The sequence below is a fragment of the Scomber scombrus genome, chromosome 19 (genome assembly GCF_963691925.1).
Source record: "Scomber scombrus chromosome 19, fScoSco1.1, whole genome shotgun sequence".
NCBI lineage: Eukaryota > Metazoa > Chordata > Actinopteri > Scombriformes > Scombridae > Scomber > Scomber scombrus.
In genome coordinates this window covers 6,517,841-6,639,736 of record NC_084988.1, presented here as the reverse complement: position 1 = coordinate 6,639,736, position 121,896 = coordinate 6,517,841, and the positions used below count along the sequence as shown (strand labels likewise).

The following is a 121,896-nucleotide window of genomic DNA, read 5'->3' as shown; positions in this document are numbered from 1 at the left end:
AATACCTGGCATTATATAACCAGGGTCCAAAATCTTGTGGAAGACCTTCCTAGAGGAGTGGAGGCTGTGATAGCAGCATATTAAAGGCTGTGGTTTTGGAATATGTTAAAAAATGATGTATTGGTGTAATGTTTGGACGCCCACATACTTTTGGCCTTGTAGTTTTTAGAAGTTTTTGCTCAGAAGTAGACTACATGTTGTTTGAGAATTATTCATTATAGACATATATGTTGTATAATCATTGATATAATACTGATACACTATGTATAATTAGAAACTTTAACTTTTCAACCAAATCCATCCACCTGTTAATCCTCATTTGGACAATAAACTTCTTTTTTATCTTTAATTCAAAACAAAAGGAGGTTGTTTAGTTTGCTGTGTAATTTTGGGACTCAGTATAATCATCATTTATCACCCAAATTACAGTAACTTTATCCTTTTCAAGAGTGATAACACCACAACATTTCTTAAGCTTGAGCTCAGAAACAAAAACACCAGCCGCTTCTATTCATATCTTGACAGTATCACCACTGTGTCCCATAGAGATTCCTATCTATCCCGAGCTGTGTACCGTAAAGCTCCTGCAGTCTGTGTCCTTCTTTACACAGATGGCTTAATGCCTCTGGGGCTGCAGAGGGAGTTTGTGGTAAGAGGAGTTAATAGACTCAGTCCAACACACAAAGGAGACGCTATCCCTTATCGATGGAGGGGCAGACACCAATAAATTATGTGAGCCCTGAGCAGGACGATTCAACTGTGAGCTGAATATTGCTTTAACTAATAACGGGAGCTTTTCCTCTAGTATGTAAGATATTTAGGTGCTGAAGATGTTGTATTAATGGACTTCTTAAGAGCAAACAAATTTAAAGCTACAATAAAATAGCTTTTTTGAAAGCGTTTGGTTTCTGTTGAGTGGTGTATTTTCTCTTGAAATGTGATAGTAAGGACACAACGTAGGTTAGGGTCACTAAAAACAATACAAAATACTGTTTTAGTTATTGGTGTACAACGATCATAAAAGATGTTTTTAAAAAGCAGCTTGCATGTAATGATGTTTTTATGTAACAACACAAATGCTTTAGTGGTTTTCCTGGTGAAAACGCCGTTTTTCATAGTATAAAGTACAGATTATTCCCTCTGATTAAATGAGAAGATTGATATGAATGTCATGTTTGACTACAGTCAGCAGCCTGGCTGTGTCCAAAGGTTAAAAAAATCTGCCAAACAGCATCTCTAAACTTCATCAATTAGCACTTTCCATCTCAATTCTTTAATCCAAAAACTAAAGTGTAAAAAAGACACTGAGTTGGAGTCTCTTTTTAGTTGCCAAGCAACCTCAAAGTGACAACAAGAGTGCAGGAAGTCACTATGCTAGCCAGCATGTAACCTTTAATAAAAAAAACACTACTTAGTAACTCTTTAGTTTTTATAAAGATTAAACAAACAAGTCTGAAAAAGGCCTCCACCTACTCTGATGGTTACTGTCTGTCAAAACTTTCCATTGTTCCAAAGCAGTTTATGATGATAATGATGGCAGATTTTCCACTTTAATAATTCATATTTTAAACAATGGCTCCTTGATTTCAGACAGAAATAGACAAAAGCTTCTCCCACCAGTTACTGATCCATGAAGGAGACATGGAAATAAGAAGGGCTGAATATGAATACGATATTGATCCTTGCACCTAATTCTTGGTAAAAGGAAAGGCCTATTTCTCAAGATGTCACTCTATTCCTTTTATTTGACTTTATTTGCAATTAATGTGATATTGCTACATCCTCACCAGCCAAGTAATCTATTTACATTTGTCCTCATGACGCCTCCTGTTTCCTTCTGTGTTGGTCTCCAGGTCGCCAAAAACGCAATTTAATGACGGATTTAGGCACATTCTGGATGAGATCACTTAAAAGTAAAAGGAAATCTGTGAAGATTTCTCTCTCAGAGCCGGATGGTGTGTCTATCCTGGCAGCAGGAGAGAGCTGGCACTGCTACAAGAGAAAGAAAAAAAAAAAGATGAAATAGAGATTTAAGAGGATTGGCCACTTGTCCGCTCGAAGGCAGCAAACAGGAAGATGCTGTGTGGCCTCAAACTGAGCAGATTACACAGAGAACAATGTCATCATGCTGGAGGCGTCAGCAAGCACCGGTCCAAAAATAGCTGATGGACTTGTTACAAACATTTGGTTTGAATCAACAATGTATTAGCTTAAATCCAGGGAGATATTTACATGGATAAAATTGCCATTTGTTGTATGTTTTCTCAAATCTTAGAGAATTATGAGCGAGAGCAATTTTAACACAAGCTTTGGAAGAAAATTAAATATCAAATGTGTTGATCAGATGCACAATTTTAGGCTTTCAGGTGAATATTTCATGTTATGACAATATGAATTTGTCTGTGTGTTTGCAGGAGGATCATTGTAGAGTTTGATTTGCTTATAAGTATTTCATTTGAATCAACATTATAACTGATCTCACTGAGATGTCAAAAACGTCCACTTGATATGTTTATCAGCAAGCATACGTCCTGATTCATTGGACACATTACTGAACGCCTGACTGGCTATCTTTATTCCACAAAGGCATCCATATTAATGCTCTTCCCATTCTCAAACTGCTTTACAAAATATGCAAATGCAATCCAACTGAGTGGCCTCACGTTGCCCTCTGAGGGTCTGAGAAACAGGCATTCCGTAAAATGGGATTATTTCATTTAATTTCCCCATCAACAGCCTTACTCTAAGACTAAAATGGGAGCTCATGTTGCCATGGACGTCTTAGTGATGACTGAGGTATTTGGCTGTAGAAATGGAGAGGCTCTGAGTACTGAAAGAAAACCTCTTTTGAGTGCAGTGAAGAGCTGTTGCTTCTTTATCTTATCTCACAAGGTGTCAGTTTCCATGTTTTCAGTCTCCCCCTCAGGAGCGATCTTTGCTCTGTTGGCAGCTGAGAGAAGAAGATTTTCAACTAACAAACAACCAAAATCCTGTGAGGTTACTCTGAGAAGCAGCTATGAGGGCTGTTTGGGGGCTCATGCAGATCCTGGATTAAGCTGTTTAAAATAATATTTCCTGTTCTTGTCAGTGAGATAAAACCTACGATGGAGAATAGAGCTGCATCTTATATTCATTATTGATTAATCTGCCTTTTATTTACTCAAATAGTTGATTAATTATTTGGTCATGTCAGAAAATAGTGAAAAATGGTTGTTATGATTCTACAGACTTAGAAGTTGAAGTCTTTAGAAGTCGTGTTTTGTCTCATCAACACTCCAAAACTCAAAGATTGGTAGTTTACTGTCATTTTAAACAAAGAAAAGCATGAAATCTGCACATTTGAGAAGTGGAAACCAGACTTTTTGCATAAAAATGTACAAAACCAATTAAAAAAAATAATAGCTCAATTAATTAACTAATCATTTCAGCTCTTGAGGAAAGTAACTAAGCACATTAATGAATTGTAATGAACAGTTTTCAGATCCTTGTACTTCATTTGAATATTTCCACTTTTCTCTACTGAATTATTCTATTCCACCACATTTGCATACAACTGGATATCGTGTTTATTTCGTTTGTGTGTGACAGTTGTTTTATACTGTTTATGTTGTTTGTATTTATTGATCTAACACTGTTATTGCTGCTCTCTTGACCAGGTCTCTCTGGATAGATAATGAACTAACACTAACCCTTAAATCAATGGAAAATATTGCACTTTTTGCTTTAGACGCTTTATTTGTTTTCACTGCTTTATAATTACAATTAATAAATTCGATCATTTTCCAGCTTTTCAGATATGAGGATTTCTGCTTTCCCCTGCTGTATATTGTGAATTGATCATAATTGGATGGAAGATGGATGGAAGATTGTCACCTCATTGGAGCTTGTGATGGACATTTTTCATTATTTGTTGACATTCTATTGACAAAAGTGTTAATTGATTAATCAAAGAAGAAAATCAATATATTCAGTAGTAATGACAGAAGCTAATTTGCTCTTTAAGATTTGCCTTTGAGGGCATGTGATAAGCCTATAAAACATCACAATTTAACCCCCCAGGAGTAGTTTATAAGTGCAGCTACAACAACCTACACATGAATGCATCACTAACAACAATCCAATAATATCATATACAATAATGTTATACTCTGAAAGGGGGCATTCAGTGTCATGGATGCTTTTGATAGGCTAATTAAATGCATGTTTTCTCCCGTATCCGTTTAAATGCAGGATTTGTAACTGAATATGTTTACTTTGTGGTTGCTACTCACCTCCCACCTCTAGACTAATCGGATTAAGAGAGTATCCTCCAACGAAACACAATATTTTCTTTGGTTTTGTTGTTCTCAAAGCACCATAGGAACGAAGAATGTGCAGTTAATCTAATATTCCTGCGTGTCTGCATTGGCACCATAATTTATTCTCTATTCAATGTAAGACTAAAGTCTCGCATTGTTTTCTTTATAATCCCCTGAACAATTAAGTTGGTGTTGCACGTTAAGTTAAATGTCTACAGACACAGTATCTGTTGTTGTATCTCGCTGTAAAGCTCATTAGCAGACCCACTCCACACTGACAGACGAGTCATCCAATGGTTGTTTGGGGTCCACTGGTTAGCCAATGATAACCCGGGCTGAGGTGATGCTGTGTGTCTATTGGTGAAGAGTGTGTCGTATCTGTGAGTCTGCCTCCTCGATGCTGATGCCTTTGCTTTGGTCAAGGTTGCACTTGCAGTCATCGCAGTAGGACCCGACTGGAGCAGCGTTTACGCACAAACAGCGCACACTAATCAACCGAGGCTCTGCTGCAACTTCTCCTGTTTGTGTTTTACGCGCCACAGAGGAATCTCTCACCGCACTATAGCAGCCATGGATGAAATGGAGGAAGAGTTAAAATGCCCTGTTTGCGGCTCTTTCTACCGGGAGCCCATCATACTGCCGTGCTCCCACAACATTTGCCTGGCTTGTGCTCGGAATATTCTTGTGCAAACCCCCGACGCAGAATCTCCACAGAGCAGCCGTGCCTCCGGATCCGGCGTATCCGATTATGATTATCTGGATTTGGATAAAATGAGTTTGTACAGCGAGGCGGACAGTGGTTATGGCTCTTATGGGGGCTTCGTCAGCACTCCGACCACCCCTTGCCAAAAATCGCCAAACGGGGTGCGTGTTTTCCCCCCGACTGTCCCCCAGCCTCCCCCGCAACAGCATCTCCTCCCACAGCCCGGCTCCTTACCTCCGATCCCCCGCAACTCCTGCATCACTTGCCCGCAGTGTCACCGCAGTCTCATCTTGGACGACCGGGGGCTTCGCGGATTCCCCAAGAACCGGGTGTTGGAGGGTGTTGTGGACAGGTACCAACAGAGCAAAGCGGCAGCTCTCAAATGTCAGCTCTGCGAGAAGAGTCCGAAAGAGGCCACCGTGATGTGCGAGCAGTGCGACGTCTTCTACTGCGACCCGTGCCGTCTACGGTGCCATCCTCCCCGCGGTCCCCTCGCCAAGCATCGCCTGGTACCCCCTGCGCAGGGGCGGATAAGTCGCCGAACGAGTCCACGTAAAATCTCCACATGCACAGAGCACGAACTGGAGAATCTAAGCATGTACTGTGTGCAGTGTAAGATGCCCGTGTGTTATCAGTGTTTGGAAGAGGGCAAACACGGCACACATGAAGTCAAAGCTCTGGGCGCAATGTGGAAACTGCACAAGGTACGTGCGTAAAAAATATTAAGCTGCAAAATCTTTGTGCGCTGTTTGAATTCGTATTATGTGTGTGTTGCCTGTTTGATTCACCATGATTCATCATCCTCTGAGCTGAGCAACAAGTACGCCTTGAAAATCATTTGCGCTGCGTTGTCAGCTCCGCTTAACATCCTGTAGATAAAGGCTGCTTTGGGAATGTTTATACTGTCACACTGGATTTAAATTAATGCTGTGCAACGCACCACATATATGAATGAATTTCCTCTCCAGCGCACATTTCATTCACTTAATTCACGGGGCAAAGAAAAGAAATGCGCACGTCTCCAAAACAGGGAACTCTGGTGTCTTTTGGTGCGCAAAAGCTGTCAGGAGGCAGCTCTGTTTTAAATTCTGCTCACGAGTGGACAACCAGAAGCAGCAGGCCTCCTTTATCAACAAGAAACAGCCCCTATCACAATCTGCTCTCCTGTGTGTTTGTCTTTAAATGACGAACTTGCTCTTGTAAGTTGCTCAGAGATTTTGGCAGGGATTTCAGCTCTTGACCATTTGTCTCCTGAGCCTCCACACAGAGGATTCCTTTCCCCCTATATATATGTTCCACTTCATCTGTGTTGCATTGAGAGCTCACAGGCGACCCAAGATCATTAGGCACGGCTAATATTGGAGCTATGCTTTAGTAAGACCCACCAGTGATGCACAGATGCGGGCCTTTGGTGTGGATTGAGATGCTATTTTGGACACCGAGTTGTTGTGGGCAGGGAGGCTCTGTGCTTCAGAAGGCACAGCTGAGTTTATCTATACGCCTCCGCACCAGTAACCCTCACCTCCACACTCCAGCTCCCAGTGCAGAAGGAGGATGTAGAGCTGGATATAGAAGCTCTCTCATACTCACACACCCACACACATGCACACAGGAAGAGTGATGTGTAGTAATGGTGTCTCCTGGTTTCTATGCAAAAAAAGCAAAAATGGTGAATGTGTTGAGCTTTTGTGCACAAAACACACACAAAAAAACACACAGCTTTGTTTCCCTACAGCTAAAGATACATTCCCTGTCATTTAAAGTCAGAATTGAATCCAAAACAGCCATTAAACACACCTCCAGTCCCATCATCTTCTGTAGATGGTGGCGTGATAGTGTGTCACCTCAGATGCATGAGGCAATTGTAAAATTGATGGAAAAATCAGTGGGGGTCGAGCATTTCACTCACATCAAATTGCCATCACTTGAAAAGTTGGCGACCCTTTCCTGCTTCATCTTCATCTTGGATCTAGAATGGGGGAAAAAGGGCAGAAGGAGTATATTTTTAGAAACCAATCAGTGGTACCAGGAATATTTATGCCAATAACCAGCCTGTGGCCCCTGTGTTTGGCTTGCATCGTGGCACCTGCTTATTTCTGACCTGTCATCTGAAGCTGTTGCCTATAGAGCAATGACAGATGGCTCAGAGCTCGGAGCTGGCAGAGTTGGGAATGGGCATGTTTTTGGAGCTTCGGGGTGTTCCTCATACTGCTCATCAGGGAAAAAAATGAGAAGCTATTCCATGTCCTGCAGATACAGTTCCTCACGTGTCACTTTCACTTCAGCGTACTCACACTGTACTGTGAGGAAGCTCAGATAATGAAATGATTGATGAAATCTGATCATTCAGTCACGCCAAATGTTCTTGTACCATCACAGTTGAACCCAAGATGTCATTTTCAAATTGATTTATGTGACAAAAAGGGCTGAGCAATGTGGACAAAATCAAGTATCATGATATATTTGACCTCGATATCTATATTCCTACAATATTGTAGGGTTGACTGTTGATGTTTACACAAAATATTTACACACTGAGATGCATCTGATTGATTTCTGATAAATAATCATCAGTAATGTGGATATAATGACTAAGTGGGTAAATGCAAATGATAGAACAGGTAAATTACATCACTTTACTGTAATGCAGCCTTTAAAACCAGGACAAGGAAACACACATATACCACATCACGATATCGATATATTAGACAGCCCTAGTGACAAATGGTTTAGAAGCCAAACATGTTCAAGTTGTAAAGATATTAAATAGAGAAAAGAGTTCTTCATTTTGCAGTAATATTTACATTATAGGAGTAAAATGTGTTTGTTTTTTAAGATATTATGCTTTTTTACCCTGCTCATTCCTACAATCACCATTGTTCATAGATGACTGTACATTCAGTATTTTCGATGGATTTTTACCAATCCACCTATCTCTGTTTTGATGTTGATTTTCTTGACCTTTGCATCTTTAAATCTTTAAATGCTTCACTACGTTCTCCAGCTAGTTGCAAACTTTGTCTGTCTGCCATTTGTTGCTGTGCAAGTAGCGTACAATGGGAGATTTTTGGCTTAAACAAGGTTGAGAGTGAACAAAAACAGTAGAGTTGTGGTTGTGACACCAAAACAATGAGCTGAATGGTGCTAAAATACTCAGATGAGCTGAGCGTCTGTCACTTTTCATATACTAGTAGCAACATGTCCTTTGTTAATGTAAAACCATCACAAGCATAAACATCTTTCTCTTCCTTCATATCCAAACTGATCAAAGTTATTTGGCTTCTGCCTAATGCCGATACATTAAGTATTACACTCAGAAACTTGAACCATGCTCATATCTTAACTCAACACCTGCAGCATTTACATTTTAGAGCTAAACATTTTGTGCTGCACCATCTTTTATCATTTAATAAAATCTCTTCTTCTGGGATTTTGTTCAAGGTCTTTAATCTGTATCATCATCGCCGTCTTGGTACGTTGGGACAAACTGTGCTCTCTCTATCTCTGTGAAACATTTCTCTCTTTGTGGAGAAAGAGTTGAACCTCCTGCCGCCATGGCAACCAAATCCCCCTTGATGTTGCGCAGAGCAGCAGAGGTCTCTAAGATACCGGACCCCACGAGGAATCCATCCCAGATGCTTTTCAGCATTCCCCTCCTCTTCTACATGTGTGCGTGTCTCAGCATGTCAGTGACTTTAATGTGTGCCCATGTGTAATAAAACGAACGCCGCTTCAGATCATTACTCCTACTCTTCATGCTCCTACTCTGCCATTTGCTCGCACAACTTATCTGCTGGTCTACTAAGCAATAAAAACCAGCATGCGTTATCTCCGACAACTCCCGCCCACAACCCCCCTCCCTGATTTTGACTGCGTGACCATGTCTAAACCACAATGGCAATCAATTTCATGTCTCCAAAGTCAATTTCAGTCACAAAAGACGAGCAGAAATTTAGGAGCTGTACAGTGTGGTTAGTCCAGCACTCGTCTGCCTCTTCAGATTTGTGTCAGAAGGTTTTATGCAGTGACAGAATTTCTGCGTTAATCTCCGTAAATCACATTAAAAAGAGTAAAGGGGCAACGTCAGTGTTAATTCTCTTCGTCTCTTCATGGATGTCATAAGAGGTCGCGCAGGACCCCGAACGCTATCTAGGTCACGCTCTGTCGCCTCAGTGTGTGTAGTGGCAATTAAAGGTGATTAATCAGATACAGTGGAAGCTTATGTACAAGAAGATGCGTGGGTGTGCAGAAAATAAGTAGCAGATTGTAGCAGAAAATTAGTCATTTGCCCTCTTGCCACAAGAGGAGAGATAAATCAGAGATGGCAGAGGAGATTTTAACCTGGACGACCCTGCAAATCTCCCTTTGAGCTCTGCACGCAAGCAGAAGGAGGCTGTAGAAGTGAGTAATTTGAGGAATTCACAAGTGATTTAAGGAATTTTTCTTTCCTAGTGTGCACATGTGCTGCTCTTTAATGTCACCATGTGTTTGATCTTGAGCCCCCCTGACATAAACAGACAGCCTGCACACCCTGACACGAAGTTAGCACAGATGGATGCTCTGCAAGCTCTCATTCAAGATGCCCCAAAAACCAAGTTTAATGAGGACAGACAGAGCAGGTACTAGGACGAATTTTAAAAGTCTCATCTCAATCCTGAGGCCGATGTTGTCAGCAGCAGTTGATTCATGTCTGGGTGGGCTACCCGCAACTCTGCCTGAGCTCAGCGGGATCGAAGGAAAAGTCTTAACTCGGCGGGATCCCTGTGCTTCTCTCCTGCTTAACTCCTGTCTGATAATAATGAGGCGGACTGTCAGTCTGGACCTATTGTGTCCTCAGCCGATCTGCTTTGTGGCTGCACAACATTTATGACATCCAGATAACAACCAGCAGGAAACTGTCCTATACTGAAAATTTATGAACTTCATTACTAAAGAGAAGAAATGTGCTGTGCCACTAAGGTCGTAGACAAACACCCCCACCCAACATCGGTTCTGTCTTTCAACTTTACTGTTTTGCTTCACTCTCATCTCATTTCCTGCTGTGGTAGGCAGCTGTTTTCTGCACAGAAAACCCTCTAGAAACTGGCAATAAACTACCTGTCGAACAACAAACAGCTGACACACAGAGTTAGGAGCTAGCTGGTGAATATAGTAGAGCATAAAGAGCCAGATATTTCCCTCAAGAGTTAATGGAGACCAAAACAAAGCTGAAAGGATAGTGAATATCAGACTTAGGTTCATCAGGTGGCAGAAACAAGGCTTTAAATGAATGCTAATGTTGCTCCATGTCTGCTGGATGTACCAAAACGCTGCAGTTATGTTAAAGTAATGTTTACAGTAGAGCCCAACCGATATATTAGTCAACCGATATTATTGGCGGATATTGGCCTATTACAGTTATATCGGTATCTGTGTTTATATCATCCCACATATGCTGATTTTTTTTTTTTATATATAGGCCATTTTATGTTTATTTTAATCATTTTTCCTCATTCAAGTTTAATATACAGTATACCTATTTAATTCCCTGTGAAGTTAACTGTTTTAGAGCAATGATGTCATTTTTATAGAAATTAAGTTTATTTTTAAACTGTAAAATACCACAGCCTCCATTACATATTGTGTTTGGTAACCACATTTGGGAAAAATCCAGTATCAGTCAGGCCCTACTTTACTGTCACAGAAAACAATGTTATTTTATGGTCTTGCAACATATTCTTTAACGTAGGCTTGTGATGGACAGATAGTCCTAATTGACAGGCTGAAAGTATATTTTAGAATTTCTCTTTATTTATGAAGCGGATATGATAGCAGAGAGCCGCTGAGCCTTTTGTGTTCATTCGCCCCAAGCAGCCAATGTACCAACTGTACATTAGCAGCCTGCTAACAACGGGCCTCACCTGTGGGAGTGTTCCTGTGTGTTTGTGTTCATTTCAGCCTCTGACTGGACTCACAACTCACCAGGAACTTGATGTTAATGCTGTTATTTCCCCCAAATCTTGACTCTTTTCCCACCAGATCCATAAAGCCCCACGTCAATTTGCATCTACTTGCGTCTTTCCACTGACTATGTATAGAGTCACCCATCACGTACTGTGTGCTGATTGGTTTTTATAGCGTCTGTTGGTAAAAATATCATATAATAATCTGGTGACATCATCCTGCTGTTCTCCAAGACATAAAGTCATGAGTCATGTGTTGAGTGCTTTTTCTTCTCTTCCTTCTGTCCTCGTCTTCTCTCTCCTGAGTCTTACATTGTTTATGACAAGCCAATAAAGCGGCCCGTGGCGATTCTGTGGACTAAATCTTTAAGTACAATACGTCTGCTTCTTTTTTTAAGACAGTGAGAGTGCGTGCAGATAGATGACATGGCTGTTCAATTGTTCAGGAGAGCAGATTGTGATTCACTGATATGGGGATGAGGAGGAGGACAAAAGGCAGGACTGAAGTCTACAGAGAATGAAATTTCACAGCGGGGTGACTTGGATGTCTCGAAGCCGTTTAGGTTGATGCTCTATTACGGGCTGGATGATATTTACCCTTCGAGCTGCCATGTAAAGAGATTAGCTGTGTAAATGTTAATGAAAGAGGGAGATAACGAATGGGAAAACGAGAGAGCGACAGAATGACCCAGAATGCCCGCAGAGAGGAAGCGAAACAGAGACAGAGCAGGATAAAGAGAGGCAGCTTGAATATCTCATTGTTTGGGTAAATGAGTCAAAAAGTTAACAGAATATTTCATGTCCACTCTGCTTGAGTCCACACAGAAAGCATTGCCTATGTACTGAAGGTATTTTTGTTTTGACATATTTCATACAACTTTTCTGAATGGGAACACAGACCGGCTGAATATTTCAACTTGCTCCAGGCGGAGAACTGGAGAAACATTAATGTCTCAAAACTCAAGCGTGCCAGTTTTCCTTTGTGGCTCAACTGGGAAAGAAAGAAAGTACTTTTATTTCCCTTTCTCCCTCTATACAAATTTGATTCCCGACCCCCAAAAAAAAACAAGTTGTCAAATTTTTAGGAGCTTTGCTACATTTTTAAAACAGAATCATTTATTATGCTGCAATAACACAGTCAGCCCACTTTAAACGAGGACACCAGTTGCGTAAGAAAGTGAGCTCAACCTGAAATCTGGGTAACGGAGACTCTGGACAGGTTAAAGCTTGTACTGACCTCGTTTTCAAAATCATCCCCACCAAAATTATCAACAGTATAATCACCATCAATGTTGCTGTTTTGATCATTAAGTCACTTTGAAAATGGATGTAATTATCTTCAGTCTGTCCCAGTGTCTCTGCCTCGTTATCTTCAAAACTACCAAGATCCTTCAAAAACAAGCAAATTAGACTTAATTCAAACGGAGATTCACTGGAGTAAGAAGCAGTCTTATTGGTTAAATCAAACCTCATTGGATCAGAAAGTTCAGACACAAACTTTATAAACTTTAAAAGAGGAAAAGGGAGCTTTCTTATAACTTAGTTTTTACATTTATATTCAATTCCATGATATTTTAAGAAGGTCAAGAATGCACTGAGATGTATCTGGTTGGCTGGCAGGTGATCATTAAAATTGTATATCAAGACACCTACAGTTACAGTTTGATCTCTGTTGTAATCACTGCTACATCTCATCATTAAGTTATATGTTACCATAGAAACAGTATAAATGCTTTACAGGATATAAACAGCTGCACTGAATCCCAGTTAAACCATAGATCGCCTCCATTTTAGCCAAAAGAGAATAAAAATGCTCCTAGTTTTCTGTTTTTGGTACTGTAAGTGATGGTGTAAGTATGATCATGTGCCCTGAAATGCTCCAATATTGAGAATAGAGTTGCAATCATTAGTCGATCAATCGATTTAGTCAATGGACAGGAAAGTAATCTGCAACTATTTTGATAATCAATAAATAATTCAAGTCATTTCTTGAAATACCAATTTTTTGCTGGATACAACATCTCAAATGTGAAGATTTTCTACTTTGTGTTTTATGTAAATGAACACTGAATATTTAAAGATGACAATGTGAAACTGTGAATTATTACTATTATCTTACATTTTATAGACTTAATAATTAATGGAGAAAATTATACACAGAATAATCAATAATGAAAATAATTGTTTGTTGCAGCCTTAATTGAGAATAATGAACAAAGGAGGAAAAAAGGTGCCCGTCTTCTCAGTCAATTTCTCATGTTTGGACACCTTTTCGAGCACTGTTGCTTACATAGTTCAGTGGTAGCAATTACCTGAAGTGGTGATTTGATTTGTCATGGCTGATTTGTCTCCCTATTACACTTGATGGTGCGTTGCCCTTAATCCCAACCGGTTTCCAGCGGCACCACAGGTGCACTTCATGCCTCTGGCCATGAAAATACATGCGTCCAAGCCTCGTGAGCCCAAAACAAATTGCATTGTCTGCACTTTGCACCACTAAGTCATGAAAGTAGAGCTTAAAAAGGATAACCTCTGCTGCTATTCATATTGCAACTCTGTGTGCTGTCACATGGCACGCAGATACATGACATAAGCAGCACCTCCTTTCTCCCGTTATTAATGTGACTCCTGCTGGGATTGTTTGTATTTTTTAGCTTTTCTCATCTGGCTTTAGTCCACACATTAATGTGTCTGAATCAGGAATCTCATGTCCATCACTACTAGTATCGCAGTTTGTTTAGATTTGACATTGTTTTCGAAGAAAAAAAAAACACAGATCCTCTAATATCAGTTTGCACATGAGGTTTGAGACAAAAAACATCTGGAGGATTTCTGAAAGATGCTGCATGAATAAAGAGGAGATTAAGATTACAGGATTTATAGATATGTGCTGCTAACGTGTGAAAATCCCCTCCAGACATGTAACATTTTTAAAAGTACTCTGCTTTGAATAATAATTAGTGTCTAATACAGACTTTTTTCCACAAGAAAAGTTACCTCTTAGAAATGGCATCAGAATCTGTGAATATGCAAATATTTTTGATTCAAAAGCTTAATTGCTGGACACAAGATGTCTCCTACTTCACTTTAAAGTCCTTTCTCAGTGTTTGTGCACTGGAGTTTCCACATCAAACTTGTGTAACTTTCATACGGGACCACGACTGGCTTCCAGACTAGTTGTGATGTCACAAATCCTGCTCGTAGGTGCACACCGTAAACTAAGATTTAAGGCGAGCACAGAAACTTTCTTCCTTCAGCAGAGCAATGTCAAAACAAACTTCTGGTGTCAAACTCTGCACAAACATCATTCTGCACAGTGAATCTCAAACATCCAACTGAAGGAACAAGAAGAAAAACATGTTTTTGAGTGGAGTGGGACTTTATTTCCAAAAGAACAGAAACTATATAGAGTAGATGATCCTCAATTACCAAGAGATGTTATCTAGTGAAAGACAGAAGTATCAAAGCACCTGACAGGAAAACATCCCTCCCTCTTCCTCATCCACAGGTGTAACTGCTGTCAAGACTCATCTCAGTCACTCTCAGACCAGGTGTCATCTCTGTGACACTTTCAAACTAGATCAGCAGGTAGGCGGACTTGATCATCTGCGAGAAGACGTCGCCCTTGCCAGATAAATGCAGCGCTGACAAGAATAGATCACTTCTGACCCATTTCCTGCCGCGCTGTCCCAGGTGTCCATCAAATAAGGACTCTATTTCTCCGATGAAGAAACTATTCATTTTTTTCAAAGCCCTCATTCTTATTATTGTAGTTTCGCTTTTTTTTGTGTGTGTGTGTGTGTGTGGATAGCTAACGACATCTTGTGCATTATTGATGACAGCAGATATAAGCGATGAATAATGCGCCAGCCACTTAAGTTCTTCTTGTGGAAGATGGTTTCATGTGGGATCTTGTTAAACACAATCTGGCCGAATCTTAACTCTTCCAACGTGCTGGAAAAATGTAAAAACTTAATTTTTTAACAACAGCAAAGTTCGCAAGACAGTAAATATCAAGTCGCCTGCTTAATATTTCAAACTGTATTCTCTTAGGACTGCGGCTGTTCGTGTAAACAACCGCAACCTTTCATGTTAGAGTCTCTGGTTGCTGATACTGTAGGGGGGAAACACAATCATTAATCAAGCAATGGAAAATTACATTAATTTGCACTTTTCTTCCACTTCAGGGATTTAGTGAAAGTGTGTTTTTTTGTTTGTTTGTTGTGTTTGTTAACCAGAGTTGACCTTTACTCAGTTTACGTCTGTTTACAGTGTGTAACCACATGATTGTGTATTACACGGAGGATTAAAATGAGCCTAAAGAGCCTGTTTAAAGAACGAGAAAGTACCTAACCCCGAAGCTCTGAGCGAGAACAGGGCACTTAAATTTTCTCTGAGAGATAACACGGCTTTTTGAAAGTAGGTTATGGGAACTCGGAAGCTATCTGGAACATTTTGTGGATGTATGTGTTTTTTTAATTAGCTCAAAGAGGCAAACTTTTCCTTTGCAGTGACTTAGAGCTTAGCGCTAGCATTACACCTTCTCCTGTACTTGCTCTTCCCACTTCCTAGTGGAGGCTTTAATCCAAATTGGCTCTGACGCCTCTCTGACATCCACGCTTTCCAGTGACAGATTGGCTACTTCAGTCAAGCGCGGAGAGAAAATGAAACACACAGAATGGCCCCAGAGCTGCTGGTGAATTATTCATGCCTAGCACGTGTTCCCACTCGGCTTAATTACTGAGATGATTAGTGCTCCCAAATAGCAGGGACATCCTAAGCCCCCCCACCACAACCACCAAACCCTGCGTGAAACCCAAATCGGAGCTCATTCCAAACATTCCTGCATCCTCTTCTCCACCCAAATGTTGCATGATGCTTTTATTTCAACTGTCCCTGAACATTTTATCCCTGGAGGCAACTTGAAGTCACATTGCATTAATGTAAAAGGAGAATTGTGGAGCTGAAACTTTAAAAAAAAACAACCCAAAAAACAAAAAACATGCTCTCTGAGGATGCTGTACGTACGAGTTACAACAAGAGCTAAAATTACAAGAGCATGAATCATGCTGTGGCAGTGAAATCTATCCCCATGGCGAATGAAAATGCAAATCCAAGTATGATGAGATGTAAATATCATGCATGATAAGTTATCGTTAATAGTTCTCATCTATCACTCTGGAAATGATGGAAGTTTCATCGTGTTGACCACAAATTCATCATCTCTTGAAGGATAGGTTCATTCAAACAGAAACAGCAGTCAGGTGTCCACATGAACAGTGAAACAGGTGTTCTTCACTATTGGTCATTCCTCCTGTTCATACTGACTATTAAAAGATCCCCTTCAAATGTGCTTTCAATGTAAAAGGTTAACTAACTTTCTCAGCATGATATGAAAAATACTGCTCTTTATTTACGTGCCAGCTGAAGATGATTCATTTCTTGACTTGAACATGTTGCCTTAGCCTCAGTCTTTTAGCATGCTATCATATACCCATCATGTACTGTATATGTTTTACAGGGTTGTTGTTTGAAATCAAATTAACAGGAAAACATTAAAAGGTGGCTGTAGATGGAGTTCAGACACGTGCCAATTAGCCAACGATAGCCAAGCAGAGCTGCTGAACTCAGCTAGAAATGAGAAGCTTGTTTTTGTTTTCTGTGTGTAAGTGAAGACTATTGTTATAGAAACTACTGAGAATTTTGGGAGGTAAATATGCCACCTTGTAAGAGAACAGAAAGCTCGACAGGTGTAGCAACAGTAAGGGAACTGCTCTAAGCAAACAGTCAATTTCAGACCCTTCATTTCCAGATCTCAAACTGTGAAGCTTTGGTCTCAGTCCCATCATGGTCTTGATCCCAATTGTCACCGAAGTCTGTCTTTCCAAATGTCGACCTACTGGCCTTGCCACTGTTCCTTTACGACACAGGAAGTCGCCGTAAGCTGTGTAGAAATAAAACAGCCTCTACTTTCATGGCACGTTCTGACCTGGTTTTGAGGACTGAGCTCTGCAGGCTCTCGAACAGACGCTGTGGAAAAACGCCTCCAGACAATCAAGTGCTTTTCATTTCATCTGCTCTGTCACTGAACGCACGCTGCCTGTTAACTGCAGCAAGGCGAGGCGGGAGCTCCCTCAACGTCCATTACTGTATCGCAGCAGGACAGAGAAGGAGAATAAGATAGAGAGAGAGGAAAATGAGAAAACAAGCTCAGATTTAGGACAGAGTAAGTGACCTGTCTGATGGTTAATGAAACCACCTGAGTCTGAATGAATGTTGTGGTTGGTTTGAGTATGATTGGCAGCATCTTAAAACGACAGTGGCTGCTCAGTGATCCAGGTGAAATGGAGCTTATTGATTTCAGAGTCCCATCTCTGAAACATATAAGGAGGCAAGGAGCATACTGTACTGTGCACTTTTGTTTTTACTCATTTGGATTTGAATTCAGCTTCAGTTTGATGTCCTAATCCTTTTTTTCTCGACCAGTCAAGGAAGTGTCATCTATTGAAATGTGTATCCTCTCAGGTAAAATAAAAATAAGTGTCTTCCCCTTCTGGCAGTGAGAGTAAATACAAAAACACTGTTCTTACGTCATAACCTCCGCTGTAGCTATTGCATCTGTAAAACGATGGATAAATGACTCATTTCACTATCAGAATTTGATCCATTAGGTTTGATTACATTTGGAAAGTCTAGAGGAGCTGCATGATTAAATTATTTTATCCGCATTCAAGTTAGCAGAGAGCTAACAGGAAGTTAGTCTACTGTGAAATACAGAGAGAATAAAATAGGATCTGAGGGAGAAAGATAACACCTGACCTTCATGCCTGATATGAAGGTAGGACGTTTATCTTGTAAATCCTTACAAAGCCCAAGGTGCATAATATGAAAATGCAGTTTCACCAAGTTCAGAGGCAATTTCAAGTCCTAACCTCAATGCCTCCGAGACCAAGGAGCTGGTCATTGACTTCTATCATGGACAGTTCACCCTCCCTACACTGAAGGTCAATGGTCAGGCCATAGAGAGAGCGGTGGCATACAAATACCTCGGCACCACGATTGACGTTAAACTCACCTTCAAACCTAACAGTGACATCATCATCTCCAAATGTCAGCAGTGCCTCTTCTTTCTGAGAAAACTCCGTAAACACAAGGTTCACCAGTCAGTTCTACCGGCTGCTTTATTCATTCTACAAAACAGACCAGTTTGGTGCTTTGAGTAACACCCACCTTAATCCTCTCAACAAAATGCATCAGAATGAGCGGAGAAATCATTGGACTGGACCAAGAACCATTAAGCATCATCGACAGCAGACGGACTAAAAAGAAAGGCGTACACAAATAGCCTCGGACACCACGCACACATTACACAACCAATCCAGCCACCTACCTTGAGGCTGCAAATACAGTTCACTTCCATTCAAGACCAGTGGGGCCATGTCAACCTTTTTCCTTTTTTCGTCAGACACATTAATGCCTGAGCTACCTTGTGGTTTGACCTTATTTATTACTATTTATGTGTGGACATTTTAAAGCACATTTAAACCTATTGGTGGACATCTTAAACTGTTTTAAACCGCACTTGTGTGTTACCTAATTTGTGTTTGTTGTTTGTCCCATTATGTCTTTTACACAAATGAAGTTCCTAATATTTAAATTAAGTTACTTTTAATTGAATTTAATGGAAATCTGTTATACGGTTGTGAGATGTCCTGTTGACTAAGATGGGAGGAAACGTACGCCTCTTGTCGTATCATTCTTCTTAGTCTCTTGAGACGTTGAAATATGAGTCCCAACCTAACAAAGAGGAAGTTTCTTGAAGTCCTTGACAGACCTGGAAAGTTTACATTTCAGGATTTGCTCAGCTGTTACCAGCTCAGTCCGTCCCTCGGTGCAGTAGACTCATGTTAGCAGCAGCTGTCATGGTTTCCCAAACGCCGAGGTCAAAGGTCAGCTGTCGGCCCACGCAGACAGATTCCCATTTGACCAGTTTAACGTCAGATGCCAGTCGCTGGGTTGACACAAAGGGGGGAAATGTGTATGATGTGTTGTTTTCACTGAGTTTTTCACTGTATCAGCTAGTTGCAGGTTTTATTGCTCTCTTCCGGAGGTGAAGTGATTTTTCTTCTTTGGTTCGATAACGCCCAGTACCCTCTTTTCCTCCCAGGAGACAATAAGCTCCACAACTTGGCCGTTGTCCTGCTCACTCAACCAAACGAGGTTCCCACAGGGTCAGGCCGCGTCCTCTCGCTCCGTCACCTCCTTGTTCACACAACCACGCTTCACATACATGAACACCCCGTTTTTTTTCAAATTCTTCCTACTATCCAAACAGAAGCATTTGTGTGTCATCGCACACACATCTAAAGCGATGGCATTTCCCGTCACATGCAGCGCGTTCAACTCTTTATGCCTAGAGGCCATTAACTGACAATAAACCCATGCAACAGTTAAGGGACTTCATTGTTCATTAATCAACTTAGTTTTAGTTGGAAATGTCAGTTGAGTGTGAGAATAAAGCTCAGAATAAGGCTTAGTCTCTTGGGTGAAAACTTCAAAATATCAGCTTCTCAGCAGCTGTGAAAAGCAGTTTTTAAATTGGCTGCTGTACATTGTAGTTATATCAAACCGTGCACTGTTTTAAAAAAAAAAAAAAGAAAAAAAAATCAGCAAAACTGAAGTTTGAATATTTTCACATGCAGGGTGAAAGCTAATTAGGCCTCACATGCAATGGCCCTAAAATACTTTCATGCTGGTCTGCCTCCATGTGACTTTCCTGTCAATGTTAAAGGTCCAATGAAGTTGTTTTTAGATTGTATTTAATGTACCATCAACTGACGTATTTCTGCATGAAACAGGATGTTGGGGTGGAATTTAATGTCAAGAGCGAAATTATGTGGGAGTTAAAAACTACAAACTGACATAAGTCTCCACGTACAAAGTAATGTGAAGGGTCAGAACAAAAAGGGATCGGATTTTATCTCGAGCATTAAGCCCAGTGATGTTAATATGCACTTTATATTACTCCTGCCAGTGCTAATCAGTGGGTTAGACCTGCAGTTTTTATGTGATTAGAGAAGTTGACGATATGCCCTGAGTCCAGATGAGATTAAAAATGGACATTTACAGGAAAGGAAAAAGATTTTGAAACAGGATTTAAAAAAATGTTTTTAGCATTAGATATCAGAACGGAAGAAAAGAGATATGTGCTAATAACATGGAAAAGATACTATTCCCTTTTCATGTAAATGGACTGCATTTACATTTATAGCACCTTTCAACAACTCAAAGTGATTTACACTACCTGCCAACATTCATCCATTCACACACACATTCATACATTGATGGCACAGCCTTCAGGAGCAATTTGGGGTTCAGTATCTTGTCAAAGTACACTTCACCAAGCGCGCTGAATGGATTGAACCATCGATCTTATTAGTGGAGGACATGCTCTACCTCTGAGCCACGGTATATTGTATATGTAAAGTATAATGGCATCATTTTCCACCACTTGTTTGATCACCTCAAAGAGATAGAGTTGCGAAATTCTTGAAAATGTTGGAAACATGTTGGGTCAGTCTATAAAACTGTACTAGACTCTGGTTGAATACAGTGAAAACAAGTGAAAACAACACATTATCAGCAGTACTGCCACTGTATCTCTGATCTGATGTCCCCCCTCTCTCTCTCTCTTTCTCTCTCTCTCTCTCTCTCTCTTTCTTTCTCTGATCTCCACAGGGTCAGCTGTCTCAGGCTCTCAATGGCCTGTCAGACCGAGCCACAGAGGCCAAGGAGTTCTTGATCCAGCTGAGAAACACAGTGCAGCACATCCAGGTACCCTAACACACTCACACACACACACACACACACACACACACACACACACACACACACACACACACACACACACACACACACACACACACACACACACACACACACACACACACATACACACACACACACATACACACACATACACACACATGCAGACAACGGCTGGTTTTCCCAAATGTATCCAGATATGTGCATCCGGTCATATACATAGCACAGTTAGATGGAAAAAAGCATGTTTTAGCAGATGTTTTGCTACAGCAGTTTTAAATTCAATTTCCTACTAATCATTAGACCAGCTGCAGTATTTATAAGTCTATTAGTCAGCATGTATTGAATGAATGTTATGTATAGTATGCTCTTGTTGGTTCATCCAGTTATATTTTTGTATGTATCTATGTATGTTCTGGCAGCACTTACAACACAAAATACACTGTGGAAACAATTTGGTGACAATAAAATCTATCTATCAAATACTTCAATCCTATTAGTAATACACAGTTGATGTGTGTTGGCTCTCTGTTATCCGAGACTGTCCACCACAGCATGTGATCAACAGAGATAAAAAGGCTTATTGTATTAAGTTGTTAACATTTTATAATCCCTGGTTTAGACTATGTGACAACAACAACAACGGTTGTTTCTATGGACCTGTTGAAAATTAAGTCAGTAAGACACCAAAGTTCATTTAAGGCACATTTAGACAACAATGATGGTGTATGTTTAATGCATTGTGTTTCACATTGTGAGAGAGAAGCCTGTAATAAAATCTTGTCACAATCTGTGTTAGACTGCACAAAATAAATATAAGGATGTCAGATTGAAAGCTGAAAATACACAAATTTGTTTTTGTTTCACCTCAATCATTTTATTTTCTGACATGTTAAGGAGAAGAAGTATGTTTTCTCTCAAACGTGTTATTTTATGTCATATTCAGATTGGTTGGTTTGTAGACTTAATTGGGTCTTAGCAGCGGTCACATTGCAAGAATTTGGTCCTAAATGTCTGACTCTGTGAGTCTCAGGCTGTCTTTGGCAAACGTGTTTCTCAGTGCGATCTTAGGAGCACCAGTTTAGATTGATGACCAAGGATTTTACCACCTCTTTTCTCGCAATTCAAGCCAACTTCCAGCTATAAATCACACAGTGTAAAGGAGCCTCTACAGAGAGAGTAGAAGTTGAGCTACTGTATGCTTCATTCAGTTCTGACTTACACCTCGACACTGGATCAAAACCCTCTTTGCAGTAATTTTCACATCAAACATTAAACTGGAATATTTAAATACTGGACTCTTCCATGTGTAGCATAATAAACTCTAAAATGGCATTTTAAGAATATATTTATGTTGAAAATTGTTTCATGTGTTGACAGTGTTTTGGTCATACACTGTCAGGATGTAAAGAAACCTGGAGTCAATAAAGGCCGTTAAATTCAATAAAACTGCATCGCCATAGTAACAGCAGAACATTTTGTACTGCAGTTTTCAATCTGGAGACAATTTTTTTTAAATTTGTGTGAGCAATTATATTGACATGAGTGGTGATTTTCCCTCAGTGGCAGTAAGCGGTGTCACGTGTAGTTAAGTACAATATATTGACCAGAAATAGATTCAGATGCTTAGGAGCTTCTGCTGTGTGTGTGGAGACAAAGCTGCAGTCAGTTTAAGAGGGTGATTAGAGGGGGAAGGTGGGATTAGATGCCCTCGTTGATTATCGTCACTCAATGGGCTGACACTGCAGGGAGACCCTCAGATATCTAGGTGGGAGATGCAGGAGACGATGTATGTGTAATTGTGAACATATTATTCATTATCCACGTGATGCTGAAGCTTCAGGATCATTTTATCCACCCACCTGGTCTGATGCAAGCAACTAGAGTAGACGTGAATATAAATGAGTTTTTTTCAAGAAGCTTCTATGATTTATTTATTTATTTTTGAAGATGGATCAAAATTAAATAAACTATTGCTCCTGTTAATCCTGCTGTTAAATTATTGTATATTTCCTAGTCAGATTCAGTTGAAAACCTATATATTTAATGTATATTTTATTTTACTAGAGCTGCAACGACCAACTAAAAATGTTTATTAATTAATCATTCAAGTAATTTTCTAGCAAAAATGCTGGAAAAATGTATTGTTTACATGATTTTATATTAAATTTCTTCGGGTTTTTGACTGTAACATTAGAAGGAAAACACCTTCCAAGACATGTTTTAGACCACACAGTAAGTCGATTCATCAAGAAAAAAACTGTTAGTTGCAACACTACTTGTTGTGATTTTCCTGCTTCTGTGTGTTTATCCTTTAGGAGAACGGAGTGGAGTTCGAGGCCTGTTTGGTGGCGCAGTGCGACGCCCTCATCGACGCTCTGAACCGGCGCAAGGCTCAGCTGCTGTCTCGAGTTAACAAAGAGCACGAACACAAGCTGAAGGTGAGTAAGTGTGGCTATGAGAAGACACACCTGGGTACACTTAGCAGTCAAAAAACAAAATCTGTATGAGTCAGATGAAGCTAGCACTGCTTTCAAAACTCTCCTCTGAGGTATTAGCAGAATATCAAAGCAAAAAGGCAAACAAAAAGCAAAAGGATAATATGAATTTATCTCTTTTTGCATTAGAAGTCTGCTATTAAAGTGATGAATCTGACATTTTAAATTGGAGAGCTTCATCACCAAAAACAAGGAGAACCAGTTTTCCAAACAATGACATTTCCTGCAATGATAACATCTTGTCAAAAATAAATTTAGCAAATTGTGATATGTGAAGTACTGATTCCAGGCGAGTTTCTAAATGTCTGTAAGTTCATTTTGAGTTTATAGAGGAAACAGTGGGAACTGCCAGCTCCCTCATGGGTACGAAAATCACTTTTGTTCTGATGTTACTGACGTGAACTGAAAGCAGCTGCTGCCTGGAAGGAAAGAAATCAGTCTTAATATTAATGATAGCACTTTAAAACAGTTGGCTTTAATGTCAAATGTGTTATCTGTACCTAAATGGGCTGAATATGCATAAGTAATATGAGGCTTGTATTTCTTCCCAAAGGCATTTTAAATTAGTTTGGAAGATTTATTCACTGCAAGTTACTCAAAATGTAAAATTATACAACCTGCAAAGAAGCATATTTCTTGTTGTGGTTGTGTGTAGGTAATGGTAAAGATTTAGTAAAGATAAATGACAAATGCAACTGGATTTCAGTTATTTCAGATGCATTAATTGTCACATTGTCCTTTTAAACCGTTAGCAACACATTGAATGAAGGACAAAAGTGAGAGATGGAGTTGACAGGAGGAGGAGGAGGAGGAGGGAGAGATACATTTGTGCTGTACAGCATCCAATTTCACGCTTGGACGGTCTGTAGAATCGAGGTTTCACACATGTACGTAGGTGGTTTGAGAAATACAAGGCAACATGCGAATAATATGCAATACACACACGCACACACACACACACACTTTTTTCCTCCATATTTGCATTTTTCAAAAGTGGTAGTCTCTTTATAATGAATTTCATTCAAGTTAAGTGCCGATCATCAGGGAAGCTCTAACTCTGCCACCTAGAGGAAAGGAAGTGAATAGCTGCTAAAGCTTGACACCACCTGCAGGCAATGTGCAGTTTTAAATAGCTGTTTTTTTTTTTTTAGGTTTACCACCTGTTTACCAGCTTAATGTAATTAATAACAATGGGATATTATTGTGACAGTCTAGTCAGTCCAGTAGATATTAAACAATAAAACAGAAAATCCACAGATACAGCAGAGGATGTAAAACATTGAATGTTAGCTTTTGCAGGTTTTTGTTATTTAATTAATTTATGTCTTCCTAAGCACCTATGACCCGAACTTAACAATGCATCTGACCACCTGACAAGAGCAGCTAACTTGTGTTCATCATCTATAGAGATGAGGTCAAAGGATTTGCAAATTGTTCTAATATTCTGAGCCAGAGACAGAACTATTTTGATCATTTTAAAAAAATGTTTTAATTTGGCCTTTCCATCCCAAGTTTTCTTTCCCTTTGAATAAATAAATCTGGTTAAAGCCATCCTCTTTCCCCCTGCAGAGTGACCAGTAGGACAATCTGCACAATAAAAATAAATAAGATCCACTTGGCAAAACGTTCACATTTTGAAGGTTATAATTGTAAAATTTAAAAACCTCACACATGTAGGAACTATAGAAATTTAGGAAGTGCAGTGACATTTGTTGCCTGCAGGTTTCACACCTGTCAGTATCACAATGGCTTTTCCTTTCTGTCTTTGCTTGTAGATGTTGCACAGTGACATGTTTACACCTGCAGGTCAACACTGGTGCTGTGGTTATTTATTTAGACTAAACCTGCAGAGCCTGGGTTTTGAAGCCACTGTAGGTTCTCTTACAAAATGGAAGTGGAGGGTGCAATCTGCAACCTCACCACTAGTCTAAATTTTGCACACCAGTCCTTTAAAATGCAAAATATGTTCAGTTAATGATGGATGGTTATGAGGTGGTGAGGGGCACATTGGACACATTCACACCTCCAAGACGGAGGAATTTTAATGTGCCTCAGGCAGCGCACATCTGATCCCGTCTGTCAGCCAACAGGTCGGCGCCTCCATGTGTTGTTCACTGAATCTTAATGCGAGAAAGACACATTTCTCCATGATAGATCTGATTCTTTGTGTTTTCAGTGTAGATCTCTCATGTGAAACTGTGAATCTGTGCTGCTCACTCAAGGACACAGTTTCCATCACACAGGAGTTTCCCATGGAGTCGCTGATGCAAGAAATGTCTCCCCGTTTCACATGTTCTTTATTTTTCATTTGCTCCTGGAGCTCACTTTAGGTATGAGGCAGAGGAAAGGGGGGGAGGGAGAGATCACCAGAGACTCTGCTTGTTTTCTGGAGTGCAGCTCCAGTAATTGGAGCCCCCCTGACATGGGCAGTCAATGGGATGCTTTCTGCTTCATTAGCATGTGGCTCGGTGGCGTAGGTCATCCTGCAGCCTTAATTGAATGAGACACATTTCTCAATGCACTCCTGATTATAATGTAGTCCTTTGTGTATATTCCAGATGTAGCATCTCAGATAGGATTTATTTGCATATGAAAAGCAGATTGTTGCATAAAACAAAACGCCAGCTATGCATTTTATACGTGTCCAATTAAGAAAATAACTAAGTGCCCTAATTAATCCTGCTGATGCAGTTGCACGAAGCTCATTTTGTGCCGAGAAACCATAAAAACCACAGAAAATATCAAATCAATTAAAATCCTGTTTATCTGCTGTAGCTGACTCTCTGTCTCCTACAGAGCTTCATGCTGCTCTCCTCTGGTCCTGGCTGCTGACGCCAAAGCCCGGTCGCCATGGTGACCAGGAGGACATGTCGAGCTTGTTGTTTGAAGATGCGGAGGCGAGAAGTAGTCCTTCATAACATGAGTCAGGTTCTTTTTTTTCTTTTTTCTTTTTTTTTTGACACCCAGCACATCAGGAGAACTGACCCGTGTGTTTGTTTAGATTTCAGAAGTGTCACACTGAGCGGTTATATAAGCGTCAACTCACTCAAACATCCAGATGGTACAGCAGTGTTTGCTTCTTCATAGTCAGGGCTGAAAGAAAAACATTAAGAAAAACAAACAAATATAGAGGAATAAGATATAATAGATATGTATAGTGTATAGTGTATAGTTCAACTGTCACATCCCTTCATCAGAGTATAAAAAAGTATAAAATTAGTAAGGTAACGTCATCTCCAGAAGCATTCTCTGATTATTAGTATTTTTAAGTGGCCTTTTGATAACTTAAGTTATTTTTGTATATAATTTTTGGGGCTTTTTTTGCCTTTATTGGACAGTTGGTGACAGAGAGACCAACAGAAAAACAAAAGACCTTGTTTTTGTTGTAAAATTGAAATATATTTAGTCTGAAATAGATCAGAATCAGCCTTCAAAACAACCATGTGAATGTGAATGCACCATGTAAACTCTTCAGGTCATGATAAACCCCAGTTTCCCCAAATACATGACTGATGACATACTCACTAGCAGCTACAAACTGGTTCAAAGATTAAATGATCATGTTTCAAGCCTTTAATTAACTAACAACTGCAAGTTTTTGGGCAGATTTCCTTTCTTCTTGGCAGCTATTCTTTTCACTTTATGTCAGTAGGAGTCAGTCGGTATGAAAACCAGCTTACAAAAAGACTTGTTTAATACATAATCCATCACAGTGAGCATTTTGTAAAGCTTCTTTTTAGTCAGAGTCCTTTTTTGTCATGAAGAGCGAGGACTTTGTTTTTGTGTGCAGTTTAGGATTCACAAACTGGATGTTGAATTTTGACATTTCTTGCTTTGAAAAGTTGCCGTTCTGCAGCAAACTGAAGTAACTGTTAGTGCTTCTCACTAGTGCTGCAACAATTAATCAGTTAATTGGTTAGTTGTTGAGTATTTTGATAATTGATTAATCATGTTCAGTCATTTTAAAGAAAAAAGCGTCAAAATTCTCTGGTTGCAGTTTCTCAAATGTGAATATTTTCTCGTTTACTATTGGTAAGAGGACATCATCTTGAGCTTTTTTCACCATTTTCTGACATTTTATAGACCAAACTCATAATCGATTACCATAGAAAATAACAGATCAACAGGTCAGATCAATTCGATAATGAAGGAAATCGTTACTTGCAGCCCTACTTCCCACAAGCACTGAGCACTGATCACAGTCCCTGATGTTTTAACGACTCTCTTTGACAAACCAATAAATGTATTTAAATTAACCTTTTCCCAAGCACGTTTCAAACCTCTACAGATTTATTTTTGATGGAGGGATCAGAAAACACCAGAATGGTCCTTTAATGTTGTGTAGAGAACGTATTAAAGATGATCAAACCGGGGCTCGTCGCCTCTGTTGTCGGTCCCTTTCGCTGTATTTCATCTGCGAGATCTGAGCTCTGAACGGATGAAGGCTGATTAGAGCAAAACAAAGTGAATCTGAAACTAAGTCATCCTGCATCTTTTAACGCTCGCTGCAAAGTTCGCCACCGGCTGCCTTGCCCCTTGCACATTTGGCCCGGGTCATTTTAATGAGCACATTCACACAGAGCCTATTTTTATTTCCGCTGTAGTTTTTCACTATCAGTGCAGTTGTTCTCCATGTTGACTCCTCCTCCAGTACCTTTTCTCCAGGGGATCCCTGCTCCCCAGAGTCCTCGAGCACTCAAACATAAGGAAGAGTTTAGATTGTACAGCAGCACACAGATGAACTCAGGAAGTATAAAAAAACACTGGAGGCAGATATCGAATGAATCGTTCTCTCACCGAACGACAGTTTCATTGCTGCAGCGAGATCTGCAGCAGGGACTGTTTGTCAGTGGGTTCGGTTGGCTGAACATTAAATATTAAGGCTGCTGTTGAATCCAGTATCGACACAGTATTTCCCAGTATATTTTATTTTGGGATCCTCAACTGTTTTAATAATCAATTAATTGTTTTGAGGGATTTTATTTAAAGGAAAAATGCCAAAATCATCTGCTTCCAGCTTGTCAGGTTTCTTTATATCCTCTATGATAGTAAACTGAATATCTGTGATGGGGACAAAACAACATTTTAGGTTGCGTCTTTGGCTTTGGGAAACAGTGATGTGACATTTTTTATCTTTTATTGACATTTCATAGACCAAACAACTAATCAATTAATCGATAATGAAAATAATCATTAGTTGCAGCCCTAAATTGATGGAAGATGAATGAAAAACAACTGTAGTAACCTATCAAACAAAAATCCAAATCATTCACTGGCTCCAGCTTCTCAGATACGAAGAATTGCTGCATTTATGTAATTATTAGCTGAGTATCTTTGGTTTTTTTTTTTGACATTTTGGTCAAAACAAACAAGAAATTTAAAAGATGTTACCTACTGTGACACCTTATAGACAAAACCATAAAATAATTAATTGAAAAAACAACTAAAAGATAGAAAATAGTTCTTATTTATAGCCTTTTATCTGCCAATCTGACCCTTACTCTTTGCACTGGTGGATTTCTTCTTCTTCTCCTTCTTGCATCAAGCAGGTAAAGCTCCTCTGCCTTTTTCTTGCGTCGTTCTGACTAAGCGACACATTAATCCCGAGCAGGCGGCGTCTTGATCTGCGCTGACAGCTGAGTGTCGGTAGAAGTAGCACTTGTCACTTTCTTTAACCGTCATACATACAAGACGAAGCAGAAGGCGTTTCTAATCCCTTTTCTTCATTTTTCTTTTTTTTCTCTTCTTCTTCTTCTGTTTAATTTAATGTTTCCTGCCACAATCCCTCCTGTGTTCCCCTTTTCTCTCCTCCTACTTTCTCTTCTTCTTCCACCCTTTTCTTAACCTCCTTTTCACCCTCTCATCTTTATCTTTTCCTCATTAGCTTCCCAACATCTTTCACTTTCCTCATTCACCTCCCTCTGCTCTTTAACCTTCACTTTGCATTGTATTATCTTGTTCTTCTGCATTATATATTATCATTAAATCACCTCCAGGCACTTTCTTAGTGTCTAACTGTTACAAATTTTATACCAGTGTCCTTACTGCTTTGTATACTGGCCTGTATGCTGCTGCTGCTGCTGCTGCTGCTGTAAAGGGACCGGTTCGGAGACTGCAGCCACAGTATCTTACAAGGCCAAAAAGTGCTGCAGTGGCCTAATAATTACAGCAGAAACTGATAGGAGATGATTCATTTTATAGTTGATGAAATATGGGATAATATTTGTCCTCGTAAATATCCCGCCCTGTTTAGATGTGGTGCTTTGGTTGTTGTCAGAGTTTATAGAGAATATTTGTGCAGCTCTCGTGAATCATGTCTTTAATTTAAAGTTTTGCTGTCAGGTCATTTAAACTAAAGTTGTTAATCCACGTGGACATGATTTAGCAGTGTGTTTTAATGATTCTGTCTCCCACTGCAAGAAAATACGTTTCTCATTTGAGTACCTGAATGCAGAAATTCATAAAAACCTGCTTCGTCAAACTTGGATGCTGGCCATAAAGGGAAATATTACTTTGAGCTGCAGTTTCTGTTATTTCTGTCCTCCCTCTGTTTAGGATTGTTTTTGTTGAGCTGCTGTGACTCTGTGTGTGTGTGAGGAGTCCGACGTGCTTAATAACCACAACAGTCACATATGTGAGAGGACGGCGTTTGTTTCCCACATGAGCTCCGTTCATCTCCGCTGCTGCAGAAACTGTGGCCCACTTTCACAGCCAGCTCTGCCCTCCACCGCTGTCCCGCACTTTGTTTATGTCACTCGAACCCTCTCTATCTTTCTTTCGCTCTCTCTTTTTCCTCCTTGCTCTTTCTTTCTTTTTTTGTTCTGTCTTAATCCATCTCGCCTCAAGATGCTAAATTTCCTCTTCTACCGCCCCCACCTCGACGCTGCCTTCTCTTCCCTTGTCTGTTAAATTCAGATGAATGAATCTTCCCTTCACCCATTATCCAGTGATCATCTGGCAGAGCGGTATTGCCGGTGGCTACCTTTTTCTTTTTTTTAATCTCCTTCCAAAGCTGATTTAAAGCAGATTTCAGGAAAGACGACTGGATTGCTGAGAGAAGCTGCTCAGTAAGCAGCAGTGAGAGGAAAAGGAAAAGGAAGGGAGATGCGATGAAGGTTGTGGTCATTTCTCTGCATCTTTACCATCACGTGAGATTCCTCCAGATGCGTTATACTCTGTGAATGAAGAGATTGTGATTCCAGCTGCGTGCGAGGAAGGGACAGCTTGTCTGATTGTTAAACAGTCAGCAACAGCAGTGAGAAACTCTTCCTGGAGTCCTGCCAGGCCACTGCAGGGGTGTGGATGTTCCAGGGTTGACACAGCAAAGACGGTTTGGCCCGAAGCCAGAGACATATAGACCAAATCATCAGAGATGGAGTGAAATCTGCTCTAACTGTAGGGAAGGAGAGAGGTTAAACATGCTCTTCTGGCTGATTGATTACAGCACTAAAAGAGGGGAATAATTGGAATATGATTAGCTGCGTCTCTGCAGGTCTAAAATATTTATTTAGCTGAAAATATTCTGTTTGCAGTTAATATTTAATCCTCTTAAAGTGAAGTCAGATTTTCAATTAGTTTTCTTTAGTCTGAACAGTGAAGTTGCCATTTTGTATGTGGTTCATTTAAGTTCACAACTGTGGCTGCACCAATGCTTTGTAATCATTTTTGCAGCCCTACAGGGGGGGATGCAAAACCGCACATATTTTGGCAGAAGATACAATAGTGGGTCAAAACAATGATATTTAAGACTCTGCAACTTTGGCGAAACATGACTGACTTATTTTTGCTTAAATTCACACACTCTCGGTGTTTGCAGCAGATAAGAGCTCATGGGGAAGCAGCTGAAGCAGTGGAAGCGACAAGTTTTCATTTAATTACTGTAAAAAAAAAACGATATACACTATAAGAAACGATTCATTGAAAAGTTATAATTCATGTAACCTGCAAATAAACCTCTGAGAAAATCACCTCTTTTCAAATGATCGCCCGTTTGGCTCAGCTGAGTCACTTCTGTGGCTTTTAAGTGAAATGTCTTTCAACGTGATCAGTGATGTGACTCATTTTGATAAAACACGTGTTTTCTGTTTCTCTCTGTTTCAGATATAAATACTTGCCACATGGACGATGTATCCTATATATTATATTTTTAGTTTTCCAATGTAATGAATGCGGATGCTCTGTCCTCTAAAGTGGGGGTTAAAAGACTTGTATGTAAAAAAATTTCACACCCATCTTCATTAAAATCTCATTATATCCTGTATATCTTGTTATATGATGACCCTGAAAAAGGTTGTGTTGAATGTTGTAAATTAATGAGCAGCCTTATGGGAATATTGGATTGAGAATTGTTGCATTAAATATGAATAAATACTCTGATTTTTTCCTGTATTCAATTCACAACATTCACATCTGGTTATTTTATACATAACTAATTTCTTGGGTTCAATTTCTAGAAGTTATAATACATCACAAACATATTACTATTATAAAACTGCATCTAGATTACTGGAATAGACACCTTTTATCCATATTGTCCACAGCTATTTGATGCCATTCAGAGGACACTCCTAATATTCTTCATGTTCTGTACAGATATTCAAAAAGGGGCAATAAATAATATTTAAATATGTATTTCCAAGGCTGATTACATATGTGAAAGGCCAGTTAATTGGATTTCAATCAGCTGTAATTAAAGTGGAGTCTGACACTGTGTGGGACTGTATGTGTCAGTGGTACAACACTTGCATACTTGATGCGCTCTGACTGCAGTCATCAGTAAATCATCTTCATGTATATGCCGTCGGTCTCCAGGCGGCTGCAGAAAAGGATTTTCCTCTCAGTTCAGCCTCGGAGCCCCTCAGATAGCAGCAGTGAAGCAACTGTTACCTAGCAACCCTCGGTCCAGCACCTCCAGTTTATTTCACACTGTTGCGAGGAGGCTGAGGAGGCTCGGTGGACATCAGCGGTGTTAGTGATAGGGAGGGAATCTCCTGTGAGGAAAAATATCAAATCATTAAAATGTCTTATTGTATGTGCAGTAATGAGGGTGTTCCTGTATTTACACCTTGTTTTGGGGACATATTAAGAATACTCAGCAGGTTTTGAATGTCGAAAACACTCCCTGTGACAAGCTTTAGCCCAAAAGTAAATGCCCACCTTTATAAAATGAACTTTTCCATGTCTCTGACTCATAGTTGCTCAGACAACCAGAAACTAAGCATTTCAGAGCACGTCTTGTCTCTGATGTAACACTGACGACTGTTCACACGTCCGGCGTGTGAAAACAAAATGTCACTTTCCTTTCCGTTAACGTCAATAACAGGATCAATGTCTGCCTGATGATCGGCCTCCTCCCTCCTTCCTTCCTTCCTTTCTTCAGTCAGTGTCCGAGTCTCAAGAGAGAGAGAGATAAAGAGAGAGAACAATTACTCAATCAATCACTTTGACGATCCCGATGTTAATCTCGTTATCGGTATTCCTCCTCAGCTTCTCTTCATCCATTAACAGCCTTGTTTAATCCGTGTTTTCAAGCCTCCTCCCTCCCTTCGACCTCTCCTCTTTCTCTATCATTTTGCCTCTTTTCTCCTCGTCACTATCGCCATTTTTGTTGTCACAAGCTCGATCATGTCTTCTCATTCATTTACATTTCTTCCTCCCTTCTTATTTACTCTCAATTATTTTTCTGCATCTATATTCCCCCTTTCCTTTTTTCTCCTCTGGCCCATTAAAACTCTGCAGCACTTTATTAAACCATCTTTGTGCATTTCATTCGTGCTCCACTCCAGAGTGATTACAGGAAATGGGTGATGATTAACATATGATTATCTTTGTTGTTGTTGTTGTTGTGTAAGTGTATTATACTTGCAAAACTCAATTCCCTCTCGACTCTTCCTCCTCTTCTTCTTCAACCACCCCTCTTGTTTTTGCCTCTTTTCACTCTTCATTAACTCTGCTTTTCTCGTTCCAGGTTGTTCGGGATCAGATCTCCCACTGTACAGTGAAGCTGCGTCAGACCACAGGCCTGATGGAGTACTGTCTGGAGGTCATCAAGGAGAACGACCCCAGTGGTTTCCTCCAGGTCAGAGACGTTACAAACAAGTTGATTTTTCTACTGGAAGTTTTACCTTCCCTCCTTTTTTCAGACTTGTTTCACTGTCAGAATATGATTCATTTGCTGCTAGCACATTTCGAGCTGCACGATTGAGTTGTTTTATCCCCATTAAAGTTAGTCGGAGGGCTAAACTGGAAGTTAGCCATCTTGGCCGGTGGAAGTCTCTAGTGAACATGCTTCATTGGGCCCTATAGAGCGTGCACAGTATGTTTTCAGGAAGCCAGTTTTTTCCCCAGGATGGTAAAGTCGTGATCCACCCTACTCTGCCCCTGATTGACTAGTATTTGTCTTGGTTGGGTTGGTTAGTTTTAATCATGAGGAGTGAGGTTGATTATAGTAAGAACATCAGGGTAAATCAATCAGAGGTAAAGTAGGGTGAGTCAAAGTAGAGGACTATACCATTCTGGGAAGAAACAATATCGCTTTCAGGAAGTGGCTTTTTTGGCTTCATATGTATAGCAAAAAAACAAAACAACAAAAAATGCTTTAAAGTAAATACAATCTGAAACTTCAGCGGTACAATTAAGATAAAATATATGAATATAATAATTAAAAAATAATTGGAAAAATAAAGTTTTAAGAATTTTTTTTAAAGGACACTGAGCCTGCCTAAGACCTTTATAAAATGTCTACTAAAAATGACAGTGGGTCAGATAAGGGTTTTTCTTGCTGTAACTGTCCCACATTTTCTTACCTGTATTTAGAGATTCTGTCACAATTTCCCTGTGAAGAAAACTTTCTCCTCTAAACTGGTTCATTACTGGGAGCAAATATGACTGACACTCAATACATTTCAGAAAAAGTGACCTTTACCTCAATATGAAACAAAAATACAACCAAAACCAAAGTGACAGATGAAGGACAGAACAGGTCTGTTTGTTTCCAGCAGAGGTTTTCATGGTTCTTGCTGAGTCATTTCACATTGTTAAAATCAAACATATTTGTCATCTTTGAGTCAAGTTTAACAGTTTGATGGTTAGCGGACGTCAGGCTCATGTTCCTGTGATGTTCGTTCTGAATGGAGAGCCGACGTTAATGTGACACAATGATGACCAAATACAGTTCACAGCATCATGGTTTGTTCTTGATAGTGAAATGTATCTGTTAACTGTGTAAAATAGACCATAAAGATTTTCAGCATGATGCAAATATTTCACCCATTCACAATATTTTGAGGGGAAATACAGGTTTGGTGTTTATATCAGCAATGTTTTATTTTACAGGTACATAATTTCCTTCAATTTCCTTGAGAGAAGTAATTTGGAAGAATGGCTCAATTTATGCCCAATTACATTAGAGTTATCTATCATTGACGTTGAATCGATGTTGGCAGTTACCGTAGCAATTAATTGTAATGTATTAATTGGAAACTGTCTCTATGTTCCCCTTAATTAGTACCAAAATACCTCATTTTCATTATAACAGAGACTTTAATGAGTAATAGAGGTTTGTCCTTCTGCTCTCAGATCTCTGACGCTTTGATCCGGAGGGTCCACATGACAGAGAGCCAGTGGGGGAAGGGCACCCTCACCCCGAGGATGACCAGCGACTTTGACCTCACTCTGGACAGCGGACCCCTCCTGCAGACCATCCACCAGCTGGACTTTGTTCAGATGAAAGGTAAAGCCAGAGAGATAACAGGCACAGACACCTGAGGGGTTTATAGAGGAGAGGGAAGAGGAGGGATGACAGGAAGCACAATGAAAGGAAGAGGGTTTTTTTAACCTGAGGAGGCAAGTTCAGTTCAGTTCAGTTCAGTTCAGTTCAGTTCAGTTCAGTTCAGTTCAGTTCAGTTCAGTTCAGTTCAGTTCAGTTTGAGACACTAAATACCTGCCAGTCTGTGAACAAGCTGAAAGGCATGAGATAAATATTTTTTTATAGTAAGTTTTTATAGTAAGGTTAATCTTAAAATATCAATGTTTTAACTTAAGTTTACACTAATATTTTCATATATAGTATCTTTCTAAAAATGTATAATAGATACTCTTTTTTGTGAGGGAGTGTCCTCTTTCTATGGCAGTAATAATAATTTGAGATTGCAGTTACAGTTTTAAGACAGCCGGTTTTTATATATGACAACTTTATCTTTTAAAATCACACAATATTTTGCTGGTAAAAAATGAGAATAAATTAATTGGCAATTTGAATGGAGGAACTATTGTTTTGGATGCGTGGATGGAAATATGAGTTTCATTTATGCAATGTCATACTGAAGGTGTTTGCTAAAATATTCTATAAAATACTTAGAAAGTCAAAAAAGTTTGGTGTGTTGATAATTCATGATTCGGAGGCCTTTGGTTAATGCATTATGAATACATAAATACATAATGGAATTTATACATGATAAATATTGAACAGGTCACGCTGCAGAGTCATATCCCCATTCGTGCACGTATGGGTGTCTTTTCATATCACACTGCGCTGTAATTCGGTCTGGTTTCCCCTCCTCAGTCCCAGCTGCTCCCATGCTCCAGCTGGAGGAATGTTGCACTCAAAACAACAGCGCCACGTTGTCATGGAAACAGCCGCCGCTCTCCACCATCACCGTGGAGGGATACATCCTGGAGCTGGACGATGGAAATGGGGGGCCGTTCAGGGTAGGTTTGTCCTCAGCAGGTACAAGTTAGGTTATTTATCTGTCTTTACTTTAAAAGCTAACGACTTGACTTTAACTCGTAAAACCTTAAATTGGGAACTTTAGTTAGATTTACATTTAGATCACAAAGCAACAAGTGAAAAACAGGACCAGTTAGAGTCATAATTCACCTTTACAGAACACGACCCCCCCCCTCAACAAAGACTCCTTCATTTGGTGCCAGCGAGGACCCCAGCTCAGCCAAGCGAATCTGAAAGCAACGCTTTGTCGCTGAAATCCCTGGAGTCAAAGTGTGACGACCATATAGCACGGCTCTTGAGTGATTTGAGAGCAGGTCATGTGACACACTGTAGCTGAGCATTGAATGACATGCCGTCAGGAGAAAGGGTCGGTAGGCAGCTGTCAGCCGGGATGATCCCGCAGGAAGTGTGATACGGGATCAAAGTGGTGTTTGGACCCTCCCAGAGAGGCTCAACATGTAATCCATCCACCTAAGACCCTGCCCCAGTTCTCCGTACATTGAAGCTTCTGCTTTGTTATAACAGCAACTTATACTTCCTGAACAATACTCTCACTACAATAGCAGAGGATATCTATCTGACCTTTAAACATGTAAAGTTCCTTCATAGACCTATTGACTCTTATAACAATCATGTTCCTTAAAGTGATGTTAAAGTTTTTGATTGTAGCTCCAAGCCACTTGCTACTGGAGAAAGTCTTGTTTTACTCTTTAAATATGGAAATATGGAAATAATGGTTACTAATACAGAGATAAAAGAGAAGAAGCTATACTCTTTTTTTTCTAGAGTAGCAGTATCCATTTTGTTCCTTAGTTTTTGTGCTAGTGCAGTGTTGCCCCAATAGTTCCTGGGCCACTGAAAAGGACTACACTCAGAGCAGGGACCTTTTTTTAGCACCAAGATCTGTAGCAGAGAAACTAATGTTCGTCTCTGGTTCCTCCGGATAAATTGCATGTTTGGAAGAGTTCTTGCAGTGAAAACAGGCTAAAACTTACTTTAATCCCATTTCATCCTTCCACCAATCTGAGGATATGAACAAAGCCAAAGCACATATCTATCAGATTCCTCCATAGTATCAAATATCACATTATCTAAGTGGTTTGGCATTTGAGGTCCAACTTATTTGTTGTTTCCGAAGCTTTAATTGATAATGTTTTGATGTTGTTTTCCTTACTTGTGTAACTTGATTTACCAGCTTGTATGCACGGCAAAATAAAACCCTGACAGTGCAAAAAATGATCTCAACACACACACACACACACACACACACACACACACACACACACACACACACACACACACACACACACACACACACACACTTTTTCTTCATGCTGAAAATACAATACAACAAATATTATGGTTTCAGTTACACTCCTTCCTTGTTTTCTTAAACTTGTCTTCTCTAATTTCAGTGATCTGTCATCAGCTTTGTCTTTAAAAATCGTTCCAAAACGCTCAGCTTTCATGCTTATACAAACATGATATTGTTTTTCATTGTAAAATCGCTAAATACTTAAAAACAGAACAAATCATCCCTGCGGCTACATCTTTGACACAGATTTTATGAGGCTGCACAGGTGAAATTTGATTAACTTTTACACCTGAAACGGGATTATAGTTGCTAACATTCAGAGCATCAGCTGAATGCTCCTTGTGTAATGTGAATGGTGCAGCAGCTGTTTGCTGAGGCATCCTGTGTTTTAATTTTAGGAAAAGCAGGCAGTGACCTCTCCTCTTCTCTGAAGCCTGGTAGCTAAAGCCAGCTGGCCATAATCTCCCGCCCCTTCGAGTTCATTGTGTGTACTGTAATCATCTGAATGTATGAGCCTCTTTTTTAATTACAACTGCTCCGTTAGAGGGTGATCATTTGCATCCAATCCGCCAAGAGATCCTCCAACTGTATCCGCTAACTGCTACTGCAACAATAACTGTAGTCTTTCAGTGGTCGTCTGCAGTTTAAAACACAAGTATATGATGAGAGTAAATGTAGAGAATCATATCAGGATTCATTTTGGAGCTTCATGTTATATTTGTTGTGTTTAACTTTGCTGTTTCACCGACGTTTGTTCTGCGTTTTAAATGTCCGACTGTTGTTTTTTGTGTGTAGACTCTGCCAGACAGTCTGTGCATCTCTTTAATTTCAACTTAAATCACTTTATGTGATAAAAAACAACAATTTTCCAAACAGTGAGGGAAGTTTTCTCTTCCTCTGACTCATTGAGGCTCGCCAACGCAGTGCCACGCTGAGCTTGGCAAGTTGTGTCCCCACGTCTATTTATACTCCCGTGTGGGCTGCCTCGCCCACGCTCAGTTGTACAAACTCACACTCTCACTTATTACGCTCCCTGCCAAATCCGAACGGGACTTTCCTTCAGAGGCAGAGCCTGTCAGGTTAAAAAAGAAGAACTCTCTGTCTGTTAGGTGTCATAACTACGCACTCGCCATATCTGCCAGAGCTGGTTCACAGGAAGTACTGTGTGTCTTTACAGGAAGTGTACGTGGGGATAGAGACCATCTGCACGGTGGACGGGCTCCACTTCAACAGTACGTACAAGTCCAGAGTGAAGGCCTTCAATGCCAGCGGAGTGGGACAGTACAGCAAGACGCTCATCATGCAGACCTCTGAGAGTACGTTAAGCACCAACTCCTCCTCCTACTCCTTCTACAATTGTATGAAACTGAATATCGTTAAGAAAAAAATACACCCTTAAACAAAACTCATCCATTTGTTCCTCTGATGTCCACAAAGTTAGAATCCAAAAAGAGCCAAGACTCTAGTCTGTGTTGGCAATAAAACATGGACTTATTAAAGCTTCTTTACCGGCACAAAAGATCTAAAAAAGACTAAATGACACTTCCATGTTTTAGCACACAGATTTATATATCACTCCTTAAAAGCTTTACAGAGGTGCTTTTAAGAATGAAGGAAGGAAAAAGTGTAAAAGCTCAGTGTTGCAGGAAATTGAGTCAAATGTGCGACTCAGAAGGTTCGATTTAAACAAGTTTTACAGCATCTGTTATTCAAAACGAGTAACTGTAACAGGTCATTAAATCCAAACAGGTAAACAAAGAAAAGAGGAACAGACATGAAAAGAGTCAAATAAGGCAGACAAAAACAGAACAAGTGGATGCTAAGGCAGCGTGCACAGGAGATAGTTTGGCAGAGAAGTGAGGGGAAAATATCTGGTTTATATTCTGGTAGAGCTAATTAAAAGGACATAATGACACAAACTGTTCAAACCACAACATTTAAGATAAAGTAAGATTAAAGGTTTTTAAAAATGTCAAAAAAAAACAAGTGACTTTCAGATGCTTTTTGTAAATGTGCACTGACTTTGCAGGAGGCCCTATGACATCTTTATACTGTTTATATCTTTACTGACAGTAAATCATTTGTTATTTCTTATTTTTATCATTTAAAAAATGGCAACCGCTTTCAGTTGTCACTAATCAAATTTAAACTGGATATCCATTTTTCAGCACTTTCAAAGTTACCTGCCACATGTTTGCGACTGTGTGTCTGTGTTTTTCAGGTGGATTTTACACATGATTTTTTGATTTCCGTTTACAGGTGTTTTGAATTGAAAACACAGCCATGCTTACTTTTTGGTGTTGTTTCTCTGCAAAAATATGTTTGACGCATGTTTGTTTTTTTTGCTTTGCATAACCTTCAAAGAGTCTTGGGTACATCTCCATTGATAAAATGTTGGATTTTTTTTTTTATGTTACTGATGATGAACCAGGACTGTTTTGCATGAACCCAGAAATTGTAACTACTACCATGATAATAGCTAATGCAGAGCTGGAGCTTAATGAAGACATCTACATATAATTTGATCATGATTTTGTGCTCTAGCAAACAGCTGGCAGGTGTTTAATTGCAGCTCAAACATTAGAAGGAATAGAGTCGGCAAATTATTGTCACTTGACGAGATCACAGACTGGAGTCTCGCCTCAGTTTCTTTGTACTCTTGGGAACGATGTGTTCATTTGCTGCAAACAAATCTTCACTGAGCTCCAGACGATCTTCAGAATAACAAACTGTTGCTGCCAAACTAAAACTTTGCATCTTCAACAAGTCACCTTCTTAGAAATTCAAATTAAAAATCTTTTGAGTATTTTGAGCTTTTAATTAAATGCTCTAAAGGACCTTTGGGCCTCAATCTATTTTACATTTTCTTATCTAACACAAAAATGATAACACTAAAAGCCTCCTACACATCATCACAAGGTTTTAACTCAGCAACTGAGGATGTGACTTCTGTTTTAGGGTGTTTTTGAGCTTTTAAACCAGGTGCATCCAATAACAGCTGGTACATGTATAATCCGCCTATGTGCTTGCTTTCCCATTAGTAAAATGCTGCTTGCATAGACGGGGAAGCTTGTCATCATCAGTGGACCTGAAAGGCCCAGACAGCCTCCCTACCTGAGAGAGCACTCAGCATCTGTTGGGGACTGCACAAAATGATCTAACCACTCAGACATTTTCAGTGCTTTGCAGACATTTGACCTCCTTCAGCCTGACCGGACTGTGCTTTGATTTAGTCAGAGAGAAAAGCGTAAATTTCTCGATCAGAAGGGTTTTCTCTCTTTTATTTTTTATGTCTCTTGTTCTTTTCAAGTCTGTCCTAGTTTGTTTCTAGGAGCTCTTCGGTTTTGTTTCGAGGGACCTACTTTGTAATCTTTCAGCCACTGAACAAAACCAGCTTCCCTGATCAAACCTGCTTCTTTTTTTTTTTTCACCCTCTCCGCCACCCTTGTCTGCTTCACTGCTTCGCTACCAATCTCCTCTTGCTCCCCTCTTTTTCTTTCCCCCCTTTTTCCCCCCTTCTCTTTTATCCCTCCCGCTTCATTTCACGTTTCAGCTGGACTCCCTCCATGCGATATGCAATCTATAGGCACAGGTATGGACGGCTCTCATTGCTGACTGTCTCCTCTCTGATCCCCTCCTGGCCATTGCCTGTCTCAGTCCTCACTCTTAAAACCAGCAGGCGGGCAGTTTGCTGCTCTGTGGGCTGCATGTATTAAACGTTCAATACAGGCTTCTAATAAATGTCTCTCCTTTGGGAAATAAAGCTATCTAATGAAACTTTACAGCACATAGTGACACCAATGAAAGCTGTGAACAAGCACATGTAGCGGAGCCCATGTAAAGTGCAAACACCCGCCTGTTAAACTCCAACATTTCTCTGTATAAAGTAGTTATGATTATTTATTTTCCAATCCTGAGTCAAACAACTTAATTATTTGTATTTGATTTACCCTGCTTGAATTTAATAAAACAATTCAGATGATTAAAATAACATAATTTTCTTTGCCTAATCTCAGAGATATCATCCATGCAGAGGGTTTTGGAGATATTTGCTGAGGTTTTGAGAACTCAACCACCAACACAGAACAGTGAATATGAACAGAAATTCATTTGTGGTGTTCACATCATTATAATACGGACGGATTTTACTGTTTTTTTTTTACATTCAGTAGAAAAAAGGTCCAATGAAAATTAAGCACAGGGAGGTTTGTGGATGCTCCAGAGTAACAAGGGGTAACCATTATATCTAAAAAGACTCCCTGCTGTTGAAAATCTTAAATGCTTTAAACAGCACTATTAAAAATGTAAGTGGTGGCTGCAAAGATCTTGAAAGCCCTTCAAATAAAACCAAAACTATTAGCAGCCAGATACAACCAGAGGATAAGTGAGAAACACATTTAATTGTCTTTAAATTTAGCCTGAACTGACTGTTGTATAATGATAAAGACATTTCTAAGTATTTAAAAGATTTTAAAGTCAATTTATTACATCTTCACCTATCTGGTGTTTCAAGCAGGTGAAAACAAATGCCAGTTATTATGTGTTTGACACAGGTTTGATATTTAATTAGATTCATAGTTTAATGCTTAGAATAATTAGTGGTGATAGAGAATGAATCATCTTCTTTCACATAATTATTCCCTTTTATTAAAGTTCATTTTACAGTGTAACTTCACCTCATCTAACCTCCAACCTCTAGATTCATGTCACCTTTGTTAAGTCTGTCCCACATGCTCGTGATTGTTGCATGAGGTGTTTTAAGTCACAGATGCTAAATGACAGTGTGTGTAACTATTCCCAGTTGCTTGGTTCACCTTTGACACCGCCTCCGCCCACCCCGACATCATCTTCTCCAACGACAACCTGACGGTGACGTGCAACAGCTACGACGACAGAGTGGTGATGGGCAACTCCGCCTTCTCCCGCGGCGTGCACTACTGGGAGATGACCGTCGATCGCTATGACAACCACCCTGACCCGGCCTTCGGGGTCGCACGGGGTGACGTCCTGAAGGATGTGATGCTGGGGAAGGACGACAAGGCCTGGGCCATGTATGTGGACAACAATCGCTCTTGGTTCATGCACAACAACTCGCACACTAACAGGTAATTAAAGGGAATTTTACTCTTTGGTTTTGCACTGAGAATATGATATTTTTTAGTCTTTTAAGTATTTATATGAATTATGTAATGCATTGTGTGTTTGCTGTGTGCGGCACTCTTCTTTTGCATTGTGCACCACTGCATTGCCCTGTTGTCTATGCAGCTCTATGTAACACTGCAGCTCTATGTAACACTTTTGCCCGTGACAAATATCCCTCAGGACATTAAAGCTTATCTTATCTTATCTTAAAGTCCTGGAGCACTAACATGGTACAGTTACAGGATTAAAGGACACCTCACAAATCTGGCAGGATATTGCAAAGAAATACTACATCTGTCATATCCTTAGTTGATTTCTCTCTGTGTGACGATGCAGGACGGATGGTGGCATTGGCAAAGGAGCCACAATAGGAGTACTGCTAGATTTCACACGCAGGATCATCATCTTCCTCATCAATGATGAGCAGCAGGGTCCGGTGGCATTTGAGGGCTTGGAGGGCGTCTATTACCCCGCTATCAGCCTCAACCGAAACGTCCAGGTAGAAAATCATATTGTGTACATTAGTGACATTAGTTTGTTTGTTAATTTATTTATTGACTTAAATATTGCCATGACCAAACAATATTCAAAAAATATATTGTAATTATTCAGCTGCTTAAAATGTTTAAACAAGCCTTGTGGTGGTTCAGAAGTTGTTTATAGTCTCTTGTTCCAGTTATCCAATCATACATGTGCAGTAAATGACATATCTTTAGGTTTAGGTTCATACTGTATAAATTAATCTACATATGCTGACAATGAGCTCCACATCCTCACTGATAAATCACTGCTTGCTATCATTATTTACAGCTATTTAACTCGCTCCATCAGCATTTAGCATTTAATTCTACTGAATGTGAGTTTTTAATCTTGTTTGTAAAATGTAGTTTAGGTCAGACTCTACTAAATGATAGTTGGAATAAATGGTTCAATGAAAAAAATGAATTCGAAATGTCAAACAATAAGAAGTATTTCTAAATAACTACTGAACTCTAAAATAGAGAAACAAATCTCCATTCAGTATCACAGTAAACAAGTGCATTATTCTGCTAAAATATAATTTTCTGTCAATAATATTAAGTCGCAATAAACTTTTTTTTATTAACTTTTCCAATATATGCAAAATAAAATGAAACACAAGACCACATATTACAGTAAATAAATGAAGAACAATGAATCTGGGCAAACAGAATTAGCTACAAGTTAAATTAGAGAAAAACAATAAACTGCAGAAACAAAAATATAATAATAGGGGGGCACAATGTATCAATAAATACTGCATAAATGAGGTGGCACATTTCCATAAAAAATACTAACTGTAGTAGGAATGTTATACAGTGAATACAGTGAGTCTCTGCTAACTTCAGGGGGCGCTGTTTCATAGCTGACTCACTCACATCCCTGAGCAAAGCTGCAGGCACAAACTGAAGTTTTCACAAGCACATCACATGAGAACGGTTGTTGTTCATTATGAATGCTTCTCCGAGTTTTACAAATATGGACTCAAAGGATTAAACCCTGAAAGAGAAATCTTCAAAGACTCAAACAACAGTTAGTAGCTTTGAATTTCTTGTTGCTCTCAGCCAGTTTTTGTCCTCTCTCTCTTGGTGATAAAAGAAAAATGCCTGCAAGACAAAATACTTCAGTGACTGAGGAAAACTGTTCAACAGCTCCACCCGCAGGCAGAAAATAAATCACCATAAATTATCAACCCTTAAAGGACAGGTTCACACTTTTAAATCTTAACAGTCTCAACAGTGAGGTGCCCAAATGAACATTGAGAGGATTTTTTCCTCACTGTAATCATTCCTCCTGTTTATACTAACCATTAAGAGATTCCTTTATAATTCATTTTCAATGTAAGTGAAGGGAGGCAAAATCAACACTCCTCCTTCTGTGCAAATGTACTTTTGAAGCTAATATGAAGCTTCAGACATCCACACAAGTTAAATCCGATTCAATATCTTTATAATACTGTCTTTTTAGTGCCTCCCCCCCCCCCCCAATTCTCCCACTGCAGTTGAATAGGAAAACACTGACGGTAGGGGCACAAATAGGACATTTTTTACGAAAAGGACTGTAACTCTGGCAGATCTCAACTTTATTTGACTACCTCACACTGCTGAAGCCTCATTATTATCTTCAAATAATCTTTCAAATCAATTTTTGCTCAAAACAGGGAACTGGAGGAATCTACTAATGGTCACTATGAACAGGAGGAATGATTACAGCGAGAGAAAAACCTACTCAAGTGCTCATTTGGGCTTTAAGACAGACTTGGAGAAACTGAATCTACCCTTAAAATTTTTATGTACACATATTTTTTCTTTCGCTCTGCAGGTCACCCTTCACACTGGTCTACCCATCCCTGATTTCTACACCCCCGGAGAGGCTGATCCAACCGGCTCCGTGTGCTAAAGACTCATCACCAGTTGCCCAGGGCTCATCCTGCCAGTCCCACCCCCCCCTCGCCCCTCTTGTCCCCCTAACCGACTGACCCCGTGACTCCCTGCAAGGGGCCCATCCAGCGCTGAGCCATGCCTTTATCATGCCTAAACCTTGGACTCATGGACCATCCGCAGGACTCTGGCGTGAAACGGATCTTGATGTGATACAGATAAGCTCTCGTTGAAGAAACCAAACTATAAACTCGAGCCTGAAAGAGGAGGTTGTTTTTTTAAAAAGGGTCGACTTAGAAAAAGGAACTCAGTCATATCATCTCGATTCAATTTAGTGCATCTTACTCTAATTCTAATTGTCATCCTGCACAAACACAAGATCCTTCATGTTTCTTTTCCTGCCTTTACACATTTAAAACACCAGGGGGAGCATGAGAGGTAGTCTTTTAGTGTGTGTGTGTGTGAGTGGGTTTTTGTTACATCTTGGGGACCTTTTCCTGTATAAACGCCAACTTTGTCGGGACCAGTATTCCTCATGGGGACCAAAGCCTGGTCCTAATGGTGCAAAACGTCATTTTGAGGTCCCGGTTAAGGTTAGGGGTTTGGGTTAGGCTGTCCACAATGAATGGAAGTCATCGCAATGTCCTAACAAAGGATAGCTGTGTGAGTGTGTGTGTGTGTGTGTGTGTGTGTGTGTGTGTGTGTGTGTGTGTGTGTGTGTGTGTGTGTGTGTGTGTGTGTGTGTGTGTGTGAGGGTGTGTGTGTGAGAGTGGGTCGAGACTGGTCAGCAGCTGCAATGATCCCTGGATGACAGCAATAGTCCGACTCTCCACCGCCTCACTGTCGTATCCTCGTCCGTGTAAATGAGACGCTTTTCTTAGTGGCTTAGCTCGTGTGAACCTTCTGTATCGTCTGTAAAAAACAAAACAAACAACTTAAATATAAAGAAATAAAAATACAGCATCGGTGTGTAAAATGCTACGGGAAGCAAGGCCTTCATGCAGCCTTTCTCTGCGCTGCAGCTCTCGGAAAAGGAGGGAGGGATTTTTGGTCTCATGTATCATACGAGCGGGCGATTCTGTGCGTCGAAGAATGCGTTGAAGTTGACGACTGAGAAGCTGCTTGAATAAGGTGCTAAAGCAGCTCGCTTAGTTCTGGCTTTTTTTTTTTTTTTTACTGTAGGTGACTGAATCCTGGTAGTTTTGTAATATTGTTATTGAGATTATCTATTGCAAAGAGGTGTATAGCTAAATAAGTTATTGATGTTCAGAGTTTTTCCAATGAGAATCCGTCATTGTTCCTTTATTTGATGTATAGCTACGAAAGAAACAAAGACGCAGAATCTTTTTTTGTGTTTTTGTTTTGTTTTGTTGCTTTAAAGATGTAGTTTGGAGTTTGTTCTTGAACTGACGAGGCTTTTCGGTTTGCTTTATGTCCTACAAAAAGCAACAGGAAAGGTGACGATGCATTGGGACATCGAATTTGGGCAACGAGCAGTTTGAAGTTTCTCAAAAATGTTTCCTGGCAGCACTGAGTGAACACAAGTGATTATTCTGAGGGAAATGTTGCATCTCAGCCCAGACACATTATAGCACATGTCCAGCATACACACACGGTGCTCTCCTGTGTTTTGAGCTTCATGGGTGTGCCTTCTCTCCCCCTCCTCCCCCACACACACTTTTCAAATCCCCAAAATGATTTATGAAACTTTGCTACAAACCAGATTCATCGCTTCAGCAGAGTCAACTGCAACATCTGTGATGCCTGACTTCACCTGCTGCTAACGTATTTTTTCTATCGTAAAAAAAACAAAAAAAGGGCAAAACTAGACAGTAATCATGTTTGCTATGGATATAATAACCACACAGTATTTAAGGAAATATTAGTCAGGTATGGTGAAGTGTCTTTTCTTAACTTCCTGTGATTTTTTTCTGATTGTAAAATCATCTGGAATCAATATGACATGGTTGGAGAAGTGGCTGCACACAGAATATTACAGATATAATCCCCCAGTATGATATGTGCATGTGTACTGACGCTTATAAATGAAAACCAGGCAGCGTTCAGTAAATTGCACGATCTCTGCTGCAAGGCTGACTTTCAAGCTGTGATTTTATTTAATTGGCTGTCTTTCAAGGTAAACCCTTTTGTCCGGACATAATTATAAAGCTACAGCATAAAGGCAGAGGGGTCACTGAGCAGCGAGAGCCTCCTTTGACTCATAACAGAGACAAGACAGTGCAGCCATTATCACAGCATTACACAACCTCAGATTCCAGGACAAATAAACAAAACAGCTTTAGTTCAGAAAAACAAAAAAGGTTCATTAAAGGGATTTTCCATATGTCCAGTATGAGATGACACACACTTCTGTTACTTTTCGACACTCTTCGACATTTTCTGTGTGAATTTGTGAAGCTGAATCAGTTTGTTTGATTGAAAAATGACATAAATGTGTGTTTCTGACCTGAACACATGGAGGTGCTGAAACTCAACAGTGTGTGATTGTAACATTTATTGTTTCTAAACCAGCCAAATACGCTTTAATAATGTTAAAACAGACCCGGGGATGATTTGACGTAAAATCATACTTTTATGAATTATTGACACGCGGTCGCTGGGCGATACTGGGTGTCTCCAAATGTACATACATACTGTATGTGTGTGTGAGTGTGTGTGTGTGTTAACTGCATTATAACCTCATTTTAACTCCAAAGTGATTATTTTTGCCCCGTTTGATCTGAGGTGGAATTTCATCACTCGATATTCTTTACAGTGATACTCGAATATGTCTATTTTATGGATATGAAATGAACATTGTTACTACTTTGATTTTAACACAGTATGATTACTATGATTGTTATAATTATGTGTCTATCATTACCATATTACTGCTATTATTATTGATATTATTTGAAGTGTAATATGAGCCTCTGTGTTTTCTGTATGTGTGAATATTCAATAAATAGGTGTCAACAAGGTGTTTCGATGCCTGGAATATATATCTGTCTGTCTGTAGAGTTTCTATTTTATCACTTTACAACATTTAATCAAAGTGGGTTTAAGCTCTTTCAGTTTCTTTGAGATTGAGCTGATTTGGACATTTTCTTTCCCTGACTTCCTCTTTTTCATGGAGTTTCTTGCAGTTTTCATTTGTCCTCTTAATGTAGATTTTTCCACGATACTGACTCACCAAAAGTCACACCAAGATGACCTCAAGATAAAAGGAATTATACTTCAGTTAATTGAAGCAAACGACTACACACAAATATCTCCAGGCATTTGGCTGCATCAGTGAAGATGTAGGCGTATCCAACAGTATTGCGAGGGGTGAATACTTGTGCAAACACATATTTTGTAGTATTAAAAAAGTTAAGAAACATTTCATTAAAGGAAAAACAACTATGTAAATAAAGAAAGACATTTTCAGAAAAACATGTATTTCTTAAAACATTTACATTAGATAAAATATGAATATAAATCATACAGAGTGTGTCAGCCTAGAAATTTGGTTCAGCCCTTCCTATCTGTCGTGTTTCTGTTTACCTGTTCCTGCTGCAGCTCTGAAGCTCAGCTGAGGCAGGAAACACCCTCCCCCTGAACTCACCAATGACAAGCAGTGAAAGGAGGAGACTGCTGAATGAAAACTGCCTCCATCTTACCTTTCCACTTCACTCCCAGCCAGGACAGCCTCAGTCTCTCAGGACAGAACGTTCCCACCATGGCAAAACCTCTCACCGACCAGGAGAAACGCAAGCAGATCAGCATCAGGGGGATTGTGGGAGTGGAGAATGTTGCAGAGCTGAAGAAGGGCTTCAATCGTCACCTGCACTTCACTCTGGTGAAAGACAGAAACATAGCAACACCCAGGGATTATTACTTTGCCCTGGCCCACACTGTGAGAGATCACCTGGTGGGGAGATGGATAAGAACACAGCAGTTTTACTATGAAGCAGACCCAAAGGTAAAGATCAGAGGTTTTTTAGTGAACTACATCTCATACTGTGAAAATACATAGTTAAACTCAGAGATGTGTAGATGACACTCTGTTACAATATGTTTGTTTCCTGCAAAATCTGAAGAACTCAAATAAATGTTTCATGCATACTTTAAGATATTAAGTATGAGTTTGCCACTGTGCAAAAACTGACCAAGATATCTCTATTTCATACATAAATGACTCTTAAGAGGTGTTTTTCACAAAGCAACACACCAGCATTTTCTCATAAAATCTGCATAATATATATCATCTCCCTTAATTCTTAAACATATTCTGCAAAGCGTATTCTGTGACAGTTTTTTTTAATGGGAAGTAGGTTGTGGGCATTGTTCTCACATTGCATAAAACTTCCCTGCAGTATTTTCAGGTCATTGCATCATGTTTACACAGCTATTCATTGTAGACAAATGTTTGCTTGTTCCAGCTTCATTCATTTGTTGCTCTGCATTTTCTTCACCTTCCTGTCATAATGTTTAAAATAAATCATAGATATTCATCTGTATTAAATCTTAAATTATCTTAACAGTTTTGGTGAATGTGTTAAAAGATTAAGAACTTTGTGCACACATGCAGACAGTTTGTTTCTGCTTTTTTCTTCACATGTTTAGAGGGTGTATTATCTGTCACTGGAGTTCTACATGGGCCGGACGCTGCAAAACACCATGATCAATCTGGGGCTGCAGAATGCCTGCGATGAAGCAATCTACCAGGTCAGACAGAGAGGTTTTACAGGAAGTACAGGCTACAACAAGGAAACATAGCATTCTTTTTAATAGCATTTAGCTGTTATATAAAAATGTGACCAGTAGGCTCATATGTTTCTCATCTCTGCTGTAGCTCGGCCTGGATATGGAGGAGCTGGAGGAGATGGAGGAGGATGCAGGTCTGGGAAACGGAGGTCTGGGCAGACTGGCAGGTAACAGGTTGCAGATGTTTGAGCCCGAGCAGTTATAAAACAATGTGACAGACACAGAGACAGGAAGATGTTATCATACCAACATTCCTCCTAAATAATCCAGTGTCACAGGATACAACTACAGTATATCCCAAATGCATAAATTACTCGCTATTTTTGCATGCAAACTCAATCTCTGGTACAACAATACTCCATTATAATTTCTAGTCTTGGCAGTTGTCCATCAAATGCCAGTCTGCCTGTTGAACATTTGAAGCAACTTGCAGCGACAGAAATTTTGCAACAGACAGACAAATGAGCAAATGAACACTGAACTTCCCCAACAGCTCCACAATCAGTCATTTTATTTCTCATTTAGGCACTATAGAGATGGTATTTTTGATTTTATGTTTAATTTATTAAGTATTTTCTGCACACAGCATGCTTTTTGGATTCGATGGCCACCTTGGGTCTTGCAGCATACGGTTATGGCATTCGATATGAATATGGAATCTTTAACCAGAAGATAAGAGAAGGCTGGCAGGTAAAAACTATTGTGTACACAATTCAGTTCATCAAAAAACTTTTAGCTGCACATTAACTGACCTTGCTATCCAAATATACATTGTTTTTTTTTTCAAATCAGAAGAATTTTTTGCTATATTTAGGTCACGGCACAGTTTCTTTCTGTAGAGTTCATAGTTTATCTTCTCTTATCTAACATGTTTCTATTTTCTGATCATTTTCATGCTGTCAGGAGTCAATGTTGAGGTGGCCAAAGTAGAAATGAAGTAGGTCATAATACATCACAGGCAAATCATTGACAGCAGCTTAGCTTATGGTTTGCCCCCCTATAGCGACACTGCAGTGGTGCAAGTTCCTCGTAAACGATGGTTGGTGGTTGGTCAGAGATGAAGAAAAAAAACATTGCGTATTCTGTGATAAGAGATCCCAAACTAAAGGCTTTTGCCCTTTTGAATATAGCTGGTTATTTGCAGTTCAAACCCTCAGTGTAAACATGCACTTCTGAACAGTGAACTAGAGTTACACTCACCGGGCTGCGTGAGTCTGCACGTTTAATACCTGCTGCTAGTGAACAGTAAATGCACTGAAAATGTGTGCATTTTATTCAGAGCGCCACACAGAACTTCATCAGAGGATGATGAACAGGATTGTGTTTGATATATCAGTGAGAAACGCTGATTAATCATATCTGAACAGCATGTCAGAGGTCAGGTCAGGTGGGGTCTCAGCTTGTTGCTCAATGACTGATCACCACTTGAACATGCAACATCATGTTAACAAGATGTCATCTTATAACCTGCAGGTGGAGGAGGCAGATGATTGGCTGAGGCATGGAAACCCCTGGGAGAAGGCGCGTCCCGAGTACATGTTGCCCGTTCACTTCTATGGACGAGTAGAGGAGACGAAGGAAGGCTCCAAATGGGTGGACACTCAGGTAGTGATATTGAATTATTGATAGGTGTAACAGGCTTCTATAAGGTAACATTTCTATGCAAACGTTGACAGTTTTTAGTTTTGAATTGCACTTAAAATATGTTAGTATGACATATAGTGTATTTTTTTGTACTCCACCTACTCTATCCTCACTGTGGTCTTCCTGTCATTATTACCTGTGCAGGTGGTCCTGGCGATGCCCTACGACACGCCCATCCCTGGCTACATGAACAACACTGTGAACACCATGAGGTTGTGGTCTGCTCGAGCCCCCAACGACTTTAACCTGAAAGACTGTGAGTACTGAAGGATTTTTTTTTTTTTAACGCAAAACCAACGTTTGCAAAACAGTGTCTGCATTTCCTTTTAGCTTTCAACAGAAAATCTTTGTAAGACAAAAGGGAACTGCAGCAACACTGGCACCTTGTTACAAGATGTCTGTGTTGCAAAGTGGCTCAAATGAAGCTGTTTGTTCCCATCCTGCAAAGTTTAGTTTTTCTTCGTTTACTGTTCATGCATCTATAAACAAATATTATGTGTGCAGAAGCAATCACTGCTGTCTTAATGAAACTGAAATGCATATTACTTTGTTTAGTTAATGTTGGAGATTACATCGAGGCTGTTCTGGACAGAAATCTGGCAGAGAACATCTCTCGTGTCCTCTATCCCAACGACAATGTGAGTTCACTTTGAAATGATCACCTTCTTCAGTAAACACTTGAAAGCATTTTTAAAATCTACTGTATTTTCTTGCTGTTGTTGAACTTCTATCCTTTATTCAACCAAGTTGAAGTCTCAGAGATTAAAATGACATTTCAAAACACACACAATATCCAGTTAAGAGTATACAAAATATTTGGTTAATATCCAATTAAAGAGTAAACAAAAACATAAAGTTCAAAGTTAAAATTACAATGCATAAACAGACACAGAAATACACAATACACATACATACATGCATACTCTACATACATACATGGTACACTGATAATATGTTGTATCCAACTATTCTTCTTCTTCTACTTTTCAACTATAACTTTGCTCTTTGCATGTTTCTATGATGTAGTTCTTTGAGGGAAAAGAACTTCGTCTGAAGCAGGAATACTTTGTCGTGGCCTCCACACTCCAAGACATCATTCGTCGCTTCAAGACCACAAAGAAGGGCGTTCCTGGTCGCACATCCTTCGAAAGCTTCCCAGATAAAGTAAGCATCAGAATCAGCTGCTCATAGATGAATGCAAAAGTGTTTCATTTCCTCAATCACATGGCAACAGCTTTTATCTCTTCGTATGCAAATCTGTGGCGTAGCCTCCCAAACCTAGCTTGTTCCCTTGATTTAAGCTGGCCTGTATTGCACAACAATAATATTAAAGTCATATAAAACAGAGCACAGATGGATTACTGCAACAGTAGACATTTTTAATAACGCCAAATGAGAAATCTCTGCCAAGTGAGACCCCTGCAGATATAATCTAGTGATTTTGTGCAAAGGTATGGCAAAAGTAATATAATTTGTAGTTTTAATTCTAAGATATTTTTAGGTATTAAATGCCTACAGCCCCTTTATTGTCCCTGTCTGGCAGAGTTTCACAGCTGGTTCTTCAATAATACAAAGAGTAAGCTAAAAGTAAACACTAAAATTGCAAAGTCATGGTATCATCACAGATTTTTGGGAGCCTACAGTTATCCTGAATCATCTAGAAGAGGTGTCACAACAGTTTTACTGCAGGTTCTCATGTTTTCCAGGTTGCCATCCAGCTGAATGACACTCACCCGGCCATGGCCATCCCTGAGCTGATGAGAATCTTTGTGGACATTGAGAAACTCGACTGGGACACGGTGAGTGAGAGTCAGATTGAGGACTGCAGTGTGATTTCTTTCAACCATTTAGCTTACTGGGAGTGACTTACAATCAGATAAACAGTATATGAGACTTAGTTATGGAAATAATGGACAAATGCAGGAGGTGAAAGCCACAGAGCCAAGATGCTAAATGAAAGTCCTATATTACATAATAATGGTGTGCAATAAGAGCTATTAGGTCAGGTTACAAAATGAAATACAGGCAGACACGGTTTGATAGTGCAGAATAAGTGATATAAATCAGTCATATAGTGGAGGGAAGAAGGGAAGTTATCAAGAAAGAAGAATATATTTAGACTTTCTGGGAGAGAAAAATAGAAAACACTCCTCTCTCCTCTGCAGGCCTGGGATCTCACCAAGCGTACCTTTGCCTACACCAACCACACGGTCCTCCCCGAGGCTCTGGAGCGCTGGCCTGTGGAGCTGCTGGAGAAGCTGCTGCCCAGACACCTGCAGATCATCTACCAGATCAACCAGGGCCACCTCAACGTACGTACTGAAGCTTAGACCCTGATATACTGGCCTAAAGTTATTCTTTTGGGATACTGAAATGTTTTTTAATTATGAAAATCAAGAACTTGGGATGGAAAGAGACTAATTTGGAAACTACAGAGAGAATTTTCAGAAACCCAAAATCAGTCTCCATTTCTCCTTGTTCAACTCTTCTTTTTGATCCAATGAAACTGTAAAACTACATCTAATTATAAAATGATGAAAAGGAAAGTATATTTATTCCTCCAACAAGAGAGAGAAGCTTATGTGTCATATTGCCTGAACACATCTGTGACGCACTGTATTAATTTGGCATCACTTCTATATCTGTTCTTGTTACTGCAGAGGATTGCAGCCCTCTATCCAGATGACATGGACAAACTGAGGAAAATGTCTCTGATTGAAGAGGACGGATGCAAGAGGGTGAACATGGCGCACCTGTGCATTGTGGGATCTCACGCTGTTAATGGTGTTGCTGAGATACACTCCAACATCATAAAGACTGAAGTGTAAGATTTCTGCTGATGACACACCACTTAAACACAAAAAAGTAACAAACAAATGACAAAAAAAAAACCCTGTGACAAACTGCAGAAGTTACAAGTGGAAGCTCAGCAGCTCAAATGAGCAGACAACTACGACAGTTGCAAAACACCACACGAGTATGGACTCATCAGTTACCACAGCATTGAATCATCACCTCTGCTGTTTGTAAAGAGATGTGTCTTAAGATTACTTTTAAAAACGTCACACAGTTTCACTTAATAAGTGACAACTGTGACTTGCTGACGGAAAAATTCAGATACTCACTTTAAACCTGCAGTGCAGAACTTTCACATATAAATTAACATCTGTTACATTCAAGCTCTTGCCAAATTAATTCACACCATGCTGATTAAACATATCACCACCAGATAAATCTCTCAGTATTTCACAGTATATGGAGTTTTAAAATCTCATGTTGGGTGTAATATTTCCCTCACTGGCTGTTTGGCCGTTTAACGTACAGCTCTTCTAGACTTTCCAAATATTATCAGACCAAATGGGTCAAATTCTGATAAGTCATTTTGCAGGGGTTGTGTGACATTTAAAATAGTTTATCCACCATTTTACAGCCACAACAGTATGCTACGACCAGTAGTGTGCTGGCATACTGGAACAAATCCCGGTGGGCCGTCAAAACATATCTGTTTTTACCGGTGCTCTCTGTGCCCGTCATTTGGGATGTACATGCCTGTGTCAGTCAATCACATATCAAATGTTGATAAAACAAACAATGCTGGTGTGCTCCTTTTCCTACTTTTTGATACTACTTGATATACAAACTGCTATGTGCACTATTTCTACATTCTTCAACATTTCCTATATTTCTTCCACAGTTTCCGTAACTTCAGTGATCTTGAACCAGAGAAGTTTCAGAACAAGACCAATGGCATCACTCCCAGACGCTGGCTGCTGCTCTGCAACCCCGGACTGGCTGAGCTCATAGCTGAGGTTTGTTAGAGCTGCCAGGGCAATAAATAAACAATCAATAAATAAATGGTGCCAAGATACAGTGTAATGGTTAAGACCTCTGACTCATCAACAGTATATATTCCCCTGCTGTTGTAATTTATGAGTGAATCTTGGCAGAGTTTTCTACATCCGGTGTTCCAGTCTGCTTTCCAGAGACTGTATATATGAAGCTGACTGCACAGTACATACACAGCTTATTGTGACACTTAATATCTGTTTTAGGTGATTGGGGAAGATTATGTGAAGGACCTGAGCCAGCTACAGAAGCTGAATGACTTTGTTGACCATGCTGCCTTCATCCGTGATGTCTCTAAAGTGAAACAGGTTGGTTGGACTTCAGAGTTTAAACAAAAAACAGAAACGACATTTAAAAACTTCAGGTATAAGCAAAGAGATAATGTATCTGTATTCTGCACAGCCATGCATTATAACTTCAATAAATTATTAAAAGGGTATAGAATTACAGGCTTTATCTGATGTAAAATGTGCTCTCGTGTCATTTTGGTTCCTGTTTTTGCCCTGTTGCACCAAGAATACATTAATATTAATAAAATGTTCTCTTGTCTAGACAGTGGTAGTGCTTCTCTCTGCACATATAACGTCTCTCAGTCAGTTGTCTGTTATTTCCACACATCATAGCAGGAAATGACATTTCATTTCTGATTAATTTGTCCATTGCAACATTGCCGTTTTGTTGTTTTAAAACCAGTCCTGACATGCCATACCTGTGATTCAGCAACTTCACTTCAGTGAATAATGCCTCTGCTGCCAAGTCACCCATATCTGATCTTTCTCACAGGATAACAAGGCGAAATTTGCCCAGTACCTGGAGAAAGAGTACAGAGTGCAAATAAACCCGTCGTCCATGTTCGACGTCCATGTGAAGAGAATCCACGAGTACAAGCGGCAGCTCCTCAACTGCCTGCACATCATCACCATGTACAACCGTATGTGAATTTAATCACTGCTCGTAATTAAGTGCCAGAAGGTTTTTCACAGGGCTGTGACTCTGTGAAGTTACATGACACCATCTGACAAGTAGAGCGGCGGAAGATTCCCCATCCGACAGGTGTTCAGAGCAAGTTAAGACAAACATGAGGAATGACATGCATCTGATATTCAAACCAACAGTGGGAATTTTCCAAGCAGTCATCAGGCCGTGATTAACAGGCCGGTACTTTCAATCAATCAGAATTTAATATCACTTGGAGCAAAATGCCCACTTTCCCTGCATCAACATCATTCTTCTTTCTTGGAATATAACTAATTCACAAAGTACTTAAGTACCATACCAAGTACCATTTTTAGCTACTTTATACTTCTACTCCTCTACATTAAAGAAAAAAATTACATTTTCACTTCACCACATTCATCTGACAGCTATAATTACTTTGCAGATTAAGATGCATCCACATTAGTAATCTGATAATATGGTAAAATATGTACTATATATAACACTTTACACAATTAATATTTTAACTTTCGATTGTTTCTGTAAAATTAGTTACTAAGCATGAATTATGAAGCAGCATAATGCAGCTTTCCATGTTTTGCACTGACTCTAGGAACATTTGACAGTATTTTAAGTTGTTCAATTTGATCCTAATGCATTAAGATATATGATTTGTAGACTTTGTAGTAATAATACAGTACTTTATCTTAAATATCTATAGCCAGTACAGAGACCTAAGAAAGGATGTGCTCATATTTTTTCATTTATGTTAAAACCACATCACTTGTAATGAATTTGTGTTCTTTGTTGTGTCTCTAGGCATCAGAGCGAACCCCACTGCACCTTTTGTACCTCGAACAGTGATCATCGGGGGAAAGGTACCAGCTCAGCCTCAGCGAAAGCCCACATGACAAATAACACAGATAAAGAGCCAATAAACTGACCAGGAAGCATGTTAATAGTTTGTCTTATAATGAGTCATCTATTGTCGCCCTCTGCAGGCTGCTCCTGGGTATCACATGGCAAAGATGATCATCAAGCTGATCACTGCAGTAGGTGATGTGGTGAATAATGACACTGTGGTGGGAAACAAGCTGAAAGTCATCTACCTGGAGAACTACAGGGTCTCTCTAGCTGAGAAAGGTACCAACCAGATAGCTTTAACAGCTACACCTTGTCTTTACCTTTTCATGGCACAAAAACACACACAAGAGCATGTGCAAAATTCTCATTCTCATCCAAAGCACTGAGGATAATTCACCAAAAATCACAGTTTAACATGTTTCCCTCTTTAATTTTAATCTATTTTTCCTTCCTCAGTGATACCTGCCACAGATTTGTCAGAGCAGATCTCCACAGCCGGCACTGAAGCTTCAGGAACCGGCAACATGAAGTTCATGTTGAACGGAGCGCTCACCATCGGCACCATGGATGGAGCCAACGTGGAGATGGCCGAGGAGGCCGGAGAGGAGAACCTCTTTATCTTCGGCATGCGGGTGGAGGATGTGGCTGAAATGGACAAAAAGGGGTAAAAGAGATTTCTTTTTATGTTAGATTTGATGTTATTTTGTACAGATTTTTTTTTATTCAGTTAGACTACATTAACTTTTGTTTATCTTTTGTCAGATATGATGCCATGTCTTACTACAAGAAGATCCCAGAGCTGAAACATGTGATGGACCAAATCACAAGTGGATATTTCAGCCCCAAAAATCCAGACCTGTTTAAGGATCTTACGAACATGCTCTTCAAACATGACCGGTGAGCAACACACAGATAAATAACACAGATAAAGCATTTATTTCCCTCTCCCTTTCCCTTTGTATACATTGCACTGTTTACTTTTTGGCTTTTTGTTGAGTTCAAGTTGTCAGATTTTTTTATGTTTTCCCCTTTTTTGTGTGTGTCTCTTTTCAGTTTCAAAGTATTTGCAGACTTTGAAGACTATTTGAAATGCCAAGAGAAAGTCAGCAAACTCTATCAGGTAACATTGACATTGCATTATGTTATCTTCACAAATATTCCTCATAGTTTTCATCAGAGGGCAAACTGTCTCTTTCTTCTTCTTCTTCTTTTCCTTGTGTTTTCTTTTATGAAAATATAAGTGCATTTATTTAGCATTCATAGAAAACTGTCATTACAAAGTACTTACGTATAAAAAGAGAAAGAGCAAGCAGAGGAGTAATAAGCATAAAACGGGCAAGCAGGCTGGAGAAATTAGGATTTAGATTAAATTAGTAGAATGTGATTAGTAAGAATTATTATAAAGACAAAAGCAGGGTTACAACAGTACATCCTTTGTAAAACCCTCAATAAAAATGTACTTTTTCTCTAAAAGAATCCAAAAGAGTGGACGAAGATGGTGATCAAGAACATCGCCGCGACAGGAAAGTTTTCCAGTGACAGAACCATCGCAGAGTACGCCACAGAGGTCTGGGGGGTCGAGCCGACCGACCTGAAGATCCCGCCTCCAAATGAGCCCAGAGAGGCCTTCGAGGAAACCGCCAGAGCTCTGAAGAAATAGTTTGGTTGTTTGACAACCGAAAGGCTGCTTTTATGTTTACAGTATAGTGCCTGTTCGCCTGTGCCTTCAAGTAACTCTTCATTGAACTCTTTCAAAAAGATCTGCACACATCTTCATTTTTTCTTTATTGTTAAAGCACTTGCATTGATACACGTCTGTTACACCCTTCAGCTTCAACACATGCAGTTAAACCAAAAGTCATTGTGGAGCGAGAGAGAGAAAGAGAGAGAGAGGTCAAATACTTGCAAACAATTTTCTCATATTGAACATTCCTGGAGTACAGGATGGGTGGAGGGGGGCTTTCTGCATTTGAAGAATTCAGTAGGATGTCAGGACCAGAGCAGCTGACTGAACTGAATTTTTAATTACATTCCTGTGAGTTTGCTGTGTGCACTGTGTGACAACGCCTGTCTATTCTGCAGGCAGGTTTAAACTAATGCTAACATGTTATTTGCTGATCTTACTTGACCCTGTTCATGTCACATTGTTTCTCTCTCTTTCAATATAACTTGTCATAGGAAAAAAAATATGAGCACTTTTCATTGCTGATATACAGTATTTCTTCCAAGTTTTGAAATAAAATATTAATATATAATGAGCCTGAAGTGCTTTTGTTTCAGTTTTTTGGAAAGATAAACAAGAACTGAGTGGCAAACATAAATTATGATATCAGAATTTATTGGACATTGTTTTGCAAAATGTCCTCAATAGAGGCTGACAATTGAAGATGAGAGCTTCAGCCAATGCAAAGCTGCCAAACTGCAGAACTCTCTTGAATTACTTCTGCTGTTTCAGGGCTTGTAGAAATCTCCTGCAACAAGAAACAGATGGAATATTAAATGTATTAAAGTTTCCTGAGGGAAATGTGGTTTACGGACAAAGTCTGCAAGAACAACACAGTAAACTTTAAGAAAAACACAATAATGACTTCAAAAACGTGCACTGTATAGACAAGCATCAGTGGATTAAATTATCCATTACATTTAAACTTTCACTTGGACGTACTAAACAAGCTTTTACATATGAATTAAATAAATGTCAGTTTTCAATTTAAACTTACCCAACCGCGCTTGACAGATTGGGATCTAAGTGGAATTTGTCATGGCAGAATCCGAGATGTGCACTGTAGGAGATCATTTGAACGTGGACATCTTTATTGTGTTCTTTCTGAGCCTGAAGTGATATCTGTTGCAGCTGGAGACAAAAAAGAGGGCAAAGTAATTGAGAAAAACAGGCAGCAACATCAACTGTTAGAGGACAATTTTAAACACTCAAAGGAGAGATTCATGAAGCTGTACTGTACCTTCAGACCCATGTGATGAGGAACAATATTGTCATCCTCTGCATGCAGTATAAGTAGTGGACTGGTCATGGTCTTTAGACTGCAGAGACGTTGAATAGAAAATATATTTACAGTCAGAGACGGATATAAATGTTTTTAACAATGCCAAATAGGCTCAGCAAGCTGAGAACAACTCATTTAGCACCATGTTTATTATATTTTTAACACAACTAAAAACTAATAAACCAACAAGAAGAATAAATTATTGGTCTTTGTAAAGGGAGAGGTACTTTTTTTACTTACTTTTCATCATTAGGAAATACTACGTTGTTCATTTCCAAAATGTTCCAAACCAAGCTCTCAAACCCTGGAAGGAACAGGTACATCTGGAAGAAACAGGGAACACATTTTGTAGAAATAGTTTTGTAATATCCTGTAATAGCATGCAGAAAAGAAACAGCTGTTTGGTAAACATAAGTTTAAATGTATCCCAGTAGGAATGAAGATAGTAAGAGATTCATTTTAAGATACTAAAGATACTAAGAGTGTGAATAGAGAAAGTGTTGGATGAGCTGTGTCACCAGTGTGATTGTATTTAAATTATGTCATCATGGTAGATATAAGTGCATTCTTTTGACACTGGGGGTGGTCAGTGGTTCTCAGATCAGTGTCATATAAAACACTTTTTGTGAGTTTAAATGCAGTCCACTTGGACTATTTTTACAGGTCATCCACTCTCCCTCTTCAGTCCTCAAGCATCTTAATTCTCAACCATCAAAAAAATCTTAAACAAATATATATATTTTTAATGTTCTCACATTTCTCACAACATTTTGCAGTAGGAATGAAAGGACTTGTTTGCACAGGACATTCTCAAAATTCTTAACATGAGACAAACAGCTTTGTACTTGTGTACTGATGGTAAAGACCCTGAAGGCTTGAGACAGACATAAATGAAAGAAAACAAACATGCAATAACAGGCCCCACCTTAGCCAGCGGATGGCTCAATATAACTTCTCCAATTCTTGTGAATGGACCACTCAGAATTACAGCATCAACCATAGACCCTGATATTAAAAACAATATCAAAAATGATTAAAGACAAATGAATATTATCTATTGCAATCATTGTTTTTGTCACAAAACCATGGCAGACTTTTAAAAAGACTAACTCACCTTGCTCTTGCACTTTCACTGCAGTATTGGTTGCCACCCTACAAGAAAACAAAATGAGAGCAAGTTTTACTCATCTGATTTCTTACTTGAACTTTCACTCAGTTGCTTCAATTGGTTACAAATGTCAAATGAGGAGAAAACTGACCCAGAGCCAAGCGAGTGTCCCCACAGACAGACAAGACTTCCACCGCTTTGCTTCTTTACCCAGTTGTACACATAGAGGGCGTCAGTGGTCAGGCCTGTTTCACTCGGCTCACCAGTGGAGTCTCCATAGCCTGAAGACATATGAAGCAGCAAAATCAGGACACGAAAGTAGTAATACCTCAATATGAAAATAGTGTACATTACAAAATAGTGTACATTACACTGTAATAAGCAAAAGTCCTGCAATTCACTTTTAATAAAGTAAAGGCAAGAGTAAAAGAGTACATTTTAGACCTGGATAAACTATGTGCTAGTTACATTTCCACCTTTTCCATTATATTTTAAAATGACATTTGTAGTTTGCAGAAAAAAGATGTATTTGTTGTGTTCATTTAACATTAGAGACATTAAGAAACACTGCAGTAAATGTGCCAGAGTTAGATAAGAGGCTATTTTTCATCTGTAATTTCTACACAGATGTTACAAAATCATCATAAAAAACTATGTAAGATTTGAACTGACAAAGTTATTGAGATTATTTATAGGCATGCAGGACAGTAATAACAAAGAAAAGATAGTATTAATGTTAGTCAAAAATATACAGAATATTATACAACATTGTCAGGTACTAATTAAAACATGCGACACAGAAACATATAATAAAAATGTCATAGTTCTGTCCTAGTCTGGCTCTGTGTCCCTCCATCACTCCACCAGTTGCCATCAGACTTTTTGTTGGACTGAGCTGGAGATGGACAGATAAGATCCAGATTATATTAAAGCCACTTGAGATACTGTTGCTCAACTTTGTTCGGACATTCTGCTGCCTAATTCATAATACATGTGCTTGATTGGAAAAGCATACAGACCTTATGTGAAATCTGAAATACTTTCACCTTCACCTGATTAAGAATGTTTGTTTTATGACCAGATTGTTTTTGAGGGTGTATTTCAGCCTTTTTTTCTCTGAGCTGCCAGGTTTGATGCTAGAGATTTATGTTTTGGGCTTTAAGAGTTTGCATTTCTCGGATTGTCTTGCAGCCCACTTGGCTCTGTGGCACAGAGTGTTTATTGTTTGCATTTGGCCTGCTGGCATCTGGGGCTTTCTTGAGCCCAATTCTATTTTCACTTGTGTTTTTGTTTGTCTGTTTGCACTGTTTCCCTCCTGTGTTTCTGTGAACCTCCCCTGCCTGCTTTTTTCTCACATTTTCCCCTACACACCTGCTCTATATCAGTCTCGTTAGCCGTGCCCTGCTCCCTGCGTCTTCTCCAATCAACCCTTGTGTCTTGCCACCTGTTCCTTGTTGTTTCCTTGTTTCATGTTTGTCCGGTGTTATTCTACTTTGCCTGAATTATTGTGAATTAAGAGTTATTATTCATTTCCTGCTGCTCCTGCATCTGGGTCCATCTCCTGCTACTCATCATGCAAAGCAATGAAATGGGGAAATAGGGAATATGAATGTTTTTAGCAACAATAAGCATCTTACCTCTGTAGTCAAAATTAAAGACGTGATACCCTGCAGCACTTAAAATCTGCAAAACACAAAAATGACAAATTGTTTCAACGCTGAAACTATTCACTATAAAACTGAAAATCAGCTGGACCTCAGACTATAACCCGTACCTTCGCAAGTTCCAACCTGTGATGGAGGGCCCTGGAAAAATGACAAGAGAGCAATGAATACAAACAAACAAGAGGCTTTCAGACTCATTTACTCTGACCCACAAACCCTCACATGTATTGTGCCTGCAGATGAACCCAGGGGCCCAAGCAGTCATGTAATACCCACTAGACTCCATTAGGATCAATTCAAGGGTTTCTATCCTGCCGCACACATCCCACCTGGTCCCTCCGTTGCCATGGAGATGGATAATAACAGGATTGCCGTCTCCCAGAGTCTCTCGGTACCACTCAGGGTTTTTCCCAGCGGCCGCCTCCCATTGGCTGGCAGGGAGTGTATGCCTACGAGACACAAAGATAGAGAGTGAGAGAAGGGGAAGAGAGAACAGACACAAACACGCTCACGTTTTAAGATATGCAGTAGGTTTTTCGAGTGCCCTATTGTATCTAAATGAGTAGATTGCAGCCCCATTCATTGTGGAGCCACCTGTGCCAAAATGTGCACACGTACGAGTACAGACACACTGAAATGGACACAACAGGAACCGGCAGATGACCTACCACACACCCACTGAGACGCCTTCCTCAGTGTCGAGGTAGAAGTTGCACGTGTGGTTCAGGACTTCTTCAGGTTTGCTGAGATCCACCGAGAATGGAAGCCTCACTGAAGCCGCAGCGGACGAGAGTACACAAGGTCAGCATGATTTATATATGTTGTAACTTTATCACACTGTATCACATCATATAATATTGTATTGTATTATCATATCGTATCAAATTGTATTATACGTTTGAATTGTACTGTATTGAATCGTATTGCATCATATTGTATCGTATCGTATAGAATTGTATCGTATCGTATCGTATCATGTTGTATCGTATCATATCGTACAATATTGTATTTTATCGTATCGTATCATATCATATCGTACCATATTGTGTTGTATCGTATCGTATTGCGTCGTATCTTATATAATTGTATCGTATCGTATCATGTTGTATCGTATCATATCGTACCATATTGTATTGTATCGTATCGTATTGCGTCGTATCGTATCGTATCATGTTGTATCGTATCATATCGTACCATATTGTATTTTATCGTATCTATCACGTCGTATCGTATCAAATTGTATCGTATCGCGTTGTATTGCATAGAATTGTATCTTATTGTATCGTGTTGTATCGCATCATAGAGCTGTGTGATACTTTGGTATTATCATTTATTGATTTTCAATGGAATCGTATTGAGATATTATTATATTGTTTTAAACATTTTTAAGTATTAAGATTTTGTGTCTAATGAAATGCATTACAATAAGACACTGTTAATCATAAATCATAAATGTAATTATGCTTTATATGATTTTACAAATAATTTCCATATTGTGGCATGTATCAATATTGGAAAATATATTTTTATTAATAACACAAATTTAAATGAAACCATATAATATTATCCTAGCATAATATATTGTTTCAAATTTATAATTCAAGGTTGGTAATTTTACAGTTCCTGATGGGATACTGTTGACAAACACAGTGCTGTGTCTGCATACTGTTACTGTTGCAGCACTGTGTTTTGTGCAATAGAAAGTGGTTTAGCAAACCCACTGATTTCATTTCAAAGTCTCAAATATCAAACATCTTGGAAATCTAAGAACCAATCTCAAGACAACTGTATTTTTCCTGTATTGAAATACATCATATTGTGGTACCAGTGTCTACATATTTCAACAAACAGTGAATCTTTGTGTGTTCATAGGGTTTGGTATATTTAGTAAATCTTTACACAGTTTACATCTACAGTAAAGAAGGCCGCCCACCTAGAGCCCAGTTATACACAAGGTTTCTTCCCGTTAAAGGGAAGTTTTTCCTTGCTGCTGTCGCCAAGTGCTTGCTCATGTTTGGTCTGTGTAAAATAAAGAGCACGGCCTAGACTTGCTTTATGTATGCATGACCTGAGATAACTTCTGTTGTGATTTGGCACTATATATATATCTTTTTTATTTTTTTACTATCCACTTGCTGCTGCAGTAATGTAAATATCCGCACTGTGGAACTAATAAAGGAATATCTTATCTTATCTTATCTTATCTTTTCTTATCTTATAAAGAAAACTGACTTGACTTGACATACTGAACTGTATGATAACATCTAATAACCTCACCAAGCTAGGTCTGTTTCATGGTGTGTTTATGCATGCATAATGTATTCGACATGAGAATACTTTATCCTTACACATTATTTTACTTTAACTTTAACTTTTACATAGTAACCATAACATTGCAATGACCCTTTTGGCCACCTAAGCATTATGTTGTTCTAGCAAACAGCAATTCAATAGATAGAAACCAGAGTAGATTTAAACTGATTTAACTGGTAGTGACTTTAAATTGAATAAAAGATGTAGATTGGAAAAACACAATACTTACACAAGTGAGCAAATATGATATGGCCCAATATCCACGGGAACAGGTATAATGCGATAGGCACTGAGACATACAGAGTGATCAGAAATGACAAAGCTCTCTTCATCTTTCCACAGATGAAATTATTTTCCCCTCTGCAGCACCAAAATCTGACCTCCTTGAGTTCCTTTTTCCCTTGTTTCTGCCGTGAACTGAGGGAGTATCCAGCAACGCTCTCCTCCTGACAAAATGAGCATTGTGAAACACAGAGAAAAGAGGTCAACGTTCAACTGAGACTTATCATACCCTCTGCTGCTATTGGTTCAGATTTGATAGTGATTCAAACATGCACTAAATAGGCTACTGATCAAACTAAAGGGCATGTCCAAGGGCGTGAAAGCCTTATTTTTACCATCCAAAGAAATGATACAAATCCATTACAAAAACAATACTGATACACTGTGATGTAGCAGGTAAAACAAATCTTGACAGCTGTGAATGTTTCTGTCAGATACTGTTCCCCCTGTGTTCAATGTGAAAGGAAGTTCACACATCTGTCAAATTCATTCTGCTGACTTGTTTCCCCACATCAGGTAAATCCTCTGATTTTCACCCTGATATCCCAAAATGTGTCCATTGTAACACTAGGAGCGCATCCTGACAGCTGGAAATGCTGCTGTCAAGCAACAGTACTTGAGTAAATGTACTTGGTTACTTTCCAACACTGGAGTCTGCATATTTTGCTTGTGCAAGAGGGTGAAAAATAAAAGTTGATGCCAACGGTTAGAGCTTCAACCAACAGCTTACAAAAAGTGTAGTCAGGCTCACATTTCATTGTCTATGAGTTGTTAACAGCTCCATCAAATAGTGATTTTTCTCTCTAAACTTCTCACATGGTTTCATTTCAATAAATGTTCAAATGATCCAATATTTCAGCAAAAGTCAAAGATTAGAGAAAAAGTTTTTAAAAAAAACGAAAGTAAATTTGTGTATCAGAACTTAGTTTTTTCTTCTCTCCTCTCCCATTAATCATCTCACCACCCCTCAGATTTAACTGGTGACCCTTTGGAGGGGCCCCACCCCTAGGTTAGTAACCGCTGGACTAAACTAGCTAACTGTATATAAAGTAGTGTAAACTAGCTCCACCTCCAGCAGCTACAACAGTAACATGCTGCTCTAACACTGATGCTTCACTATTAATAATCTAATGATGTCATAATAATAATATATCAGTCAGAGGGACCAAACCACTACTTTTACTGTAATACTTTGACTACATCACTCATAATACTTATGTACTTTTACTGCAATACTTTAACTACATCACTCATAATAAATGTACTTTTACCGTAATACTTTAACTACATCAAGCTCATAATACTCAATATACTTTTACGGCAATACTTTACATTTTACTGCTAATACTTATGCACTTTTTTCATGCAGTACTCTTACTTGTAATGGAGTCTTTTTTTACATTGCTGTATTGGTATTTTTTACTTCTTCCACCCCCAACTTCTGAACTTTGTGTTGTTAAGCTGCCTTTAAATTACAATAACTGAATAATTAAAACACATTGTACTTCTTAAACTAGTTCAAATGCACAAGATCAAGCTGCATTTTTTTCCTCCCCTCATTTATTAGAGAATTGGGTTAGCAGTAGTGTTGGTTCGGTCCCCACAGGGGGCCATGCAGCAGCAGCAGCAGCCACTCAGGCCCTCTCCAGCTCCAGGTCACCGCCCCTTCCTCCAACAGCCTGCTTTTCAAAAACCCCACTACGAGTCCAGAGAGGAGGATGATACAGCCGAGGAGACACAAAGCACACTACACACACTCCTCTAATGCTGGTTGTTTTTTTTGGGAGGGGAAGTTAAACCTGAAGAAGCTGCTGCATGAACTAAACTTCACACTCAATGAGGAAAAGATAAGTTACCTGCAGAAGGAAGTTACAGGAAATACAAGAAATGTGGTAAAAAAAGAAGAAAAAGTTTGTTTTTAAATCCGCGTTTCAAAACTAAAATTTCACCTGGAGACGGAGACAGCTGTCTTGCAAGTTCGGCGACTTCGGTGAGTGTTTTTATCCGATTATATTAACTCTAAATGTGATTATTTTCCCTCTTTATTCGCTGCTTGTTTTAGCTTCAGCATTGTCGGGGTGAAGTCACCGTTGCCTCCCAACATGCCTGCAGGATAAATTAGCACGGTTAGCTTAGCTTCACTTTCCCAACACTATCCTCCTCTTTTTTTTTTAGACTGGTTTAACTGGTTGAGCTGGTTTTTTCTCCTGCTTGTTTTTATCAAGCACATACATGACTTTAAAGTTAACTCAGGCGTAGTTTAATTAAATTAGTGGAGCAAACTGCACTCAGGCATCACTAAGACAACTGGATGATGCCACAAGGAAATGATGGTAATTATAATAATGTGTGTGTGTGTGTGTGAGGCAGTCTGCAGTCATCCTGGAGGGTTTATTATCACTTTTACTTCACTTTACTTGTTAACTGGGTTTACAGCTGACTAGAAAAGTGGTTTAAATGTGCGACAAAGCCTTAAAAATAGTGAAATATACTAGTGTTTATTGCCTAAAGGGAAATCCTGCATGGATATGTGAAGCTACAGCAATTGGAGGATGATTTTTTATATATTTTTATTGGTTTAAAAATGATTAAATAGTCTCTGGGGAGTTCCAGTTTTGATTACAATCATTTCTTAACCCATAACAGGCACTTTACGTCTCCACCTCAGAGGAGTAAAGTGCCTGATATGTTCAGGATTTGGGATGTGCAGCATTTTACCAAGTTAATTTATTACACTACACTTATACTTTGCACATATTTATCAAATTTGGGTGGCAAACTGTTTTTTAGGATGTAGGAATGACTGTGTCCTGATAAATCTTTATTGCTGCAACTTTACACACATTTTTGAATTATTGTGATTAGGTGTGTTGGGATATGGGGATGAAAATGTTTGTAGAGTTTTATGAACTGGTGTTTTGTTCCACATTTGCAATGAATTTCTGTCACTGATTTAATTTATTGTTACACCCCTACCTACCTGCCTGCAGCGACTATTGGTGGAAAATAGTGATTCTGCTAAAAACCCTGGTGCCATGCGTCTCTCCTTGTTTTATACAAGGTTAATGTTTTGTTGTGCGCTGTCCCTGTCTAAATAAAATAAAGATTACAAATTACCTCCAATTTCATGCAGCTGGATTTCTGAAAGTAATTCAGATGTTATTGAACTGTTGGCTTTGTAGTGAAATGATGGTTGTATGCCTTATATTAATATTACAGATGCTTCTAGAAATGATGGTATGAGTGAAGATCCTTTAGATTGAATCGAGGTGCAATGATTAGTTTGTTTACAGAAAACAATTTTTGACAATTGAATATTGTTGTCATTTTTTTTAAAGAAGAATGCAAAGATTTTAAGCTTTTTTTGGTGTTATATATATATGACAGTATTCTGATTATCTTTTGTATTTTGGGCTGTTGGATCAGTTATTTTATGTAATGTGCTTTATTGAGGATCTCCTAAGTTTATTAGTCTTTTTTTATGCAGTGCCTATTCATCATTTAACAAAAATGACTTGGCTTAAAATGAAGCAATTGCAGACCTAAGGAAAACAGAGCAGAGCAGGATGTGTTTTAATAATCATAGTAGTAGTATTTGCAAAAATGCTAAATGTAATGTTATGTAAGTCTCCTTTTTAAATATTCAAACATTTTCTGGTCACAGTTTGTAAGCTTTGTAAAATTCAGATTTTATAGTTAGTTTTTCAGCTGCACTGATTGGTCAGTTTATCGTTAAAATAAATAATTGTGGATAAAATGTGAATATTTTCTGGTTTCTTTAGTCGGTTATGACATTAGGCTGAATATTTTTGGTTTGTGGAGTATTGATTGGGACAGATGAGACATTTGAGGATTGACATTAGTCCCCATTTTTGGACATTTTACAACCCAAACAACTAATAAATTGATCAAGAAAGTAGTCTACCAATTAATCTATAATGAAAATAATCATTAGTTGCAGCCCTTGTGTTGTGCAGTGTATTTTTATAGCTTGTATGTGTTTATTTCTTTATCATATGATTCTATTGAAAGCTGATTGGGGATAATAGAAAGGTTACTCCCGGTCCTATACTCATACATGGAGACACATTTCCTCCTAAAAATTAAGAAAACTTAATTTGCTCCAACAATATTGAAACTAGGAAACTTTCACTTTTCATGTTAACATCTGTTAATGATGGTCACCAGTCACACCAGTACCAGTTGAATGCTGCGATGCTGGTGAAGATAAACCTCCTTTTCTTGTGACCTGAGCTGGCGTGACTCTCGGGCCACAGCAGCTGTCAGTCTGCGGCCGCTGTGAGCTGCAGCCGACTGACCGACCCGAGTTGAACAGGAGGGGACACCGGGATAATTGGCTCAGTGGCCGCCAGCAGAAAACAAACATTATCCCTGCAGCAGCAACATGTTTGAAGTGTGAGGAGTAATTAAGGTCATGGTTGAGAATATCGCGATTTGCAAGATGCCCTTAAACTTCAGTTCAGTCAAGCTGTCATAATGCTTTTTTTAAATAAGCTGCTCATATGTGCAGATGTAGAATACTGATTTGGGGTTTTTGTGGACAGCCTATTGTCTGCGGTGAATGGGGTACCCCGGGTCTGGGGTGTGGGGGACACCTGGCTGGCCGAGTGCTTGATGAGCTCACTGAGAGCAGCTGGAAAAGCAGCAGGTCAGGAGGGTGTCTTTTTATATAAAGACGTATAGGCTCAAACTGGGGAGTTTCATCTCATTAGGTGTAGCGGTGAGCACTTAAAGGTCTAAAAGACGACATGTAATGATTTTAGTAGTAAACTAATATAATGTGATGTGATTAGGTTCAGAAAAACGGTAGTTTTGGGGGATTTTTAATGTTTTTTTTTGTCATTTTCACAGTCACAAACTCATTAAATGCCTTCAGACAGACTTTTGTATCTATTTAGTGTAGACTGAAGTTATGTCAAACAGCAATATGAAGCTATCTTGGCTCAATTGTGGAAATCTATGGAATGAAATAAATAATGATAATGAATCAGGCATCCAGAAAATGAGCAACACTAAGCATATAAACAAAACAAAAATTGAGAAAATGAGATGTGAAAATTATTCTTTTTATTTACTTTGATGTTACTTGTTATCTCTTTTGCACCTAAGTAAACATTTCCCCAAATAATATATAGTATATTTTGGATTGTATGAGTTGTATAGCCACCAGAATCCAAGGATACATTGCCCCTATTGAGATATAAAAAATGCATATATGTATGCATCTCCTGGTGCACGTTGCCTTTTTAAAGGTTAAATAAGGCAGCATGTAAAATACCAGCATGAAGCATCTGATAGTCAGATTTTTTTCAAGTAAAAAAAGTCTGTGAAGATGTCAAAAGAAAAGAAAAAACCCATTAAATCTGATTATGTGAGCTGGATAAATGATGGCAAATGATGGGAAAAATAAGTAAGGCAGCCAAAAGTCCAGATATATAAAAAGTTGAAATCTGAAAAGCAAAATAAGATATAGAGCACAAATGAGGCGTTATGTGAACCAAACTGGGGCCGCTGCCAACACTTGAATGCTGACTTGTTCCCAGAAAATGAAACAGATCTAAAGATTTGTGGAAAGTATTTTGTAAAGTAAAAATAGAAGTAGTAGTAGTCGCCTTAGCTTTCCCTTTGCTATTTGCAGTCATGTTAACGGACATTTACTTTCCTTAAGCTTCATGTGGCTGACCTTGGCTGCTGCGTCTTGAGTTATGTCACTTCTTAAGATAGACAGACTCCATTTTTTTCATTCTTTTTTTTTGACCAGTCATCTACCTTTTATAATAAAGTCAGGATTCATTGTGAACACTTCCTGTAGAGCTGTATCTTTTTGTGCATTTCAGTGTTTAGCTGTGAGCCGAACTAAAAGCTTTGACTCTGTGTCAAATGGCTCTTATTGTTTTCTAATTACAGCGATGATGCATCCCAAGTTGGAAGAACAAAAACTTTGTGGTAGAGTCTGCAATTGATGCCACCAGCTGATACATGCTGGCATGAGGCTCTGGTCTAACCTTCTCAATTAGTCTCTGGCTGCTCGTTCCTCTTGGTTCGGTGCCACTTTGTCTTTGTCCTTGTCTTTATCGCCAGTCTGAATACTCTAAAAAAACTTTAAACGTCATTCATGATTTTCACTTTGCCAGCCCTCGCTAAGTGACATTCCTTTTACTTTTTTTTAACACATGGGATTCATTGACCTAATTTATAATAATGCTGAAATCTGTTTTCAACTACATCAAAGTTTATATTTTCCTTTCCTTTTCTGTCTGGAGTCTTTACAAAACTCATGAAATGTTCCAGCAAAGTGTTAAAAGACAGTCATGGTTAGTGTCAAACTTGGCCGCGTCTATCAATTTGCCTGATTGTCTAATCAGTGTAATTGGATTAGCCAAAGCCTCCACCACAAATGACGCTGGAGCAGTGTGTTGGTAGCTCAGTCGTTCAGAGACAGTTCGATGAAAGTCCTGCTAGGAACGCCTGCTGTTGAGATAGATGTTTCCGCCCTGTTTGTGAGTGTTTTTAATGACTAGATTTGCTAGATTTTTAATTTAGAGTGAAAGGATTTAATTTCGTGCTCCTGTGAGACCGTACGATACTGATTTAAAATTAATTCTGCTATTTAATCACAACAATTTTTATTCTCTCTTTCAGGGCAGGGTGCTGTCCTGTGGGATGGATGACGCCCAAGAGCAGGACCATTACGAGGAGCGCTTGAAAGAAGTTTTTAACAGTTTCGACACCAGCAGCTCTGGTTCTCTCAATCCAGAAGAACTCACTGAGCTCTGCCAGTCTCTGCACCTGGATGATGCCACGCCGGCCCTGCTCCACGCTCTGCTCCAGAAGCAGGACCAGCTCACCGCCAGGGTACGTTTAAAAAGTGCTGTAATAAACTTTTAAAAGCATTGTGTGGCATTGTGAGTCCTGTGTTTGTCAGATGGTGTGTTAATTGGTGCTTCACAACTTTTGAGGTCAAGTTATTTGCTCAGAATTTTTTTTTTTGAAAGATTAAAATCTTTCCTTTTTCTGGTGAACATGTGAGTTGTGGCCTTTTGGCTTTCCTGTGCACAGAGTCCTCTCTGTGCTTTGAATTCGGCAGACGCCTGTGTTGAGCCACTCCAGCTTTCAGGTCTTTTGTGTCTCCAGGCTTTCTGGTGCTTTGTTAGCTGTCTTGTTGAGGAGAAAATGTGCTCCCATCAACCCTCATCCCAGGTGTCTGTTGTCAGGACAACCAAGCCGGCTAATCACCATTCACAGATGCGTTTCTTTGAGGGTGCAGCATGTGGAAATGTACGAAATAGGAATTGCCCAAATCTGTACAATTGGACTCCAGTTTGTATTAAATGCATTGTAGGTTCTGTGCATCTCCAGGAGTTTTCTTTTGGATTGAGATATATTGCAAACTGCTTACCTCCGCACTTTTACGTAAAGTTATTTGTATATAAGCGTGTGGACAGACGGATGGCTATTGTCTGGTGTGGGCGGGGTTAGCAGAGGGGCCAGTGAACTTAATTGCCTCGCCACAGCATCCAACAATAAAGTCAAGAAAAAAAAAGGGAAAAACCCCCACCTAAAGCCGGCAGCCGCCAGCACAAAGAAAATCACCATATTCAGGGTTAGCAGCTGTTGATTCTTGAAGTGTGACCTTCCCTCCACCCAGACAGCCAGGGACACCCAGCCTCCACCCAGCACACACAGGGAATTACATCCAGTCAAAGGAATTTCATGAGCTTTATTTTATTATTGAAGCTGCACATACTGAACATTGCTTGCATTTCATACGAGGAATCCTCTTTTTGTATTTGTTGTTTCAGGTTGATTTTGAGCAGTTCAAGGATGCACTGATTCTGGTTTTGTCATCAAGCATCGAGCCACCTCAAGCCGAACAGGAGACCTTGCCTAAACCAGGTAAAGAGTAGATTCTGGCATTGCATATTTTGTAATCGCTGCAGTGTCAACCTAGAACCGAGCAGGCACCGTGAACCCGTATCATCAAGCATAACCTGTTATTTATGTCAATATGACTTTACCTTAAGAGACCTTTCCCATTCAACAAGACATCCAAGCAGAGAGAAGGTGGCTGTGTGAGCTGAATAAGTGGATCAGTACCCCATGCCGATTCAGCAGTAAATCTACATACAGAGCCAAAAGCACAGGCCCAAAGCCAATTAGCTGACAAGTTTAGTTGTTTGCAACATCATGGTTGGACCACTGGCATGGTTTGTTTATTTTATGGGGCTAGTAGCACAAAGAGTGGTTTCACACTTTTACACACAGAAAAAAAATTAAAGGTTTGTGTGAAATGAATATTTAAAGAGACTGTATGTTAAGAGAAAGTGTGGGAAATGTGATCTGCTACAAAGTAAATACTACACGGTCAGTATTTATGTTTTATTGACAGTGAAGCCTAAAGTCTATTTGACTTAGAGTTACAGTGAAACTGTCAGCTGTCAAGCTGTAGTTTCGTTTCTTTCTTTCAAACAAATGGTGACAAACATGTGACTTTTAGAGAAGTAGCTGCTAAATGCGATGGCAAATATTAGTCATTGGTCAGTCGTTCTATATTTAATCACATCCTCTGTTGTCTGCAAATTATGTAATGACATTTTATTTTTTTTTAAAGCTCTGCAATGTTGGCAGGGACAGTTACACATCATAGTTCACACCTACAATGTAAATATGTAAGAGTTGAGATTATAGAGGGTAGTTTTCATCTGTAGTCCCTGGACAGCACAATAAAAAAAAATAGAAAAGAAAGAACTATAAATAGCACATAATTAATACCAAAAAGTGAGTAAAAGCAATGTCCACAATAGTCTGATAGTGATTGCACATAGAAGCTGTAGATTTAGTTATGGGTACAGCTCTAGGGTTGTTTGAGCAAGGTTTTTTTAGAGGTTTTTTTGAACATAGAAGGGGTTTTACAGGCCCTTATGTGTATGGAGAAAGTGGTTTTACAGATTCTTTCTCTCATTTTGATCCTGTCAGATTCTCCTGAAATCCAACCAAAGTTTGTGAAGGGCAGTAAACGGTATGGCCGCCGCTCAACACCGGAGTTCATAGAGCCTATTTCTGACTTTTCCGAAGTTACGAACGCAAACCTCGCGGAGGGGGAGGATCTGGAGGATAACTATGACTCGGCTGTTCCTAGGAAGCGTGAGGTAAGACTGATGTTCTTTTAAGTGTTTTTTTCTAGCACCTGTGTGCACCTCTAGGCTCACTGATGCCATGCTTATCGTCTGCTGTCCTTGCACGTACTGCGTTTCTCGGCATCCACAGACTAGCAGGGAGGCGTTATTCTTAGCTAATCAGCTTAGTGGCATGCAGGGCAGATCCTAAAATGAAATGTAGACACTTCAACTCAGGATTCACAAGGCCTTTTCATTGCATAACAACATAGCACTGTCTTTAAATAACACTGTGAGCATAACTACTGTTGAATTAGCCTCAGGTAATCAAGATGTAACTGTAATGTTTGAGTAGTGGCACATGGTGTTATTCACAGTTTAATGTTTCATGTGTTAGCTGAACTGTCGGTGTCAAATTGAACTTTGCACCGACTGTATAGGGAAGCGGTGATGTGGTCGTCAAGGTGACAGCACAGTGTTTTAAGAATTTATTTCATCATGTCCAAACAGAAAAGAACATTCAACAGATGAAGCAAGAGGCAGGTGCACATTGAAGTGTTTGTCAATGCTTTTAAATCTTCTCCTTTTTATTTTTCTTTATTTGAGCCTGACTTTGCATCAGGTTACAGTGGCCTAAATACAACATGCGTCTACGTCACAGTTTTGTAACGTTAATTCAGTCATGGTTAGTCATGGCACAGCTGAATACACTCTGTATGGTTCCCCCTGGTTGATCTTCTAGATCCTTGTCGTGGATAATCCTGCTCTCACTGCTGACTCTATAGACATATGTAGGAAGGCCTAAACTCATACTTTCCATGACCTACGACAGTCGAAGGTGATACAAGTAGTGCTGAAACAAGAAGTCTATTTATGGATTAGTAACTGACAAGAAAGTACACTCATTTTATGTCATTTATTAAGACAAAATACCAAACATTCATTAGTTATAGCTTCTCAAATGTGAGGATTTTCATTTTTTCTCATTTTTTCTATGACTGAATATTGCATATATTTAAGTTTTGGGCACAATTCCTTTTTCACAGCAGCTATTTTCATCTGTCATAGTGGGAAAAGCACACGTGTTACTAATAACCTTAACAATGACTCTGCTCTATTCAAGCCTTGACAGTGAGGCAGCCTGCACAATACAAAGATCCTTAAAGCAGTGCAGTGAAATGGATTTGTCCATAATGATTTTCTTTTTTATTATTTACACCTGTGCTTTTCATACTGTGACATGTCAAAATGACTTCTATGGGAGACGGTCTGTTTCTTGTATTAAAGCAAACAGTCTGGAGATGTCTTTTAGAGGTTGCGACCTCCATTTTTTTTGGTTTGATACAGAGCATAGTGTCAGTTTTGAGATTTACCAACTGCTGCAGCCTCAGGAGGACAACAGGTTAATTTCTCTGGCAGGTGCAGATGTTTTAAAAAGCTAGAAACTAATCTCAAACTTGAATGTGCTGCAGCATCGTTAATGAGGACAAAGACGGTCACTGAAATGGAGTAATGATGGCCGCCTCAGTTTTTGCATGAATGGATGGACTTATTAATATTCTGTGTATTGTCTGCACCCACGACTCCACCCCAGATGCCTGCCAGCGCCAAGACAAACACTATCCGAGACATTGAACTGAAGCGTGTCTTGGTATTGAGTAATCTAGGTTGCGACAATACTACAATGTCCGGCAAGGGGACCAGCAGATGGGGATGGGTCAGGGGGCTCTGCCACAAGAGACTGCAGGCATTGGTGCTTTGGGAGGAGGAGGGGAGCGGGGCTGTGACAGAGGAACAATGAGCCACACTACCCCCACCCTACTGGATGCCTATACACCCATGTATCAAAACGCCACTTGCAGAATCCCATCTGTTCTTCATTCCCTCACTGTTTGCTTCCCAAACAATAGACAGCCACGCTGGGTTGGATCTCAGTGGGTCACACATCACTAAACTTCGCTTTCTTTTATATTCCCTGACAAACAAACAATCCCAAAAAAGAAACCCCACAAAACGTCTACTTCCTACTTCCTCAGATTTTAGTTTAAAGGTCTTAAAAAGTCTTGGTTCATGGTAAGAATGTCATCTTTCTTGAGCAAGAGTTTAATTTTCACCAACTTCTGAATTAATTTTTTTTTTTTACTTTGCACAAACTTTGCAATTTTGGCATAAAAATCATTCTGTTGCACATCTGGGGTTGGGGGGAAAAGGGAAAAAAATAAGTGTGTCACACATTTTGTCTATTATTACGACCATTCCTGATTTGCCCACTGACGCTCCCTGGGGCCCGTGCCATCACAAAAGCTCTCTTGTGCTTTTTGTTAACCACTCGAGCCCCCGTCGCACCCAGCCTCAACCATGTCTAATTTACAAACATGTGTGAACTTATAACCAGCTGATTATCCCATGAGATTTGGACAGCATGATTTTTGTATATGGTGATTTTCACACCAGATGAGTTCCTATATTTAGAAATTTTAAAACCGAAGCTAAAGAGGACCTACATGGATTAACTGTTAGCAATTGTTTATGGGGTTTTGTGATATTAATCTTAGATTCTGTGTCTCTAACAGCGCTGGAACGTTCATGAAACAAGCTCAGAGGAGTACGAGGCGGAAGGTACGTCAAATGTTGCAGTATTTTCAGAAAACTCGCTTTTTAGATGTTTATCACAAAATACTCAGTCTCTTACTATTGCATGTAGGCCAGATGCATCTCTGGAACCCCGATGAGCCGAGCACCCCCCGGGGATCCATCGCTCCACTGTCAAGCCGCTTAGAGGAGAGGCTGCAGGAAGCCTGTGAGGATTTGGCGATATCGTGGGACGGATTTGCCGGTCACTCCGAACTGCTCACTCTATGTGAATACCTGGGATTGGAGGTGAGATAACGGCTGAGAAGAGAAATTATACACTTGATTTCAGTGCAGATTTTTCATATCTGACATCTGATGGCTCTGAATGAATGTGGTTATAGTTTATTAATGTTAAAGTAACTATACATTTTTGAATTGCCTGCATTACTTTGTTTTCCATTGCTCTTTCTCACCCCCTCAGTACGTGGATTATACACACTTTGTAGCTGGATTACATTAGTCCATGTATCATCCTGAATCAAACACTGACGCATATGCAGAGTAAATAAGATACTTATTCTCATTGCTTCTTAAATCTTATCTTATCTTCAGATAAATGGGGAGATGCTCCAGAGTCTAACCGGTGACGGAGTGACGAATGTTCAAGAGTTTGTTTCCAGGATTGTAAACCACAACAAACCCCCCACACCATCCGCCTCCACACCTTACAGACAGCTCAAACGACACCACTCCACTCAGGTGAGACCTTTGGTTGCAGAGCGCTGCTAGGTCACAAGATGAGGGGCAATTCCCTTGTTGTTGAATAATATCTACTAATCAGTGAATATTTAATTGTTTTTTGTATTTTAACATTATTGAAGAGGGGGAAAATGGTTTTGGTCTATTAAAATGTTAGTTGATCTGTATCAGAGCAATTGAAAGCTACATAGATCTCACCAGTTTAAAATGTACATACTGAGATTTGAAAATTAACATATACATATTTAAATGAATCCATCTTTCAAACTGCATTTCTCCAGTTTTAAGACAGTCTTTCCTTCTTACAGCCATTCGATGAAGGAGGCCGTAGAATAGCTACCCCGTCTGCCCTGACCGGCACCATCGGAATGCGTCTGTTCTCCACCCTTGATGACGGTACCGGTTACACCCCTGTCGAATACATCTTGGATGCCTGGATGGAAGAGGGAATTGAAAACAGCACTGAGATCTTAGAGGTGACATAATCAGCTTATTTAATTTGTGTGTTTTAAAAAATAATTTTAACAGATAATGACAGACAGGAGCCAAAATAACAGCATGTATTGTTATTCAAATTGTGAAAATCAGAAAAGAATTAAATGAAATATTCACAAAAAACCCATCTAATTATTCATTATTTTTTGCAGGCTTTGAATTTCAGCCTCGATGGAAAACTGAGTCTTGGTGATCTCACCATGGCACTTGAAAACGAGCTACTTGTTACTAAGAATGGGATTCACCAAGCGGCACTGGCGAGCTTCAAAGCTGAGATCAGATATCTCCTGTGAGTATGAGTCATTGCTGTAATGCAGCTCAGTAACATCTTAATACTTTTAACATTAGTTTAATATATTTGGAATAATTGTAGAACATCTGATTAGTCTGAAATAAAATAAAACCAATACAACCTACATCATGATTTATGTGTGTTGTAATTTTTTGTGGGTAAGTCTTTGTTCCATTATTGTTTCTGTTTGTTTTTTCCTGTCAGAGAGCGCGTCGACCGAGAACTCAGGGAGAAAGAGAAAATTCGATCTGACCTGGAAAAAGCGGAGAAACTGAAAACACAGCTTGCCACCGAGGTGGATGAGCATCACTCTGCAATCGAGAACACAAATAACCTTAATCTCAGGTAACCTTTTCAGTGGATTACAGCTGTAATAAATATTTCCAGCTAATTCCTGTGAAAAGTAAGTCTAAATACTTGTAAATATAATAATCATCAGTCAACATGATGAGGTGAACCTGACTAGTCCTGCTAATATTTGATGCAGTCAGTTTTATATGCTTTGTCTCCAATATTGTTTTCAGTATGTAAACCTTAAATTCTGTGTTCTCTGTGCCTGGATGTCTGCAGGAAGCTCGAACAAGACCACAGAGAGAAACTATCAGTAGTGCGATCAGAGCTGATGAAAGAAATGGACCAAATCCAGCAGCAGGCAGGCCTGCAGCGGGAGGAGCTGGAGGCAGAGATCGAGAAGATCAGGGAGGATGAGTCTTTTCTCCGAGACCATCTCTCCATCTCTGTGAAGGTACCAAAAACAGTTATGGTGATAATATTTGGTGAAGTTGGAAATACTTTTTAATAACAAACCTTGACATGGCTACACTTTGCTTACTAAATGTTACATAATCATATATATGTCCAAAATGAAGAAATGGTTAATGATTGTAAACCTAACCCATGTTGTTTTGTATCTTTTAGGAAAACCGACGTCTTGAGATGGAGTTGCTGGACAACACCGAAAAACTAGTCGGCGCACAAAGCCAAATTACAAAACTCCAGACGAACATTGACAGCATTATGAAAGAAAAGGTACAGAGACATTTTGTGGCTATCGAATTCTAAAATACAGACTTTATCTCTGGGGGATTTTATGTTTTTTTTTGTTTTCATTGGGGGGTTTTTTTTGTTCTCTTTTTTTCTTTGGGATATGATTTTCAGATTGATTTTGGAAGAACCTATATAAGTCTACCTACATTTCTCCTGTATACAACCCTTTTTGTTTGTATCTATGTCTTTATTTCATGATTTCTAAGCAAATAAACTAAACTCGTGTATGATCTCATTCTTTAGTTTGGTGATTTGGACCCCAGCAGTGCAGACTTCCTTCTCCAGGAGGAACGTATTAAACAACTACGGAGCGGCTATGAAGCACAGTACAGGGTAAACACAACAGCACAAAGCTTTTCACAGTGTTTTCTTTTTGTTGTCTTCATGTTATGTGTTGTCAGATAACTCGTTTTCTTTATTCTTTATATTCATATTTACCTTGTATTATTTATTTACAGGAACTGCAGGATCGTATTGATGAGCTGCAGTCAGAGTTGCAGGAGTTTCACAGTCTTGGTCGAACTCAGTCCTGCCACAAAACTTTGTCTGAAGAGCTGGAGAGTAAAAGCCCCGGCATGGAGTCTGACCCTGGTAAGCCTGATCAATACTTATTCAACTCAATCACAAAATTCTCATTAGCCGCCAACTTATAGTTTTGTTTTTGTCAGGCCTCGGTTCAGAGGAGGTTCAGCCTTTTAGCATGAGTCTCGATGCAGAGATGATGCTGGAGCAACTAAAAGAGCAACATCTTCATGAAATGGAGGAATTGCGAAACCAGCTTGAAAGAAAGGTAAGTGCCAGGGAACCCATTATATTTCACTGGGTTACACAGAAATGTATGAATTATAGTGATTAAAAACAGCAGCAGGGAGACATGTGGATGTAATATTGTTGTGAATTGAATTGTTCATTTGAATATTGATATGTATCATTTTTAAACTTTATGATTTAATTTCTGGTCATCTTCATTCTTATTCCAACAGATCAGTGAATTCGATGAGATGGTCGATAAGCAGAGGGTGACCCACGAGGAACAGAAGGCTAACTTTGCCCTCCAGTACCAGCTGGAGGTCGAGGCTTTGAGGGAGGAGATGGCCGGCATTCAGAGCCACGAACAGGAGCTCCAGAGCCAGCTAGAGCAGGCGGAGCTGGAGCGGACCTGTCTGGAGCAGAAGCAGGCCGAGGAGAGGGAAGAGCTCGAGAAGTTGAAGGAGGAGGAAGTGGGAGCCCTCAAACAACAGCTGGAAGAGGCCCAAAGCCATGCTGTAGAGCTGGAGGAGCAGCTGAAGGCCCTCGAAGACCAGCAGGCTTCAACGAATGACAACCAGGTCACTAAGATGGAGGAGCTGAGAAACCAACATGCCGTTCAGATTAAGACACTGGAGGAGAATGTGGAGCTGTTTGAAGCCAGACTGGAAGAGGAGAGACAGAAACTGCAGGAAGAAAAGGATGAGTTAGAAAAGAGATTGTTAGATGATTTTGAAAGCGAGAAGGGACTGTTAAAACAAAGCCATGAGGATGAACTGAATGTCAGACTAGAGGAGGAAAAGCACAGGTTTGAGGAAGAGCGTGATGAGATTGTGCAAAGAATGACAGAGGAGTGGCAGAAAGAGAAGAGTCAGCTGGATGAGCAGAATAACGAGACTCTGCAGGTGTTGCTGGAGGAGGAGATGTTGAGACTTGTCAAGGAGCAGGAAGAGAAGGAGAGCGAGCTCAGAGAGCAGTGGGAGAGTGAACGAGCTCAGCTTCAGTACAGTCAGGAGGAGGCTCTGCTCGACAGAGTCCTCCAGGAAAGGTTGCAGTTACAAGAGGAGTACGAGCAGAGGGAAAAGAAGCTGAAGGAGGAGTGGGAGAGGCAGAGGTTGCAGCTGGAGGAGGATTATGAGGGGATGCTACAGGAGAGGCTAAATGAAGATAGAGAGAAGCTTGAGGCTGAGAAAGAGGAGGTGGAGAGGAGAGTAGCATGCTTGATAGAGGAGGAGAAAGCTCGCCTTGAAGAGAGCCATCAACAGGCCATGCAGGAGCTGACCACCAAACACACCGAGGAGAGGAACCACCTCAGCAGCATGTTGGACAAACTACGAGATGACTTCAGTCAGGAGAGGTGAGACTTGAGACTTTTGAGAGACTTTTACTCTTATTTATGTCAAAATTAAGTTATCAATAAAAGTTTTAATAGTTCTGAAACATGCATTATTTACAGGAATAGTTACTTAATAATACTTATTCACTCTCTAGCCAAAACTTAAATGAGAGGATTTATACCACTTAAATATGTATCTACAGCCAGCAGATGCTCAGTTTAGCTTAGCTTAGTATAAAGACTGGAAATGGAGGGAAACGGCTAGGCTGGCTCTGTTCAAAAGTAAAGAAATCTGCTTACAAGCATCTCTAAAGCTCACTTATTAACTAACAATTATTAACAAGCTCTTTTTATTTATTTATTTCTTTCTTTCTTTTTGAGGTCTATGTACAGGACTATTTATTGGCCTGGTGCAGGGACCTCCTGGAGTTTTGTTATTGAAGTTTGTTGGTGTGATTGGGTCTGCATACTAATTTCATACAGTATATCCTAAAAACTCCTGATCACAGTATAGTTGGACACATTCCAGCTGTAGCTTCATATTCAGTGGACAGATATGAGAAAGTGATCAATCTTCTCATTTAAAGCAAACAAGCCAATTCCAAAATGTCAAACTGTTTCTTTAAAGTAAAATGCTGAAAAAATAAGGTTGATTTTTTTCAGACTTTTTCATTTTTGCTGTACTAATGAGAGTTCCAACCTTGCTTCTGTAACAATAATTGAATAACCATGTACAGGAAGGAGATCGAGGTCAGCTTCTCCCAAAGAATCAAAGAAGTGGAAGAACGTTTCTCAGGTGATCAAGAATGTGTTGCACAGCGTTTTCAGGCTGATGTTTTGAAACTGGAGCAGCACTACCAAAGTGAGCTGAAGGCGATTTCTGAAAGCCACGTCGAGCAGAAGCTCCACTGGGAGGCGGAGATGCAGAAGGCCGTTGAAAACGCTGAAGAACAAAGAAAAATGATGGAGGAGGGCTTGGAGCAAGAAAAAGAGAGCCTGAATCAGGAGTGGACCAAAGAACGACTTGAGCTGGAAAGTGTTCACAAGGAGGAACTGGAAGCACTGGTGACGAAGAACCAGCAGCTGCAGAATGAACTGGATAACTTAATAAGCATGGCCCAGACTAAAGAAATAGAGCTCAGTAAGCAGCTAAATGATCTCCATAACCGACTTCAGGACAGCCTGCACACCAAAGAGGAGCTTATGGCTCAGTCTGATCAGAAAGCAGTGGAGGTCGAACTTCTGCTTAATCAAACTGTGGAAGATTTTAAAGCGGAGAGAGCCGAACTTCTGAGCACCCAGTCAGAACTTGAAGGAAAATACGACGAGATGCTTACAATTTCTGAGAAGCAGGCAAGAGAGAAGATCGAGCTATTAACTGAGCGCGATGACTTTAAGATGAAGATCGAAGAGCTGGAGATGCTTCTCAAACAGGCAGCAGTGGACTTTGATCTGGAGAGGAAGGAGCTGCTGGAACTTATATCCAGTCTTGAGGAAAAGTTAAAGGATAATCTTGAGAATGCAGAAAAGACAGAAGCAGTTGAATCAAATGAGACGGAGGAGGAGCTAAACACTGGGGAAGAACAGGAAACATGTTCAGCACCCTCTGAAATCTGTCTTGATGATGTTACTCTTGCCGATTCCAATCAGGAAGTAGTTTGTTTGTCACAAGATGAATTAATTCTGGTTGAAGAAGATGTTAAAGTAGAGATAATGGAGACTCCTGATGCAGTGGATGAATGTCCTGAAAATATCCAAAATGCTACTAGTGGTGATGATAAAGACAACATCCCAGAAATAAAGATAGAGGACACTGAGTACCAAGAACAGGCTGATGAAATTATCATGCAAGATCAGATGACTGTAAACAATGAGTCACAACCTGAAAGTGTAAATAGTGTTAGTGACGGATGTGATGGTCATGAAGGCGAGCCCTGTGACGACCACAACCCAGAATCCTCTGTTCCAGGCGAAGATCATTGTGGTGATGCTGAAAATTTGGAGAGCGACGAGAACAAAAAAGAAGCTGTTTCCTGCGAAGTTGAAGAGGTTGTCTCATCGCTCGAGGCCATTGAAGGTGATGCAGATGAGGAGGCAACAGCTGGTGAGAATAGCGTTGCTTTTGAATCATGTGAAGAGGAGAACAAACCTCAAGATGTACCAGCTTTGGACTCTGAAAGCCCTTCCCGTGAAGACGAGCTGTGTCATGAGACTGTGGTTGATCTCTCAGCGCTGGGAGAGACAGGTGACCCATATGAACTGTCTCCAGAGGAAGCCGAGGATGTCTCTCATGAACTGGGACGTGAAATTGAACTTGATTATTTAACCGCCGAACTGAAGGATGAGCCCGCTGACTGCACACATGATTGCCTGGAACTGCTGGATGAAGTTATTGATGAGTGTGAGCAGCAGGATTTTCCTCTCTTGAAACTACAGGCTTTGTATAACACCTCTGCAGAGGAGAATATCCTCCTAAATGAGAAGATCTCTTTGCTTCAGCAGAAAGCTGAAATTCTAGAAAATCTTTTGGCTCACAACAATGAAAAGATCAAAACTGGTCACCAGGTGTTGGAGGAGAACTACAGCCTCAAAGTCAAAATGCTTCTATTAATGGAGCACATCAAAGCGCAGGAGCTAAAGGCCTTAAAAATGACGGATCTTCAGATTAGATATGAAGATTGCATGTGTGAAAACGCCAAACTAAAGGATCAAAACGGCGAACTCGAAAAGAGGGTTTGGAGCCTCGAAAGCAGGATGACCATTATCCACGATTACCAAGATCAGCAGATTGCACTCGTGGATGAGATCAGCAGGATGCGAGAAGAGAACAGTAAGCTGTCGGAGTTGTTCGGTGACTTGGAGAGGCAGGAAGACTCGCCTTCAGCCGTGCGCACAGACGCCGAATCCCCAGAGAGCCCCTCAGAGGAGGCTTTCCTGGATCTGAACAGCCAGGCGGTGTCCGGCCTGCAGGACTGCTGCGTGGAGTTTGAGATGCAGAACACCAAACTCCGCAAAGCCATCACAGAGCTGCAGGACAAGTCGCTGACGTTAAATGAAACGACACAGGTCCATAGGTAATGTGCAGAGAAAAAAAACTAGGATCCTGTGCTCCTGTGTCTGCAGTGACCTGTGTTATCCCAACCGCTCTTGTGCTTGTTCAGTAGCACTCCTTTGTTCCCAAGCACGACATAGTGCTGTTGTCCTACCTGTGATTAGGCTCCTAATGCTCCTTAACCTTTGTGTGATTATCTTGAAACACTTGTGACTTTGCTGCTTTGATCCCTTATAGATCACTGAAAGTTCAGTGTGTGTGTGTAAGTGGTAGAAGGTGTCGTTTAAATTGATGTGTTGCAAAGAATTTCTTACCAATGTTGATTTTTACATCATCCCACTGAATTGTGTGTTTTCTGAGAATTACACTCTTTACTTATTACAAGTTTTGTCTTTTATTAGATCGGAGGCCAGTCGTCTCGCTGAAGAAAACCTCGTCCTCAGGAAAAAGATTGCTGTGTTGAAGGAAGAGGAATTGAAAGAGTCCAAGGAAGAGATGCTGTGAGAAGAAGCACATTTAATTTAGGTATAATCACATCTGTGAATTTCAATTTTAATTTAAATTGACTTTTTTTTTTATTGTTAAATTTTAGGCAGACTTTGGAGCACTTTAAAAAGGAGAAGATTTCGGCTAAGAAGACAGCAGAAATTTTCAAGAAACAGGTAAATGTGACTTGATATCATTCAAAACAAAAAGTTCCTAAATATAATTTTCTCTACATTCATTCAGTTACTTTATCTCCCCTTCCTCAGGTTGTAGAGCTGCGTTCACAGAGCCAGCAGCTGGAGGATGAGAAAGAGATGCTGTCGGACAAAAATGCAGAAAATATTGCCGATATGGAGAAGCTAAAACACCAGCTGGCGGAGCTGATAAAGGAGAATGAAAGGAAGGAGGTGTTTTCCGCTGACGAGAAAAACAAGGTAAACTGTGTGTTTTGTGACAGATTCGTGGTCGTCATGGTGTTGTAGCAAGTAGTTAATCGGTGGTTCTTTTGTGTTAGTTGGCAGCTTGTGTGTCTGCTCTGGAGGCAGAATTGACCAAAGCTCTGGAGGACTCTGCACAGCTGGAGGAGAGGAATACCCAGCTGTCACAAGAGCTCTCTGACCTAAGAGAGAAGGTGAGCATCAGGTCAAGAGCACTTTAGCGGATCTAATATTAACCACATCGAGCACGCAAAAAGCATTAACACCTCATGCTCTTGCCATGAAATGACGTGCTGAATCCAAGCAACCTTCAATGATGAATTAGAAGAACTGTTAAAAGGTTTCTGTCTTTGAGGCAGCCGTGATCTACTGGGATATTTCTGTGTGATAAAGCATTAGCGGTAAAATCCTATCAAGAAAGGATTGCCTCATTACAATTGAAGTCATCCTCTTGTTACTAGGTGCTCAAAGCTGACTCAATGGAGAATCAGCTCAGCCATCTGTTAGATGAGAGAAACAGTGTCGGGAAAGAGACTCAGGGCCTCCGCAAGCAGCTAGCCAAAGCTCAGGAGAGGGTAAGAGTCGGCCGTAACCTACAGAATCCTCTCATTGTCAGATAATAAGATCTTTCTTCAGCATGTCGTAAATCTATGAATTTTTGGCTCAAGTAAAACAACTTCAAAACTCTAGCAGACTACCTGAAAGAACTTTACTTATTTCATCAGTGTGTTTTGGCACCAAGGCCTTCATCAGAGTGACTTTACATTGAAATTAAGTTGTAGTTATTTTTCTCCAGGTAAAGACAGCGGCTCAAAGTTCTCGTTTTAAGTCAGACGTCCGTGTTCTGCAGCAGGAGAGGGATTCCCTCAAACATGATGTTACACTGCTGCACAAACAGCTGCAGAATGCTAATGATAAAGTAAGACATGTTTTTATTTCTGTGACTCAGTTGGCGGACTCATAAAATCTGTCAGAATTTGTCCAAACGTCCAGTCAAGGAAGCACAATATTGAAAATCTTCTGTCTTCCGTTCATCACAGAACCAGGTTTTGGAGATGGCGTTGCACTCGAGCGGTCTCCAGAGTCAGACCAAGAGGCTGTTCAGTGATGAGATGTCTCAGCTGAAGGAACACGAGCAGCAAATGCTGAGGCAGGAAAACGACAGGCTTCAGGCAGAAGTGCAGCACATCAAAGGAGACCTCGTGCAGTCCAGAGAAAAGGTGACATTTTAATAAGTTAATTCTACCTTTTTTATATTAGTAGTGTCCTTTTTATTTCTTTCACTTATCTGTAAGTCTGTTATTTTCTCTCTTTAGATGCGACAGCTGGATGCCACCATCCTGTCCCTGAAGCAGCACAAACACACTCAGTCCTCGCTGGTGAAGGTCTTGGAACAGGAAAACGCCTCTCTGAAGCAGGAACTGGAAGCACAGAAGGAACGGACCAAGGTAAGAGCTTTATTTATCTAACCAGATAGCTTTGCTGCTGCTATGTGTTTTCCTTTAAACATGCTGATTATGTGGTGTCTTGTTGTATTCTTATTGCTTTATGTGCCTTGGCTTCAGGGTTGTGAAGCTGGTGAAGGACACACAGACCTGGAGAGCCTGCAGCAGGAAAATGAGGTGCTCAAAGCCCAACTGGCTCGACTGTCTACTCAGCTTCTAGAGGTAACAATCTTTTCTGTTTTATCACATTAGATTTTACACAATTTATTTAAATAGGGCATTGGTTTTCATGTGTAGAGTACTTTTTGCCAGGTATGTTTGCATCTTTTTATATTGCATATTGCATTGTATTGCCCTTATAGATTATCAATGTTTTATTTATGTCTTTAATTGTTTTAAATGTTCTTATGCCTCAGGGGAGTATCTAAATTTCGTTATATTGTTGTCTGACCCTCAATATAATGGCAATAAAGCTACTATTATTAAATATGAAATTAAGACTTCTCAATAGGAGTTCATTATTAAAGTGGGAAGTCATTATTAATAACATGTAAATTTACTTCATACTGTTCATATTTCTCTTCCAGCTAAGTTATATTTCTCTTGCTCTTTTGTTTTTTTACTTTCAGACATTTCAGGCTCAGTTGGTTGGTCTTCTGCCTCCGTCGCCTCACAGGATCCCCAGAGGACAACATCGTGGTGAAGACGCAGACAACGTGCAGGTACGATACAATACAAAACCTTCACTGTTATCAGGTCAGGTCAAATATATAGATATATGAACTAAATGAAAGATGTGTATCTAAATTCTACATTTAAAGGATTAAAAACTTTGAATTATCACTTAAAAATGAACAATTAAGCGCTCCCTAATGCTTTTACAGTTGGTATGTTTGTCCACTTTGAGTTTACGTAGAGCCGACATTTAGCACCATTGTGTCATTGCACGGTTTGGTATTTCATTCATCTCCTCACATTTTTCTCTCAGCCATTTCTCTGTTCTTGTATCACAGTCATTTGTCACACTGGTCATATATTCATTATTAATGGCTACAAGAAGAGAACAGTGAACTACATCTCATGTTGGAAATACTATGGGATATAATGGGAGTTCAATAGAAAAACACCCATTGCATCTCTGTCACTTTGGTTTTTCGAAGGTGTTTTTTACTCAATTCAGGTGCTTGTAGATTGATTTTAAATTTGTTTTGCTTTTTGTAATTTGCTTCTTGACTGTTATTATAATTAAATTGTCATGAATGGACAAGAAAAGCAATAAATTACCAAATTTTTTCATTATTACAGCAAAAACATTGAGAATAAATTGCTTAAAAGTTTGTAAATTCTCAAAACACCTGAGCTGAGTGACACTTTTCCTTTTCCATTACCTTTTTATTTTCTATTTGAATGCTGGGTTTGCTGTGCTCCTCATTCTGGCGCCTCTCGCATATCTTTCATCTCGGCGCCTGTCTGTCATCTCCTCGTGTGGCGTGTGTGTGTGTAGAGTTTACTTTCTGGGTTTGGTATTTAGTCTGTGGTACCTGTGTGTCTGTTTGTTGTGTTTCACTGTCACCGTCTTTATTTAATTTTCCATCTCGGGACTGAAGTTTTAGTTGCTGTGGTGTCGTTTCCTGGGTGTAGTCCTGGTGGCAGTTTTTTTCCCATTCGTCACCTTTTGCAGAGTCATATTGCACGAACCTCCGTCTCTCAACACTAGATCGATGTAGCTTATCCAGGTTTATCTATAAATGGAGTTAAATACACATCTGACCTTTTTCTTGTGTCATTTCTATCTGTAGCATGACACTGCAACTCATCAATAGGTGACCATGACTGTACTGGAGGGAGGATAAACATGACTAAACTCACTTTTTGAGATCCCATTTAATATAACAGTTGAATTACTATACTAAACTATAACTATACACTTAATATTAAGATTTATGTCAGTATAGATTTAATGAGTTGTTTTATTATTGTATCTGATCATTTGCATGATGTCCCTAATGAGATTATTCAGACATATTAATGAACAACAAGCCAAATATTTTAATACACACACTGTCAGTATCTAACAGTTTACATAGTGTCCCAGGAGATATATATATATATATATATATATATAAAGGCATTTAAATAAAAAGATACAAACACATGGTCTCACATAGATATTAATACAGTCTTATACAAATATTATATAAAATGTAAACACACATATCCCAAATAAATAAAAATGTATAAAACCAACTAATTGCATGTGTTATTATAGTCTGTAATCCATAGAAAGTGTTTATAATAAGTTGTTTTTCACCTATTAAGCTCACATGTTCACAAACTATTAAAATTAATACCATTTGAGGGCCTCTCGAGAGAAGGACTTTTTTTTCGTCAAAATAAACACAACACAGATCAAGATATTGAGACTTTTAGTTGGATCCTACAATTCCCAGAATGCAACTGATTAGCATCCGATGACATCATCAGTGTTTTGTTTGTTTAGACTTTGGAAGGGTCCTCAACATCCACCGAAAACATTTACAACTATTTTCACAGCCTGAGTGAACTGAACTTCATGTGTAAAATATGTGAAATGGCCCTTTAATCATAGAGCTGTATGTGAAATGGCCCTTTTAATCATAGAGCTGTATGTGAAATGGCCCTTTTAATCATAGAGCTGTATAGTAGACACAACTTTTATATGAAGTGGGATCTCATAATGATTTTTAATGTATTAAAAGATATGATTTAATATTATATATTTTTCCCTATACACATAAACATTAAATAAATAAATACAGACACAATATGTAATATATAACCATGAAATTGTGATATATATAATTTTAGCTTATTATTTGATTGGCTGTCCACTTATTCAGTCCAACACCAGTCAGTCATTATTTATTTCATAATGTTTTATTTGTTTAATATTGAACACATATCTCCATACATAAAAAGAAGCGTGTTAGCTGAGCAGGCTTGCGTAGTATTGTAGTGTATCAGTAGTATCAGAGGAGAGGGTGGAGCTCTGGTGAAGTGTACCTGCCTTTTCTCTCCAGGGGGCGATGCCGGAGCAGCGGGCGGCTCACGCAGACAGCTACCGGCGGATCGGTGGATTGTAACACCAGCGTCTTTTCCCTGCTCTCCACTTTTAGCCTCTTTTTCCTCCTCAAAGACTGCTCGGCTCAGTCCTGCTCTTCCTCTGCTACGTTCGGAGCGATAAAATAAGTATCTCAGTATAAACACCAGCTTCACTGCATCCTTATAGGAGACTGTGAACAAATGTGATGCCTGATTGAAAAAGGCATGAATGTGTAATTGTATTGCACTGCTGCTAGGTGGCAGGAAAACACACAAAATGACTCCGGAGGGTTTTCCCAATGGGATTTTGATTAAAATACTGACATTATCATTAAAAATGTAAAGTTTGTCAGTCATGCCATATCAATTGTAACATCTATATATATTTTACACACTACAAAAATGTACTTGTCTTGACAAACAAGCAAATGCTCCGTCCATTTTGTAGAGGAAATATCTTGTTTGATTACAGGGAATCTTTTTTTTTTCTTTTTTTTTTTTTAAACGCAGGGTGTATTTCTGGGAATGTTCATTATGCACTTGTAGCATTTATCATTGTATGAGACAGGGTAAAATCCTCAGAGGCTGAATCTTGTGAGACAGTTTGCCTTATGATGATGATGATGATGATGATGATGGAGGAGTGTTGAGTTGAGTTGAGGCAAAGTTAGTGCCTAACAGCCTTCTGAGCCTTCTCTAACAATCAAGCCGTTCCAACCTGTTCCAAGCTGTTACTGTGTCCAGTCAGGGTGTTGAGACGTTTGTTAATGAAAGTTTTCACAGTTTTGTTTCTTGTCTTTTATGCCTGTATTTCTTACTCGACACTAGCTGAATGTTTCTTCAAGCTTCCTGTTGTATGATTGTTGTATTTGTGTTGCTTGCTGCACAACCAAAGTCAAATCACATCTTTTCTGCTTTTTTTTTTCGTTTCCTTTTTCTTTTCTCAAACACGTCACTCAGCTGTTAACTCTAAATGTTTATCTGGTATTTATTAATAGAAAAATTCACATGAACCGTTCGAGATGAAATCATTTGTTTGTAGTGTGTCATAAGTATAAATGTGTCATCTATTATCGTCGTATCTGTATTTGGCTATTGAGTCATTTAGTGATACTTTTTATAACGACTCAAATGTATTTTATTAATTTTGTTATTTATTTTATTATAATCATGTTAGCGTTTATTTTATTTATGCATTAAATTATTTTTTGTAGAGGTATCTGGAATACGTGGCATAATTTTATACCTATTTATATTTTATTTATTTTTTTTAGTGTTGTCCTCTCCTTTTTTTAGAAATGTACCAAGCATCATTTAATGCAAAAATCAAGATAAAATAAAGTGTCTAGCTCACAAGAATGTGGTCTGTATATTGTGTGACTTTTTTGTTTGTTTATATCAGCTCAAATGCAAAGAAAACCCATCAAATTCTATCATTTTATTGCATTTGGAGCAATTTGATGATATCGTTCGATGTCTTCTCAGCAGGATGACAGGGAGAGGAAGATGAAGAATATGGAGGAGCGAATGAGGGAAATTGAACTGTCGCTGCATAACGTCAAGCTGCTGCTCAAAGAGAAGGTTGCTCAGCTGAACGATCAGGTCAGTTCACAAAGCATCTGAAGAAAGTCAGCGTTGTCTCAGTTATAAAAATGAAACCTAATAACTTAAGATAAAAATACTTAAAGTGCTAAAATCATAAGAAATCTATGGGGTGTTATCAGAAGTTGTGATTCTTTGTATTTTGTTGTAGCCTTTTAGCCTCACTGACACTGAACTTTAAAGGTTGATTTTAATCCTCAAGAGTTCCAGTAATGATATATTAGTCAATATTCATACGACAAACGCTTAAACTGTGTTAACTAATGCACCCTGGAAAGAAAGATGTGTGTGGAAAATGTGGAGAAAAAAAAGGTTAAATGCCTCCACGTTCTCAGCACAAGAATTTAAAAAGACATCCTCAACCATTACTGAATGTCAAACAAGAAAAAATAATCAATATATTTAACAAGAACTAGACTAGAACTAAAAGGATAGGTTCACAGTTCAACAAGTGTTACTTTAAAACAACAGTCAGGTACCGAAATAGACATTTTATACTGGGTTTTGTTCCCTGTAATCATTCCTCCTGTTCATACTGACCATTAAAAGATCAGTTCTAAATGTGATTTTAATGTATTAAGAAGTTTATCTGAAGATAATATGAGGATTCAGCCATCTAAGCTTCTGCCACAGTTTGTCTTTTGGTTAAAAAAAAAATCCCTCTTTGTGCCTAAACGAAGTGTTATCCTGTAAAAAGACAGCAACATTGACTTGATTTCATATTAGCTTCAAACAAACTTCTAAATATATTTTATATTGGAGGAGGACTGTGGATTTTGTCCTCCATCATTTACACTATAAGAGCATTATGAAGGGATCTTCTAAAGGTCAGTATGAACAGGAGGAATGACTACAGCAGGAAAAACATGTCTGTGTTAATTTGGGCACCTGACTGTTGTTTTAAGACAGACTTGAAAAATGTGAACTTATCCTTTAAACAACATAAATTACCTCTTTGGAGGTAAATGTGGAACCATCCCAACTAAACATCATAGCAGCATATAACACACCAACTCATCACTCGGCTCTCAGGAGAAAGTAAAGCATAGCTCCAATAAGTTTCCCTTCCTTGAGAAGTGGGTCAAGGTTTCCCTCTCTTGGCGGAAAATCAACTATCTGAATGCCAACAACAGAGTAGGATCATCACAGCGAGCGTCACTGAAGTGAAACGTGGCAGGATAACTGAGGTCACTGAGAGCAAAAATGCTTCATATAAACAGTTCGACAAGGTTCCCTTAGATGTGGTTTTTAAAGAATTGAGGCTAAGATGTGTACAATTAAGAAAATGTTTCTAAATTACTGTAAACATCTTTATCTCTGCACTGCAATTTCTTTACATATCAGCCGACACGTGTCAATACAGATCTGACACAAGCTTAAAATTTTGGCCAGTTAAGAGTAACCTATACCAAATGAGATTTAAATTAGAATTATAAAAACCTTTTAATCACTGAACTTCTCTGACTTTTTCTAGCGTCACAAGAACGGCAAAGCAGACGTGCTGATCAAAGACCTGTACCTGGATAACGCTCAGCTGCTGGAGGCTCTGAAGATATCCGAGCAGCGGAAGAAAATAGCAGAGAAGAAGAACTACCTACTGGAGGAGAAGATCTCCAGCCTGAACAAGATAGTGCGCGACCTAAACCCGGCGCCCCTTCCATCGCTATCTTACAACTTTAAATGCTCGTAATGCATCGCCCAAAAATTCAGGGCCAAAGTCCACCATCGACTTTATTCTTGCAACTAATCCAGCCAAATGCACACAAAAAACATGGTTTTCGGCTGGCATGTTAGGCTTAAATTTATTGAGCTGCACACGCATTATTTTTTATTCATTCATTTTTATTCTAAGCAATAATTAGCTCATGTTGTGTTGGACCTACAAGGACCCAAATGTGAAGTTATTGTAAAGACAATGTGCTATTTTACTGTAAGTTAAAAACATTTTAAGTATTTTTAAAAGCAGTTACTTGTAAGTGAGTAAATATTTTACCATGACACTATATTTCTCTTTCCAGAGAAGAAAGCACTACTACTGCTTGTAAAACTGACACTGAAGTGCACTTTTTATATAAGTGTTCTTTTGTCTACGTTGTCAAAGAGATTAGTTGTGTTAATCTGTCAGTCACTTCCTTTCTCGAGCCCTTATGTAAACCCGTCTGTCAGTGGTTATTCATGTAAACAGAAAAGGCAAATAATCTGGTGACCTTTTCTGAGGTATTTGCTTTAATGTGACAAACTGTACCTTAAGTTACACTTTATATGTCTCTGAAGAGGCAATACTTTCTATTTAAATACATTCGAGTAAAATCTATGATCTGTTGCAATATTTAAAGTGTCAATATGTAAAGCTGCATTTGCCATCATGAATGTCTTTGATTCAAATGAAAGATTTTGTATTTGTATTTTGCTGCAAAGAAAGCACTAAAGTTGAGAACAGGGTAATGATTTCTGTTACATGTATAAGTAATAATAATAAAGAAGACTACATGCATCATGTTTGATTTGTCTTATATCTAAATACTTAGTCCATCACTGTTCATGGTACACATTTTGTACGTTTAAGCAAAATTTTGAATGCAGGACTTAAAATTTTGAGGGAACATTTTTATTATATTACAGGTTTTTTTTTTTGTAGTAGTAATAGTCCTGCATGAAAAAGTACAGAACTATTAGCAAGGCAGGGCAGCTTTATTTATATAGCACATTTCATACCCAGGGGCAACTCAATGTGCTTTACATAAAGCAGCATGTTACTGTTGTAGCTGCTGGAGGTGGAGCTAGTTTACACTACTTCATATAAAGTTAGATAATTTAGTCCAGTGGTTCCCAGCCTAGGGGTCGAGCCCCTCCAAAGGGTCAGCATATAAATCTGTCGGGTCGTGATGATTAATGGGAGAGGAAAGAGGAATAAACAAAGCTCTGATACCCAAATCTGTTCTCAGTTTTTAGGCTTCTTCCTCTCTTTAATTTTGGTTAAATATTTAATCATTTGCACATTTATTGAAATTAAACCATGTTTAGAAGAAACTAAAAGAAGTTTAGAGGGAAAATCACTATTTGGTGGAGCTGTTAACAACTCGGAGACATCTGAAATGTGACCCCGACTACACACTGTACTGCTTTTTGTAAGACGTTAAAAGACAAAAGGTTGAAAACCACTGGTTTCATCTTTAACAATGTGTTGTATTTTAAAAGTAACTAAAGCTGTCAAATAAATGTAGTGGAGTAGAGAGTACAATATTTCCCCCTGAAATGTAGTGGAGTGGAAACTGTGGTTCTCACACTTTTTCACATCAAAAACCCCTAAACTGACACATATTAGACCATAGAGATTAAACCATAAGATTTTATCCCAGGGTCCCTCATAGGATCATATTTTTGCTTTTATGTGTTTTATTACAAAAAGTAGGCTACATGAAACACATGACCAAAATAGTCATACATTCTGTCATTATTTTACTTATGGAGGGAATTATAGTGAAAATACATCTGTATGAAGATTTAAATGTCAGGAACATTCACATGTATATCATCTCAGGAACGTCTGTATATTTCACATTTATACATTGAAGATTTATTTACTCAAAGGTCCAGTTTACTGTAGGCCTATATCATATTTTATTGTATTCATTTTATCCTATTTTGTCTTGCCTTACTGTGCTGCTGTGTCAAATTGAACCTCTCCCAAGGGGGATCAATAAATATCCATCTTATCTTCTCTGAAATATAGTGGAGTGAAATTATGAAGCACCATAAAACTCAAGTAAAGTACAAGTATATGTGTATATGTATATGTCTTAGTTTTATTACAGTAAGTGTATCAAACCTTTGACCAAAATAATCACACATTATGTTACTTATTGATGGAATTATGGTGAAAATAAATCATTACACTTTTTGCTTTCCCTCTGAAATATAGTGGGGTTGGAAGTATGAAGTAGCATACTGAAGTAAAGTAAAAGTACTTCATGATTGTACTTGAGTGCAGTACTGTAGGTTGTATTTGAGTGCAGTACTTCATGGTTATACTCAGTGCAGTACTGTATGTTGTACTCAGTGCAGTACTTCATGGTTATACTCAGTGCAGTACTGTAGGTTGTATTTGAGTGCAGTACTTCATGGTTATACTCAGTGCAGTACTGTAGGTTGTACTTGAGTGCAGTACTTCATGGTTATACTCAGTGCAGTACTGTATGTTGTACTCAGTACAGTACTGTATGTTGCATTCAGTGCAGTACTATATGTTGTATTCAGTGCAGTACTGTATGTTGTACTCAGTGCAGTACTGTAGGTTGTATTCAGTGCAGTACTGTATGTTGTACTCAGTGCAGTACTGTATGTTGTACTCAGTGCAGTACTGTATGTTGTACTCAGTGCAGTACTGTATGTTGTACTCAGTGCAGTACTGTATGTTGTACTCAGTGCAGTACTGTATGTTGTACTCAGTGCAGTACTGTATGTTGTACTCAGTGCAGTACTGTAAGCAGCCTACATGCATGCAGTGAGTTCCTGTGTGTCTCTGTGGGCAGGACCGTACAGTGATCTCTCCCGGTGAGGAGCAGCCCTGCTCACAGCGGACCGGACCGCCGCGCAGGAAAATAGACTCATCGCTGCTAGTAACCCAACTTTTTTTTATTATTATTTAACAAAAAGAAAAAAGGGCTTAACATGTCTCTGCAAACTGGACGGGATGGTCGCAGAGTGGAGGGATCGTGCCATGACATTACAGCACCGTGTTGTTGTTGATGTAGCTTTGAGTTTTGAGTTATTATGCTCTCTCGAAAGAAAAGTAAAAACGAAGCGTCTAAACCAGCCGAGGTACACGGGAAATATGTGAAGAAGGAAACATCGCCTCTCCTCAGAAGTAAGCGACTTAAAAAATTGTTAGCCTGCTAGCTCACAGTTAGCATTACAGCTAGCCTGGTTATAAACATTTAACTTTTAAAAATACAAATACAGTAGTTACTTAACAATAACCAACATGCTGTGGTGAATGTGTGGAAATATGTTGTGTCACTGTTGTATCTTATACGTTTGTTAATATTTGTTTAATCGATGTTTTTTGTAGCTTCATCGCAACAAAAACAAGCAGCTAACCAGGTCTGATGCTAACTAAAATGTTGTGCTGCCTTCAAGTCAGCTGGGATATCTAAACTTTAACTTCTTATATAACCCTAACCACCCCGAAAGTTAGCAAATATACTGAACTAATTAATTAAATATATATTAGGGTTGTATAAGCTTTATTTCTAATAGTTTTCTGAAGTTATAGCCAGTGTAGAGGTGTTGCTGAAAAAGTCATTTGTTGCTGCTGAGCTGACGTCTGTCCATTGAATGTGTCATCTGCTCTGGGATCTTTGAATTGATGTTAAACAAACTTTTATTAAGGGAAAACTGCATTAATCTAACATATAGACATGTAATTTGCTTTATATTGTTATGCATCTTACTGGTGTTGACTTTAATTATAGCAGAAATGGTGGAAGAAGTGATCAGAGTAGTAATGTAAAGGACAGGTTCATAGTTTTTCAAAGTATGTCTTAACCCTTACATACATGTTCAGGGTCAAATTTGACACATTTTTACATCCAAGAGCTGTAAAAGTACTTTTTTCTTCCCCTAATGTGACCCAGAATATTCAAAAAAAGAAAATATATATATGTTTATTTGTGACTGATGAGGTCCTTATGAATGATTGGTGCCTCAGAAGTTTGATATAGAGACTAATTGTGTGATGAAATACGGTGACGGCTCAGTATGTGAGGGTTAAACCATACTCAAAAGTAGATATACGGTCTGTTATAGTCTTTTTTTAGTGCCAATTTCCCTCTTTTTGTTACTATACTTCCACCACAGCTTAAATGAGAAACACAAAGAGGGAATTCGATGCTAAAAAGACTGTAAATGTGTCAGATATCCACTTGATATAACAAACTGAGCTGCTGACGCCTCATACAAGCTTCACATTAACTTTTAAATGACTGTGTGGACACGCTGTGGATTTTGTCCCTCATCACTTACATTGAAAGCACATTTGAAGGAGATTTTTTTAATAGTCGGTATGAACAGAAGGAATGATTACAGCGAGGAAAACCTCTTTCAATGTTCATGTGTTTTAAGACAGACTTGAAAGATTATAAAGCCATCCTTTAAGTAAAAGTATGAAAGTATTGTCAGCAACATGAATGTTATCAGAAGTACGTAGTATGCAGACATTATTTTAACTATTATTGATGTATTAAACTGTTAGTAACGTTTTAAGAGTGTAATTGGTGAAGGTGGAGCTATTTTTTTTACTACTACGATTAGTAGATTAATCGATTATCTTGATTATCTTTTTTGAGTAATGCCTAAATTCTCTTTTTCCACCTTAAATATGAATATTTTCTGGTGTCTTTAGTCCTCTATGATAGCACACTGAGTTGTGGACTGCTGACTGAGACAAAAGGCATTTTAGGTTACATCTGTGACCTTAGGAAACAGTGACCAGCACTTTATGACATTTTAAAGACCAAATGACTAGTCCAGTAATTGAGAAAATAATTTACAGATTAGTCAGCAATGGAAATATTCATTAGCTGCAGCCCGACTTCACTGCATTTACTGTTCAGTAGTTGATTACACACAATAATAACATATTAGATTTACATTTTTCTGCAGAGTAACGATAGATGTTAAACGTTTAGGATTTGTTGGTTGGAGTTTGTAAACCAACAACAGAAGTAATGCTAGACAGCGACACCCTGAAGCGTGCTGAATGCAGCAAAATAATAAGAAACTACAGTTTATAGAGTATTTATAAAGTCTTTGTAGATAAATACACTGATACACGCTTCTAGTGGATTATTTTTGAACGAGTCTATTCATTGTTTTTTAAAGAAAATCCTGCATAGTATGACTTTTAAATATAGTGAAGTAAAAAGTACAATATAAAGTATAAAATAGCATAAAATGGAAATACACAAGTAAAGTATATGTGCCTCTAAATTGTACTTAACTACATTATTTGGTCACTGCCTGTTGATGCTGCTGATGTATAGCTGAGTTGAGTCGGTGACCGTTTTTGACACTTAAACTCTTCACCTGGTTGCAGATCTTATGCCCTCTTTCATCCGCCATGGACCCACTATTCCCAGACGCACAGAGGTCCCTCTTCCAGATATGGGGCCCTCTTCCTACCCTGTGGCCCCCAGCCGGGAGCCCGTGGTGTCCCGCAACAAGAGCTTCCTCCGTGCCCCCGTGCAGAGGCCTCCTCATGAGGTGGCCCGAAGAGAGAGCCACCGTATGTCAGCACCTCCGTACCTGCCTCGCAGTCTGGGAGACCAGCCTCACGAGTACGGGGGCTCCTCACAGTCCTTCCTCACAGACGTGAGCCCCATGTCTGAGAACGGAGACGCTGCCCGCTATTATTACCCCTCTGAACCTTACTATGAGAACCAACAGCAACAGCAGCAACAGCAACAGCAACAGCAACAACAGCAACAGCAACAACAGCAGCAGCAACAACAGCAGCAACAACAGCAACAGCAACAGCAACAGCAGCAGCAGCAGCAGCAGCGCCAGCCCAGGAGGGTCCCAGACCGCTTTCCTGAGGACTATAGATACTATGAGCACAATGAACACAACTTCCAAAGAGTTCCACGACAGCACACTCCCCCGGCTCCAAGTAGACCCCCTTCAGGTAAACATGGACTCTGTTTTGACCTTTTTACTTTTTACAGTATTGGTCTAAAGCTGCAACAAGCAATCAGTCAATAGAAAGTTAATCAAAAAATCGTTTTAATCGTTTTTTTTAAGCAGAAATGCCAAATTTTCTGGTTGAAGCTTCTCAGATTTGATGATTTGAAGCTTTTCTGTGTCACACATGATAGTAAACTGAATATCTTTGGATTTTTTAATGTTGATCAGGCAACACATTGGACATTTGAAGATATTTTTCACTATTTTCTGACATTTTACAGACAAAATGATGAATTGGGAAAATAATTGTCAGGTAATTGATCCTGTAGCAGCCCTGTATTAGTCGAACATTTCTTCTAGAGGCCACAAGATATTAAGTTTTAAGTTTTGACATGAAAATGGAAGAAAAGGAGTAAAAAAATGTTACACAGGACTGAAATTGCAGGCTCTAGTTGCACATGAGTTTGGAAACTATGTGACAGGCAGTTGTTTTAGCATCTTGAGGGACTAAAACTCAAATCTTTATGTTTTTTTTTATCAATAAATTCTGAGGTATGAAAGTGGAGAATTGATGTTTGAGGAGAAAGAAAATTGCACCAGAAAGTCTACAACCTCTACAGATATGTCTTGTAGGGGTTTTTAAGGAAGTATTGATCAACATTTCTGTCCATAACAAATATTAAAGTTAAAATAAAGTAGCTATATTAATGTATGACTCCTTTTTGAAACCATGAAATAATATGGATGAGTTTAGGACGACTCACAGGGACTCTGACAGAAAATCAGGCCCAAAAGAAAGATTTTACTTCAGTTCGTCAGAGGGATTAAATATTTTTTTTATTTTGCGCTCTGCTGTAAACTTCACGGTGACACGACTGTGTAATTTTCACGAGATTAAAAGTTTTGCGGGGTCACAGGAATTTAGAGAACCTTTTATTTAGTGGGCGACTTGTCAACGGCGCTCACACAGTGTCGTATTATGTCAGCCCTGCCGATCACGTCTCTTGTTTGGGTTGAAGTTAAACAAGCTTTACGGGCTCGGCATTTTCACCTCCTCCTGTTTGCTGAATCTTTCTGCCAGCAAACCAGCAATTTACACACCGCCCCCAGTCAAATGTCTCAGCCTCACTCTGCTCACTGCTATGAATCATCCGTGCGCTGAGGTGCCGCTCTTTGTATGTTCACAGTGCACACATAAGGTTAATGCTGTAATCAGAGATGTTTTGAAGGAGTCATACACCTAAACTTGGCTGATGGCCCCTTTTCATTAACCAGCGTTATGTTTACACTGTAAAAACTTTACTGTTCGCAAATTTAGTTTTAAAATACTCTAACATATGTATTTCTGTACTCCTTATATTTACTGAAAATAAATCAGGCAGTTTATAAGTGTTTATTCAGAATGGAAAAAAAGCATGGCTTTAAAAAACTCTACTTAAAAATATGAGGAAAAGTTAGAGCTGCAACAATTAATCGATTAGTTGACCTACAGAAAATTCTTTGCCAACTATATTGATAATGGGATAATGGTATCAGTCATATTTCAAGCATTTCTGGTTGCAGTTTCCCGAATGTGATGATTCGCTGTTTTTCTTCCTCATGTTTAACAGTGAACTGCGTATCTCAAAGTTTCGGGCTGTTAGTCAGACAAAACGAGCAAATAGAAGACATCACTGAGGCTTATAAGAAACTGTGAATGTAATGTTTTCACTATTTTTTGAACGTTTCGTCGAAGATAATCAGAAAATCATAAACACTGTGTATTTACATTTTTTTTTCATTAACCCTGCATCATAATTGTGAGCATGACACATGATTAGCAGCTCATTTTTTGTCTCCTTCTTCACTTTCTAGGAAGTACTTCAGTTTCAGTAAAGTGCTGGTGTTAGCATTTTCTCTCGGTAGAAATAAAACAACTTTAAGAATAAAATCCAGTTTAACCTCCTTAATAATTTTGAGGAAACTGGAAGACTCAATGAGAAAACAAAGAGCAGTATCCCTAAATGGATCTATTGTCAATAATTGGTGTTTGAGATCATGTTTTTCTTCAACACAAAGTCGCCCACTTTGTTTCCTTCTTAACTGCTGAATCACCGTTTGTAAATGTAGTAAACTCGTCTCGACTGTACCCAGTAAAATTCCTGTTATGCATTGAGCTTTAGTCTGCAGTGAGTATGGCCGGCTGCCATGTTTCTAAAGAAAAAGGGCAGAGATGATGATGATGATGAGGTGGAGGAAAAGGAGGAGGAGGAGAACATTTCTGCGGAACACTCTCACATTCCCGTCCCTTCACTCAGCAGCTGGCAGAGAGCTGCGGCTCTCTGTTGCTGTCACTCTCATGCAGAATTTATCAGATTGAAGCGGCCATTTTGCCGAGATTCTTCATCCTCTGCGCATTCTCGTGTGTTTTCAACACTTTCTGGGTCCCTCCAGGCTCGTTCTTTTGACTCATAATAGTTCTCACTCCTACACCTAATTTGTTCACACAGCTGTTGGCAGAATTCCTCCGCTGACATTATTCACCAATAAAAAAGAACAAAACCTGTCGAACAAACCGGCTCTGCTGTCTGAGTATTTGGGAATTTGGGAGTTTGGTGGTTTGTCATCATCCAGTGAAAGAGCGTCTGTGTATGCAGAGATCTCTCCACCTTCCTGTCTGAATGTAACAACACTCCCATTTCCTACCATTCATCACACAATGTCGGTCAGAATAAGATGCTCTGTCACTATGGTCAGAGAGTCAGAGGGATTAGGAAACATTGTCCACAATCACTGCAATACTTAAAACTGCATCAGTCATGTTTTAAGTGGTGATTCAATACATTCCTCTCTTATCCTGCTGTGTGCACAGTTGCCAAATCAGAACGACCTTTTTAAATGCTACACATTCCTCTCCTTTAAATGACAGTTTCCCACACATGATGTTTTTAAGTAGTCTCCCAAAATATTTCCGCTTTCCCGGAGGCTCTGTGTTCTGGCAGCTGCTCGGCTGTATGTTTGGTCAGACATCTCTCCCTCTCCCTCTAGGTTTCTAAAAAGAAATGTTTGTTTTCCTCAGGCATAGGTCGAATACAGGCCAAGTCCCTGGGGAACCTCTCCAGTCTGACGGGAGAGGACCTCCCTCTTCCGGCCGGCTGGACCGTCGACTGGACCATCCGTGGCAGGAAGTACTACATCGACCACAACACTAACACTACACACTGGAGCCACCCTCTAGAGAGGGAAGGGCTCCCTCCAGGCTGGGAGAAGGTGGAGTCGGCTGAGTTCGGGGTCTACTATGTGGATCACATCAACAAGAGGGCACAGTATCGTCACCCCTGTGCTCCGAGGTACGTGTTTAATGTGAAAACTGAAGTTTCCCACGCTTATGATAATACATTTTTTAATCGCCCCCTTTAAGCCCTGAATGCTACTTCTTCCTAAACTATTTAAAATCTGTTGTCTAGATTATTTTAATGTGGTTGAAAAGATGTAAATACTTATATTCTATCGGTCTGTTTCAGTGTGCCTCGCTACGATCAGCCCCCACCGTTACCACCTCCTGTGACCTATCAGCCGCGTCCTGCGGAGAGGAACCAGCCGGTGCTGGTGCCAGCTAACCCGTACCACACAGCCGAGATCCCAGACTGGCTGCAGGTGTATGCACGCGCCCCCCTCAAGTGAGTATTAGTAGTATTTTCATCACTGTTTAGTCTGCCAGTTATTTTCAGGAAAATGATGAAAAAGCCTGCTACTGAAGACACATCTGGAACAAAAAACCTAAATCTGTGAAAAGCCAGAAGAAAGTCCACACACTGTAGCTCCCAATGCAGGTATAGTTTTAATGGGATATCAAGAGTGACGTTGTCTGAAGAAGAACAAGATGCTCGAAACGTCACTCTTGATATGCCATTAAAACTATATCTGCATTGGGAGCTACAGTGTGCAGACTTTCTTGTGCTTTTCACCAAAGGCAAAAGTGACGTCTTCAACTTGCTCGTTTTGTCCTAAACCCAAAAAATATTCATATTACTATTATAAAAAAAACTAGAAAGAGCAATAAATCCTCACATTTGTGAAGTTAGAACTAGGAAATATTTGGTAATTATGATTAATTGTCAACAAATTTCATGTTCAGAGCCAAACCAACAACGAACTGATCCTACAATACCTAAAAGTATTGTGTCTTGTATCCAAAATGTGATTACTGTTATTAGTCTTTGGAGCCGTTTTATAAACCCACAGGATGGTAATGGAGGTCCATGTCACAGAGAAATGAGATATCAGACTTACATAATACTTGTAAGGATTGATTGGTTGTTGGTTTGGCTCTGCACATTAGATTTATTGACAATTAGAAAAATATAGAAAATCTCCAGCTACATCCTTTAACATCAGCTTGTGACTACTTTTATTGGCCCTTTGCTACCTCTTATGTCATATTACCAACACCCACTGATGATTTGCTTCACCGCCCTTGGAAACCAGTAGAAATGTGTATTGTGTTTTATGTTTATGTGTGATATAAATAAACCACTCATCCAAATAACACAATTGAATCTCTTCCTTTCTCCATCAAGGTATGACCACATCTTGAAGTGGGAGTTGTTCCAGCTGGCAGACCTGGACACGTACCAGGGAATGCTGAAGCTGCTGTTCATGAAGGAGCTGGAGCACATCGTCAAATCCTACGAGGCGTACCGGCAGGCGCTGCTGTCCGAGGTGGAGGCTCGCAAACAGCGGCAGCAGTGGTACGCCCAGCAGCCCAACAAGAACTTCATAGGGAACATGTGATATGTGTGTGTGTGCGTGTGTGTGTGTGTGTGTGTGTGTGCAGTGGGGACTCCATCGCTGCCACACCTCTCTGAGGTTCCCACAGTTTGGGAGCGGTCAGGGTTTCCTTTGAAATCATGATTGACTCTTAATTGCCTCTTTTTACCAAACACATCTGTGCCTTCGCTTAATCCAAATATATCAGCCAGGAAGTCAAGACGCACATTGGTGGTGTTGGGGGTTGGTGGGGGTGGGGGTTCCTCTGAAGCCCCTTTATCCCCCCTTCCCCCTCCTCAATGTGACACTCAATGTATGAATGACTGTGTGACTGAAAAGAAAAAAAAACTCCAATGAAGAAAATGAAAAACCTATAATGTGCTACATCTGGGGAGACTGCTTGTGGTGCCATTTACAGCCACTGCCCTGAGAGCTGAATTGCTGTATGGATTTTTTGTTTTAAAGACTGAGGAGTACAGTCTGAAAAAAACTCTGGATATTTGTTCAAAAACATCCTGAGATTGTGCCTTTTTTTTTTTTTTTTTTTTTTAATAACATTAAACGCAGCATTTCTACAATGTCAGCTCATATCGTGTATACACCAGCTACTCCGTCGTTTTTTCCTGCAGGAGAAAAAGACAGGCAGCTTCTTCTAATTTGTTTCCGTATTAAAATACTTTTTTCCTTTTTGCTTTTGTTACCCTCATAAACTGAAACCACACTTTTTTCTACATTAAACAAAAAAAAGTGTGCATTGTTCCTTTTTAAAAAAAATGACATATCCTTAATAAGACAATCCACCAAAACTTTATCAGATATTTAAGTTTTGATATGAAACACGTCTTTATTTAAAGACCTTGTCGGATGAAGCATCACATTTGATGCAGTGGTTTGAGCATCTCGCGGCTCTCGGCATTACTGTAAGTCAGGAATATTCTTGTGTGTGTTTATATAATGAAACATAAATAAGCTACTGGAACTTTTTTTTAAAAAAACACTTCAGAAGACATTTAAGTTTGCCAAACAAGTGCAATTCTCCTTGTTTCATTCTTTCTGGATATTTCTTGCCTCGGTAATGCCTTATTTTTTTATGGACTGACACGTCTCTCTCTTCTGTGATTAAATTGAAGTGCAGATTCTTGAAAGCTTATTCTACTGATCACCGATCAATCGCACACTTTTAAGATACTCAGAAGTGTCTTTAAGCCATAGGTTTTGTCTAGTTGAGGCCGGTGCTAGTTTTCTACAATTATTTTTCACTCGTGGTAGGAAATATAAGTAGTTTATAACACTATTACCTTTTTACAGTTGCGTTCAGGTCTCTTCTTAAACTACCAGGAACTTTACTTACAGCAAGAATAAGAAATACAAGTGTTTGAACTCTTTAAAGAGTGTTTGATCGGTGGACAGTAGAGTAGGTTTATCGAGAATCTCAGCTTTTTTGTTTCATGACTCCTTCTCTGTGCAGGAAGGTCTCAGTTGCATCTTTTCAGAATGGTTTCACCGGTTTGTACATACATAATTTTGTGGATTGCAAATACAGGAAATAAGCAATAAAGTCTGCAGTGAATAAAACAAATACCCTTTGAGACAACGCCTGTTTCCTCTTGCTACACTTTCACACAGACACACACGTCCTCAACAAACACTTTTTACAATGTAAAGTAACTGAATATAATGCTGATTATTGAGCATAACAAATTACTGAAGTCTGCTTTTCATTAATTTGGTCCAACTTTATTAGATATTATTTCTTTGTAACTGAAATCTTGCGATGCGTGTGCTGAAACGTAGCAGTGTTGACTTGGAAGAGGCTGATTCATTTGACCTGTCAGTACACTCGGGCTCCCACGATATCCGGGGTTGATTTATGTGGATGAGGGCGGCTTTAGGAATGAATTGTTTAATCCAAGTTATTCACTTTTCTATCTTTCTTTTTGTTAAACTCATTAAATCTTGAATTAATAGTCAATTTGGAGTTTTAATGCAACGAAAACCTAAACAAACGCCACTTTGTTGACATGAATGGACAAAATGTTTCAAACGGTCGTGAAAGAAATGTGATTTTTTTTTTTTTTTTTTAAACTCACGCTAGATGGTTCTTTGTGTAGAGGCCTCACTCACGTTGATTATACACTGTGGAAGACTGGAGAAGCCACTCTGCTGCAGTGCCTTTAAATTTTCAACCTTTGAGGTCAAACCTCAGTATAAACTTGCTAAATATGCATGACAGTGTTCCTGTACTGTCAGTGACCAGACGCGCACACATGGGGGAAGGAAGGAGAAAAATAAAATAAAAGAACATTTTTTGACACTGCAGCTGGATGTAATGCAGATATTTTTTAACAGTGCTATGATTCAGGGTTATTCAATGAGCTCAAAACAATAATCACAGTTTTACAAACGTACAGTAACAGTCTACGAAGCCAAAAGTGTTCAAACACCGAAAAAAAGTGCTGTCACCAATACGAGCCTTTTTAGTTTTACGAATGCAAGCTGTTTTGTCGGAGGGGGGGGGGCACAAATAAAAATCGGGGCCGGTCCTTTTTTTTTACCATGCAACTTTTTTTTCCTTTTTTACTTACAGATGATTCAATTTAAGTGTGTGAAGATGATGAAAGAGATCTGGAATGAGGATCCTTTCCAAAAAAACAAAAAAACAGGCCGGTCGCCCCGCCTAATAACATCTAGCTTTGATTCCTCGGTGGCCGCAGAATAGCTACATTCCTCGGATTTGCTCGAACATTCAGAGAGAAACACAACAATGGTTTCAGCTGCCACCTCTACATCACAATGCAAACCAAACGACACTCTTTCCCTTCAACAACCTCAAAGCCCAAACACGTATAGAGCATCACTGGGGACGCTGCCTAATTACAAAACTGCAAGCAAGGACTATAAAGTGAGAGTCAGCTATGTTGTGTAAACTTTAAACCATTGTGTGTGTGTCATTGTGTGTGTGTGTGTATGTGTGTGTGTGTTTTTCTTTTTTTTTGTGTGTGTTATTTGAAAGTACATGCCAGCACAAAGCGTATCTCCTCATCCAGAAGTCTGTCAAAAAGTAACACCAACCTCCAAAATCAAACAAATATACTGTGTACAACTAATGAATGTGCCATAGTAGCCAGGCTGTGAATTGATGTGAAATCTTTTCTTTTTTTTTTTTTTTTACATGTTATGGCACGATATCACTTTGTCACAACTATTAAAACTCAATTATTATTATTTTTTAAAAAGGTATACCTGGTTTTTAAGAGCGTAAAGATGACAGACATTAACCATTTACCATGCTGATGACTCTTGTAACGCTTCATTATTTAACATACAGCACATATTTTGGCTTTCAAACAACATGTGTGTATTCTTATAAACAGCACTAAACTTCAAAGAACGGAAACAATTAAGTCACAAATGGGGATTTAACAGATTTTTTTTTTTTTAGCTATGGTTCGAAAACTGTCGTCAAAATCCTTCAAATGATGGAGGGGGGGAACAAAAACCCGTCTTTAATGAAATCAACAACCGACTGGAGGTTGGATATGCCGAGGCTTCCTCCGGCAGAGTGCCTACAGTGTCTGTACAGCAGGTGTTACATTTTTCTTTTTCACAGACAAAAAAGTGAGCGATGACGATGATGATGATTCAAGGCATCCATCGCTTGATAGCAGGCGCCCACTGAGAAGATGCTCTGGCGTTGCCTATACATGAACATTACACGGTCCTTTATTAGATTTAAAGTAGTGAATGTATTGGTGGGCTGCCAATACCGAGATAAAAGAGTGCCTGATAGGTGAGGATGTTCCTCCCCTCCTTCCTCGTGTCCATCACCAGGAAGTCCCTGCTGTGGTTTTTGTCTGATCTGATCAGTTCCTCTTCCTGTCGTGCTCCTCTGCGACGTCCTCCATCTGCGGACCCGGGAAGGCGTGGTGGTACAGGTGCCTGTGATTGGCCGCTACGTTATACAGCTTGTAGAGAGCCTGCGAGAGCGAAGGGAGGGGGTGCATGTGGGTGGTTACAGGCAAAGGATTTCAACTCGTTAAAATAACTTGAGAAAATGTCGTGGCAGGGATACAAACAGAGCAATTTTGGGAGCAACACAGATGGGAAATGGTGACAAAAATAGGCAGCAACGTCACACTGGCATCAACTGTCTGTTTCTTATTTATATGAAAGTACAAATGTGAGAGCCTGTCCATGCTCTCCAAAAAGTTGCTCTTTGTATTCCCGCCTTTGTGATTATTCCCACTTAGATTGCTCCGCTTACCTCATTTGTGCTTCCCTGAGGAGGCAGAGGAGAGAAAGATATCATTATTAGCACAAATGTACAGACAGTATTATGACAAGTGAGGCAATAAGAACAGATTCTTCAATAACAAAGACATGTTGCTGTAATCTGGATCTGAGCTCAATTTGTCTGCCAATAATTTAATGGAGATTGTCGCCATCTAGTGGTTCAAAAATATAACATACAGTATGTTACTGATAGAGAAATGTGCCTGAGTCAACAGTATTTATATGTTGATTAGTTTATTAGTCATTAGTCATTAATTATTCCAGTTATCAAGTAAAGATTTAGTGGTTCATTAATTCCAGCTTTAAATGTGAATATTTAGATATCTTAGTCGTCTATGACAGTGATATTAAACATCTTTTGGTTTCATATTGCTTGTTGGAGAAAACAAACAATTTAAATAAGTGAACTTTGGGAATTTGTATTATTAATTTTAAATATTTTCTAGGGTTACTATAGACTAAATAATTAATTGAGTAATATAGAAATTTATTGGCAGAATAAGAGGATAGAAAACAATCATCTTTACCATAACCATGAACCTTGATTTTGAATTTGTATGTAATTTTTTATTTCTCTTTATCCTAAATGTACTTTTCCATCAATGAAAAACATCATTTATTTATATTTATGGGCTCATGCTGCAATGTTGCATTCACTTACAGCATCGACAGTGTGTTGAAAGTATTAGTTTATCGTTTCATTCAGTCATTTATCAAGCAAAATCTCAAAGTTTCGCAAGTTTTTCAAATGTGATGAATGTGTTGTTCTGATTTTTATAATAAAGTAAAGTGAAAACATTTGTGTTTTGGACTGTGGGTTGGACAAAACAAACAACTTTAAGACATCACAATTTACTCTGGAAATGTGTGATGGACACTTATTGCTTTCTAAAGAGAAATTAAGCACAAATTAATTAAGTGAAAAATGGTCCATAGATTGTAATGAAAATAAATGTTAATTGCAGCCCTACATCTGTGTGCTTCTTTACAGTCTAATTAAAATCACTTAAGGGTCCTAAACAGACATTTGACTATTTATGACCAATTTAGGTGTCTTTTACTGTAATTGGCTGCCAATCATCACCAGAGCTGATTTTGAAGTTCTCCTTCTGAACTATAGAGCTGCTAACAGATACCATCTTGTTTATGTGATACTAAACCATACACAGTAAAGCAGTACATCCTCCTCTATCTTTATCTGTTTGTAGTGATTTTTGGCTCAGCTAAGAATCTTAAACTCAGCCGTAAAACACATTTCTTCTACTTTTATAACAGATTTTACATCATGTGCAAGAATACAGTATGTAATTTAATCTATATTCATGTGTTTGTGTATCTAACTTTGGTTTTTCCATGCGGGTGTGCACATATAAAATATTTATATATGTATAATGTGCAGACACTATACTATGCATTATTAATAAACTGAACTTGGTGAGCATTGATTCAAATATTGATGAAGTTAAACAGCAAATTTGTTTCGATACTTCATTCACGTTCATGTTTTGATTGACTTACCTGGTCCCACAGTGCACCAGCCACCTGGTCGATGACGGCGCCCAGTTCCCTGTACTCCCCGGAGTACCGGATGTAGGCCCAGGTGCAGAGAGTGATCAATGCCAGGCCCAGGATCATGTTACACAAGCTGGCAATGATGTCCACACCCACAAAGCCTGTGATGCCCGCGGCCACGTACATGACAAAGATGACCACGAACAGGGTGGCCGGCGTGCGGGCAGCGTGGAAAATGTTCTTGGAGTCATTGTGCTTGATGTACTGGACAAACACCTCGTCGATTTCTCCCTCCAGCTGCTGCAGGTAGCGGCGGCTGAACTCCTCGCCTCCCATCTTCTTCACGCCCCGGAAAACCTGCAGCGCTTCTTCTCTGATGACGCTGTGTCGGGCCTGCAGCTCGCTGGGGGCCAGGAAGGGCCGATCACCCCCACAGACCTGCAGACAGAGGAGAGGGTAAGTGTAAAGAAGCTGGTGGACAGTTTGAAACTTCCCTGCAGTTCCCCTTTGTGTCTGCACGTACCTCCTCCATTTTCTTGTTGTACAGATCTTTTGCAGCTGCAACTGCTGCCAAATTATTCGCCTCTGCCGTGGCCTGAGAGGAAATACATGAAAACATATAGTTCATTTGTTTTAAGATGATATAAGGTAAGAAAAACAGGTGCCACAGCAGCAGAAGTACAGGAGCAGGTGCATAAACAAGAAACTACATGACCTATATTTAAATAAAACATGTTAAAAACATAAATAAAACATGTTAAATATTACACACACCAACAAAAATAGCAACTGTAATGTATTGAGACACAAGTAGTCGCAAATGAAGTGAGAATTTGCAATAAAATACACAGAAAATTATACTTTGTAGACAGAATTATGAACTATCATATGTATGCAAAATCTTAAACACAATGCTCTAAGTTAACAACACAATGAGACAAATGTACCTGCAGCATGGATTTTGGATGAGGCAGCTCCTCACCTTGGTAGATTTTGATGTATGCCTGAAAGCAGCAGAAGGTTGACAAAAATCAGAATAATATAATAAAAATGATCAAGGAACATAAACATGTTGGATTTGGTCTTGTGCTTAAACGTACAACAGTTACTGATCTACATGTAGAATAGTTCCTGACTGATACTGGATTTTTTGGGGCCGATGCTGATGCTGATATTAAAGGAATATAAAAATTCCAATATTGATATATCGGCCGATAATCTTATATTTACAGAATATGTACATTAAACACACATTCTTTGTAATGCTCCCTCACATATCAAACACTTGTGTGTGTAAACTTGGGAATTTAATAACAATACATTACTATAAATAATAACACAACAAAATTAACACATACAAAAAAAACAACATATGTACTAAACTTGAATTAAGAAAAAGGGTCAAATATTCATAAAATGTTGCCAATATAACTTTAAAAAAATATTGCTGCCTATCAGACATATGCACTGATACCGATGTATCTGTAATAGACCAGTTTCGACCTGATAATATTGATATATCTGTCTGGCTCTAATGTAGAGTGTAAAGTATACATATAAATAGTTTTAATTACAAAAGATAAAGTATCGCAGAATAATAAACTACAATAAAAGTACAGTGTTGGCTTGTGTGGTTCAAATGAACGTGGTCTGTCGCTCTGACCTTAAAGTACTCCACCAGGCCTCTGCAGGTGATTTTGCTGCCGTTGATCTCCTTAACGTCGATGTTGCGAGGACTCAGCAGCCAGGGGACCAGGATCGTCAGGTTGTTGATGAACTCGCCGTCGATCTCTAGACGAGGAAGAGATGCAACAGCTGGTGAGTACAAACTACAGTATGGGCAGAAACTCAACAGCCTTTGTTCAGTTTTACTCTGATCTGGTGGTTTGCAGAGGAAGGAAAAGGGTGGGAAAGATCAGCATGAAGATCATCAGACATAAAATAGCTTTTTTTCCCCAGAGCTCAGGTTCCCAAAACCTCCAGTCAGTGCCCCACCTTTATCTGTCATTCAAAAACCAAAAAACAACAAAGACCAAAGAACAAAGAACACATGGTACGTGTACCTCACTTAAATATTTCCATGTTATGCTACTTTATACTGAATCTAGACCACTACAGTTCTGAGGGTAAATACTGCACCTTTTAACCACAACATTTACCTGACAGACATAGTTAGCAGGTTCTTTGCAAATTAAGAATTTACATCCAAAAAATATTATGATCTTGATGTATTTCAAAGGACTAAACCACCAAACCATGTATAAGAATAAAATGAGCTCAATTGCAAAACTGCCAAAGTGAAAAATCTACTTGTACATGTATTGAGTATTTTTATACTGTGGTATTGCTACTTTTACTCAAGTAAAGGATATTGTTACTTTCTCCAACATTGTATTTATACCTGAAAAATTAACTGACTTTGAACTGACTTTACAGTGACTTTATTACTAGTGAACATCACGATTCAGCTGAAGCTTCTTCAAGTTGGTTGGCAAAATTGCACGAGCATCCACTGGTGCGATAAAAACACATGGGTCACAAAATATTGCCTGTGAATGGGGAGTCCTGTTTACTGAATACTGTATTTATAACTATATAACCTGCAGGATTCATACAGTATTGTTTAAAATATGTAAACAACACAGATTAGATTGTTTTGCATGGTAAAACAAATCACCAGAAACACAACAACAAAAGAGAAGAAGCAAATTGTGCAGGTGAGATTTAGAAAAAAAAACCTCAAGGCTTATAGTAGTGGTTTCACCTCAATACACATTATAAGCAAAGATAGAAGCCATGTAATCCACAAACATAAACAAACAAGCAGCCAGAGGATGTAAAAGCAAACATAAACCAAGCAAACACATAAAATAAATAAAATAATGTAAACAGAGTGTGTGTGTGTGTGTGTGTGTGTGTGTGTGTGTGTGTGTGTGTGTGTGTGTGTGTGTGTGTGTGTGTGTGTGTGTGTGTGTTTTTGCATATGAATGTGAGTGAGCATGCAAATGTGTGCATGCATGTATTGAAGTGTGTTAGTGTTCAGTCAACTACTTATGAAAGGGCGAGAGAGAGAGAGAGTGAAAGGCCAATTATAGTGAGATATGATCAGTTCAAATAGTTGAGTTTGCTTCATCAGACAGATCTAAGCCTATATTTGAAGTTCTTGAGAGAAGTAGACTGAAACTCAATGGGAATATAATAATAATCATAATACTGTAACTGTTATAACTGGAGGTCAGAAATAGTTCAATTAGACATTACTACGATTCTGTGCTGAAACAATAATACATTATACTGTAAGACAGAAGAAGTGTACCTTTAATCCTTCCATCAAAGTGTGGGTTGGTGGCCACTTTGAGACCGGGGTGAGGCATCAGGAAACAGGAGATGTTGGTGAAGCAGGAATGGATGTGTTTACGCACATTCTGCAGCTCTTCATGCTGGTTCTCTGAGATCTGTATCAAAAACACGACCGCATGAGTCATGTTTTAGATGTGCTTCAGTTTGGTTCCCCCTACATTCATGTGGCTTTGTAAAGCTGTTATTATGTAAACTGCATGTTATTTATGAGATATTCAGCACCGCACACCAAAAGCACGCACCTTGAGTCTCTTTTCGAGGAACTTCATTCCTCCTTCCTGTCCGTATGGAAACTCATATGGAAAACTCCAGTCTCGAATGAGGAAAATCATGGACTAGGAAAGAAACATACCATGTCACTCTTATTCATAACATTATGCCCATATTTGCAAATCATTTCCAGCATTTGTTTTGGTACTAGTTTTTTCACTTTCAAACCCTTTTCAGTGACTATCAATCTTACATAACAAACTCCCATTCGATATTTGAATCGGCTTGAAAAAAATACCTAGAATAATTTAATTTACTGACATTTGTTTGCAATTAGCGAAACTGTTGCAGATCCAGCAAGTGAAACTGATACACAGTACCTGGAAAGGTTTGAGGAATGTCTCCTCCATCGCTAGTCTGCCGTACTCAGTGAAAAGCTGAAATAAAATGGACGAGAAAATAGAAACTGTAATGAAAATGATGTGAAATGTTGTGAGTAAATAATGCAGACGTTTAAAATATATATATAATGTAAAAATGAGTCTAATTTGAATAGGATGCGAGGGTTCAGCCACAGCATATGGCCAAATATTATTTTACATTTTTTGCTTACAACATGTTTCAAGTCTTGATCTTTCTCTTTGAAAACTGTGTTATGCATTTAGGAAATGTTGAGCATTACCTGCAAGTGCTGAAGGTCGTCTTCTTGTACATTCTGTGAGATGTTGTAAACCTGAAAAAAGGGCAAAAATATACAGAATATTTCCTTTGAAGTGGCTCTAAGTGGAGTGAAAAGAGCAAAAACAATTTTCTGGAGTGTTGTTAAAAATCAAAAATGGCAAAAGTGCCTATTCTTACAAGCCTACATACTGTATATATTCCTAATTTATATTCATACATGAATATTCATAGTGATTATTGAAGTGAAGCTGGGTCAGATGGGTCAAAGTCATTGTACCTGCATTGAGCTGATCATGGTGCTCAGAGCGAACACGGTGGCCGAATCCCTCAGCGTCGACTGGCTGTCAAACGTGCCCTGTGTGTCCATGAGCAACACTGCGACCTGCACAATGAGACAGATGAAGTCACCGGCCTGTGCTGAGAGGTAGCACAGCTTGTTTCTCATGCCTCTGTTGTGTTGATTCAAGTGAGGTGTAACATCGTGAGTGAGGGATTAGACAATCGTGCGGAACAAACAGTACATGTGACGAAAATGAGCTCATGGGTTGGTTCTGATGGAGTTTTAGAGATCTGGTATAACGGCATTATTTTAAAAATAATGACAAAGTGAGATCAAATCTAATGCTGAACAATCAGGCTTTTCATTTGCTTTGGGATTGGAGATTTTTGGTTGACACAGGTGTAAAAGAAGAGTGCAATCTATCTAAATGAAATTACATAAAAGCTAGAACAATTCAAGTTAAAGGATAGTTTCACCGCATTTCAAGTCTGTCCTAAAATAAAAGTCAGGTGCCCAAATGAAAATGGATACATATTTGTTTTTGTTGCTGTAATCATTCCTCCTGTTCATACTGACCATAAAATTAGTAATGTACTTACAATATAAGTGATGTGGGAAAAAATCCACAGTCCTCCTTCTGGGTAAAAAAGGATTTAAAAGTTTATCTGAAGCTTATATGAAGCTTCAGCCATCCAAATAAGTCAAATCAAGTAGATACTGTATGTTTCAATGTGACAGTCTTTTTAGTGACAAAGTCCCGCCCTTTTTTTTACTATACTTCCACCATAGCTCAACAGGGAAACACAAAGAGGGAATAACTGACTATTGTTTTAAGACAGACTTGAAAAATGTCCTTTAATTGGCCAAACTGTGGTTTTAAATAGTGTAATCTTCTGCAGAACTATTGCTAAAATGAATAAAACTACAGAAAGGATGGAGTTCAGTGTATCATTGTGGCTCGTTGTATTTAATAGTCTACTAGATATTAATACACAGGCTCTACCTTTGTTCCATCTGGCTTGTCCACCAGGAAGACCTCGCTCCAGATCTGGATCCCTGTAGTCTCCCTCTCTGAGCCCCCCCTCCAGGAGAAGCCAGTCAGAGGCTCGTCTGAATCCCCGAGCCAGTCTTCAGATGCCTGCCCGCCATGAGATCAGACGGGTTAGCTCATAGTTGAATTCATCCTGTTTTCATTTTTATTAAATATTGGAGCAAAGTGTGGTTTGCTGCTGATTTGTCGGAGGTTTTTTTCCTCGCTTCAGCAAAAGAGTCTAAAACCTGAAATTACATCTTATTTGCTGTTCCCATTTATTTTCCCCAGTTTCCATCTTCATGTAATACATTCTGTGGCAGCGGTGGCTTAATAGTTAGAGAAGCCAGCTTACAAACTACACTTTTTCATGTACACTTCAGTGCAATATCAGTATTTCAGGTGTAATATTTCTTTCAGTTCAACTGTGCAATATATTTTTCACTTTCAATCTGTGTAATATCAATATCACACTCTGGTATTATATCATTCTGACAACACTGATATTCCTCTCAACAAACTGTGACTATTTTTTATTACCGTTTGTTCATATTGCTCACTTATTATTTATTGTTCTTTATTTTTTTATTGATGCTCTTTCAAGTTTGCTATCCAAGTTGCTGCTGTAACGCTGTAAATGTCCCCATCGTGGGACTAATAAAGGATTATCTTATCTTTTCTTATCTTGCCCCTCCCTCATTACCAGCGCTGAGGTTCCCTTGAGCAAAGCCCCAAACCCCAACTGCTCCAGTAGAGCCGCTCAGTGACCGACAGATCACACTGTTGTACTGGGCAGCTCGCAGGTGTGAATGTATTTAACTTTGTGAATGTAGATGTGATCACAGCAAAAGAGAGGCTTCCTCTCAGTGGAACTTCCCTGAATAAATAAAAGATTAAAAAAAGAAATCATTGCTGTTTCCTGTCAGAGCTGCCACCACTGGAAATGTGATTAGTTTGGGTTTAATGTCCACTGGTGAGCTTAATAAGAGACTTTTCCATCATCACAAGACTACATTTTCTGGAGAAAAAGCTGCCTATCTTTTAAATGAAAGTAAAATATCAGTAAAAGATCAGATATTTGCAGCTTCAGTGGAAAAGTAGATAGTTCTGCTTTTGGTCATACTCCATTATGCACAACTTTAGAAAGTCTTTAAAACATGCAGTCGTCACTAAAAAGCTTTTCCCTTCGAGCAACAAGAAAACAACTTAGCCTATGTGCAATCAAAGGCAGCATCAAGGTCTCAACTCCATCGCTGCACAGACAACAGACACTTACATGCTTGTACATGTAGCGCAGCATGAAGTCCATGAGGAAGGATTTGCCCTTGCGGAAAGCTCCGGCCACAGAGATAGCCACCACCTCGCGGTCTCTGACCTCCTCTGACAGCAGGATGCGGCTCAGTGCTGCCTCGTCCAGCTCGAATGTGTGGTCGTCTTTAACCAACAGCACCTGGACGGGCCGAGCTCGTCCATCCGGCTCCTCTTCCTCTGAGCTCCAGTCGTACACATTTTTGTCACCGAGGGACCCTGTGGGAGAAGGCAGAGGAGAAGAATCAGAATTTTTTTTGAATATTTAATCTAAGAAGGAGTTCAATTAATGTGTTCATGTGTTTTTTTTAAAAATCAGTAATGGAAAGTCAACTCAAATGTTATCATGTGATCAAATGAAAAGCAAGAACTTCCTCATAGTGATGATGAGAAAACTGGTCCATTAAGTGAGGAAACAGGAAAGATGAGTCCATTATTACTTCCTGTTAGCTCCAGATCAATAGCTTCGCCTGCGAGCTTGTTAATACTAATAATGAATCACGTCCTGCCATCCCATCTGTCTGTATCCAATGAGATCATGTGCATCCAGAGCTTTTTCTGGATCTTTCCAGGCAGTGACTCAGTGTGTTTCCAGTCTCTGCTGTCTCATGTAGAGACTGTGCATGCTGCATGACCATTCTCATGCAGAGACTGGATGCTATTTTAGTTCCTAAATCCCTCTCTTGTAATGCATTCTTTATGCCGGTGGATCAAAAAGTAAGGTCCAGGGACCCCCTTATGGTTGCTGAGGTGTTTCCAGAGGGTCCCGAGCAAAAAGGGGAATCATCTATTTTCACTATAACTCCATCATGATGACTGAATGTATGACTATTTTGATGATGGGCAAAAATCTTTTCTCTGGAGCAAAATCTGATCAAAAGGGGGTCCGTGGTTGAATTTGTGTCAGTTTAAGGGGCCTTGATATAAAAAAGTTTGAGAACCACTGCTTTATGCTACAACAAACTCTGATCAGACTGTAGCACAGAGCAGAAAAAGAAGAAAATCCTCAAAATGCATCACTCACTCTGATCTGTGTGGCTGCGATAGTGATTTTAAGATACAATTTCAAATTAACCATGTCTAAGGCACTGTGACATATTAAGGAGTAGCAGGCACATTTTTTTTCTTTTTTTGGGGGAAGCGCACTCAAAAATTAATGAAGGGTGCCAAGAATGCACGGTGAATAATTTAAGCAAAAATCAGCCAAGGTTTCTTTCTCTCAGCCCTGAAGAGTAGTGTCTGTTTGACTTCACGTCTCCAGCAAAGGCCTCACCCGAGTCCGGTTAACCTGATCATGCTGCTGTCCTTAAAACAGACTAAGACGTCAGAAACACTGTGTGCCTGAAGTGGGTCAGTCCAGATAAACTCTCTAATGACAAATAGCAGCATTTCAGCCCCCTTTTTTTTTTTTTTACAAACACACTAATGATTCAATCCTCTTTTCTACCTCCCTTGCAGGCGTGCCTTTAAAGTTAAATTGGGCCATAGAGTGATGTCACTGACAATTAGGATACTGGTTATCACCATAGTAGTGGAGGTGAGGATGATCACAGCAATAATGATTAGGGTAAAGATGATAGTCATGAGGATGATGACAAGCTATTTACTGATGCAATATTACATAATTCCCTGCTAGATGCACCATATAACATCATAGGAGGGCTCACTGTCATAAACACAATACAATCAGAAAGGTTATTTCCAGGCCTTTTGGGGCCTGGGCCGCCCCTTAAGGGTATTTCCTGTATGCTGCTTATTTGAAATATTATATATTTAATTTTTTCCACACTGGTTTTAATAGTAACACATAATTTCTAAAGCAAAAAATGTACGCTTGCTTATGTTTGCATGAACGTATGGGCGATTCTCCTGCAGTGACAAACAGAAACATGGTGTATTAACCACTAACAGGAACATCACGTAATATCAGCATCAAAATAAACACACACTGGATAATGTCGAAACGCAAACAAGCCCTTCATTGTGGAGTCTAATATAAATTGGCCGCATTGAATACACCCCTCGCCTCGACAGGAATAAAAAAAAATGTATGTGCGTCAAGGTAGCGTGATATATTTTAATATATATATCAAATGTGGTACGTACACTCACCCCAGCTGTCTCTGTCTTTACGGTGCTTCGCCATAATACTGTCCGTATGTCCCTCTGTTTGTCTCTTACTGCACGGCCCTAGTCGGTGGTCATGGGTGTCGGGGGGTTGGGAGGATGCCCTGTCTCCGCCGAAACGATGCTCGCATCGCAGGAGGATGATGGAGCTTTTTATTCCCAGTGCGATGCAGGAGTCACACGTGTCAACAGGGGGCGCTGTTGTCTGTTGTGCACTGCGCCTGTGAAGTGGCAGCTTCAAGAAGAGAGGGGAAACATCTTGAGGTTTTTAAGTGTCAGTTTATGTTAAAATAAACCAAACCTCTGAGTATCGCCCGGTGCAATTTGAGACACGTCTCTTTCATTATGCTGAAGATACTTGAGTGTGTTACCAGCTGCTGACTGTAGGTGGCGCTAAATAAACAGATATGGGAGCGCATGCTGCATTCAAGGACTATAGTGTATATGCGTATTTTAAAGGGTAAGTTCACAATTTCTTTTTAAATTATGTCTTAAAACAACAGTCATGTGTCCATATGAACAGTGAAAGAAGTTCCTGTTCATACTGGCTATTAAAAGATCCCCCTCAAATGTGCTTATAATGGGAGTGATGGGGGCCTACTTGATTTTACTCATTTGAAAGACTGAAGCTTCATATTATTGTCAAATAACCTTTTACATACATATTTGCACTGAAGGACGACTGTGGATTTATAGCCTTATCACTTACATTGCATTTGATCTTCTAATGGTAAGTATGAACAGGAGGATGTTCATCACTGTCTATTTTGGCTCACTGTAAGATCCATTATCAGTGTTTGTGCACTGGAGGCTTCAAATTTCCACATCACACTTATTGCAATTATTTGTGCAATTACAAAACCATTATTTCTTTACATTTCTCAAACCGAGAATTAGACTTTCCCCCTAAAAGTAAACATACCCACACAAAATGGTCACAGTCCAATTTGTATTTATACAATTGGATTATTATTATATGTGTGCTACATGTAGTTGTTGGATGATTAAATGTACTGTGTATCAATTAATCTTATATATAATCTTTACAGGCTCATTATAGTTTTTGAAACCATAATTTACAGACTGGACTGATAATCTGTTACCTCATTTTCGTATTATGTGTTATTACTTTTTACTCTATAAGACCTTTGTGACCAGCAGTAATGTGTCTTATGTACATTTACATTTTATGACACTGGACAGCAACGAGGATCAGTTGTTAAGCTGGATAATCCGCATATCAGTGGAGGAGGTACCTGCAGTTTTGTAATATTCATCGTTTTAAGTAGTTTTCTTTCCATTATTGTTATTATTTTAAGTGCTGCTGCTGTATTTTATTTTAAGTATTTTTTAACTTTCCATTTAAGTCTTACTTAACATTATGTCTGTGCTCTATTCTACATGTTTCTTTTCTTTCAGTCAGTAATGAGTACGATCTAGACCTGCTCTATGTGAAAAGTGCCTGGAGATGACTTTTGTTGTGATTTGCCGCTATATAAATAAATAAAGACTGATTGATTGATTGATTGATTGATTAATTCATTCATTCATTCATTCATTCATTTCTTACTGCAAAAATATATATAATAGTGCTGGAAAATGTATATTGACTATCTATACAGTAGGAAACAGCTAATAAAGGTATTTACTTTTGTATTTATAGGTAATGGATTATCAAAATATTATATATGCATTGAATATTTCCGATTAATTTTCTGTCAGTCGACTAAGTGTTGCACCCAGGGTTGGGAAAGTTACTTTGGAAATGTAATACGTTACAGATGACTAGTTACCTTATTTAACATGTAATAAGTGATGTAGCTAATTCAACTGTTAGGGTAAGTGTACCCATTAAGCACCAAAATCTAAGTTTAAGTGTTTTTTTATGGATACTGACATGATTTATAAGGGAGATTGTTTCTTATAAAGCAGGATTTATCTCTCATTTAAAAATGTTTTTATTATTTCATGTAGATTTTGGAATATAAAATAAAGATATCTTATGAAATAAGTCTTGCATGGGCTTAACTGGTACTGTGACACCATTTAAGCCCAAGTCATGATTTATTTACAAAATATGAAATAAAAAAGCAATATATGTAATCAGTCACATGTTAAATATTTAAAAAATGAGTAAAATCTAAAAGGTCAGACTTCAGATGTAACCTCCTTTGTAATCATGAACATTTTCATAAGTAACTGTAAATGAAGTACACATTTGTTCTCAGTAACCATATCTTTTATCTTTTTACCTTGGTTTTTTGACCCATTTTTACTACTTATTACCCCCTGTTCTTAGATTGACATATAGTTTTATCCATTTTATTGTTTTTACTCTGTTCCCTTCTTGTGCCGTGCATCACATAATCTTGTGCAATATTATTCTGTGCAATATGCTAAACTTTGAGGCACTTTGAAGCACTTTTTGCCTTCTTGGGAGGGGGTCATTTCCTTTGGGACAATAAAGTTCATCCAATCTAATCTAATCTAATAACGGATTACATTTACATTTATTTGGTAATTAAACACCTTTACATGTAATTAAAATGCACCTCTAAATTGTTTTATTATTGAATACTTGAATGTGGCTTGTGTGTGTGGACCAGAAATTCTGTGTTTAGATTTGATGTATTTATCAAATATAAAACAATTATTGATTTCAAAGAACTAAAAACAGCAATATATTAAAAAAAAAAAGTAAAATCTAAAAGGTCTGACTTCAGGTGTAACCTTTGTAATCATCAACATTATAATTGAAGTACACATTTGTTCTCAGTAACTATAAAGGATTACAGTTACATTTATTTTGTACTCCCCAACACTGGTTGCACCTCTAAAATATTTTATTATCTAATGCTTGAATGTGGCTTGTGCGTGTGTGGACCTGACATTTTGTGTTCAGATTTTCCGAGG

The 121,896-nt window shown here is 39.1% G+C and overlaps 6 protein-coding genes across 7 annotated transcripts; 4 read left to right on the top strand and 2 right to left on the bottom strand.

The window, feature by feature from the left end:
- Positions 1–4,760: 4,760 nt before the first annotated feature.
- Positions 4,761–47,754, top strand: trim9 (tripartite motif containing 9). The gene is made up of 10 exons (XM_062439935.1): positions 4,761–5,705; positions 20,682–20,777; positions 23,087–23,209; positions 33,234–33,344; positions 34,844–34,997; positions 35,829–35,974; positions 38,486–38,624; positions 42,110–42,413; positions 42,787–42,949; positions 44,791–47,754. The coding sequence occupies exons 1-10, from the start codon at positions 4,869–4,871 to the stop codon at positions 44,866–44,868; spliced, it is 2,151 nt and encodes a 716-aa protein (XP_062295919.1). The 5' UTR covers positions 4,761–4,868; the 3' UTR covers positions 44,869–47,754.
- A 774-nt stretch (positions 47,755–48,528) lies between these two features.
- Positions 48,529–59,147, top strand: pygl (phosphorylase, glycogen, liver). The gene is made up of 20 exons (XM_062440156.1): positions 48,529–48,813; positions 49,458–49,559; positions 49,687–49,765; positions 50,185–50,288; positions 51,072–51,203; positions 51,387–51,498; positions 51,798–51,880; positions 52,269–52,406; positions 52,949–53,041; positions 53,408–53,554; positions 53,903–54,066; positions 54,937–55,051; positions 55,295–55,396; positions 55,872–56,019; positions 56,844–56,902; positions 57,026–57,167; positions 57,345–57,552; positions 57,651–57,785; positions 57,942–58,008; positions 58,363–59,147. The coding sequence occupies exons 1-20, from the start codon at positions 48,571–48,573 to the stop codon at positions 58,546–58,548; spliced, it is 2,559 nt and encodes an 852-aa protein (XP_062296140.1). The 5' UTR covers positions 48,529–48,570; the 3' UTR covers positions 58,549–59,147.
- LOC134000706 (lysophosphatidylserine lipase ABHD12-like) lies at positions 58,661–65,451 on the bottom strand. The gene is made up of 12 exons (XM_062440157.1): positions 65,208–65,451; positions 63,334–63,436; positions 62,995–63,114; positions 62,776–62,806; positions 62,639–62,684; positions 61,153–61,282; positions 61,008–61,045; positions 60,819–60,898; positions 60,134–60,216; positions 59,852–59,930; positions 59,609–59,742; positions 58,661–59,359 (listed from the first exon to the last, which is right to left on the bottom strand). The coding sequence occupies exons 1-12, from the start codon at positions 65,308–65,310 to the stop codon at positions 59,326–59,328; spliced, it is 981 nt and encodes a 326-aa protein (XP_062296141.1). The 5' UTR covers positions 65,311–65,451; the 3' UTR covers positions 58,661–59,325.
- A 1,683-nt stretch (positions 65,452–67,134) lies between these two features.
- nin (ninein (GSK3B interacting protein)) lies at positions 67,135–94,184 on the top strand. The gene is made up of 30 exons (XM_062440090.1): positions 67,135–67,250; positions 71,924–72,136; positions 73,084–73,177; positions 74,258–74,430; positions 76,971–77,016; positions 77,102–77,277; positions 77,584–77,730; positions 78,039–78,206; positions 78,378–78,514; positions 78,722–78,862; positions 79,088–79,262; positions 79,436–79,546; positions 79,808–79,897; positions 80,023–80,155; positions 80,233–80,354; positions 80,548–81,668; positions 82,385–83,544; positions 83,734–84,721; positions 85,101–85,199; positions 85,292–85,361; positions 85,452–85,619; positions 85,700–85,816; positions 86,084–86,210; positions 86,429–86,541; positions 86,663–86,842; positions 86,939–87,070; positions 87,188–87,289; positions 87,697–87,789; positions 91,637–91,750; positions 93,225–94,184. The coding sequence occupies exons 2-30, from the start codon at positions 71,945–71,947 to the stop codon at positions 93,438–93,440; spliced, it is 6,705 nt and encodes a 2,234-aa protein (XP_062296074.1). The 5' UTR covers positions 67,135–67,250; positions 71,924–71,944; the 3' UTR covers positions 93,441–94,184.
- Positions 94,185–96,299: 2,115 nt separating this feature from the next.
- Positions 96,300–105,776, top strand: sav1 (salvador family WW domain containing protein 1). 2 transcript variants are annotated; one of them, XM_062440127.1, is made up of 6 exons: positions 96,300–96,617; positions 98,847–99,204; positions 99,325–99,388; positions 102,461–102,762; positions 102,937–103,092; positions 103,993–105,776. In XM_062440127.1, the coding sequence occupies exons 1-6, from the start codon at positions 96,524–96,526 to the stop codon at positions 104,204–104,206; spliced, it is 1,188 nt and encodes a 395-aa protein (XP_062296111.1). In that variant the 5' UTR covers positions 96,300–96,523; the 3' UTR covers positions 104,207–105,776. The 2 variants fall into 2 exon arrangements, with proteins under 2 accessions (XP_062296111.1, XP_062296110.1); XM_062440126.1 differs by having other exon boundaries at positions 98,847–99,434; positions 102,492–102,762.
- A 2,269-nt stretch (positions 105,777–108,045) lies between these two features.
- On the bottom strand, positions 108,046–119,002 carry atl1 (atlastin GTPase 1). Its single transcript, XM_062440123.1, has 14 exons — positions 118,963–119,002; positions 116,825–117,075; positions 115,522–115,656; positions 114,516–114,620; positions 114,240–114,290; positions 113,938–113,994; positions 113,590–113,682; positions 113,304–113,442; positions 111,651–111,778; positions 110,935–110,991; positions 110,511–110,582; positions 109,994–110,425; positions 108,447–108,461; positions 108,046–108,159 (listed from the first exon to the last, which is right to left on the bottom strand). Exons 1-14 carry the CDS (start codon positions 119,000–119,002, stop codon positions 108,046–108,048), a joined length of 1,689 nt encoding a protein of 562 aa, XP_062296107.1.
- Between the last annotated feature and the right edge of the window lie 2,894 nt (positions 119,003–121,896).

Excerpts from the sequence above, each read along its gene's own strand:
- trim9 (XM_062439935.1), top strand. The coding sequence starts at position 4,869 with ATGGATGAAATGGAGGAAGAGTTAAAATGCCCTGTTTGCGGCTCTTTC. Across the intron at positions 35,975-38,485 it reads GAAATGGGGGGCCGTTCAGG|GAAGTGTACGTGGGGATAGA; the intron begins GTAGGTTTGTCC and ends GTGTCTTTACAG. Across the intron at positions 38,625-42,109 it reads CATCATGCAGACCTCTGAGA|TTGCTTGGTTCACCTTTGAC; the intron begins GTACGTTAAGCA and ends AACTATTCCCAG.
- pygl (XM_062440156.1), top strand. The coding sequence starts at position 48,571 with ATGGCAAAACCTCTCACCGACCAGGAGAAACGCAAGCAGATCAGCATC. Across the intron at positions 48,814-49,457 it reads ACTATGAAGCAGACCCAAAG|AGGGTGTATTATCTGTCACT; the intron begins GTAAAGATCAGA and ends TCACATGTTTAG. Across the intron at positions 53,555-53,902 it reads TCAACCAGGGCCACCTCAAC|AGGATTGCAGCCCTCTATCC; the intron begins GTACGTACTGAA and ends TTGTTACTGCAG.
- LOC134000706 (XM_062440157.1), bottom strand. The coding sequence starts at position 65,310 with ATGAAGAGAGCTTTGTCATTTCTGATCACTCTGTATGTCTCAGTGCCT. Across the intron at positions 61,046-61,152 it reads GGACACTCGCTTGGCTCTGG|GGTGGCAACCAATACTGCAG; the intron begins GTCAGTTTTCTC and ends GTTTTCTTGTAG. Across the intron at positions 60,217-60,818 it reads TGAGCCATCCGCTGGCTAAG|ATGTACCTGTTCCTTCCAGG; the intron begins GTGGGGCCTGTT and ends TGTTTCTTCCAG.
- nin (XM_062440090.1), top strand. The coding sequence starts at position 71,945 with ATGGATGACGCCCAAGAGCAGGACCATTACGAGGAGCGCTTGAAAGAA. Across the intron at positions 79,898-80,022 it reads GCTATGAAGCACAGTACAGG|GAACTGCAGGATCGTATTGA; the intron begins GTAAACACAACA and ends ATTTATTTACAG. Across the intron at positions 85,817-86,083 it reads TCTCTGACCTAAGAGAGAAG|GTGCTCAAAGCTGACTCAAT; the intron begins GTGAGCATCAGG and ends TCTTGTTACTAG.
- sav1 (XM_062440126.1), top strand. The coding sequence starts at position 96,524 with ATGCTCTCTCGAAAGAAAAGTAAAAACGAAGCGTCTAAACCAGCCGAG. Across the intron at positions 99,435-102,491 it reads TCCAAGTAGACCCCCTTCAG|GCATAGGTCGAATACAGGCC; the intron begins GTAAACATGGAC and ends TGTTTTCCTCAG. Across the intron at positions 103,093-103,992 it reads TATGCACGCGCCCCCCTCAA|GTATGACCACATCTTGAAGT; the intron begins GTGAGTATTAGT and ends TTCTCCATCAAG.
- atl1 (XM_062440123.1), bottom strand. The coding sequence starts at position 119,002 with ATGGCGAAGCACCGTAAAGACAGAGACAGCTGGGGTGAGT. Across the intron at positions 115,657-116,824 it reads TGCGCTACATGTACAAGCAT|GCATCTGAAGACTGGCTCGG; the intron begins GTAAGTGTCTGT and ends CATGGCGGGCAG. Across the intron at positions 114,291-114,515 it reads CCATGATCAGCTCAATGCAG|GTTTACAACATCTCACAGAA; the intron begins GTACAATGACTT and ends CCCTTTTTTCAG.